Source organism: Lates calcarifer, linkage group LG12 (genome assembly GCF_001640805.2).
Source record: "Lates calcarifer isolate ASB-BC8 linkage group LG12, TLL_Latcal_v3, whole genome shotgun sequence".
Taxonomy (NCBI): domain Eukaryota; kingdom Metazoa; phylum Chordata; class Actinopteri; family Centropomidae; genus Lates; species Lates calcarifer.
Window position 1 is genome coordinate 26,827,297 of NC_066844.1, and position 119,139 is coordinate 26,946,435.

Here is a 119,139-nt window from a genome sequence, read left to right on the forward strand (position 1 = left end):
TTAACACAAAAACAAGAATCAATCTCTGAGATGTTTTTCTTTAATTAACACATCCTGTGACACAGTGTCTAAATCTTTATTCAGCTGTTTTCTCCAGCGTATACAACCTCAGATCAGCAATGTGCACACTGCTGTCAGTGTGTATAAACATGTGTCTGAAAGAGTCATTTAGGAAAAAAAGAGGGATCTCAGACAACAACTCGAGCTGAAACAAAGGATCATCAATATAAACCAGGCTTAAGCTAAAACCAAGCTAAGAGCTAAACATCTCAAACAGCAAGACAAAGGGGAGTGATCTACTCTCACCACTTCACTGCTCAACAAAGGCTGAGGTCTGTAACGTGTTCCATATTCTGAACATCAGAATGATTGTATGGGCGGCAGATACTGCCACAGCTGGAGAAATAATGCCACATAATACTCAAAACTGAGAGATTGAAAGAGTGAAATGTAAAAAAGTAGAATTAAAAAAAAGGTTTATTTATTTCTTAAAAGTCTAATTTGTTCAATTCAAATGTAACTGGATGAGTCACCCTACAAATCAAAAACCAAATTAAGTGAGTGAGTAGAGTAGAACTCAGTAGAACAGGTTAGAGGCTGTTAAAGGTTTGTTTTCAGTGTTGTCTGAGAAACAGCAGAGAAAAACTACGTGATCTACAGGTCAAACATATGTGGTCAGAACAGTTGAACTGGTATTTAGTTGTATATTTCAAACAAACAAGATATTTGAAAAACACTTTACAAGATAACTCCTGAGCACAGTAAGAAACTGGTGATAAATGAACTTAAATAACCCGTCAGATACTCAGTGATCAGTTACTGAAGACTGAACTGTTGGATGCTGTGGTAATGAACCACTGTCTGATGTTTACTCCCTAAATATCGGAGCAATTTCCAAATAATTTGTTTCTGGTTAATCTGCAGAAGGTGCTACTGGCACATAAACCATCTCTAATTAGTAACTGCTAATTGTATATCCTCAGGTAAAGAGTGCAACATGCTGATTTTCAGCTGGGAACATAATTACCTGACTGGACATCTTTATGTCCCTTCAAATAAAGCAGCTAACCAGACAGAGTTTTTTCCCTAAAAATTCACCATCTGTCCACAAATGTCACCCTGACAGAAATAGTTGAATTCTGAATCATTTTATATCACATTCATATTAATATTCACAAACTGTTTATCACCTAATCAGCTAATGTAGCGCTTTATATCAGGACCAGAAACTTTAGGGACTGCTCATGATGCTTTAGGTTTTTTCCCTGTGTCTCACTTGTGCGACTTTTCTAAGAAAACTGTTCATCAGTAAATCAGCGAATCAAAAGTGATAAAAAAAATGTGAGAAATCATTACCTGTACTTTACCTACTGTGATTTACTTATTCACATGCAGCTGTGGTTTGGAATAAACCTCAAGACCTGTGAAAATGACTATTATAGAAATCTAAAAGTCAACTCTCTACTTTCAAGGTGCTTTTTGACAAATGGCCGATCAGTTTGAGATCTAACATCCGTCCTCTCAGTGAGGAGCCTTTTGTTTTTACAATGCAACCACATTTAATAAATGTCCTGTGATAAACCTGAATATTTGTCTGTTTGATTGTGTTTGCACAGACATGCTGTATATGGTAAAGTGATAATAACCTGATTGCTGACAGTTTCAGTCAGACTGCTGGTGGTATTATTGGCGAAACATTTGTCTTGTCTTTTACCTGAAGTGTTGTGCAGCCTCTTGTGTAATCAAATTAATGACTAATTAACATATTTCATCAAACAAACCAGGAGTCAAAGTCATAAAATCCATTTACAAATTTAATCAAGAACATTTAAGATCAGAAATTAAGAAAAAAAAATTCAGCAGTTTTCATTTTTTGTTACTTTGTAGCCTCAGCGTATTTCTTATCATCTCTCTTATCTTCTGCTCCACACAGGAAAAAAAATCTATGCACAGTTCGAGTGTCAGCGAAAAATAGTTGGCCCTATAATATCCCTCTACAAGCTGAGGTTGATTATGATAGCGAAATTGGCAGCAGGAGCGTGGAATATCCCCCCGGTGATTTTCCAACTCCAGCTCATTTCACGGGCCATCTCTGGGTCCCGATCTCTGGGACTGGGTTCACTTGGCTCTGGCCCCTGTGTGCTTTACTACTAATGTCTTGATTGCCGTTTCACAGACTTTTCACGTGTCAATGCAACAACGTTGAAGAGACCTGTGAGGAGGAAGTGATGCAACCACAGAGACGCATAAGAGCGGCTTGAAAACGCTAACGCTGTGGTTCGCTGACCTCAGAGGAAGGAAAGAGACAAAGAGAGAGAAGGAGGGAGGGAGAGGAGAGAGAGCGGGTGTTTTATAGGTGGTCAGAGGGCCTAAATGTCAGGTGGTGACAGTTTGGAGCATGAATGTCAAACTGGTGTTGAGGACATTTTTGCATGCGTGCGGTTTTGTTTCTCAAGCATCTGCCCAACATAAAAGCTCAGCAGTGTGCACAACACACCATTCAGAGCATGAAGTTATTTTGAAATCTAACATTAATCAGGTTAATGGCAGGTGAAACAACACCAGGCTGCTCTGTAATCTTAATTCTAACCTCAGTGATCATCTAATTGCTGCTGCCAAATATTTGATTTTAAGTAAATTAGATCAGTAGCTAAAAAAACAGTCTTGGTAAATGGAGCTTTATCTGTAAGTCAAGGCCATTAGCAGCCCCAGTCTGAGTTGCCTTGGGCTCTGTAATTAACTCCGCTCAAGCGCAGCTAAACATTTTTGACATTTTTCCTAGTCCAGAATTAACTGTCACAGCAGAGGGAGAAAGTAACCATCTTGTCACATTGAGTTTATCTGAGGATGGTGGAGCGCTGTCCTGTTCTCCTGCTCTCTCTCTCCTGCTCTCTGACTCTCTCCCTATGTCTCTCTCTCTCTCTCTCTCTCACAGAGACACACATGCACACACTCTCCCAACCTGGCTCTCATTTCAGTAATGTTTCATGATGAGCGAGATGATGGAAAGTGTGACTGGGACCTAATGTTTTGAAGGTTTGGGTGGCGCCGTCATCAGGTTACATTACACTGCTAATTGTTAGACAAAATGCATTCCTCTCACTTGAATATATGGAGCAGAGGTCTGGAGCTCATCTACACGAGGTCACATGACACAAATAAAAGTCCTTACATAAGCTTCATACAGAGGAAAATAACCATAAAGCTCTGACATCCTGAGTTTTCTATCACTGTGTTACATGCAATATACCACATACTTAAAATTCAGCTGGCACACACACACCACACACGCTGCACAGAGGCTGGGTGGAACAGCAGATTCACCTGATTGGTTTAGCTGAAAAACAGAAAAATGAGTTGGCTGATGTGAGTGGAAAGGCCCAAGGTACCGTAAACATGTAGCATGCGGCGTGACAACTCCCAAACCGCCCAGGAACCGCCTGGTTTCCAGTAAAGAATTATTTCTGTGTGGCCGCAGACGCCGTTAGCGTTTGATGTGCGATTTGTCAGGAATCAAGGAGTTAGCACAGTGTCACAGGAGTTTTTTTCAGGGAGGGTCGACCACACGCAGATACAGATCAAATATTTCAGTTCAGGAAACACGATAATTAAATAAAATCACAGTCAGAAACGAGATAAATACAAATATAATCAACATAACTGTATGTAAATGGATGAATATGTAAAATAGAGAAAATGGTGACAGTGTTTTTTATAAACTTGTGTTTTACTGATACTGTGGGAGGAAAACCTGTTTAAAAAATGACAGTCTGTAATTATCAACTCTCATAATATAGAGCAACAAAAAATGAAGTGAACATTACTCTGAGTTAAATTATTAAATCCTCCTCCTTGGCAGCAGCATGAAAACAATTTGCTGTCACCAAAAATTTCATGTCAAGCAGATGGTGAAATGAAAGTAGCTAACAAGCTATAAAGTAGACAGCAATTTCTATTCAAACAGCACAGTTGCATAAGAGGATTTCCAGACTATTCAAGAGCTTTTTAATGATGGCAGGGTTGACCTTAGACATCGCCCACGCAAATTACTCATTTGGCACATAATAAACCATTTCTGCTAAGTTTCATTTATTGAGAAGACAAAGTTTTTTATCGTTCCATCGCCCTGGACGGGTGTAATGAGTGGCTGGGAGGTTATGAAAACCGCACACTGATGTCTGACTAGCCCAAAACGAAATACCACCAAAGAAAAGTCTCAAGTCAATATGGTGCAAATTCCCCCTGATGAACACACATTAACCAATCACTGTGCGTTAGCATTTCAGTCGTCCACAGACCATTAGCCAGCGCTGTAATTATACCACATATTCCATATATTACTTTGACTGAAAGAATGCCAATTACAATCCTTTTACTCTGTCTCTCACTGTGCCGGCTGATGCCTCCATAAAAGTCTGTGATTAAATTACTCAGGGGAAAGCACTCACATTTTATATGACAACCCCTGATGCATCGCTCAGCTTCGAATTCCCCGACCAGCAGCAAATCTTCACTGAGGCTCTGACTGTGGACAGGTGGGTCCAGATGACTGAGAGAGACTGAGAGACAAGTCCTCCCTGCTTTACGCTTTACACCATCCCTCTCTGTCCTCTCCTATTGATATAGAGCTAACTTACCTGCCATACATATTGTTTCATCTGACAGGAACATTAAGAGGAACGTCGCTTCGTTTTTGACCTAGCACCAGCAGCATTCTGTTTTCTTTCTACCCAGCTGTCAGAATGTTAAGAAACACGGTGCTTATCATCCTGTAACAATGCTGCATGAGTACAGGTATGAAGTATGAGTGCTGTGCCTGTGAGTGTAGGGGCTCTCCAAACAAAATCATAACCAAACAGGGGATATTCAAAACTTTTTGTTTGAAGTACTTCTAGCATGAGATGTGATACCCACCACCAACTGCCCTCCTTTCATTTGAAATACAGTCAAAGGCTTAAAATGAATATACAGTAACTACCAACTCCCACATGTTCCACTGAGGCTGAAAATTCCCTCATCTGAGACGAGTGTCTGCTGCAGACTGTAGGTGTTGCTGCACTGATGAACACTGGACATATAGAGAGCCCTGTTCAAGGCACACAAACAGCAAAGTAAGAACTTTACATAACACTTGAACGCTAGTGTGTTCAAGAATTTTATCCCCCCTGTTGGTGCACAGGAGTCATTCTAGACATACGGTGTGAAAAGCTGCAGAAATCTCTCTTCTTATTTTCACGGCAGAGAAATTCAAAAGTTGTACAAGTCACGCTGGAATGTGAAATGTGAGTTCTGGGAAGACATGGGCCAGACAGACACAGAGGCTCTTCTGACAAGGAGGGAAACCTTGTCAATCACGTCACTCCTCTGTCAATAGCTGTTTAATCCTGTGCTGAAAGCTGCTAGGTGCTGGATCTACAGGCAGACAGGAGGTTAAAGGTTGTGTGAATGACAACCCCCCCACTGCAGGAGCGCTCTCCATCGTCGCTGCATAGTTGGCTAAAAGGTAAGGACTGTAATCATCTCATTGATTCTGAGTTTCAATATCAAGGCTGTAGCTCTGCTCGTGACAGTGACACTGATGAAAGTGATATTGAGAGGAAATGCAAAATGCCCGTTATCAACTTTTGCAGACAGAAGAAATTAAAAAAAAAAAGTAAAGAGTCTTACTTTATTCTGTGTCTGTCTGAAAAAGACAGAGAGACAGTTTAATCAGTCGTGTTTGTGTGTGTTGGTATAAACAAATCATAATGAAATGAGCACAGTGAAGACAATACACTCATTCTGAACAAAAATACATTTGAGCTTATATAAGCCTTATCATCTCCATGGCAACGGCTTTACTGGTAACACGGAGACGTATTTGTGTATAACCACAGCAACGTCTTCCAATTGAATTAAGCTGCACCTGTGCACATTATGGATGGAAATAATAGAGTGAGAGCAACTGTTACAGTGATCCTGTTGCTGACTAGATTATGAGCATGAGATTGTTTGATTTCGTGTGTTGCTCTGCGCGGCAGCGAGCGCACACTTCTTTCTCACAGATGTCTGAAATGATTCATTATTGTACATCAGTGCAAGATTAATCAGCTGATAAACAAAACTGATGGCTCGATAACAAATGCCACATTTCTGCTGTATCATTTTAAGAGATTCTGGGAGAAAAAAATGACTAAAAGTTCTTGTTTTTACATGTGCAACAAACCCCTGACCTTCAGTTTCTCATCGCGTTCAATCCATTTGTCATGTTAATGACAGTAATAGCCGAGCTTGTTTTCCTCCTGATGCACCGTCACAGACTTACAGAATAAAACAGATTCCTAAACCTGTGTGACAAACAGCAACAGGCACAAACTCTGCCCGATATATGATGCAAATGGAAATAAACAGTCTTATTGTGAACTTCTTTCCATTTTGTTTACCACTGGGATATAAACTAAACAGTGGATTTGTGGAAAGGGCACCAGAGCTGAGCTGCATACAGAGAATATCAGATCAGAACCAACAGCAGCACTTAAGATGTGGTGAGGACAGGCTCCTCTCTGGTACACTGACTGCTCTGTCGAATAATTGGAGAATGTTATGCCGACTCTGTCAATACATCTTCTCAAAGGATAACAGTCCTGTGCCAATGAATATTTATAATCAATGCAGCTATTTGTGATAAATATTTGATGTTACTTTATTCACCAAGCTGGTTCTATAGAATAAGACTTCAGGAGACTGAGGGGTCAGAAAACATCAGGTCTGATTTACTGTCATTCTTCTTCCAGTTAAATCTGAGACATTCAGTCAGATTCACACAGCCTACAGTACACTGCTGTACTGTCTAATCACAGTGATGTACTGATCCGATTCAGAGCAGACTATGGCCAATATATAACCATGAACCTGTTGCAGGATTCCTTCATATGAGACATTTAGAGACTGTGACCTAACTTCAGATTCCTCCTTTATCCAACCATCAGTCCACATCTGAGAGATGTGACGTTTACAGTCACATACAGCAAAAAACCAAACAGTAAGTCTGACTGTTTGAGAGTTCATCAATCATCAGATTAGATGCCATTTCCCATTAGGAAGTTGTTGATTGACTGATCAGTTAATCAGCCAATTATTTCAGCTCCAACACTGTACACAGTCAATATCAAAGTGTCTGAGTGACTCATGTTTGCAGGTGAGGCTTGGTACAGGTCCTGTGTTCGTCTGATCTGAGCCAGTGAGAACACCACAGTAAACTAAACACCATCCTGTTTTATTCAGCTGAGTCTGTTTTCAGTCTGGCTTCTACGTCCATCGAGCAGAAATCCAGGAAAAGACAAACACAGCAGCAGTGAATTAATGATAATGATGCAGATGTTTGAAATAAGTGAGGTGTGCCGGTTTATGATGGAGGAGGAGGAGGGTGACTGAGGCAGATGGAATTTCAGATCAAAGAGGACGACTAAATGTTTTGTCTTTTAACACAAGCAGAAACTTTAAGCCATGATCTCAGAGGGAGGGGGTGGGGGTGGGCGGTAGATGGAGGTGTGCGGCTGATGCAGTAATAGGACGAAGCAAGATAAAAGCAAAACCCTGTAATGCACTGTGACACAGGGCTCACATCAGGAGCAGAGGAAAGAAATGGTGAAAATGTTCATCTGATAAAAAAGCCATGTTTTCTGTCAAATATTAATGATTCCATGAAAGGCTTTACTCATAACAGCAGCTACTCTGAATTTATAAAGGGGGGGGGGGTTACACAGAATAGTGATAAATAACTCTCACAGCTCTCACAACCACACCCCCTTCTCTTTTAATAGATGGGTACACAACACAGGCAGTCGCATCTGTCTGTGTCTCTCACACACACACACACATACAGCAGAAAAAGTGTGTGTGCGTGTGCCTGTGCATGTGCGTGCTCAGTGTTTGTGCAGCTCTGACTTATTTTTCACTTTTCCCTTTAACTTCCTGTGAGTCACCAGCAGCGGAGGAAATACTTTACAGCTGTACCTTTATTTTTATGTGAAAACACGGCTTAATGCACACAGAGAACAAAAGCAGGAATCTGCTACGATGTTTTGCTTCACTTGTAAATTCCTGTGCACCTACTTAATTTGCTTTGCTACTCAATGGTAAAGTGCAGTTATAGAGCTGTTACATAACCTTTGCTTATTTAAGTATGTCATGAGCCTAGAGTGGCTTATGTAACTTTACAAGATGGTATAAATCTGTAGATCCTCTTTTCACTTATCTAAAATCCAAGATACATCTTTTGTGCAGATGGAAATTGCTCTCAGAGAATCTGGGAGAAAGTATCTTTGATTATCGTGCATGAGATTAGTTTCTCTTAAGTGGGTTTTAAAAAAAAAAAAAAAAAACCACAATTGCACTGTGGTGCCAGTTGCAAATGTTGCCTGTCACAAGTGAGATTCAGGGAGAAAAGAAATGAAGCTATTTCAGATATTCATAATTAATGTTTTCCAAGTCACCACAAAAGGAATGAAAAGTCCTTTGATGACAGTGGAGCTTGATGACTGCTTGTTCATTTGTCATTCACAGAACTACAGGGAGAGATTAAATGTCTGTAGAATTTGGACTAATAATTTGTAAAAATGTTCCCTGAGAGTAAACTCTGACAGAGTCACGATAAACCTGTCACTGTGAGTGCTTCTGGATGAGGGCCCTGCTCTTATATAACCCAGAGGACGACTATTTACCTCTCCACTCTGATTAACAACTAAAATCATTTCTGAAGATGGGACTAGTTTACAGACAGAAAGCAATGATTAGAACATTTAGTTATAAAATGTAGATTGATTTTCTTACCTCTGGACAGAGCCTGTAACCCTGCAACATAACTTTGAGCTTAGTGTTGGTGGAGAACAGGCACAGCTGATGGTAGGTTCGTATTTGAGATCAGTGGTAGGTTTAGCTGAGTTTAAGTCTGTTTAAGTGTAAATATGATCAGTTAATAAATAAAGGAGAAATCTGTGAGAGGAGGTGAACAGGGAGGTGTGGTTAAGAGAGTGTAATACTGTAATACAGAGTTGGAGAAACTGTTCACAATAACACATGAACATTCAGAGTCAGAATAAGAGGAGGTTTTTCTTTACATTCTTTACATGGAAGGTCAAACTTCACTCTGATCACTGCAGAAATGACTAAAGTTTGTGTCAGTTTGTTTCAGAGTTAAAAATCTGAAATCCAGTTTGAGAAGAACTGAATGAAAATGAAAACATATAGTTATTAAATTAAATTAACACGATGCCTGTAAGAACTTCATGAGGCAATAATACGTGATAGTTTAAAGTTCCTCTGCACCAAGACGCTAGAAGAGCAACTGAGCTTCAAAGCTCCATCAGTCAGTGTGTTCATATAAACATCAGTTCAGTTGTGATGATGACACACGATCAAAAACCACGAGCTGCACCACACCCTCTCCACACGTTCATACTGCAGCATTACTGATGATAGTACATGTGTTTGTAGCATCTTTAAATTGTATTTAATGTGTATTTATGATCAAACATTTCAATTTTAATCTGGTGATTTGGACAAAGTCTTAAAAACCAGAAACAGGCCAATGTTCATCATGGGTTAGGGTTATGATGAGAATGATCTCTGGTCGTATTTACCAGTTTGCAGGGTGGTTCATGTGTGTTGAGCTCATATATACAGCTGTAGCTGTGAACCTGAAGGTAAAATACAGGAAGTTGATTTAAGCAGAACCAACACTTGTTGCACTGATGGTAGTTCTTGTGCAGAGGCTCCATATAAATAAATCATTCTGTGGCATTTAATTAGGTCTTTCTTTACTCTGTATGTCTCATTTTTTCCTCCTCATATTTCAGCCTCCCACCCTGCCCCTCTATCCATCAGACCAGGCTACAGTCAGGGACGTTTTAAAATCTTTCTGTATCAGCCTTGTTTGGCTCTCTGCCTGCCCCGCAGGTCGACTAGCCACCGGGAAAACTCCAGGCTCTCCAGATGGCCGGTGCGCTTCTGAAAGCACGTTACCAAGCCCTTCTGAACATCAGTGCAGGCTAAAATTCAAAATGATATTTCAGTTGTTTAGCATTCAGTAATATTGGTAAATTAAATCTGTGTTGTACGATGCAGTGAGTTTAGTTGGCCACAGCTCCTCCTACAATCCTCTGTTAACACTCGTTTCTAAATCACTGTAAAATTCCACATTCAGCAAAGTCCTGCGTCTCATCGTAAATATGCGCCTGTGAGGCAGGAAGTTACTGAGGTCTTTGCTTCCTGTAGGCTGCCAATTGTTGTGGTGGAAACTATGAAACAATCACCAAAAGCTAAGTAACAATTCAGGAGCTGGATCCTCTGCCGTCAGCATTTCTACAACAGATATGTCACAACGGGCAACATGACCTCTGTCTGCTTCAGAGTCTCCACAGGTGAACAGATAAATGCAGCTTCTGTGAATCCCTCCCTCATTAGTCCATATTATCCATTATAGAGCAGCCAGTGGTTTGATGGTTTGTTCACATGATCTTTGTCATGTTATATTTACAGAGGGTTATCATACATCCCCTGCAGGATGGAAATAAAAGCAACCAGACGTAAACACCATTGTTCTCAAACGCAGCCTGCACATGATGTTCATCACACACCACTACATACACACTACATTTATTTATACGTCACGTTATATATTTATATTTACAATCTGATGAAACGTGCTGCAGTCTCCCTCTGGTATCAGCGCTCTCCCACCATAAACACTGAAATATTGGATCACCTGAACACACCAACACTCCTGCTCTCTCTCATCTGATGAGGAGGTGCAGGTGTAGCCCGACCTTCAGGTCCTCTGAGGTCCAGACCCTGACTTGGGACAAAGCTCAAGAGTGACTGGACTCCTTTGGTGTCATTTGGAGGTGTAGCTGTAGATGTTACTGCCCTGAGGTGGTACTCTGTGATTCTGAGGATGTTTCCTTCCAGGATTGTTAATAAGATATTAAATGTTAAATGAATGATGGAAGTCAGCAGCTGTTCTTACACCACTGTCATTAACTGGTAAGAGTATAGGTTTGTCAATAGGATATTAATATGAAATGACTGATGTAAGCCATTTGGTGGATTATATTTCAGAAACCTGTGTAATTTGAACAGTGGGGCTGTAATGCAGTGTGTCAGCGCTGGTACAAACACACCATTTTTCAAAACCATTTCTCTCTTTTCAAACATGTAAATGTTTTAATAAACTTAATGGATTTGGAATAGATTCATTCAATGTTTTTACAGATAATACCAAGCCCAAATAAAATTAAAGACCATGTCATTTTTAAGATCAAACTTAATTTAAAAGCAATCCAATCAAGAAAAAAAAAAAAAAAAACTACCAATATTTAACTCAATTCAAGCTAGTGCACGTTATTTTCTCTCCAGAGACAGAAATACACATTTCTCCTTTGCATCTTATATTAAAAAATGTTGACTGTGTGATTATAGTCAAGATACAGTGTTAACATTAATGTCAAATATTAAGAAAACTGCAAATTACTTGTCAAACTCACTTCACAGTAATTCCTTCTGAGAGAACAACAGCTAAATGAATAGGAAGTAATAATTTTGTTGTGTTAGTGAAAGCACTCAGCAACGGGCAGAGTGATTGGCAGCTAAATAGTTGTCTCCACTTTCAGAAGACATTTGAATCATAAAACAGAGCCTTAATTATAGTGAATAGAAATCATTTGCATGGCTGTTATTGAGGAGGAGTTAACAAATAACCAAAAATTACATTAAATTACAGTATTTTGTGAGTCAGGAAGGAGAACAGATGTTAGCAGCAGCTTTAAAAAGCTGGAGAGATTAATAAGGTTTATAGAAACGGCCAATGTGCTGCAGAGCAGAGCGTCTCAAATTCAAGAGCAGCAGAAAGATACCAGAGAGAGATTGAACCATGTATCTTTCCCTCTTGCCTCGACACCCCTCACATTCAAATGACCTCTGAAGGCAGCGTGGGGATCTGCTGATAGATATTACAGTATTTTGTCTGCGTCTGCTACGCACACGACTTCAGCGCCACCCTCCCCCACCACGCCAGCTGACCTTTCATATTTAATATACCATGTTGGGTAAAGGTCACTGCTGTTTTGGCTTCTCTCTGCTGGTTTTGTTGTGTGATCGGAAATGCCCACCGAGTCTTCGATATATAAATATTTCCATGTTGCTGTCAAAGCAAAGCAAAGGGCAAGTAATCATGATACATTTTCAGTAAGTGATTTTTGAGATTTCTAATCACGTCAGGCTGATTAGCTCACACCAGAGCGTGTGGAGCTATAATGTTATGAGTTTCACCTCTCATTAATTTCCATTACTTCTCTCCAGCCATGATCAGCTCTGTGTTCTCATGACCCCAAGACTTGTGCAGGGAAAAGCTTGAAATTAGTGTAAGACCTTGTGTATCATGTGTCATGAATTGAAAAATAAAATACTTTGTTATCAGGGAAAACATCACCTGTTCAAAGCACTAAATTATCACCATATGAATATACATATTTTCCCTTCGGAGCACAGATTTAATGTCACTAGTGCAATAGCAATGGATTTTCTTACATTAGATTTCCCAATCATATAAAGTGCCTGCTGCCGGCCGCCTGTGACAGGTGCAGAAACCTAAACAGCCTCTTTGAAAACTGAATACCTCATTGCCAAAACCATGCACATTATTTCATTATGGGGCAGATCTTACAGTAGAGGGTAAGACATGTCTCCACTCTGTGTTCAGTCCATTGTTGAAACGGTTTCGACCTTCAACAAATTTTACTCATCAGCTGGAATTTTTAGACTTTTGTTTCATCACTCTGTCTTTCATCCTGTCATCATCTCCCTCTGTGGTGGCTCTGTTTTAAGACTTGGGAATGTGAAAGGCTCCAGTTAAGCTTCAAATGGCCCTCCTCCCTTCCCAATGAGATGGAAACATTAATCAATTAGGTTGGCCCTTAAAGGATCTGAAGGAGATGAAGCTCCCCTCTCTCTGAAAATGAAATGCCACAGACTTTTAAATCCAGTCAAAGGGCATTTTTCCCAATCTTGCTCTCTTCTTTTTTTCCCCCCTCCCTTTCACTCCCCACTCCCTGTTTCATTCATCTTCCCTCCCATCCCCCTCTCATTTCTCATGTGCAACACAAGTAGAAGGTCGGGGAATGAGAGGATGATGAAGAGGAGGGTTTATTCAGGAGTGGAATGGGAGGATGAGGGGGTGATGGGGCTGTGAAAACAGGGGGAGAAATAACATTTTCAGAGAACAGATCAAAGAGGCTAAAACTACTGATTCTGTCACTGTTTAGCATCAGACAGAAAGCAGCAGATTTACACAGTGTCGTCCAATCTTTGTTAGAATTTAATACAAAACTCAAAAACTATTGAATAATAATTTGATTTATTTGGATTTGTTTCATCTCTGATGCACACACAGGTCAGAACACACCAGCTGTCAATTACACTTAACAAATAATATGTCATCTAATCATCTAATAAAATGTCCTACATCTGGATGTGAATAGTAAATATTGTATGTGGTTGGTTTGCATCTGGTGGAAATGCAACAGCAGCTAATTACTAGTATGGAAAAGGGTCACACAGAGGGTGGAGCGTACTCTGTGAATGGCAGTTGTTTCAATGGCCGATTGTCCACAGGAACAAGAGACAACATAGTCTCATTATTGAAGGTCAGTGGCTAGAAAAGGTTAGCAAAGGTTCACCATTGAACAGGCCTTTGTGGTGCGCCTGCCACGGCCTCACACAGAATTTATTCACACAAGCTTTGATACAAAACTCAACTGTGCTTTGGTAAAGAGAAGTGCAAATTCTGCAAAGCATTCTTTGGCACGTAATTGTTGTTATTCTGGAACTTGTCGTACAATTTAGTTTATTTGCACATTTTGATTCAGTCGATGGCAGGGAATGTTTCTGAGTCGTTTCATCTACATTTCCTTTAAGCTGGTTTCAGGTTTTCATGTACAGTACATCTGTACTTGTCACAGACAGCTTCTCTCTGAAGGAACACACAGATATATGATCTCATAGGAGAGAAAATAAAATTTACTAGCAGCCAGAAGCACTCTGCATTAAAATATCTCTAGACAACAGTGGTGTCCTTTGTAAGGCTGTGGTCAGTGTGTCAGATTTTGACGATATGAAGCTACTTACTGTGTCTAGAGAGTCTGGATGTTGCATCTGGACCCGTTATAACTAAAAACTGTAGCCCACCAAACCCTGTCACGTCTTCACGGTTCTTTCCTAGCTTCCTATTTAAATTCATTTTCTTGTCTTCCATTTCTGATCGTAGTAGCTCTGAACAGAATAATAGAAAACAGTTGACGTGTACAGTTGAGGAGAAACAGCCAAATTTACTGAGCTGAATGGTTTTTCATTCAACAAATTTAAGTGGAGACGAGCAGAAAAATTAAGCACCTGCGTCGCCCTCTGCTTCTCTGCTTTAGCTCAAATTGACATGAAGTGAAGTTCATCGTACGGGAACCAAAGTCAGAGTCATTCATAAAGGTATTTACAAAGCAGTTTTATGAGCTGCATCAAAATGACTCACACAACACAAATGACACAAATCAAACTGATGGAGGGTCTTTTCAGTGTAATCAGTTTCCATGGGTTCGATTTTTTCCACAAATTTGCTGCTTCTGTGTAACGCTGTGAAAACACTGTTTTGTGGTCATTAATGAGTCATCCCTCTGCTTAATGGACCCATTGAACTATTTCCTGTTTACCATTGCTTTTCTGTTTGCTTTTCTCAGGACAACCTTATATGGAATTACTACCAGTGGACCGAGGCACTGTTATTACAACATTTACATTAGTGCTAAATTAAATCAGAGAGAAAGCAGCAACATCTAGGACTTTAGATTTGGGTTAAGCAGAAAAAAAAAATACTTGGTGCAGCATCCATGTGAAAACTAACCCTGTACTTCTCAGAGAAGAAAGTAGTTGACCTATAAAACTTCTGGCAGTAATTTCTGAACCTGAAAGCTTTGACCTGTTTTACAAAGATATAAGCATTAATATTTTACATGAAATGACCAACAATGAAAGTCCTGTGGTGTCTGATGAAACTGCACCTTGACAGCTTCACTTTCCATAACTAGTGGGGAACTGAAGATCTTATTATAGTGACATTAAATAACACTTGCGTAACTCCTTTGCTTATTTGTTACAGATGAGAGAATAGGCTAATGTGTATTCTCTCATGTGTAGGAGGAGGAGGAGGAGGAGGCTGTTTGAAAAGATACTGAATTTACTGTACAGTTCGACCTCTGAGAGACACAGTGTCTAAGGTTGTTCGTTGAAGGACACCTCTCTTCTGCTTCTTATTCTTTTAATAATTTCACAGTATTTTGCATGATCATCCTGTCATCCTCTACCACTCACCATCAAATTCATGACCTTAGAATTACAAAGTTCTTCCTGCCTTTTTCTCAGGAACGTGTTATTAACGTGATGCTGCTGTTTGACAGGCCATTAACATGTTGTGTGGGCTCATTTGTATTTTTGCTGTACATTAACTGAGAGGAGAGGTCAGGGGATCATCATCTGCTCCGGGGTTCATCCTCTGGAGACCATGAACGTCTGTACAAAACCTTAGTCTGTCCACTAGCTGTTGAGGTTATTTCAGGGTGGCTGACCCTGAGCCAGGCCACTGACACAGCTAAAAATATTTCTCACAAGTTGTTCTCAAACTTGATTCTTTAGGGAGACAGTCAGTAAGACTTTTTACTTCCTGTAACAGAAGCTCATGACTCTGAATGATTTCTATCATTTTTCAGTATTAAAAAGTTCTATCTTTATCTGTTATAGAAAACATCTTTTAAAATGTGATAGGATTTTACAGCTCACACTACAGGGATGAACTTTATAATTCCAAGCTCATGATTTTAGTCAGGAAAAGTAATCTATTACTGTGAAGAACTGAGAACTGAGAACATTACCGAGCAAAGTGTCAGTAGAGATGCAATCAGACATATAATATCATGTTACTTTTGTTTCTTATATATCTATAATGCTGTGGACAGGAGAGGAGAGCTGCCCTGCTCATGCTTTCTGTTTCTTTGATTTCTGCACTGAATAAAATGTCCGACCAACATTTTCTGAGATAATGACTTTATATCAGTCACAGTCAAGTCTGAGCCAACATAACAATTACAGCATTCAATTGTTTTTCTGCCTTTTTTTTACCAAGAGAACCTTGTGATAAATGTTATTCAAAATTTTGCCTAAAAAACCAGCTGAGATGAGAGAGAGATAACGGCCGTCTCATGATGTGATGGAAGTACCTGTTAATGATGCACAGTGACGTAAAATAAAATAAAGGCCGAGAACGAGCAGAGAGATGTGAAGGGCAGAGAAGAAAGACAAGAAAATGTTTCTGTCTTTGTCTCGTGCTGCTCGTCAGTACATGTTTTGTTTTAAAGTGAAATTGTGCGTCAATTTAAAAAACTGACATTTTCTCTCCAAAGCAGATTGTTCATGTAAAAGCACAAAGCATCACTGAACATTACTGAGTTCCTTTACTTTAAGAAACTAACATTTCCAATGCCTGGGAGTTGCTCACTTTTGGAAGTTACCTTGCCACAAAAGAGAAATTAGCTATCAATTTTTGAAAAGTAAGATCACTTAAGCTGAAAACCAGTACTGCTGACATCATCTAAGTACAGGCAGGGTCGTAACCCTTAATGGAAAATATTGTTTTATATTTTCCTCTCATTTCCTGTTGCTAGCAGGAGCTTTTACCAAGGCAATAAAAAGTGTTTGTTCCGCTAATTGCTCTGAGTGGATGAATGTATTTTAAGATGCTAGACGATGTGATTTGCATCCTACGCAGGAAAGAAGTCGTCCTCGTACGCTCAGGTTTGTGTGACTTTGCATCAACTTCTGTCCCAGTGTCATCTCCCCTGTATTTACATGTTACACCAGTCTGAGTCCCTGCTTAGTTCACCTCCCCCCCCCACTAATTCCACCCTCTGTCTCGGTCTTCTTTACCAACATCCTTGTCTCGCTTTCTTTCTCTTTTTTTCCATTTACCCAATTTCTTCCACCCCCTCTTAAAAAAAAAAAATCACCCATTTTTCCTCCTCTGTGGCATAATTCCCTCTCTGTCTGGACGATACAGGGCTGCAACGCAAAAACTACATGCATTCCTTTCCCATGAAGCCATGAGTCGACTCATGCCAGATACCCCTGTGCTCTGTATCCTCTGCTGTAACAGTGGCTGAGAGACTGAGTGAACAAGTGACAGCGAGAGAGAAGAGTGCGAGACGGGCAGAGACGAATCAGACAGACAGCGACACAGAGGTACAGGACGAGAAGAAATCAGTATCCTTGTGACAGTTAACCTTATGAGCTTGGAGTCAGGACAGCCTGAGCCGGCAGCTGATGGCAGACCGCCACAGCAAGCCCATGGTGCGACCCATCTGTGCCTGGTATTAAAGCAGGCTCACACCCCAGGGCCTGAGCCACCACGCCGCGTAATAGCTACACGGACATAGGCACAGTCCTGAGGGGGCCAACAAGTCACCCACTGGGACGACAATGGCAGCTTGGTTAACACAAACACACACTTACACTCGTACAAAAAACCCTCCCACACATGCAACAAAAGCACAGAAGGAAAATAAATACACACATTTGGTAGAAACGCGCAACTGACATGTTACTCTGCCTCGCAAAAAAACACCGTGATCACACTTTCCTGCACTGACAACACGACTCCACCCTGTTCTTAAAAACAGTACGATACATGTTTGGCTGTGAGCGATGTTATTTTCCCTCTGAACTTATTTGAAGCTCTGGTTGGACATTGTTCTGTGTTTACATCCTGTTGTGTCGACCTCTGTGTGAGTATGTTTTGCATTTGTCCAGGTGTGTGTGTGTGTGTGTGTGTGTGTGTGTGTGTGTGTGGCTACATGTCTACTCTCAGTGTGTACTCCATCGCCTACTGGTTAGCAGACAGGCGTCAAAATAAAATAAAGTGAATAAAATAAATATGTGAGATGGCTGTGGGACGTCATAGAGTGGAGCAGGTGAAACAGAGTTTATCAAACATTAAAGCTCAGCACGAACTTTACCAGAACTGAACATCATAACGTTTTAACTGTTTATCCTCATCATCCTGCTCATCGACAGGAGATCATATTTTACTGGTATTTCAGACACTTTATGAAAAGTATACGCACTACACATGAGCAGTATTTGGCCTTTGTATTCTCCACAGCCTCACTGTCATCTCAGTGTGTGTTAATGGACAGTCTGGTCAGTGACATTATAAAGAATGTGACAGTGCAGCCTGTCGTTTTCTGGGTTAGAGTTTCTTGTCTCAGTCATACAGAGCTGATGGAGCTGCTTCATTTTGGAGCTGGAGAGTTACAGAGATAGTTTCCCCACATTCTATATAACACATCTCCTACACTGAGACTCTGTGGCGTTTACATTGAGTCAAAATCTTCAAACCTTACATTGCATCAGATGGAAATGTTTTACATTTATTCACATTTCCATAAAACTCATCCTGACATACAGCTCTGCCTCTATCGGATTAAACATAAAATACCATGTGGTGGGATGTAACTCAGTACATCTACTCAGTAGTAAAGTAGTGCAGTGCTGAGGTAGTTGAGTATTTCCAACTCTACTACAGTTCTAAAGGTTTGTGTTTTTACAGCGTTACATTTATCATAAAAAACACGTTATCAGCTCAGAAAATGATTCATTGTAGTAGACAGAATAAAAGCTCCACCTCTTTCCGTCACGACAATAAACTGCTTCATCATGTTCGTTTCAACACACACACACACACACACACACACACAGGGGCCATGTTCCAGCATGAAGTACTTTTACTTTTTCTACTGAAGTAACTGCAGTGGACGCCTTCATCTACAGGGACTGGATATTTTTATTCATCCATGTTTTATACCAGTTCAGTGTCGGGCTGGAGCCAACAGGAGGAGGCCGTCACAGTTCATTTACAGAAAAATCTGTTTACAGACGTTTAATTCAGACAGAGTTAAATTAACCTGAGGTAGAATGAGATGGTGTATCCCGCCAACAGAGAGGTGAGGAGGACTCACCCTCCACCACTCTCCCTGTCAATCCCCCCCCCCCAACCCCGCTGACCCTGGCTCCTCGCCTGTTCCTCCTCTGACCGGTAGAGGTCGCAGCCTAGCAGTCCCTGTGTGGACGGGAACGCATGGATGGATCTGAGCGCTCCCACATGACAAAGCTACAGCGCGTCTGGAAACCAGGAACGGAGCAGAGCTGTTTGCGGGAGAAACCGTCGACAAGATCAAATCCGCATCTTTTACCCCGCAACGCTGGCTGACAAACTACTAGAGAGGCCGCTGCGCGTTGTTATTTTGTGAGCTTACAGAGGCGGCCAGCTCCCCTCTCCTCCCTTCTTTCTCTAAGTGAACTTTATAGGGATGTTATATCAGAGCATCACCGCGCCGAGCGTCCACATAGTGTTCAAGAAAAGTGTAGGACGGATGTGAAGCGTGAACGACTGGAGAGACTCGCTCCTCTTCTTCTGCTACTTTTTGTTCGGTTTAATACACAAGAGAAAAAGATACGGATAGACAGAGAGTGTGCAGGAGCGAGGAGAGAGAGAGAGAGAGAGAGAGAGCGAGAGAGAGAGAGAGAAGTCGCACAGGTTTTTTGGAGCTACGCTTTCATGCCGTCAGTCTTGCGGACTGTGAGATGGACGTCAGATTTTATCCAGCTCCCCCTTCAAGCGTGGGTTCATGTACGTTACCGACTGACTCCGGTTTGGACTATTACCACTCCAACAAGGTAAAACAATTATCTCTACTTTACGGTCAGGTGTGCAGCCCTCAGTGCGATGATGATGATGATGTTGCACGCGCGCACAAGTGCATTGGTTACACACGGTGGCCCATATGTTGAGTATAAGCGTTAGGACCAGCAGCGCTGCACTTGGAGCTCCCCCGGGATAAAGAGTGTGACACGGCGGCGTTATCGCTCAACTTTGTTGCATTTCTGAGCCGCTGGTTGCCTTTAACGCTGCAGAAAAATCGCACGAGACACCTGTTCTGAGCTCGTGCGCGCGGGTTTATCTGTAATTAGGATTAGTTAATGTGGATGAATTGTGAGGACGCTGTGCTGTGGCTTGTCCTGTGAGCGGAGTTGGAGCGCACGGTTCTCTCCAGCGCGCTGCTGAGGGCTCTGAACAAACCGGACTCTGACTGTGCCTGTTTTTAATGATCATCTGCGGATCAGCAAATTGTTCCCTCAAAATTTAAACCTTTTCAAACTGCGGGAACACACGGTTCTTATTTGCCCACATGGGTCAATGAACAATTTGTTCAATTAACAATTAAAATTCCGTCTAAATGTGATGGTGACATGTTGGAGATGCTTTAACAGAACTGACCAGTCTGTATATGAATTTGTCTTAGTTTGTCTCACTGCTCGACAGAAGTGTTTCCACGCAGAAACATTCCTACAGGCTCGGTTAACAGCACCTTTTTGTGCATAAATCTAATCTCCTCTGTGCACACACACTAACATTTTTAGGAATAAATTATTCAATAGCAACCATAGGAGAAACCATCAAAGAGAAACTAAAATGCGAATTGAAGCTTATTCATCTTTTGTGTTCATGTGAACGCCGGTACCAAGTTGCGAATTGCTCATGCGTTTTTACGCACAAAATATAAATGTGACCTCAGACACTTGGATTAGTAAACTGTGAATTTGGTTACAAATGTCAAGCTTCTGTTTAAAGGGAAGTGCAGTTTCAGGCAGACCTCTCTGGTTTCTTGAATTATTCAGTTATTGATATTTTTGTTGAATTTCATGGGGCCCGCTGTAAAGAGATCACTCTCCACTGTAACGCACTTCTGCCCAACAACACTCCTCTTTACTGATTAAAGGTTTTATGCAAAATGACAAATGGACAAATCTACCAAAGATTACAGGTCAGGAGAAACAAGGCTGGTTTCTTTTTCTGTGGTCAAGGTAAAACTGAAGAAGGCTTCATACCCACAGCCGTGCAGAGAGGTTTGCTTGTCTTAGCACCTGGAGGGAGGCCAGCAGGCAGTTAACATTTGCTGATGACAAAGTGAAACATTATAGCACAGTACAATATTTGAATTGTTAATCTCCTCTGTTCATACACACAGTCACCTGCACACACACACACACACACACACACACACACACACAGAGTCAGGGCTGCACATGCACACACTCTCCCACACTCATAATCACACACACACACACACACACACACACACACTTGTTTGTTTCTGGGGGTAGGTCTAACACACACATGGACACACAGCAGCTGCAGATGTATATTTAAGATCACAATGGGACCTGGCTCTCTCTGACTGAGACCATGTCTCGGGGTCTTGCAGTGTTAACACAATGAACTGCACTAATTATCATGATTCAGCGAGCGTAGAGGTTGTTGGCCCCGATGAGAAGCTGGTTTAGGTTTCAAGGACAGAATCATATAACACTGTCATTACTAAAGTAACAGCTGTGACTAAGATGTAAAGTGACACATTATCTGCTCTGTGCTGCTGCTGCTACACATAACTGTTGAATAATGATACAGGAGCTTTATATGACATTTTGGCAGTAGTTCATCTTTATGGCAGTCTCGTTTCAACAGTGGGATGGAGTTGACCCTGCTGGAATAGCACTGTGCTAACAGTGCTATGGAGGTCTGATGCTACTTCACCTGCAGGTGTGAAGTGGGGAGTCAGTGAAGACGATAAGTTATTTTATTATTTCACAGTCTTTATGTAGTTAGTTATAGCTATTGTCTGCATGGTTTTCAATGGATTTTGTTTGCATGTTTTGCAGGAAGATGACTGGAAGTCACTAGTTCTTGCATTAAGTAGCAGTTTTTCATAAACAGTAACTGGCTTGGATTTTAGTCACAAGCACAAAATTCAGTATTAAATAATTCTGACTGTAAGAGCTGTACACATACAGGATATGAACATCTCATCTGAGGCCTCCTGAAAGGTGTTGGCTCACCAGCATTTATACTTAAAACAGGCAGATATATATGTTTATATTTATATACAGTATACTAGCCTGTGTGAAACTCACCAGTGTGATTATGCATTACTGTACAGTACTAACACACCAACCAGGAAGTGAGCATAATACTAAATGGGACAGTCCATATATAAAAGCCCATCACTTCCTGTTCTAGTGGTGTAAACTCAAAACACATCTATTTCTGAGAGTGACTGTTTTATGAGAATAACTGCATATGTGTGTGTGTGTGTGTGTGTGTGTGTGTGCTGAAGTGGTTAATAATTGAGGAACGTAAAGAATGTGTAAGCTGAAGCTGGTTGGAGCTGATCAGCCACATTGAGACCGATGATTGATTGAAGCCTGTCATGAATATGGATCCCACTGACAGAACGAGTCAATACCACAGATCTATGAGTGCACTTGACCTTTGAGTTTAGGCAACGCTTTTCCAGCAATTAGACCTGAAACAGCAACTAAAGAGTCCACAGACAAAACTGATTCATGATCAAAACACAAAATGACAGAAAGATTATGAGACAAAAATACCATTGTGCCTCTCTGCATTTCATTGTAAATTCCTTGATGAAACAACCTGAGCATCCACATCTCAGAACAATGCAAAGAACAACACATGAGAAAAGCATTGATTCGTATTTTGGTATGAACCCCACGGCTCTGTTGCTCTTCTCAACTCCATCCAACTTGCATTGTCCTGCACTTGCACAATCACCGTGAGTCATCTCTACTTTTCGCCCAAGATTTCTCCTAATCTTTTTGAAGCCTCTCTGTATCTTTCCTGGCTGAGTGGGAGGCTTGTTTGTTCTGCGTACACTCAGCTGTGTATACCAGCGCTGAAGGCCACTTCTTCGCAAATGCCTGTTTTAGCGGGAGACTATTTGTCAAATGCATTATGACTTGTGCATACCCCGAGGCAGAATCACTCCGGTGAAATGAAGTTGGATAGATTACTGTAGCTGTTCCACTTTCTCCTCATCCCTCTTCCCTCTAACAGCACAGTGCCCAAGAGAGAGGCTCTCATGTAATTATACTGTAGTTATACTGTAGCTTTATAATCCAATGGTTTGCAGATGTTATTCTTTACATAGTTGCAGCCTGGTCCAACTTACTGTACGTTATTTATATATGCTGAAGCTGTTTTCACCGCAGTGCGCAGCAAACACTTTATTGATACAGTTTGAGTTTGTGCAGTGTAAGTACTTAGAGAAGTGATGTCTCAATCAAAGCGTTGCTGTGTTTGAGGACTGTGTGTGCAGTGAATACCTAATTATGAATATACCTTCAGGCGAGATGTATGAATGTTTTAACAGGATAACTCTCATTTAAACACTGAGCCAGGTTTTCCCATGTGTTATAATGTCTTATTGTACATCTCCATATGAGCAGCAGCAGACATGTGTCCACTCAGAGAGCAGCGAGAGACCAGTTTTTGAAGAGAGATCTCTCTTTAACAAGTGGTCCGTTCCATTTCCACCACTATCCAAATCACAGTATTAGTTATGGGATACTTCAAAGTATGGACAGGCGAAAATATTTTCCATGTTGAATTCTCAGAATGTGTGTTTCTCTCTCTCCTCTCTCTCTTCAAAACATGACCGTAATAGAAACAGAAAAAGAGGAGTTATTCCAGCAGTACCTCATTCTGTACACAGAGAGAAGTTAATTACATGGAGGCAAGCATTCTTGGGTCGACAGCGTGGACTTGGGGTTTTTCATTGTGCCCATTCATAACATTCTGCTGACTGGCCAGTCCGAGCTGCAATATCCCAACCGTCCTCACTGGGAAAATGTTAACCCATGCATGACTCAAATGCTCACCAGAGAGAGGGGGAAAACGCAGTCTGAAGCTGCTGGAACTGGGAATTACTCAAAGTGGCCAGTTTATTGTTCTAATGCCGTTCCAGTCGGTTAACTCGGAGACAGATAGCATGATATGGTGTCGTGGAATGAACGTGATTTTCTGTATTTTTTTTTTTAATCATTAAAATAGTCTGCTTTGTGAAGTTTTTTTTTGGTCTAACCACTTCCTGGCACTATTCATAATCAAGTCTTCTGTCTCCCCCCCTCCCTCTCTGTGTCTAACTTCTTCTCTCATTTACCTTCCCAGCAGCAATGTCAAAAGGTTATGGAGGGAAGCCGGATCGCCTGGGGCTGATTGTGTCTTTGAGTTAATGATAAGTAGCTACAGTGTTATTCTCCAGAGCAGTGAGGCTTAGACTGTGTTCTCTGCGCAGACCATTACAGTCGGAGAAAACGGCACTATTTCTGAAGATTTTGAAGCTTTTTTATCGCTGGTTTAAAACAGAAGAATGAGAAATACAGAGTGCATTCTTCAACTGAAACAGATTAAGTGTGTTACATGCTAAACTTCACCTTCCCTGCAATCTGTTTATGTATATTCACCTATGTTACAGCACAGTTACAACACAGGGAAAAAAACCTGCACCGGCACCACCACATCAATGATACTGTAGTTTCTATTCTGCAGCTCCACTTTACGTGAGATTTCACGGGGTTTTTTAAGGACAGCAATTGGCTGTTTTAGAGAACAGGTGAATGGATACAGCTCTGTCCATAACAGGGATTTACCACCGCCGACTTCAGTTTAACCTACAGGATAGTGAAGGTGACAGAGCCTCAACCAGACTCTGCAGCACTCCCCGCTGCTCTGCTCTGTACTTTATAATCTAGACCAGACATGACTCAGAGCTACTAGAGGTGTTAAGAGGGTCATAAGTCATGTATGGCTGAAAATAGATAGTATAGTTTATCCTGCCTGGTTAGCTACTTAATCACCTAGGTCCACAGAAACAGGCTATTTATGTCGATGATTGATTGCATTAACTGCCAAGAATTCAGTCATGACAGTGCATTTTTTAAAACTCTTCCCAATATACTTTTGTGATATACTGCTCCTATCCAAATCATTTCTACTCTGCTATCGCGCTGTAATCTATCAGCCGGTAAGTCGGTTTATTATAAGGAATCACCAGACTGCTTTTAGGGATGAGACTGATAGCAGGTTTTCAGGCTCGGCGACACGCCTGGAAAACTGTAACGTGATGTGATGTGTGAGCGGCGTCACGACACGTCAGAGTAATTCCAGTTTTGACGTTGATTGGGAATCGAAGCGGCCTTGGCTCGGGCCCACCCCGCGCCCCTCATTAAATCACATTAACCCTAATTATCGTCACTGCCCCTCGAAACCCAAATACAACAGTCAGGACTGAGTCCTGGCTCCTCAGCTGTGTTGACGGTGAGTTTCACCCCCTCGACTTGTGTAAAGAAGTTCGACACGCAAAGGCATTTTAGACTTGTCTTCACCTCAGGAGGCCACCAGTTCCTCAGTAGCAATAGCCATATCTGTCTGTCTGTCTGTCTGCCTGCCTGCCCCACCACCACCACACACCCCATCTACCACCTCCCTCCTCAGCCCGGTTTCCTTGTGCTGTTTTATATTCAGTTCTTGATTGGTTGGGGGATGGGGTGGTGGAATAGCATTTGAGAGGTTAGCTGGTTAGCGCAGGGGGAGGGGGGTAGATTTGGGGTGTGTGTGTGTGTGTAAAGAGAGCAAAAAAGAAAGAGGGGGGGGCTGGAGATGGAGGGAAAATGGAGAAAGATTTTTAGGGGTACTTTATTTTTCAGCTCGCCATTGAGTCTGTAATGTCATTCAGCGATGTGGAAACCAAAATGAGCCTTGCCACCAGATGTGTTCCAGTCCAGATAGCGACTTGAAAGACAGACGTTTATTGTTTTAGTGCATTTGGTGTGGTTCAAGCCCAAACGGCATGAAATGCTGATTGATGGATTTCACTAAAGAATGTGTGTGTGTGTTCGAGAGAGAGAGAGAGAGAGAGAGAGGCATCTGCTTTATGTGATTTATTTAACCATTTCTGTGCTCTGTTCTACGCTCTGCCTGCTGATGAGAAGGGGAAACTGACTGTATTTCAATGTGAACATTACAGTAGTATTTCAAAGCACATTCATTTTCTTCCTATCAGCACACCAATGTGAAAAAATACAACCCTTCCAGTAATGTTTCCCTTTGATATCTACAGACTGTGGCCTTGATGTTTCTATAAAGTATAAAAGTCCTGTGTAACATGCTTCATTAGAGAGAAGTATGGTAAACATACAAGTAGACTCAGTTTTTATTATTAGTATTATTATTATTATCAGAATAAGCCAAAGTCAATATTAACATTCAAACTGCTGTGACCTTCTGTTATGCAACTTTATATCTTTGGTTTGCCATGGGCAGAACCAAACTTATTGTTGTTGCTGACATTTAGCATCATCCACATGCATGTGGTTTAGACTGTAGGTCAGGAAGTGCGCAGCTCAGTCTTTTTTTTTTTTTTTTTTGCAACAGTTTCAGTATCCCTACTGTGAGCTGCGTGTCCTTAATTATAATACAGTAACATTTCTGTCGTTCCTGTTTTAAGATCAAGGTATCAGCGACGCCGACGTGGACGCAACAAAGACAAAACAAATTTTGTTGTGTTTTAAACTCCACAATCCTCCTCAGCGAGCGCGAGAGAAGCTGATCTCCATTAGGATAATTGCTTCGTTTCATTCATAAACAAATCGACCACAAAGTGATTCTTCTAGATGCTGGAGATTATGAGTGCCGTTATTGGCCTTGGCAGATTTGTGTAAAGCAGGCTTTGGTACATAAATTAGCGTAATCATTGTAGGAGAAAACCATATCAACATTTCAAATAAGCACAGACGGAGCTCATCATCTCTCACTTTCACACTCGCCTCTCTGCAAAGATCTCACAGTTCATCCAACAATTTGTTTTTCATCTCATCTTTGTGCGAACGGTGTACTGCAGCCTATGTTTTGGTACTATGAAGATATTTTTTTCTAGAGTAAAGGCTCTAGGTGAAATGGTGTTAGGCTGCTGTTTAGTCTTTGCACAGGAAATGAAACACTAAGGAGAGGAAGGAGTGAAGACGGAGGGGGGGGCTCTGAAGCACCTTGGTTTTCTCAGGCTGTGGACTGTCACAGGATTGGGAGGGGTGAGGGGGTTTCCTAGGCAACAAATTACCAATCAAAATGGATCATTGGAAATTCATCAGGTTTTTTCAGCGTGCACTCTCCCTGTTTTCTAAGGATTCTGTTTGAATTAGACTGACAGCTGGTCCAGGTACAGGTTGTAAAGTCTCAGATTATATAAGGAGTGCAGGGAATCTGCCTGTCAGAGCTGCAACATGGCGCGTGTTGTTGGCATTTCAATCCCCTGGCTCCACTCCCTATGGGTGTTTCCTTTACAAAAGGTCTACGAGGACCTGATCTGCCAGATTCTATAGGATGAATGTATAAAAACACTGATAAACATAGAGTCTGCGCTGTCGAAGAATGCAGCTGTCGGGTGTATTAAAAGAGGTTTGCAAGCCTGGGCAAACATGAACAGTTGTCTTAGCTTCCTGAGGCATGTCCTGTGCAAACAGAACTGGAGATGACTGGTTCAGGTCCACGCTGAACAGACCACGGGCCCACTGAGTACACACTCTCTCTCTCACAGGTAGACACTCATACATACATGCATATGCAAGCATGTCCACACTCGCTCAGTGTAAACAAACACAAGCACACATGTGAGCGCCCAGACCACAAAAATGCTGTTGCGTTGCTGTGCAGAAACAGGCCGGACCCAGGGCTGTGGTGATTACTGTACGAGCAGAAAATGAATGTGTTGGTATGAACAGTTGACCCTGTGATCACATTCAACACATTCCCTAAACTGAGAGTGTGATTACAGTCACTATTTTGGTTGAGACGTTTGTGTTACAGATAAGTACACTTTATTTTACTGTAGTTTCACACATCTAGTTGCTTCCGTCTGTAATTGTCACAGTGACTTTACAAGCCAACAAAAGAAATCTCACTCATACACTACTGTGGGCAGAGCTTCATCGCAGGGAGACATCGTTGATAGTAAAGCCAGATAAATCACTGACACTGAAAATACTCTTAACTAAAGCTAAACTTTTGAAACCACCTGTGATCTGTGTCGTGTTTAGATCATGTTTGAGTTATCTGAAGATTGCACAGGAGGTTAGTTAGCTGGTAAGGCCACTGAGGATTGGTCCCCTGCCATGTGCTGTTTGTGTCTGTGCCTCTCTGAGCCAAGTATGTGTGTGACTCCCCTCCCTATCACTACAAACCCACAGTCCCCCCAGGCCCCTTTTTGCCTCAGTCTAGTAAACCACCTCTGGCACTTTTGGGCTTTGTTCATAATATTTTCATTGTAGCTTTGCCTTACTTTCCAGGAATTCCACTCGCTGTGTGTTGATACTCTGCCTTTGTTACCCAGTCATTTTGAATGACGACCACCCTATACTTAAATGTAGATGTAACTGCATTCCTCTCCTTCTTTATGTATCGGTGCTCAATCTGAATCTTTACACGTGTGTTTTAAAACATCACACCCATGTGCAGCATGATACTTCAGTGATGTGAATAGTAGCTGCATATTAATTTTAATTTCTTGATATTTTTCAGTAGCTGCTTTAGGTCTGCTTCAGCCGTCAGTATGTTGATTGGTATGTGATGTGTTGGTGCAGCTGAAACTGAGTGTTCACAGTGCAAACACAGCACTGCTGGCACTCCTGGTTTCACTTAATCTTTGACACAAAGGCACTGGCATGTGGCTGGGCTCTCAGACAGGTTCAGTGACAGAGAGAGGAGAGAGAGAGTTGTGGATATGCAAACATACAATGCAGGAGAATTTCACAAGTTCACAGATTTCACATCTTAAAACATTACATTTCTTTTTTTCTATCTACATAAGAAGATTACCTTTCTGTCACAGTCAGTTATTAGGACTTCCTGAAGCAAACAGCACTCTTGCATGACTGATACCATGCCTGGTACTTTGGTCACCTCAAGACCTTACTCTGGGTTTGCACAGAGACGTCCACACTCCTGCCAGTCTGGATAGGATGATTTATTTGCCTGCCATCCCATAATTACCCACTGGGTAGATGGGAGGACCTCTCTGAGATTATAGTTTGTCTTTGCAATAAAGAAAAAAAAAAAAAGCCTGAGACTTTAAACGATTTGCCAGTAAGCTCTTTTCAAGGTCTTTTGATGTTTTATCAAGGACTGAAACATTAATTGGAAATATTCACTATCCGTATAATGATGGGAATGTTAAGCAAACCATCAGAAACATTTTAAAATGCAAAACATTTATTTTTTATCCAAATCGTCATGTTATCTACAGTTGTGTTCTTAATTACTGCAATTCAGCTTGTTTGTACTGAGACGTTACCTCTTGGCGCTGCAGACAGTTGTTTGCAAAGTTTGATATCTTTCAGATGCAGAGATGTTTTTTGTCACAGTCTCATAAGTATCAAATGAATATTTTGCACATCAAAAGAATTGTTCCTGTGTTTTTTGGACACGGCTCGAGGCTGAAAGAGGGAATCCAAAATGAAAAGTGGTGACCTCCCATCAGACTCTTTGACAGGATTTCGCTGACACCAGCCGCGGGTAATCACCAGCTTTTTTGGCAGGAGAAAGGCGTCAGTTCTTACAAGGTATACACCACCTAATATTCTTTTAATTGACTTCAGAGAAACTGTATCAAGATGTGCTGATGAAGTTACAAATTGGCTAAAGCAGCTCACTCTGAGAGCCAGATCTCCTTGTTCCTTTTGGTTTGGTTTGTTGTACTTTCTGCTGCTCCGCATAATGACGAGGGTGGAAGAGTGGAAGATTTCAATTACTCAGAGAAAGTCAAGGAGGTTGTTGAAGTTTGAGAAATACAACACGGGCTGGTTGCTATGTGGAGATTGCGCCCATTTGGAATGTAATTAAATTGGTTTGGCCGCTTGCCAGTGAAAAAAATACATTCCTTTCTTCTCATCTCAAATGAAAATGTATAGAGTGTTTTGCTGAAAAATACCTGGAGGGAACAGTTGGCTGTTGAATATTTGTAATACAGCTTGCATTGTGCAGTTGAAATGAGTTTTGAGATGAGTTATCCGTTGTGGTTTCCCCTTTGACATTTCAAAGGTATGCAGCTTTTGAACCATGGATTTACTGTAATCTATTTTTTTCTATTATTGATGTGTGGTTGAGTTATAAACTGTAAATTGGCTTCTCTGCCATTTCACTGACTGTGCCATATCAGAAACCACGAGGCCACGGTGCAGACACACACTTTGTGATGATGTTTATATATAGTCACGTATAAACCCCAGTTGTTGGTCCCAGGCTACATATGAAACTATAAGAGACCATGTAGAGTGTGTTCATCTTTCACCGGCTCTTCAGCCCCACCACAAACTAACCAACACATACTGAACATTACTGTTCTAACTCGAAAATAATGACCAACTGAATTCTATGCAAGAAAACACACGAGTGAAAGTATAGAGGCTGCTGCACAAAGTATACACACTGAGGGACTGCAGTGTGTGGCAGAGGTATAAATCTGTGGTGGTAATTCAAAATCTGCAAATGTTCTCACATACACTGGGAGAATTTTAAGAGGCAACCAGTTTACAGCGCTGAAATTACAGCCCTACTTTACACTGGATTTAAAGAAAAGAGAACGTTTCAACAAAGAAATTTATCATAATCCATAATGCCTGATAAATAGATGTGCACGAGGCCTACTGTGTTACCACTTCCTTCCTTTGAGCTGTGTTAAGATCAACAGTAATTGACACTGAGGTTGTTTTGGCACTCATAAAGTACAAAGTGATCTTCCTCTTCTTCGAATGACCTCAGAGCAATATGAACCACAATAAAGAAAACAAATGCTGTCAGATTTTTGTCTCGAGATATTTGGAAAATTATACTGTTTACATTCAAGAGAACTTTCATGGTTTCTCTTCAGGATTTTTTTGTTGTTTCTGGCTGAATAATAATAGCCATTTCTGACCAGTCACAGCAGCGTGAAAATGCCCTAACAATTGTATTATGGGAAAGAGAGGAGAGAGAAAGAGGAACCAGCAGATGAAATTCAGACCCATAAATGTGAGCTGTTAGGTTGTTGTGTGTTTGTTGTGGAGTATTATAAAAATCCAGCCGCCTCTGATCCACTGTTGCCTGATCTGCAAATGGATTGAGCTGCCTGGCCAAGCTGCTCTCGCAAAATCAGCCTGGCATGGCGTTATAATAGCTTTTTCTTGTACGTGTCCTGTCAAATCAACTTAGCCTCTTCGGGTGCTATTTTAGTGTTAGTCAAACAGTCGATAGAGGATACTACAAGTCCTGTGTGTCGCCACTTGTCCCCCGGAGAGCACACGGAAATACACTCGCATGTCCAACGCCGTAATGCCACCATAACCCCCACGACACTTTTAGAAAGTGTTCTCTGAAACGGGATCCACGGAGCGAGGTGGAGAGGTGCAGAGATGATGAGCTAATTAGTGGGGTCTACCACTATTGTGCTAATGGCTGTTTGCGGATTTGTGGGCGCTGTAGCGTGCATGTGTGTGCGCTCATGCTGCACGGTTGATTTTTAGTCAGAGGCTTAATCCAACATGCACATGACAAAGCCTGCTAAGTGAATCAAAAAGCTGTGTATCAGTGGAAACAAGGCTCCCCAGTCTCCTGAATGGAACTGAGAAGATAGAGCGAATGGGCACAGATGCATGCCAGCACACCTTCAGGGCATTGATGCTGTGCCATAATGCTTTCATGCGCCTCTCCTGCCTATGGTGAATGTAAACTCACATCTCAATAAGGTGTAGGATTTTTTTAATGTTGTCTTTCATGAGTGCCTTCGCCAGATATGGTACATTGATGTAAAAAGATGTGAGTAAACATGAATGTCTGAACGCAGACTTAAGGATACTGTTGAGCTGTGAAATGATGTAAGTTTCTACTATTGCAGCTCTGTACTTGTGCAAGAAACTAGCAAACAAACAACTGACAGAGAGGAAGAGGAGATGGAGAGATAGAGCTTTATCTGGCGCACAGAGAGAAAGAGGCAGGTCGAGCAATTCTGCAAACTTATAGAGAAAAAAGTCAGTAGAATGGTATACCACACATTAACATGGATACACACACATATTCGCACAAACCAAGACAGAGTCCTCTTTCCTAAGCATGCACGTGCTGACATGACACCGGGCTCTCACTTTCAATTTGTGCTCATGCACCTGCTCACACTTACAGTTATTTTCATTACAGCACAGTGAACATCAGACCTACATCGAACATCAGTGCTCCTACCACACTGCGATCACACAGTTTTCAACAAGTTCTCACTTCTAAGTAACAAAATAGGCTGTTTGTCAGTGCAGGACAGTGTCAGAGCCTCATGACTGTTTGCCTTTATGGTTAAAAGAAGATAGTTCTGAAAATTAATTGACAACAAAACTGTCAAATATTTGCAGGCTCTAGTCTCTCAAACGTGAGGATTTACTGATTTTCTGTGTGATATGTTTTTGTTAGTTGAATATCTTTGGGTTATGACCTGTTCTTAGGACAAAAGAAGCAACAGAAACCGGCAACCAACAGGACAGATCTATAGATCAATCAATAACAAAAATAATCATTATTTGCATGTAAACCATCCATCATCTGGATGTGAACGATCCACTATGTTTGGATTAGCACTAAGTGTAAGCTCAGGTAGTTTTAAGATGTTTTATTAGTGCTGTCCAGTTCCTACAGAGGACAGTCTGGTTTTATTTCTGAGGAGGTTTTGTGGTCTTTAGGAGAGGAAAGACATGCAGAATGTGGAGAGGGAGCAGTAATTCACAAACCACTGCCTGACCTTTCAACAACACTTCCAGGTTTTCTCACATTACAATAACAATCCTGCTATTTCTTTTTGATAAGGCCACACTCTCTTAGCTGCGGGGCCAAGATTTGATAGTTTTAATTTGTATCCACACTTAAAGCTTGGTTCTGTAAAACAGACTATTCCTTGAAAAACAGACCTCATGGGTCATGTATGTAAGCAGCTATCTTGTGTTTTATTGTTAGGTGATTTCTAACTGCTATAGTATTATGACGGGAGCAAAGGAGGAAGTCAGGTGACGTAGCATATAGAGCAACAAATCCACATTAGGAGGATGTTTGGGTGGATGGATGAGTCGACAAAACATGGGACTTTCACAGAGGAAACCACAGTTCGTTTCCCGCTGAAACCGGTTCTAACGGAAATGTTGTTGTTGTTTCAGAAATCTACGGCCGTTACACAACCATAGCTGTGTTTTTATTATTGTAACCATGAGAATGGATGCAGGTCCTCTAACCTTTAAGAGGTACTTATTTTAACCCGAGCCACGACCTTGCTCTAAACCTAACCAAGCTGTTTTTGTGCTGTTACCTAACCAAACCATGACTGTTCCATAGGCTAAACCACACCTTTATTATTGTAACCCTGGTGATGAAGGTCCAGTACGCCATCGTGCTGCTGTAAGGACTCACTTTCAGGAAACACTCCTCTAAGTTGTATACAGTGGTATGGACAAACAACCTGAATGGTGATCAAGATGGAGGATTAGTTGGTATAGTAAACATACACAGGATTATGGTTTCCCTTTACAATTAAATGAGATTTTCTTTAGTTGATCAGGCTTGTTGTTATTGTATTTGGCAACTACTATCGCTAAGCTGCACAAACAAACACAAGCAACAAAGCAGCACGAGGGGTAAGCAGGTCTCATGTACAACATGGAGGTGACAGATGAACTAATTGGGGATTAACAGTTAATAACCCAAAGTGGTGAGACAAGTGCCGAGCCCCTCTCTCTGTGCCAGAGATTTCTTTCCTATGGGTCGTGCTCACCTGCCACGCTTTTGTTTCTCCCTGCCTGGATTCTCGTCCTCCCTGTCTCAGTCTGCTGCCTTTTCTTTTCTCTCCTTTCTCTAACACTTTTTATTCTCCCTCTCAGGATGATTCTCATCAGCCTGTATTAGTTGCAAATGCAGAACTAAGTGGCTGTGACAACATTCTCAGATGCTCCAGCTGCCACAGATTTATTGAGTTATTAAAGTAATGTACTGTGATTAAAAATGCTAATTTTCCCTAAATCGTATGCCAGCTTACATCGTTTTTTTTTCAGAGGCTGATTTAATTACATGGAAAATGAAACAAGGCCCAGTGATTCAATCTTTGCAGCCAATTGCCTCTCCATACAAAAATGAATTACCTCATGATACAGAATTATTGTTTGGGCTTCAAAAAGTGAAATGACGGCAGGATTGTTGTAGATTGAATAATCAGAGCTTTTGCTGTTGCAGTGAACTAAGTGTAATGTGCACAGATTATATTTGAACTATTACATATATTAGGCTAGCTTGTGTTTAGTTTACATATCATCTCAGCAATCTCACCCCAGGCTATAATCTGAAAGCAGGGCTTTGAATTGAGTGTAAAAAAACTGATCCTTTAAAATGCTTATCTTGCTGCTAAAGTAAGCCACTCAGTACATGTAGGTTAGTTCTGGTTTTACATTGAAAGCATGGGTTTTAAATAACGAGAGGAAAAAAGTTTCCCTTCCCAATATTATTATGAATTGTGTCTTCGTCTCTTCTGAATAATTTCCTTTTCCCTGGGGGCTTTGTTCACTGTGCTTGCCTTGGCTCATTTTGGCCTCTTCATTATGCATTGCATTCATGTATTCGTTTATATAATGTGCAACACTGCAGCTTCATTGGACAAATCTCAGTCGTTTTAGACAGCATTGTGTATGATACATTTCTTTGAATTCCTGCGTCTTACTTCCACTTGAAGCAGTCACTTTCTCCTGCCACAGTTATTTTGCAGAATATGCGAAGCCTCTTTTGAACATCGCCGGATTGAATCAGCTACTGAAAAAGTAATTCTCATTTAAATAATGAGACAGAACTTTTTCCCTTGATCACTTGATCTTTGCATAGCACTTCTGCTGAGCAGCAGATAGCACACGCTCTGCTCTGTTATTCCAGCCCTTTAAAAACCACTGCAAGATGACCAGAACAGCTTCACACATTTCTGTGTGTACTGTAACAGATCCTCACCACCATCAGCAGCACTCTACAACACTGCCCTCTGAACAGGACCTATAGGTGAGCGTGTGAAATATCCGTCACCGTGTCAGATGGCTTTTCCTTCTCTGGAAAGGACCGACTCGTATGTAGAGTACGAGGCTCCGGCCTTCCAGATGTCCTAGACATAACAGAGGCCTGTCAGCTCTGTGGCTGAGCTCTAAATGGGTCACTCTCCTTGATATCACACAGCTCCTTCACAATGACCCCACTGTTCTCCTGATATTACAGCACACCAGGTGGCTCACTGTGAAAGTCATGGCCAGACAAATATGGACTGCATGTGTTTGTGAGCCGACAGAGAAAGCCATGAACATGTGCACATGTGACTGGTGACTTTGTTTAAGGTATGGAAATGGTTTTATGGAAATGGATCGCTAGTTCTCAGCAGAGCTTATAGAAAAAGCTCACTGATCGGTTAAGTATTGGATTTTTTCTCTGTGTGATTTCAGGTATCTCATGATTTAAACCTTTAAAACCAATATGTGGAAAAAGCATCTTCATTGATCTGAATTCATGTCTTCCAGAGCAGTATATACATAGCTGTATGTAACAGCATGCTTTACAGAGAGCTCTGCAGAGAGGAGTAGGAGGGTAGTAACAAAAAAAAGGAGAGCGGGAGAGGGGGTGGGTGGATGGCAGTTCAGTGATTTCTGATTTATGGTTTGATTACAGTCTTTCCATCCTGCCCGAGACCGGCTGTATTTGCTCGCATCACGTGAACTTTTTCTCACATGGCCTCGCGGTGCAGCGAGCTCTGGCTCGTTCTGCTCCTCGTCAAAATGAAACACGCGTTTGCACATAAACACACACACACACAGACACACACCAGTGGGATGGCATTCAGGCACATGCACAAATACACACTGATTGAGAGATAAAATGGAGAATGGCTCTTTTAGTCAGCTGAGCAGCCTCCCCCCTCCACCAGCAGCCTGCCAACCATTCAATAACATTTACCTCCTAGTGGGAAATAATGTTGATATTCATAAATGTGCCTGGTAAAAGTGCAAAAAAGTTTTTAAAAAGCAATTTAAAAGACAATGCTGTTTGAGTACAGGTGTGCCCCATCTTGGGTTCATGACATCCCACTCATCAGGATGAATATAAACAGCAAATCTGAACGAGGAACCTAAACACTCTTCATCTAGAATGTCAGTGTCGCAAAATGGTGGCACTTGATGAAGCCTTGAAAATTCACACAATGGACTTCTTTTTTTCACCTGTAGCCGGCTGGATATTCTCCGCTGAGCGCTGCATTCCATTAATAGTCTAGGAGTGATCAGACCTTGGCAAGAAAGAAACACAGTAGTGGAGTGTGCTCCCTTTATGTGCCATTAGTGTTTTTAACCAGCATCGATTCACCTGCATTCAGACCATGCTGGTGTATGAATAGGATGAAAGCTGCACTGAAGGAGCCAGTCACTGATATCATATCTCCCCAGGGCATTCATTAAACTGCCATTCATTTTTTCTTCTCAGGCGTCCTCAGGCCTCTCACTTTGAATTCTCTAAATGCACATTCTGTACCAGGGACTCCCGAGCAGAGTGGAAGCAGTACATTCGAGTTCACCTCGTCACTCAGGTTGGTTATAAAAGGCTTCAGGCAAGTCAAGAAACAGTTAAAAAAATCTAGGTCTTGACTTGTGACTTTGGCGGGATGGTTCCAGCTGTCAAAATGCAACACTGAAAGTTTGACAGCTCATTAGAGCTGGCCTCACTGGTATTTTAAAAGTTGCTCTTTGGCTGTACATTTGGCTTTTAGTCAAACCCAAATTATCAAAATTTCTTGCTAAGAAATCAGTATATGGTGTTTGTTTTGACTCATAACCAAAAAGATGAAATTTGATTTTATTTATTCTTCTACATTAACTCCTACATTAAAGCTCTGTTGGTGGGAGTGTGGTAGCGGTAATTCGTTTGGTGCTGTCTCTGTGTTGACAAACACTTGTGTGTGAGTAAACACTACCTCTGTCACTAACTACTTGCTAAACCCTTTTGTCAGGGGTGTTGGACATCCTGACAGTTTTCCTCATCAGGTTATGTTAAAGTTATCAACTGAACAGGAAGCCATCTTGTGCTGGTGCTTAAAGAGGAAGCTCGTCACAACAGTGGCCATTTTACAGGGAGTATGAGTAGGCGGGGTCTCAGATTTGATTGGATAATCGCTGGCTGAAATGACAGCCGGTTAAGGTAAATGCTGAAAGATATGCGAGTAATTTGCTTATTATGAATGCCTGTATATGTTGACATATTGAAGAATGAGGTTGGGTCGTGTTGGAATGATTACCATGTATATTCTTGTCTTTGTCCCAGAGCTCTGACCTGATTGGCCAGTTTGAACTGGAGAGGTCAGCAGCACCTTTGAGTGAAGAACACTAAGTTTTCCCCTCATGTTTTTCTTTGTTTCGTGTTCTATCATTGGAGACTACCAATAAATGTTCACCTGTTTTTTCCCTGCACACCTCCCTGCCTGCCTTTCTTCCTGCACCTCATCTTCTAACAATAACTTCAACTCCTGACATAATTACAAATCAGTGATTTAGGAGATGCTGCAGTACAGAGTAACGTACAGAGCGCTGCAGTCACAGACTGGTCATTGTCTATCACCAAAACTGGAGCCATTAGCTCGACTCCTTTGTACAGTACAGGACAAACTCAACATTTGAGTACGCAGACGCTGCTGTTGACTCAAACAAAATGTGACATCTAGTGGGAAACAGTGATAGTTACAGTAGTCTATGTTGCTAGCTTCCACTTTACGAGTGAAACACAAACTGAGCAGCATATTAGGTTGACTGAAATGTTTCACGTTAGAAGTCTTCCTAACAGTACATGGTGCCTCATAGTTCCTCACCACAGGTATGGGAGAAATAAGAGGACCTTATTTTGACAGGTCAGTCTGTACTACTGTAAATGAACACACACAACATATTATTTAGAGCAAAACCTGCACCAACATTAGCTCAGTCTAGATTACATTTTACAGCACATCACACAACCTCTGTATTGAATGCCAAAACAATTCTGCGATATCCAGAAGCTTTTTCTCACCAAACAGTTCATTGTACCACAGACTGCGAGCAACATGTTGAGCCAGCTAGCTACCTCTGACCCACCGGAACAGCTCCCTCTTCTGGGACCTGGTTTACAAATCGATTATAACGATGTCAAAACACTTCTGTTTAAAAAAATAAAATTATGCTCATTCACACACACACCACACACACACACACACTCAATGCTAAACATCAAATTTAGAGGTAAAAATTAAGATTAAAACCCAGAATTAGTGGAACCTATCTAAAGTTTATTTTTGTTATTTAGAGGCTGAAACAGCAAACTGCTAATGGTTTTGTGGATGGGACATCACAGTACAGTCAGCCTGACAGCAGAGCTTACAGAGGACCTGATTGTTTCTGGCAGCACTCACAAAGATCTCAGATTAACACCAAGTGAAGCTGATGTAAAAAAAAAAAAACCTGCGAACACCAGGAAAAAAAAAAGGCTAACCAAAACTGATGGATGAGCTCGCAGCGGTTCGGGCATCGGCAGGTACATTTGAATATGAACGGCCCCGACTGAAAGGTTATGACCCATAAAGAGGGGGAACGATTTGAGCAAAGCGTGCAGAGGGGAGAAATGTCAGAGTGAGAATGGCAGGAAATATGTTAGTGACAAGGAAAAAGCTGCCCCTGGTATTCTAGAGCCCCGATGAGTAAAAATAGGGCATTGGGCAAGAAGGCAGGAAACCAGCAGAGCGAGGCCTCTAGTAGGAATTTCTTCTGGGGAGGAGAGATAAGGGACTTAACTCCCTCCTGTCTGGGCCGGCTGACTTTAACATGCGACATGTGATCACTGATCACTTCTGTTGAGATGGACAGAGGAAGAGGAGATTGAAGAATTGAATAAATGATTTGTGCACTGAGTGGTGTGTGTGTGTGTGTGTGTGTGTGTGTCAGAGTGCTTTCTGTTGACTTGTCAGTTATTGAGCATCGACAGGCCCTTTTAATTAGGTCAAGACTTGTGATGGAAACCACAGATCACACACACATGAGGGCTCTGTCACGCAAACACACACTCATACACACACACACACACACACACACACAGCCTACTGTATAAACCATGCACACACACACACACTGAGGTAATGGCTAAGTAGTGGAAAGTACCGTGTGTGAGAGTCTGAGGTTCCTCAGGTTAGAGAGTGGAAGTTAGACAATAAACAGTGGCCTTATCAGACTCTGGGCAGAGCTTCCAACCTGATAGCCCAACATATCACTCTGAATATTAAAAACAAATATGACCTCTACACCAATTGCCTCAGCCCACTCACCCCTGTGAATAAGCAGTTTTAATAGAAAGGACCCTGAGTGGTGAGTTTGTGTCGGTGCTGGGGTTTCAGACGGCGGCGTGCATTAGCCTCGACCCTGTGCTTCCTCCCTGTCGTTTTACCACATCACTCTGATCACGCAGCATTATTTGATTTGCGCCCGTAGTTACGTGACATCACTGTCACAGGATTTATCAGGATTTTTTACAAATTAAATTTACCAGCTCCGGTGGAATGTGAGATCGATACCCCAGAAGAGGCGAGACGACGAGATGATTATCATACCATTGATTACTGTAATTTGTGCGGTGTGTCAGGTTTTTTTTGCAGGGCGTTCTCTGACACCTACACAGTCGACAATCTGACCACTTCTTATAAAGAGTGGGTGGTTCAGGAGTTCCCGATGTTGATCTTGTGAAGTCAGAACTTGCTAACGCATCTACTCACGAGACTAAAAATAGTCCACAACAGCTTAACATTTATACCAACAATGGAGTTCACTCTGACATTCAATACCTGTTTTCAAAAAAACACAACCCTGGATAACCATGATGAACTTCTCCTGATGAAAGATGCTTATTTTCTGTTTATCAGCTGGAAAAAGAAAAGACACATAATAAATGAAAAATGTTTCTTTTGGTTGTGTTGTTGATAGAGCTGATCACATTCTGACTGTACGCTGCTGTGAGAGGAAAGACTAACCTCTGGACATGGAAAAAAAAGTCTCACTCATGTCCCAGTTTTTCTACTCCCCTTTCTTACTGTAATGAATAGTCTGCCACTTAAAAAATGTTTAATTACCCCAGAGAAAAGGTAACTGGAAATTTGGAATAATACACAAGTGGGAAAGTAAAGATCATCTTAGTATTTAAGATTTTGGGAAAACTGGATTTCTGCCGTGCTCTGACAGAATAGTGGCTCCGTGTGAAATATGCTGCATGATAATTAGAGTTCAAAGACAGGAGAGCTCACACTGACGAGAGGAACGGCGTTACATAAGTGTCCTTAGTGTCCTTGTTGTGTCCACTTGCTGTCATATTGAGGACACAGCCTTCCTTCCAGCGATATTGTGGCTGTATGAGACAATAACCTAAATACCTGTCGGATTTCTCTGTTTCTCTCTCTCTCTGATTCTTAACCTCACTCTATCTTTGTGATCCCATTTCATCTTCACATTCTCACTCCTTCTCTCCCTCTCTCTCCCTCTCTCTCCCCTCTTCCCCGCACTCCCTCATGGTCACTCTCTTAAGTGATTGCTACATTTCATCTCATGGTAAATCGGCCGTCAGCCCGGTGAGCTATCATTATGCAAATGATGGGCAATTCAATTTCAGTTGGTCGGAGGGGGAATTTCTAATTAGGGTGAGGCACAGCACTCAAGATGGAGAGAAAGATGTAACGGCAGAGGGAGAAGAAGGCAGAGAGGTGCTGTGAATGTGTGGAGGAGGAAGAGGAGAAGTATCCATCCACGAAGTCAACATCTGCATTACAATTACACTCTTCAGTTAGCTGTGCGTCGCTGCCTCCTGCTCTCCTCATTGTTTCTCTTCTTCCTTATCCAGTTCATTTTAATGAAGTGCTGAGTCTGACGTTTTTTTTTAAACATGTAAATGGTTTCTCATGCTCAGGGCCAGATTTATGACAACATGTTGATGTTTTCACTGCAGGAAAACACTGTTAACTGTAAATTCAGGAGAGATGAAAACAAAGTGTAATCACATTGATAAACTTCTCATGATACTGTGGTGAGTTAAAGTTCTCAAATTAGCAAAATGTCAGTTTCACATGGGGAGAAAGGAGGGCTGTTTAGTGTAAACTATAAATATCTGCCTTTGACTCATCTGCTACTTACAGTATATCATTACACTTGTCTCATAACTTATGGCCAAGTCATACATGCATTAAGGGGGGGGTTCATTTTACATTTTTAGCTCTTGATGTTTTATAGGAATTTCCTCTTGGTGGTCAGAACCACCTTTTCTGAGGGGACTCGAGGTCCAGTTTCAGGTCCTGTCAAAGTCTCAGGTCAAGTATTTGAGTCAGGTCCTCACAAGCAATTTGCAAGTTAGTTGACCATTAAGATGATATAACACTTGAACCTGGGCTGCAACTAATGATTGTTGTTGGTATTGATTAAGCTGTTGATTACAGGTGACATATTAAAATTAAAACTATAAAAAAATAAATTGTATTTACAATGATGTAAAACATCATCAGATTAAAACAATCATCTTCTGTTGATTGACAAATCAATTATTCACAAACAGCTACAGTCTGAACATTTTTCTTTGAGAGCTGCTTTAATTTAGTTTTTTAATGTAAGCTCAGACACTTTGAGTTAACAGGTCATATAATGAAATAGTCACAGCTTTTTCTGGATTTCTTGGACATAATATTTCAAGAGTCAAGTCTTTAAAAGAATCAGGTCTCAAAAAAGTCAAGTTTCACGTCCTCATTTTTGGGCTTCAGTTCATCTGATCTGAGTACAGACTTCAGGTCCATGCTGCGCTGACTATGTGACAACTTTTAGTTTCAGGTTTTAGTTTTAGTGCGTCTGGACACAGACTGAACAGGGACGCTGAAAAACACGTGGGCCAGTTTCCTACAACTACAAATTTGAAATCTATTTATACTGAAAGGCGTCGTTAACGAGCTCAGCAGAGTGAGAGATGAATAATGAGATGTCAAGTAAATGAACTGTAGCTCACTGTAGAGTGTAGGTACAGAGAGGAATCATATGCTGTAAGTAGACCTTTGTCTTTCTCTTGGTCTTAAGATATTTTTCAGTAATATAAATTAATACTGAATATTCAGATTTATCTATATTGGTAATTTTAACATTTTCAGTATGTATTACCTTTACAGTTCATTCCCATTACAGCACCTTTACAGCAAAACCTTTAAAAGTAGCTGTGGTGTCTGAATGTGATGAATACAATTAATATATTTGCAGTATGTGCAGGTTTGTGAATTACATTTTCACAAATGATTTTTCATGATGTGGTGCTGCTGTCAGACTGGACCAGTCCTGTGTAGCAGGTTTATTTTGATGGAGCATGTTTTTTCTTGCCATCGCTGTAATGAAGCATTGGGCTTGTCTGTGTTTTTTATTTATTCAGCAGCCCAGAGGGACAACATGTTTCCTGCAGGGAGAACAAAAGAAAAAAAAAAACACACACTCTTGGTCAGACTGTTTCATCTTGATTGAGTGAATGCGCTCAATTTAGCCGAGGGTTGTTTGCATAGTTAGGTAGATTTTTTTGGTTTTTTTCTGTGTGTTACCGCTTCGTTAACAGTTGTTTATTATTTGATCTATGGGTTGGTTCATCACACACTGTCCACTCTGTCTTTGTGTGTCCAATCCATGTATGTGTATGTGTGTGTGTGTGTGTGTGTGGGAGTCACATGTTCATGCGGCCGTTTTGACTGTTTTTGCACATCCACACTTACTGTATCTGAACATGTGTAGGTGTGTGAATGTGCTGGGTATCAACCATACATTCACACATGAGCACAGGGACACACACACACACACACACACACACATACACAGAGGGAGGGAGGGAAAGAGAGAGAGAGAGAGAGAGAGAGAGAACAGAGGATTCAGCTGAGATCAGCAGCTCACCCTAGGCTGTCAAATATTCTGTCAGCACAGCCCAAGAATCACAATTGGACTCTTTGGGAGGCATTAATTCAAAGCACCGTAACAATGCTCTCTGAAACCAAATCAACTGCCTGTAGTCAGCATATCAACTCTCAACTAACTCTCTCCCTCTATCTCTCTATCCATCTGTCTCTTTCTCTCTCTTCTTGCCTCCTCTCTCACTCTCTCTTCTCGGTCTTTGCTGCCTTGTCTTTTCCTATCCTCTCTCTCTCTCTCTCTCTCTCTCTCTCTCTCTCTCTCTCTCTCTCCCTCAAATGTGTGATTGAACTATTAAAAATATGTTGCTAAAGCTGACTTACTGTACAACATTCCCCAATATAGAAAGCAGCTTCCTCTGCAGCTCAGATCTTGTGAAAAGTACCAGTGTCATTTGAAGTTAATGCATCTAAACAAAAAATTAGCAAAACTTCCAGAAATGCTCAGATATTTATATTAACAGAGGAACAGCACATTTTTCAGTTCTGATCTGAAGTTGCTTTAAATTTAGAATCATTTCAAACAGTACTATATGATTGTATGACATGATTTTAATAGGACAAGGACACGTCCTGTTTATTTACAGAGTAATGCAAATTATATATCTCACTGTCTCATTACAAAACAAAATTTAACATGTTCTGAATTTCTTTTACGGCTACAACTATAATCTTTGGCTTTGTTCATTATTTTTCAGATCAGGTTGATTAGATATTACCTATAAAGCGGCAGTAAATCATTTAAAAATTCCCATCAAGATTTTCTAGGGCAGACATATTATTTTATCCAGTCAACACCTCGACTTCCATTTAAAACAGAAAAAGAGGCAAAATGCCACATTTAAGGAGCTGGAATCAGAGAGTATTTTTAAAATAAATGGTCGACAATTTATTGACTCATTATCAAAATTGTTGGACATTAAATTTCTATTAAATTAAATTCCTTTTCAACACTGCTCATCTTGCTGCCACTTTTATTATATTTGTCAAGTTTTGTTAAAGGACATTTATATCACAGTCAGTCAATTAAATCAGATGATGTTCAGCAGGCTCTGCTCTCCTGAGCAATCCCAACTTGTTAAGGAATTATTCTCCTCAGCCTCTGCCTGTATTAAAATAATCTAGCTTTTACATGTACGTCTATTGGAAAAAAGTTTGTTTTTGTATTAGCTAAATCTTCTTCCAACCATCTGTTTTCTGCCTTTAACACAGTAGTCGTGGCCGGCACACAGCAGAGGTGCTGGCTCTGCTCGTCAGTTGTTGGTTGTAAGTTGTATTGTTGTAACGCCATGTTGTTTTGCCTTCAGGAAACAGCCTCATAAAAAAAGATGAGGGGCTCAGAAAAAAAAAGATAAATGAAAATGAAAAGTTTCCTTTCTCCCCTCTGTATCGGAGAGAGGAAGGGCACCAACTGCACTTTATTAATGTGCTCCATCTCGCTGGCTTTTGTGTCAAATGTAATACAAAGGGCAGGTGTGTGTCTGTGTGAGACAGAAAGAGACACAGAACGAGCAAATTTCTATCATCAGGAGTTATTCCAGTGCATGTTATCCCTGGCAGGAGGTGCAGCGTTATCAACTGATTTCTTTTCTCTTACATTCAGCTTTACCATAGATGAAGCCTGATTACTGTTCTTTTCATTTGAACTGAAGCAATTTAGTCTTTAATTTTGCACTTTGATAAATCCTAAGACAAACTGTACTTGACCATTAACTGGAGCAAAAGTCTTTCATCACATCTATCACATTTATTCTGCTTTCCTGTGTGAATGCAGCATTTAATCCACTCAATAATCTGCACTTGTACTCAAGCTCTGCTTAGTATCTTTGGTACACTTTCAGATGGTGCTGTTGAATTTCCAGTCACACCTGAAAACACACAGCCAAGCTCTACATTGTTGTTCCAGTAGGTACAGAATCTACTTTCCGTGACAGCCCCTCAGTAGCTGCAGGCGGACCCACAAAGTCAAGTTAGAAAGAACAAGAGAAAGAGTCAGGGAGGAGAAAGGAGAGCAGCACAGTGTCATAAAAGTTTGAGAAATGAGCACAAAGTCAGAAACTCAAACTGCTGCTGATGCACAACCTCCACTTTCATCATTAATTGTATTTCGTAAGAACAGCGCAACATGTTCACCTGTTTGAAAGATGAAACGATACAGTAACAGTTAAAAGGCCAAACTGAGGTTAAGGTGAGGAACTAGCACAACACTGATATGTTTAGAATTGGGTTTTCCGTCACCAACAGTAGACAACATCTTGGCAAGAGTTGGGTTAGAAACTGCCTCAATCAAAGGCCCATGTGACCTCCTCACCCTTACTTTCCACTGTACGTATTCAGTGTTAAACGACATCAGCGTTTTAACACATTATTTTAATTTCTTGAAATGCCAGTCGACTGAGCTGAGAATGGAGAATAACTGAAAAAAGTGTGATACAGACAAGTACAGATACATACAGATTGATAAGAAGCAAGAGAGGGAGGGAAAGTTCAGCTTCAGCTTGAGAGTCTCCAGCTGATGTATTGTGCTCCAGTGTAAATCATGATCTGTGTCGACTAGTGGAATAACAAAAGCTATTGGAGAAATATAAACACAAGATAAGGCAGCGAGAGGAAGGGTGGAGGACACAGTGAGGAGTGATAGAAAACAGAAGGACGAGCCAACAGGAGAGGACAAGTGAAGATGGGAGATATGCAATATGAAGAAAAGCTTGTGTTAAATTAAAGTTGAATTTTAAAGATGATTATATAATCAGCTGCCCCCACTGCAGAAACACAAGTGTAAGCATGTGTTTACACGTACAGACTCACATGTGTTTACACCAGGAATGGATGGAGAGTCAGCTATAAATAGCCTCAGCGCAAATGCTGGTGTTGGCCAGTTATTCCCAGTGGTGTGATCAGTAGTGTGAGTGTCAGTAGTGGCCTGAGGCAGGTAGCCCCTGGGTTCATGTCCTGGTTATGGTCGAGCTGCTTAGACCTTAACTGACATCTTTTTCACACACACACACACACACACACACACACAGCTCATCTGTGTGACTCTCACTGCTGGTACAAAACATAGATACACACAAATACAGACAAGAGGAATATAACCAGAAAGATCTAAACAGTTACTATAAACAAATACATGGATATGTACGACACACATCAATATGTTTTTACAGTTAAGGCCTGTAGTTTGCAGCTTATACTAATCAATGCTTTGTATTGATTCATTCTATTACACAAGTACTGGGTTTACAATGAAATTTAAACACATTTTTTTCTGCCTGGACCTTGAGTCATATATTAATGTATGCTCCTTTCTGTGTTGTAGTTTCTGATATGCTGCTTTAGTTTCAGTCTGTCCTTTGAAATAAACAACACTTAAATGTCAGTGTCTTCAAGGTTTATAGGCTGGAACTCACAGATGGTGGCAGGAATACTGTAGATAAATTAACATCAAAAGATGACATTGAATCCTTCCTGTCTCTGCAAAGTGAGGACAGTTTTAATAAAGTTGAGCAGCTTAAAAATCGGACTAATTTATTATTATATAATACGCATTACTGTAGTACACACAACCTCGCAAGCTGAACTCTAAATTCAGCATCGGTGTGAAAACTGAACCAGTATCATCTATCACCAAATTAAATGATGGCACGTTCAGTGAAAAATTCATGAAGTAAAATGATTCATCACAATGCAATATGCAAACCAATTCTGCACATTGCAGCTGGTTTTGTCTCAGACTTAAGTCTCCAAAAAACCACAGAAGAAGTGATTCATACTCTGTTTTTGACTGTCAGACCACCACAGCTAGAAATCAAACTGATATTATGTAATATGTTTATGCAACCGAATTGACAGGATAATGTGTTTTAGGAGTTAAAATATCAGGAACAACAGCACTAAAAGGAGCAGGCTGAACTGTGTTGGCTGTTGAGAGTGAGAATTATTGATCCTCTGATGTCAGTGTGCATGCATTGTTGAGTGCATACTGTACATACAGCATGTCTCCATAATGTATAAATACAGTGTGCACATGCATGACTGTGTGTGTACATATGGCCGTAAGCACTGTATACCATAGATGAGTGATAGGGTTTCCCTATAAGCTGGTCTGGGCCTTGCATTCCTCTCATTGGTGGAGTTTGATGTGCGCAGACCTTTTGGCTAATCTCAGAAGAATGTCGTCTACAGACACACATGTGTTCCATTAAGTCCAGATCTGCGTAAATAATATAACATGCAACAGCTAACGTTTCAGGTAACCATACCCCCACAGCTGTGCCTTTGGCTTTACAGTGCCCCACCAGCCCAGCCTATAAAAAGGCAAAGCCAACACACACACACACACACACACACATACACATATCTAATGAATGGATGTATCACAGACTGTCTGACACAGAAGGCTGCTGGGTTTTGCTGACTGGGTGTTGAGAATTAAATCAGATAACAATATGTCAGTTTGGATTCTTTTCTCTTCTCCTATTTTTTAAATAAATAATATCAAACATTATGTGGTAACAATAATCTTTACTGCACGAACAAAGGTGGATTTAACAGGAAATATTAGATCTGATGATTCAGTATTACCTATATTTAAAAACACATCAATCAAAAGTACATTGTACTTTATGCAGTTGTGATAACACCATCTTGGCCTGTTAATGTGTCATTTGGCTTCAGTTAAATAATGTGTTGGCAGACATTTCACTCACTCGTAGTTTGAAGCGTGCTGCGCGGCACTCGTCCTCGTGAATGCACTTTTTCAACATGACTTATCAGACACAGTCTGAAACTGTCACACGCGTTGGTGTAATGACAATCAGGTAATTCTATACATGAGTTTAAGTGTGTGTCACATGGCGGGAGCCGTGCGAAGGAACATATCACAAGCCCGACTTCCTACCCCCATCCCTCCCCCTATTGTTAATGGTTCCAGATCCAGACGACCATCATTGGGTCTTTGTGTTTATTGTCTGCCTGATCTGCTTGTGCTGATTGGCTCGACTCTACCGAGCAACAGGACAATGTTTGCTTTTGCTGTCTGCCTGGGGAAGTCCCTCTTGTCCTCAAACAGGCCCTACAGTAACTGATACAAAGTTCAGAGGATGCCAGTCTCTTCCTGGTGTGGTGCAGCATCTTCCTGTGGCTGCACACCAAAGTTAGTTAGAAACTGCGAGTGACTGATTTATTTATGTATTTATTTATTTACCTTGCTGCTCTCAGAGAGAATTACAGTAACATGAGCAAACAAGTGAACTCTCTGCCTTCTGCTCTATTTTGGTCAGAACGAGAGTGTGGGTGTGCAAGATTTAAAAAAAAGAAGAAAAAAAAAGAGGCAGAGGTTAGACTCAACATGGTGTCAGGCAGAGATGGTAAACTGCTGGCAGCATCTGGTTCTGGTAGAAATATCACAGAAACCTAAAGCCAGCCAGAAAGTGAAAGAGAGGTGATGAGGGTGAGAGCGCCTGAAATGAGGACTAGAAAACAAAAGAAAGGTGTCAGAGAACAAGTGTAGAGAACAATGCTTCTTGCACTTGCAAACTGTTGTGAGCCAGCAAGGAAATGTGAGGAGTTTGGCTGTTGCTGTTCTGGGTGCCAGCACTCCTAATGAGTCTGTCAGGGCCAGTTAGTGCAGCCAGGCCTGCTTGTGTCCCCTCCAGGCCGCAGACAGCTGTTATTAGCCCCGTAATGGCATGCCACAGGGCCAGATTAGCCTGGCACACTGGAGAAATATCAAACATTCACTTACTGTGGCTCCTTTGCTGGCTAAAGCAGCTATTCTGTGAGGCATTCATTTAGCTGCGATGCTGGCAAGCTACCTAACAAGGCACGAAAGAAAGCGAGAGATGCAGTGAGAGATGCAGTCAGTGTACAGTAGCTCTGCGAGGCAGAGAGAAAAAGAAATGTTTGACTGGACGATGTACAAGGCGTAACATACTGATCTAGAGCCATGTTTCATGTCAGAGTAAAAAACTGCTAAAAATTCCATATAATTATTCTACATTGCAAAGAGAAAACTAATTTAAAATCTTGAACTGAGGGAGAGTGTAAGAACATTTTCAGAATATGTTTTGAACGCAGGACGGCTGCTTTGTTGCTTTATTAGTTGTTGGTTTTCAGGGCGGTGCGGCGCCGGGGAAAGTTGTAAATGAGAGTTCTTTTTGATAATGCTGGGTCATCATTATGCGAACCATATCGACAAGATGGCCGCTGCTGTCTACTCATCTGTTTTCACCTTTCATAATGAGCACAGGAAATCAAAACCTTACACAGCAAGTATGCTCACCCTGCCTCAGGGGATAACCTACACTGTGTACAGTCTGTGATAGGCCTACACCATTAGATCAGCATACTGTTAATACACACAGCTCTGCTCAGAATGCTGCTTTAGAGGGTATAAATCATGCTCTTTGAGCCTGCTATTTCTTGAATATTTTTCATGCATGGTGTGTTACATAAGCTTCTGCATACATTGCTTTGCAATCACTGTGCATTTAGGCCCATAAACACAATCTGCAAAGGTGTGTTTATGGCTGCTGCGCTGTAAAAGCGGAGTCCTGCTCTGCTCGAGTGTGAAGTGGATTCACGTTTGATTAGAAATGAGAGGCAGGGCCAGTTTTGGTGCGTTCACTGACACTAACTCACTTAAATATAGTTAAACAATGCACATCTCACTGCGTAGCAATATGAAGCCCTGCCCTTGAATTTATTTGTGTCAGCGCAATCGCAGGTGTATCTGGGTGTATTTTGTGAATGTGGTCATGTGAGTGTGAGTTCTCTGTTTGAGTGTTTGGTGACCTGACAGAATGAACGTTAAAAAGAAGAAGGGGAGAGGGGCAGATTAAAGCAAGTCACAGAATAAGTGTGAGAGAAAGATAATGTGATATTTGTCCTCATTAGCAGACTGCATGGATCAAGTGTGGCGAAGCCACTGAGCACTATACATAGCAGGCGGCAGCCATAGTCATCTCCAAATCTAAATCCATGTTTTTATTCTCATTATTACCAGTTTCTGCATCACCAGCTGCAGCATTTATTTCAACAGCAGGCAGTGTACAAAAGCTAAAATAGACTCTCCAACACCAGGGAGAAAAGGATCTAGCTCATTTTATCAATTAACACACGTACATAATAGTCGCACAAATCAGATGACAGAAATAACAAGCAAACTGTTGACCAGCTGTTACTGCAAGAGATGTTAATGTGACAATGGCACAATATCAGGGAATCACAGAGGTGAAGTGAGACGAGTATGGCTGAGAGTGAAGTGAGAAGAGAGATAAAGACAAGGAGTGAGAGAGTGAGGTTTTAAGTGAATCCTGGGAGGTACCCCCGCTGTGACTGTAGGCCCCGGTGTGAACCCCACTGAGCTGACACTGTCTTTCCCTGGCAGGGACCACTTGTTGCGAATCATTAGCTCCCCAGCCGCTGAGGACTTTGCCGCCACTCCTTCAGGTTGTGTTATACAGCTGAATCCCACATGGAGAAGTAGCAGGCTTAGAAGCCACTGCACTCTAATTATCAGCTGTGCAATGTATAGAAAGATGGAGTCAGTAAGACTACAGCGCAGTGCAGGAGCCCTGGCTACCAAACACAACAGCTTAGTTCCATTAGTGCCGCGGATGAGCCAACCTTATCCAGTTATTATGTGTGGTACTTCACCATGAGGTGATGTGATTTAACATGGCAGCCGATGTGCAGGCTTTGTGACTGGTAAACAAAACGAGGATCATAACAAGACCCACAGTGAAACGATCCCTGCTCTCTGCATGAGAAAATGAAACTTCAGTAACTTTGGAACTAAATTAGCTGGAAACAATTTGAATTCAAATCTGTATCTTTTCACTTTATTAGAGTGTTTGACGTGTTTCATCCATGTGGAGTTTCACACTGAATTAGCTGAATATACTGAAACCCTCCCTCTCTCTCTCTCTCTCTCTCCTTCCAGAGCAGATACGCTGCTGCAGATCGAGGTGTGAGGCTCTACAGTTCCCTGCCCATGCGCCCAAACCCTGACGGCAAGAGACTGCCCTCTACTGGGGTAAGACTCTTCTCTCTTAGCCTTCGCTCACCCCTCCTCACCCCTCACCCACTGGTCTCACCCATACCTACATGTACCAAAACACCATCTTTAACCCTTCATCATCCAGTGAGGTCCTCAAAAGAGCCCCCCCCTCATTTTTTTTTTACCTGTCTAATACACACAGTAGCTGGGAATCACAGTGATAGAGAGCTTATGTGTAGAAACAGCTGATGGATGTGATCACCAGTATCTGGACACTTCCTCTATCATCCTTTAACCCCACATGCCACCGCCCTCCTCCTCCTCCTCCACCACTCCTCACTCCACAGATTCTTCCCACGCTCACTCTGATAGACCTGCTCAGTCCCCATCCCCAAACCATCACTGGCCACCGCAGGGCTCCCAGTACAGCACCCATCTGACTTGGTGGTTTGTGTGGTATCTGTCAGGTAGTTTTTCACAGAAGTGTGTTGCTGATAGACCAACGAATGTACCTGAGCAGAGACATGCTGTGGCATTTTTTTCATTTTTTCTGCCTCTGACGTGTTTTAGTTAAAAAAAAAAAAAAAAAACCAACAACAAAAAAACTGAAGGGGCAAATGTCGATGAAGTGAAAAAAATTTTCAATATTTTGGTCATTTTCTCTTTTTCCATCTTTTGTCATAAAGTAGCTGTATTGGCACATCAAAGTCTCATTTTCCAATTATTTCATTATATAATTGTGTTTAATGAAGAAAAAGAAAATGATTAAGTTTATTGAAGTTTAGCGATGCAGCACTTGCAGTACTTCGACTTTGACAAAGTGCTGGAACAGTCGGGTCTACTTTGTTTGTGAAACCTTTCTTTCATTTTTTAAAAATAAAAAATGAAATCTTTTAGTATTGTGAAAATCATAATTAGGATCTAGCTTGCCTTGCTTTTATGCATTTATGTGACAAAGGAGAGAAAATGAAAGAACAATAGAGCAAAAAAGAGAGAATTTAATTTCACATGTCTCCTTTTTTCAAGTGCTTTTTGAATTATCTCTTCACTGCTCCAGGGCTCAATGAGAGGAAGAGTGGGTGAGTGAGGGAGAGGCAGAGTAAGAGGGACAGACAAAGCGAAAGCTGCGTAATATTGTTGGTGCGCACCTTTTTTAATTACAACAGAGATTGTATTGATGTCTCAGGCCACATGTCCTAAATCATTTATCAAGGGGGGGAGTGCTAACAAAGCATTTCTAAGAAACCCACCCTCTCCCAGGGCCTGGAATCATACGTTATCTAAAGTGAATATTGTTAATGCTGCTCTGTGGAGAGACCCACTTACAAATCATGGGAATGAGTTCCTTGTCAGGACATGCGTGAGGTGGTAAAGATATATATCCACTTTCATCTGATCCTCTGTTGTGCAAATTAAATCAGCATCTAAATCTCTATGCAGGAGTTGTTTATAAAATGAAGAGGGCCGTGTTAAACAGTGATGGGTAAACATTAATGTGTGGAAAAGAACATTTCTAAATCTCCTGGCTGCTTTGTTCTGCAACAACTTAAAGATTACATTTTTTGTGCAGATTAGAATTTATCAAAAGGAGACAATATGTGCTATTTTCTGCCTCCCTCTCTGGTTTTCTGTCATTTCCTTTTGTCTGTTATTACCTGGCTACAGCGTCAGTACAGTAGCAGGCTGTAGCTACAGGCTGCATGGAGAGGAGGAGAATATAAACCACTTAACATGCAGGAGGAAACCAGACGTTTTTCCATTGCACTTATCAGGTGCTGCGGTGAGAGCAAGTGTCAAGGTGCAGTAGGTCCCTGCCCCCCCCACCTTCCCTCTCAACCCCCAGCTCCTCTCTCCTTCCTCCCCTCTTCCTTCCCCTGCACACCCCTTTTATTTTCCCCTGATCTCTATCTCTGTCCCTCCCTCCCTCACCCCCCCCCCACCACTCACCACCCTTGGTTCAGTTAAAAGTGGGCTTGGCACTTCCGCAGCTACCCCCCCTCCCCTCCCCACCACCACCACCACCACTTCTTTTCTCTCTGTCAAACTAACCTCCGACTCCTGCTCTTCACCTCTGTGTTTCCTGTCAAGGTGCACTGCCCACCTCCACCTCCCCCCCCCACACACACACCTCCCAACCACCGACTCTGCCCCCGCAACCTTTTCCTTTTCTTTCTCTCAACATCTATTATGGCTCTAAATGCCTACAGTTCATTTTTTAAAATGCTCGGTGCAGAGGGCGTGACTCCCCCAGCTCTCTGTAGTGATCTTGCCATCCCTGCATGTATGTGTACGAATGTGTGTGTGTGTGTGTGTGTGTGTGTGTGTGTGTGTGTGTGTGTGCTAAGGGGCGGGTCTTTTCAGGGGAAGTGCTCTTTGCTGTATATGAATTCTTCCTGATAATGGGAATGTGGATGAATCTATCTCAAACTCACAAATGCATTCTGCATAATGTCCATTAGGCCTGAATGTGTGTGAAGTGAGTTGGTGAGTATGAGCATGTACCAGAGCGCTGAACAAGACCTTTTCACTCTCTCGCATTATTCACCTCTTATGACCTAACTCTGAGAAGTATGGAGCAGGGAGCTAGTTATCTTAGCTTAGCATAAAGACTAAAAGCATGTTGTAACAGTTAGCCTGGGTGTGTCCAAAGTTTAAAAAAACATTCACCTATTGATACATTATTTGTTTAATCTGTGTACAAAGAGAAATGTGTTGTTTTAGAGGGAGAGAGATGAGGAGTCCCAGCACATGCAGCAAATTAGTAAGATTCAGAGGTGTCACATGTGGAATCTTTGGGAGAATCAGATCAGCTGGTTCCCCCTGTTTTTTTATTCTTCATGCTAAGCTAGGCTAATTGACCCCTGGCTCCAGCTCCACACAAACATGAAGGAGTGCTATCATCTCACTCTCAGAAAGAAACTGAGTCAAACTGTTCCTTTAATGGCCAAATACTCCGATCACTATTTTGTAAAAGAGACTGGTGTAACCAATCTCAGCCGAAGTTTAACTGAACAATCAGCCACCAGCTCAGTCTTTAACATACTGTCATTAAATAGGACAAACGTCTCAGACGTGGGCCAGCACAAGAGAGAAGAAAGTATATACGCTGATGTGTGACCAAAAAAATATTTACCATTATTGGATTTTTACAGTTTACATGTTTACACTGATTTAAATATTCAGACCCAGCACTCCATGATCTACTTCAGATTTACACCAGTTTACATGTTTCACTAAAACCACAAAATATTCCATTGGATTCTAGAATAGATCCCAGAGTTTGTCTGCACAGCATGAGTTCAGGTCAGCATTGTTTAATATGTCGATCAGTTTAGTCGTCTGCAGAGTAACTATACTATCACATGATGAAATAATGAAATGCACTGAGTGTTTAGGTGATGCTCAGTGACTCTCACAGCTGCTGGATTGGAGGTTTGTTTTAGCTCAGGTTGGATAAGCATCAGTGTATTGTTTGCAGGGAGTCATACTGTTTGAGCTAACATTGTAGTTGTTGTTGTTTTAGCTCCACTGCCTTGACAGTGATACACAGGGTGAAGGTTCAGAATCTGCTATAGTGCAGAGATGACAGGATCGTTTCAGGACTTCTCTTTCTCTCTCTCACTCTGCATCTTTCCTCCTGGTTTCTAGCTCTCTCTCTCTCTCTCTCTCTCTCTCTCCCTCTCTGTGTCTTTCTCTCTCTTTCCGAGCTGATTTGGAGCCTTGCATAGTCAATTATGTAGGGAGTGAGAGATGGAGTGGGGGCTCCAGCTTCCATATTTTGGTGTGATATTAATATTGCATGAGCGCTATTCTGTAGCGAATATCTAAGAGACTGCCTATTAAGGCAGCAGCAGGAGAAGAATGTGACACACACACACACACACACACACACACACTGTACATACATACACAGAGGCAGAGAGCAGGGGTGAATCAGTCAGGATCAGGCTCAGGTTGTTATAATTAGTGTTTTCCAGATTTATTTTGGAGGGATAATAAGAGTGACTCATTTTCCTGTTTAATATGTCGTGTTTGTTTATCCTGACATGGCTCACATCACACCGTACAGTGAGCGTGTTTGATGTTGGCGAGAACTGAGGGATGTTCCACTGTAATTGTGCTAAGAATGGAATATTTTAACAAACCAACTGAACAAACAAACACAACAGACACACACAACAAACACGTAGTGTAAAATAATAACATTGCCAAGATAATTGTTATATTGCAAACCAGGAGTGAGCTGATGGCAGGCTATTTATTTAGATTTTTTTCTGCTGCTGGGTGGGAATCAGTGATGCACACAGCTGGTGTCAACAGGCTGAGAAGGTCCTCAGCGATGACGGCGAGGCCTGGCATGGGCACTCTGAGGTGCTAAGTGGTGGTGACACTGGACGGTCGGTGGCAGACATCTCACGTCATGCCACCACAGATTGTTATCAGCATCTGATACTAAGGTGTCATGAACAGAACCCACATTAATACAGTATGAAACCATAGTTACTCTAACAATAGGCTTTTGTAAACCTCAAATAATGATTGTAGCAGTGTTAGGTAACGTGGCAGAAATCAGCATCTGAATGTTAATGCTGATATTTTGCTGGGCCAAGGTGACGTCTGCTCATCTACAGTAAGGAGGCTTATATTTTTGGGAGCCCCAGATACTCTCAGCTTTGCTCCAGATAAGTTAAACTGGACTTATGTACAGCGTCCGTGTTGTTTTAAAGTAAGTATCTATTCCCACTCATCTCTCATTAGCTGCCAAACCAGGCTGGCTACTGCAGATCTCCTGCATATCAAACACAACAATCGGCAGACACAGTTTTCCTCACAGGACTCGGACCTGCAGACATGCTGAAGAGGTTCTCCTTTATGGTCTTTTCCCTCTTGCAGCAGCTTTGCCAGGCACTGTCAAAAGCCCAGAAAGCCCGGCCTAGAGTGGACACAGCCAGTTAGTCCCGAGCCCAGAAGCATCACGCTGGGTCAGACGTCGAACAAGTGCTCGGTGACCTTACAGCACCAGCTGGAGTTTAAAGAAGTCTTTAAAAGGCCGATTCTCCACAGTAATATCATCGTCCATGCCTCAAAGAGTCTGGATTAAGGCCCACTTTCCCTCGCTAAAATGTAACAAATGTGTGAAAAAACATCACAGCCAAAGCCAATGTGGAGAGAGCGATGGCGAGAGGAAGCGGGGGGGCGGGGGGGTTAGGAACAGACAGGAGAGGCAGAAAAGAAGGGAGAAAGAAAGTAAGGGAAACTCAACATCTTAACCCCCCCCCCTCCAAAAAAAAATCCTCCCCTCACCCCAACCCCCACTCTGCCAGATATATCAGTGTAGTTGGCTTTCTCTGAAATTCAAATGGCAAGAGGAAAAAAAGCAGATGAAAAAAAGAAACCTCTGGCTTTGGGGGGGGGGGGGGTATGCTGAGAAAAAGACCTGCCATCTATGTATTAGTGCTCTGTAAATATTACATGAGCTCCACATTCGCTCAGTTGTTTGGCATTACTTCCACTGGATGGGTATATTATTTTAGAAACCATGCCTTGTTTATGGAGAGGCATGACCTACTTCCAGACACTCCTCTCTCTCTTTCTCTCTCTCTGGTATTTTTTTTCCTCCCCCCACCCCCCCTCTAGCTTTCCCTTTACCTCTCTTTCTCTTCCTCTCTTTTTCTCTCTCTCTCTCTTATTCACTCTCAATCTGCGAAATCTCAACTGGTTGTCCCTGCTGAACAATTACAAGGCAGAGAGACCCAAATGGAGATGTTTGTAGAAAACAACATGTGTATAATTAAGGTTTAATGAGCTCTTGTCAGGGTGGAATGTGCAATTAGATTGGTAATAGAAAATTCTGCCTGAATGCTAGTGGCAGAGGCTGGATGTGGAGTCAGCATGGCAGTGAATGAAAGAACAGTGAATTATTTTGAGCTGTATTGACAGAAGTAGACGGAGCTGTATGCTGCATTTAGATTTAAATACATGGTGAAGTCCTAAATACAGAAAGACAGGGTTTTTTTCGTGGTCGTGCTGTATTGTGTGTTTTCAAATTACTGTACTTACACCAGGTTGGTTTCTTTGGGAAAACAGTTCTTAAACAGCTTAAGTTACTGCATGGTGTCCTGCTGCAGGACAAAGCAAGAGGCAGGAACTGTGATCTGAATGGAGAAGGTCATTATTTGCACAAATTTAAAAGAGTGAGCGTGTTTTGTCAAAACTTGTCAAATATGCATTCTGTGCAGTCTAAAATACTCCAGATTGATGAACGCTGAGTTATGGTCATGTATGTTTATCATGTTGCTGTAGCTCCACCTACAGGTGACATCACTTATTTTTTATGATTGATCTGTTGACTTTTTTCTCAGTCTTTATCAATTAGTCATATTGTCGACAAAATGACAGAAAATCATGTCCTTTACATTTTTCCAGAACCCAAACTGATGTCTCCAAAAGTCCGGTTTTGTCCGACCGTTCAAACCTCCAGAAAAACATTCAGTTTATCATCATCGTCATCATCATCAGATGTGCGACCAAGAGGAGCTGAAAACTCTTGCATTTTGAATAACTGGAGTTAGCAAATCTTTGGTATTTGGCAGAGGAATTTTGGGTTGATCATCTAACCAAAATCTGCCAATATCCATGGTGAGGTTAGTGCTGCTGGACGTAGGCTATGGAGGTTGAGGAAGTGGATGTAGCACCTTTTATAACTATCATCTCTCTCTAACCAGAGTTTTATTTGCCTAACTCTGCCTTAATCATAGTTTATTTTACATAACCACGATCCGTCCGTTTCATAGCGCTGCTGTGTGCAGATGTTGTAGAAAGCAGAATTTAAAAACCTTCTCATATCAGACACGGTGTCATTGGGGCTTTTGCAGAACTGTTCAATATTGATGTTCTTGTGTGGTGATAAGAGTTTGACAGACTGACAAACACAACTGAAAGCATAACCTCTGTGGTTGAGGTAACAATAGTGATGTATGCAAATGAGTGTATTTATTGAAAACAATCAGCCCTCATTTGCTCTCAGATTGCTGCCTGGCATTTCTTTCTAGGTCTGTGCTTTTTCTGTCCCAGAGACTCACTATTTTGGGGAGGAACACTCCTCCACCAGGTCCTGTCTCTTTTTAAATAAGGCACTTGAGAGGAAAAGAAAAAAAACAGGTATCTTGCTGCTCTCTTTTTCTGCTCTCTAACTCTTTTCTCTTTTTCTTGACTTGGTGAAATTGCAGATTGTGGGTCTGCTGGAGAAGAAGATCCACACACACACACACACACACACAAAAATGGGGTTTGGCTCTTTCTGAATTACTTGACTAGTCCCTGAAAGAGAGGGCCCTTTGTTGGCTTCCTCTGGGACTGCCCTTGAAAGGCCCCTATTGTGTGGTAAGCGCTATGATATAATGCAAGTGGATTTAATAGATTTAATGGAACACACAGACATGGTTCTCAAGCCTTCATGTGATGGGAAGCAGCCTGTTTTAGGAGATCAGAACTGCATCTTAAAGAAATGAAATGATACGTCAATGTCGCGTTACTCCAGCAGCATGTTCAGCTTATTGTATGTTAAATATTATTGATTCGGTCCAATCGACCAGTGAAACATTTCTCTTTACATCACAAACAGTGGGTTGTGGTGTATTGTTTTCCAGATTTGTGTATCTCTTGATTATCTGTTTGTGTGTTCCCCTTGAGTTGTGCTGGAAGTCAAGGTTAGACAGAGTGGTGGGGAGGTGGTGGAGGTGGTGGTGGTGGGGGGAGTTGAATGTCAGCGATGTGTTAGCTTTGTTTTCATTGTGTTAACAGGAGCACAATGGTACGATTGTGTGGCCATCTGAAACCCTACACCTACCCAGAGCTTTCGGGGGTCAGAGGTGGGGGAGATGTGTGTGCCTTTAGCCCGACCAACCATGCACTTTGAAAGACCCAGAAACCGAAGAGTAATCCATCCAGCATACCATCTAAAGCATTCTGCTCCACCGGCTCGCTCACATACCAGATCTGCTCATCCAGAGTTCTTTTAAAACGCTCTCATTTTCCAAATATAAATGATGCTTTTTTTCCTTTTTACTCTGTAATCTGTCTCATTATTTTAAGGTGCCATTTGAGGAGTGGCCCGCCTCTTGAAACCCCTCAGCGTGATGGACAAGACCATAAAGCCGAGCAATAAACCTGAGATGAATGTTATATCTTAACACTGATAGAGGCAATTAAGTCCATCATAAGCGAGAGAGGGAACACTCTTCTCGGGGGACTCATTCACTTGCATGGTTTAACATGATCCCCAGCTAAATGCCTTATTTTATTTCTCCTCTCAGCTCACAGCTTACAGTCAAGCACAAATTGAGCTGATGTGTTTTTTTTTCACACAATTTGGTCTTTCTGTCTGATCTGCCCTTTTCTGTCTGTCGCCATGTGTCTCCCTCCCTCCTCCCTCTCCCTGTATCTCTCCCTTTTCTCTCTGTCCTCCCCATTTCGCTGTATTTGTCATGGTAATGTAAAAAATCTCAGCTGCTCCAATTCATTTCGTGCTCTTTCAGTCGAGAAAGAAGGGCAATTCTGTTTCTCCTCACTAGTTTCTGTGTGTCGAGGTTTAGATGTAATGAAGACCATATTTCATCTGCATGGAGTTATATGACTGGGCGTGGCTGAGCAGGTCTGTTATGGGAAAATAAATATTATGGAAGGTCTAACTTTGTTATCTTTATCTCACCGGGATCAATGTGTGTATTATAGGATAAGATACATTACACAAACACGTAGGCATGTGTGCAATGCACGCACACTCAGGTTGTATATACAGTGTGCAAACATGCACGTACATAAGGAACGTATAGAGGTGGAATAGACGTGCAGCAGCAGAGATATTCTCACATACACACAGGCAATCCATATCTGTGTTACAGCACACCATCCCCCATACTCCCTGTGCCTTCGTTATGTTTGTATGTATATATATATATATATATATATGTGTGTGTGTGTGTGTGTATGTGTGCGCCTGCCATCGAGACATTGAATGCTCTAATGACCACAGCCCTGACACAGGTATTTTGACTGCTGCCTCTTTCCATCAGCACATTGACTGACATGCGATTAGTTACGCTGGGCTGAAAAACTGGCGAGGCGCACGTTGTAACCATGAGAAGAGACCAGGAGGAGGGTTAAGTCGTCCTCTCTCCGTCTCTCCTGCCTCATCTTTCTTTAAATCTAAAACATCCCTGGCTGCAGGTACCGGTGGTGTGATTTGGTATTCAGTACATAGAGTAAAGCACAGCTGGGCTCACAGCGACCTTATAAGAAAAGCCTCTCGTGTAGATCACTGCAGGTTAGCGGCGCTGAAGCACAGAATGCAAAATAACTGCATAGCAGGAATATGGAGCTGATACAAAACTGAGCTTTTTTCATAAGTAGGGATGCTCTGCCCCATTACTGACCTCAGTGAGTGCTCTGACTTGATTTTACATCCACATTAAATGCAGGTCTTATCTATCTCAATTAGTTCCACACAGTGAGATTAAACTGAAGTTAAATTTGGGAAAATAAGAGCAATGATATCCAATCAGCACTTGGTATTGGCAGTCACCCAGAATTTAGGTATTCAAATGAGTACAGTGAGAGAAGGAAATGGATCAGCACAGCTCTGTTTGTAAGGTCTGGGCACTGGTTTGATTTGGTTTTTAATCATAAAACAGTTTGGAGTTAAGTGACTTCGACATCTACAAATAGAACATTTTGTTTGCTTTTTTAAGTCAAATCAAACCATCAGGTACAAACAACACTCGTTCTCTCAGTGCATTCATATAAATCTATATATAATATAGTATAATATATAATATAAATCATGTTTCAACATTTTCATAATTAAGACGTTCTGTCTGTAGCAAATTCATTTTCAGTTGTGCCCAAATTTTATACTGATCTCAAGCGTCTGAGGATTCAGTGGTACACAGCATCCACTCAGTCTGCCACTGCTACATGAACACAGGCAGTGTACTACTCCATTGTCCATTCAGTGCACAACCTACAAATAACATACTCACTACAGTGCACACTGAACCTGAGACAAGACCAAACACACTGATATTTAGAACACATCAGCACAGTATGGAACATGCAAAGACACAATTAGATGAATAAACAGATAAAGCATGAAACTATGGATCAACACATAAACTGACCTAATTTCTCTCACTGGAATCAATGAAAAACTTGGGAAGCTTATTTCTATAGAATCTGTCAACAGTTCAAAGTGTTTTTCTCAAAGGAACAAAAGACAATATAAGAGGTAGGATTTTAAAAGAGTACAATAAAACAGAAGCTAAAAACGAGCTAAAACTCTTAAAAAGAGTGAGAAAGTAAACAGGAGAGTAAAAGTTACAGAGCAGCTGCAGTGCAGTGAAGGATATGAATATATATTCCCAAATTTAATTTAATAGAAGTTGGTGGCAAACAGAAAAGTTTGAAGCTTTGATTCAAACTGAGTTGGTGCAGACCTCAAGCTTTCTGGGAGTTTGTTTCAGATATGTGGTGCATAAAAAGCCACATGCTGCTCCTCCATGTTTGGTTTCGACTCTGGGGACAGAAAGCAGACCTGTCCCAGATGATCTGAGAGGGTTCAGAACGCAGCAGCACATCACAAATGGAATTTGGGCCCTAACCGTTCATTGGTTTCCTAATCTTTAATTTTAATTTTAGAGTTTCATGATATATTTTTAAAAGGGAAACTTGTACCTGAATAGATGGATGGATAAAATTGACAGTTTTAAGATACCACTCTAGATGTGAGTCCTTGTTTGAAGGTTCTGCAGAGCTGCATTTCTGATTCGCTGTGTTCCAGTCAACAGTTGTTCTGTAACCTCAATGACTGTGGTGCACTTCCTGCATCAAACTGACATTGGTTTGGCTTTACGCAAACACAAGTCTATTTATAGCCTCGCTCCCACTTTATTTTCTCCCTCCCATTCTCTCTCTCTCTCTCATGTATTTGCATTTCTGCAATGCAAACAGGAGTCTGGTGTCAAGTGCGTCAGTCGTACAGGCCTCGCTTGTCCCTTTTCTTTCTGGAGCCTCAATCTATCTCAGAATTTTTCCCCTTCATTCCCTCGCTCCATGACTGCCCTCCCCTCCATCTCACTGTAGTGCTCCACCTCTCTCTCTCACCTTCACCCCCCTCCCCCTCTCTCTCTGTCTGTGTTTTCCTTTGCTCAATTGTTTTGCTGTAGATTTGACCGCTATGATTAATGACCTCAAAGCCTCAGGAAAGCAAACAGAGAGAGAGACACGACAAGCTCGCCCTTCCCTTACAAACCTGCCTTTTCTCTCATGTCAGCCGCTCGTATGTTCACACTGATGTTCACATTATGACTTCTGGAAAATGATCTACATAATATGAGTCAGGTTACCTGAGAGGACTTTATATGCACAGAGTTTCCTCTGATTTCTGCAGACAACAAACGCCACCTGGCAGACAGAGCAGCTTTCTCCGACCATTGTAAAGCCCCATGAATTATTCATTTGTTCTTAGTTTTTTACTGTAGTTTGTTTGGTTTGTTACATAATTGTACAAATATTTCAGTCACAGATCTCTGTGTTTGGTGCAGTGCATGTCTAATTTTTGATGTTGTTTCCCAGCATGTCAGAGCTGTTATCTTCCATGTGTTCAAAATGTTTAATGAACATTAGAAAAGGTGCCACATGCTCATGCAGAGATCCGGGGTCAGGTTCAAATTAGTCTCACTTGGAGGTTTTGGTCAGTGACACTTCAGCCTGGTGGATGTTGGAGTAAAGCCGATTTCAGTAAATAACAGTTCCTGAATGATTTGACTCCATGTCTGTGCTTTAAAGGAACAGTTTGACACTGAGAGACGTATGCTGTATCACTTTCTTGTTGAGAGTTAGATGAGATCGAACTCTCCTCTGTATGGTAAGCATGGAGTTAGCCTAGCTTAGCATAACTGTCAAACATATCTACTCTACATGTACACTATCTCCCAGAATGTTAAACTGTTCCTTTCAACGTGCTCTGGGTTGGAATAGGGACTAACACGCCTGGAAAGCTTTTATTTCTCAGGGTCTTGCGGAGATGTCTTAGCCAAGGTCCTCTCCTGTTCCTGTGCCTCAATTTGATTATTGTGCTTTGACTTTAACTGACCGGTTGCTGACCACAGAGAGGCAGGAAAATCATTATTTTTACCTCTCCTCTCGATTTAGATATTGTTTGTTATTCTAACATCTCTGCCCTCTCTGACTCCTTCCCATTGTGCAGCAGAAGCACCACCACACACTTCACTTTGCTCTTTGACTCTCTGCATAATTGTTTTCTTCTTACCCTGTTCTGCTCATCAGATCTGGTTTGAAAATAACCTTTTCCAAGACACCATCATGTCTAGCACGATGTGATTAGGACAGCATGTAAAATCATTTTCCAAGAGCAATAAAGAAAGTGATTTCATTTTCATTGCAGAATACAGTGATTGTTCCTCCAGCAAACTAATAGTGCCATCAGACAGAAATCATTGCACTAGAAGTAACAGTTCCATTACAGACTGAATGATAACGTGGAAATGGAATTGGGGCTTCAAATTGAATAATGTTGCTAGAAACTGCCTTTGTGTTGTAGTTTGTTTTGTGCTCTGACTGTGTCATGTATCAAGATAAAAACACAAAGCACTGAAGTTGAATCTGACTGTGATTTAAAATGGAAACAGCAGAGTAGGTTACTGTAGGCACACATCCATCCCGTTACTTGACCTTAGAGCAGCAGTAATTCATCTCAGCCACTCGCCGTCTCGAGGTGTGTTTTGTTTCCTCGTAAATAGCCGTGTCAGGCTTAGGGGCAGTGAAGGCCTCTGGGAGTGTGTGTGTGTGTGTGTGTTTCAAGCTGCGGCCTCTGGCTGTGACCCCAGTGTTAATCACACTACAGCCAGAACAACCACAGGCTCTATTGCCACTGCTGCTGCTACAACCCTCCTCTCCTCTGTCTCTGTTTTTCTCTCTCATTCACGCTCTCCATCCTCACTCTCTATCTCTACTTCTCTCTTTCTTCACACCCCCATACCTTCAGAATCTCCCCTTCTCTCCTTCCCACTTTCACGTGATCTTTACCCACTCTGACCGTTTGCTCAGGGATACAGTCTCCCTTGTCTTTGTCATCCTCTCCACATAACCTCAAACCATCACCTCTCTTCTAACCTAAACATTCCCTGTGGGGCACTTGAGGTTGGTGTTTCTGAGCTCTGAATTAGCGGGGCTGGCCTGTCCTCATTTCTCTGGTGAAGTGCAGAAGCACTAAAGGCTGTTCTCACCTCTTGGAGTCTGTGTGGTCTCTTGCTCTCTAGCTGGGTGGCGATTAGTCAGCCATGTTTCTGGTAAGAGCTGTCAAGTGAAACAGCCTTTGTGTCTGGCTGGCAGAAATTTCAGAAATTCTCAGCCTGAATCTTATTCTCAAATTTTGTCTTTTAAGACAAGTCATGTCATCATTTAACTCACCACCTCCATCCAGTTTTTGGAAAGCCACTTCACATAACTAATGATGTCAATCAGAGCAAGTGGCTTGAACCTCCTACAGCTCTCCAAAAAATGCCAGTTTAACAGAAATCAGCTTTAGCACTTGTCTTTGAGTCTGACTGAAAGTAAGCACAGAAACTAGGTCTCTGGAAATTCCTGTAGCTGTTCTGGCAAACTGCATGGCACAGAAAATCGATTTCTGGGTCAGCTTTCTGGCTGGCTTACCTGTCTTGTGTCGTTTCATATCATAAATGTTGCCTTTGATTTAGCTTTTGTGTATGCTAGAGAAGAAGTAGCAAACACAAGAAGATGATGCAAACTGCAACAAGACCAAGACATGCTAACGGCTCTGTGAGGCTGCACAGGGATAGCAGTGCTTTGCGCTACATGCTAAATGCTAATATCCCAAAGTTTAGCAGGTATAATTTTTACAGTGTTTTGCATTCAGAACGTCATTGTTTTTGCAGGTGTTTGGTCATTAAATGACCTGGTGATTATAATTCAGTTGCTGAGGCATTTCACTCAAAACCACAGAAGGAAACCTCGTGGTGGCTCTAAAGGAAAACTCGGGATCACTAAAGTCACTGGGATTCCTCCTCTGGGAATCAAAGATATCTGAACCAGATTTGACAGACGCACATCACAATCCCTACAGTGTACACTGTCAGCTCTCCATCACTGGAAATGGACCTGCTTTGCTCGCGAGACACCGGACAACTTGCTGACTGACTAACTAGATGCCCGGTGGTGTGACCGTTGAGCTCTCAGTGTTGTGATTATCTCTCTGTTGAGCCTTTGTCGCCTTGTGACACTCATGGAATCACAGTTAAGCGTGTGCACACTTAACACACACAGTCTCAGGCTGTAGGCAAGCTTAGGCTAAGAGTGTGAGTTACACAAGCTTTGACAGGGCCTAATTATACGTGTCTCTAATGAACTGTAATTACTGACATCCACCAGAGCATCGAGGTCTATAAGCTGAGGACTTGCAGTCATTAGGCTGCTGTGTTACTGTGTTTCTGTATCTCCACTGGCTGACTGAGAATCTCTGTTTTCTGTCCTTGTTGTGATGTGTCGCTCTCAGCTGAACTGTTTTTCATTTCTCTTTTTCTCCCTCTCTCTCTGCAGTTTGATGGTGACAACATGTACATGAATGAAAACAACCATGAGTTCCTCCCACCAAACCAGGTGAGTTCAAATTGCCCCTAATGGAATACCCGCTATTTCATCTGTTCCCAGTGATTGTTGCCTGAGTTGCTGTTAGAGCCATTTTCTTTCCACCATTGTTTATGCTTGTTAGGATGGATGACAAATTGTTGCTACTGAAACAACCACCGAGTTATACGACATCAGCTGAAAACAAAGGGACTGAAATCTTTCAAAAAAATGTTCCAATTAGTTCACCCATGTTTTACACTGATGGATGTAACATAGAACATTCTACAAATGCTTTCTGCACTCGATGCTTAATACAGCTGAAGTTATTTCTTTTATTAGATTCTTTGAATATGATGTATACAGATACACTGTCTTCTATACAGTGAAGCTGGAGTCTGTCCCAGCATGCACTGGGCAGAGGACACAGAAACACTCTGGACTGGTTGTTAGTCCATCACAGTCATACTTACATTTCTTCTACAGTAAGCATGAGAGAACCAGAGCTCCTAAACCAGTAAAAAAAAAACTGATTCCACTCACAAAGTGCTGGAACCTTCTTTCTATCAACCATTAAGCTAACTCTGCCATCATAAAATTCAAACTCACCATATTCCAATTATGCACTCATTCACTGTGCGCTCTATTTTCACTTTGGTGAAAGGCGAGCAGAAAACGCTGCTTCATTCTCAGTGAGTTTTGGCCTCATTGCAAAGGATTTATTGAGTTAGAATGGAGGGGGAGTCGGCACTCTTCTACAGTACATGGCAACCATGCCAGATAACACTGTAGCACAGCTGGTTGTGAACAACTGGGAGACCATATGGCTGTGTTTGGACAGAGGGATTTGTGGAGTTTGGGAATAAGCCCATCTGACATACACAGGGGAACAGGGAATTTGTCCCAGTCAATTGCAATTATTAGAACCGACCCACAGGCTACAGTAGTGCTGTGTTTCTGTTGCATTTGCTTAATTTCTTAATGCTTTGGTTTGTAAAAGTGTGGCTCAGGGCCCAGACTGGGACACAGAGCTACTCACGCTGCTGCTTCTACATGATTCCTAAAGTTTATTTAGATATTTCTGACAACAAATATGTCTGTCACAGAGTGATTTTCTGTAGGATAGTGTTGTTATCTGACACTTTTCCAGGAACAACTTCTTTTATCGCTCATTTTGAGTCAGCGGGTGTGGTTTTACTGCAGAGCTGATTGACTGATTACAAGTCGTGCTGATGTGCACAATGTTTTTCGCTGAATTACCGGCAGACAGATAAAACATCGCAAATGTTGCACAGAAGACAGACACAGAGAGTGAGGGCGAGAAAGGTAGGGACCGAGGAAGCCAGAGAGACGGAGAGTGGGAAATAGCATGAAAGACGGTGATGGGATGAGAGATGATTTTGCTTTGCTCTGTGTTAGACTTTGTTTACTCAACATCCCCTCATATTTGACATGTGCCTTGCTCTATTCTCCGCTTCACCAAGTTCAGCCTCTCCCTCTCCTCTGACAGCTGGAATCAGGGAGGGCCTGAGGGCTGGACACACACTCCAACAACACAACACAGAGATGGAAGAAAAATCACTATATTCACCTCCTCAGCTAATTCCACTCTGTAAACTCATTTCAATGAGATTAGAAACACGTAGTGTTCATACTGGAGAAGTCATAAAGCAGACATGAGAAAAATCAGTGTCCATTCTAAAAATGTTGCCTGTTGATGTCGGTGAAACAGCTTGAGGAAGATAATAATTATCTCTAATCAGTAATATGTGCTAATTCAATAAGAAATTAACATACTGAAGTATTTTCTACAGGAAATGAAACAAGGCTGGTGCTGTCAGATCTCAGTGAAACTGTAACTGTGAAACTGTTTTTAAATGTAAGATTTTTTTTGTTTTCTGAGACGTCTCTGTTCCACCATCATCCCACTAGTTTGAAATGTTATCCTGCTGTTAGCAGCTCCTACATTTCCTTTCAATCAACACCATACTCATACATTCCAGCATGGACACTGAGTGTTTGTGTAGATTTAATTTTTGTTAGATCTCCACTCTGAATACAATATGCACTCAAAACCTGCTTAGAAATAACATGGAGCATAGATTTACAGATGCCAGTCAAACTGCAGCTGTCTGTGCATGTGTTGCATCATTTCCTGTTAAGTGCACTGATGTATGCCTGTAAGCTTGTTTCATTGGGTCAGATGTTTGATTGGTTAAAGTTCAGCTTAAAATACATGAAGAAACAGTGAATGTGTTTGTGTTGTTTATAAATGGACTCACAGGGATGAGATGGCTTTTATTAACTAGTTTAATTCTTCAGGAAACATACAACAGCTGTATGATCCTCCATCTTGAAGAAAAACAAATCATTCTGCCTAAAGCTCACTTTTCTCTGCTTGCTCTTTTATTATCTTGACTTTTCTTCTCTATCTTTCTTTCTCCCACTCTCTCTGACTCCCCCTCTTTTGCTCAGTCTATCTCCCTCTATTGCATTTAAATGCATTTGGGTCAGCAGTTCCACCTCTAAACTGTGTGAAAGTGTGTCTCTTAGTGCGTGGCTGTCTCTCACTTCCGTGTAATTGCTCTATTTAATGTGGCTCACCTATATCAATACATTTACATTTTTGTACATAAGCTACATAAGCGTGGCCCTGTTGAGTAAGTGACCAAGTAACCACAGCAAATACTGAGATGCTTAGATGGGTATGTTTTCGTGATGAGTCACAAGGAAACGGGGTCAGTGCCATTGTCATATCGATGTTCCCATGAGCATCGTAGTCTGACCCTGCATATTCTCTGCAGTGCCCCCCCCCCCCGCCCCCACAGCTGACTGACAAAGTGTTAGTGATTCAATGACAAGGTCACAGACCCTGGTCTTGGCATCAACAAGCTCTTTGTCTGCCCCTGTGGCCACTGACCATTGTCGTGGTAACAATGTGGAAGAGTATCCAACGACGAGGAGCTCGTTCCGGTGTCTTCACCTGAGGCTTGATGTGACCCTCAAGCACAGAGAGAGATACACTAACACCACATCTCCACAGTGGGAAGTGGAAGAGCCAAGTAGAGCCTTTTTCTTATGATAAAGGTTTAGTAGACCTTCACCTGAAGTGGGATTTCTCTTGCTAACACTTAACAGAACAGTTGAGAGTGATGCGATCAAAGATAAAGCTGTGGAGATGCCTTCTCATAGCGCCGCAGCAAAGTGAAAGAAACAGTATACTTCATCAGCACTTTACCTTGACAATGCTTTGCTTTGATGTCTTTCTCCCTGACTTATGAATTCATTTAGCAGAACTGCTGTTTGAGAGAAATATGTCACAGGAAAAAAAGAAAACGAGGGAGAGATGGAAGGGGGGGGGGGCAGAAAGAGAGATGGAGAAACTGCACAGGGGAATAATTCGGCTAATGGAGTGACTGTTTGGATATTCAGCAGAAGTAGGAACGGAGATTATGATCTTGCAATTAGCGTAACAAGGTTTTATTGATTGGCTGCCGCTGTAGCGTCTTTGCTGCCAAGACGCTGCATGTGGTTTTAACATGCACAGTGTGTGTGTAGCCCAGCCAGTCACACTAGTCCTACTACTAGTAGAGCAGATTCCAGCTCGGCGTCACCGTCGAGCCGTGGCCATTTCCTGAGCATCAAAGCTGAAATATTATGGATTGCTGGAGTTGAAAGGGTCTGTTTGAATGCCCGATGATAAAGTGGACCACATTTGCATTTTCCGCTCACTTTTAAGTTAATGCATTGCCCTCCTTCCCCTGTGAGTAAAATGCAGGTATGAAAAGGCAGTCTCTGGTAACGAGCGATTTGAAAGTTTGTCTGCCTGTTTTACATGTTGGGAGCTCAAATGATGTTTTAACGGTAAGTTTGATGCCATTTCTCGTGTCTGTTATTATGTTGTAAGTCATCGTTGGCAGGGACTGTGCTGGCCCCTCGGGTGTTGTAATCATAATTAGGGAGGTGTTTGAGCGCCAACAGCAGATCTGTGAGACGAGACAGATCGCAGATCGATGGGAAGTCTTTTTTTTTACATGGCAGCAAACAGATGTGATTATAATGAAGTTTATAAAACACACTGACAGACTGAACTCATAATGAGGTGTTCATGTTATTTTTGATTCTTCTGAAATGTTTTTAATGAGAGATTTGATGGTGGAAGAGCTCTTGTTTACAGATTTGAACAGATATGATGTCTGTCACAGCTTCAGTGCCAAAACTTCCAGAAACTCCAGCCTGATAAAAATGATGGAGTCGTCCTGTACGGCTCCTGTGTCTCTCATCTTTCCCCCATATGTTTCTGATGAACCATTGTAGAACATGATCCCATAGTCTTTTATGTCCAACCTTTGACAAATCTATCACCTCGTCCCTCTATGCTCTGAATTAAAGGCCCATTCCACCTTTCCAGTTTAGATGAGTAATTCTCTTGTTTGGCTGCAGCCCAAAGCCCAGCCGCCCTGTCTGGATCCTTGGCGGAGCGTGATTGGTCAGGCTCAGCCGTGTGTGACTGACAGGAAGCCTGCTGATTGGGGGAGACGGTATCTTCGGATCGTTGCACTGATTAAAGCCTTGCGGCGGCGTTTTGTAAACTCCCGCCGTTCGGGGTCCCTGCACCAGCGCCCTGGCCCTGCTGGTCTGAATTACAGCTCGGCCGCATTAGTCTGATTTACAGCTTCCTCCTGCTGTTTAGATTGGAGCTGGGGACCGGAGTGGCAGGCTCCTCCTTCCCCGTGCTTCCACCTGCCCCCTCCCCCTCCTATTGATTCTTCCCAGATTGTGCCTCACCCTCTGCTCATCACCCCAATCTTCCCAGTCCCTCTCCTGTTCCCCTTTTTACGCCACCTCACCTGGTTTATCTCATTTACACGTCCCCCTTCCCACCAGTTCCTCTGCCCTTCTGCTCCTACCTCACCTATTCCCCTCTCTCCCTGACCCTCCCCCTCCCCTTTTTGTCTCCCCCTCTGTTCGTCTTTCTCCCTTTTCTGCCTCCCTTCCACCTCCCCATAACCTCTCCCCCTCCACTCTTCTCCTCATCCTCTTTTTCTCAAATGTCCCCCAAAACCTCCGACAGCATGCCTTCACCTTTCCTACTCAATACCTCTCCCACCTGCCCCCTCCCCTCTCTCTTCCTCTCTCTTTCTCTCCCTCTCATTCCCTCCCTACATCTTTTGTGAAAATGAAAACAAAGAGCAGCCTGCCAAAATATTTCTATAGCTGTTCGCTGACGAAGCAGGGAGCGGAGACAAAGCAAAAAGATGTGCAGGCATATTTGTCGCGGCAGCAGAAAGATGGAAAGCTCTCTCCCCGTGGCCTTTTTACAGTCATTTGGAACCCCCCCACCCCCCCCACCCTCCTCACACACTCTTGCCCCGTTTAAAAGCCCTCTGTTTGAAATTCTCATCTGACATGGCACCACCTATAAATGCACAGCTGTATATTTGTGTAAGGCCCTCGCTCTGCCAAGCTGTCCATCCCCCTGTTGCCCCAGGTGATCAGATGAAACTAATGGCAACCTTAATGTGTTTGTCTAGGCCTTTCACCCCACTGGATAGAATGATGAGAGACCAAACACTCACTCTTCTGCTGGAGCACATGCCAGACCATTATAAAAGACATGAAATGGCCGGGGTCCGTTCAGCCTTTTCAGAACCACAGAGATTTTCTCTCTTTTCAAAATAAAACATACAAAGTTTGCCTTTAACGGCTGTTCCCTCACAGCTGAGAGGAAATGTTTGGGTTATTAGAGAGGAAAATGTTCCATTGAACCGAGACTCGTCAGCAAAAATACTTGGTTAATTATTGATGCAGTATCTTCAAGGTATGAGGAGAAAAGCCCTGAGCTGACACCAATCCATGTTGACTTATTTCCTCTGCTCAGACAAAGTTGAAATGAGGTAAATAATTTTTCCTATTAAACTTGTGAAGCGACTCACAGCAAAGATATTGGTACAAAGCCCGGGGCTGATGCTTTTACAGTGCATCTCTTTACTTTTTATACTCATAGATGTTTTAACCTCTTCATCACGAGCGCCCCCTGTACAGGAGGCTGCGGGACATGCGCGCAGTACAGGCGATCTGTGCGCACGCTAGGAACGACCAGTCCTGACATGTAGCATACCAAACTCCGCTAAAAGCTTCCACCAAGCATTGCCACCTCTACCAAACACAGTTCAAACCCCAAGCAATTATATGGGCATGAAACAAAAACACGAAAACAGCGTATGTCCACTTTAGTGCTTCTGCTAATTTTACCACTTCAAGCAAACCACACAAACGTCATGAAAGCAGAGACTCTGCTGATTACAAATCAGCACTGTGCGACGAAAACCCGGCGAGCTAGCAGCCAAAGGGGGGTAGGGGGTGTGGGGGGGTGGTAAAGTATGTCTTACCTTTGCTGTTCTGTGGTGAAAAATTATATTCCAGCTCGAAAAACCGCCGCTAATGTCTCTGCGTCAGTTAGTCCTGTTTGTTTACGTGAAGAAGTTTTTAGAGTGGGGTATGCACTCTTCCTACAATATACTATCTTTGGGTTTACTTCCTTCTGGATCATCATTGGTGTTCCTAAAATGAATTTGGGTGTCATTTGTCATCTCTGATTGGTCGATAGAGGTGTCGATCATCAAAATCTACCAATGGGATTGCCGAGATATATACCTGCGTTATGCGTCAGTGAATTTTACGCATGGGCGCGCAGAGCGCGTTCAGAGGGACGTCGTTGATCAGGGCCGACACGTTCTTTTTAGTTTTTTTTTAATCAACAATGGCAAGGAGAAAATCATTAGTGTGACTGATGTCAGAGCCAAACCAAAGCCGTCTCTGCATCATAAACAGTTACTGTAAATATCTCTCGTTGTGTTTCTGTTGGTTCTACACTTTGTTTACATATATTTCAGTTTTCTTTTTGTACGTAATATATCTGCTCCAGTTGGAGTCAAACTTCATTTCTGTTGTATGGTCTTTATTTCAACAGGAGGACGTCTGAGTGAATTTTCAAAATAAGTCAGTGTCAGAGTTGTATTTGAATGCAGTGAATAGCCAGAGTGATATATATGTGTGTGTGTGTGTATATATATATATATATATATATATATATATATATATATAGTATAATTTGTTTTCCAGTCTGGTACCTGAGAAAGGTCAAATGCACTTCGTGGTTCCACCTGGTACCTGTGTTAAATATCTGTAAACTTTTTTAGCATCTACATTTGCACAGTTAACATCAGATATTCCTCTGCTAATTCCTAGATGAGTTGAGCGACTATCCTATGATTCAAAGGTGGTTTTGACTCTAAATAATGAGGCGTTTTAGGCGGAGAGAAAAATGTAAATTTTCTACTGTGTTCCAGGTGAATTTACTCTAACACAGTAACACATATCTTGATTCTGACACTAGAGTAGTTGTAGAGACAGTTCTGATTGTCTGACTGACAGACAGATGTTGCCACCCCCAGAGGCACACTGCTAACGAAATCAGGCCCATTTAACTCCACTTGTTGGGATTTAACTCTGACATCTTAATTGTGGAAATGCTGTGATGGCGGAGGCCCCTCTGTGGACACTTTTGCGATGCATCAAGTATGAGCTGCAGTGCACAGCTCTAGTGAGAGACAGGGAGGTTCATTGACACTGGAGAGCTGTCTCCTCCACTCCCCTCCATTCCCCACCAGCCTCTTATTAACAATGGCACCAAGAGTACGAGGGTCCAGATGTTAGTCTCCTGCTCCCACCAGCTGTGCCAGCCTCCGATACACAGCCTCATTGACTCTGAACCAGGGAGGGGAGACACTTAAGAACACACTGACACCACACACACACACACACACACACACACACACACACACAGCAGACAGTCTCTTACAGTAGGTTTGTGTTTTTTACCTTCAAAATGCACACAAAAGATTTCAGGAGCTATTACATTCAGTTTTGCGCAGGCAGAAATGCATGAGGATACACATTTGTCACACTGATTAAATGACACACACACACACTCACACCAGCCACATGCACTTTACACCCTCCTTCTCCTGGTGTAAAGCAGAGTTATTTGTGGGTGACAGGATCCTAACAATTCTCAGAATAATGCACGTTTGTTAGGATGACTGCGCCATCAGCGCTCCCTTTGTTATTTTCAACATTGTTAGAGTCAGTCGGTACAGATCCACCAACCCTTTATTGTGCTGGTTTTTTTTGTCCATTTACTTGTTCTTATAACAATAATTAGTTTTGTCATTCAGACACAGAAGCACCATTGTCCACATGCTAATAATGATTTTGACAGTGAAGAAAAGTAGATAACTGAAGAGTCATTAAAAAATTAAAAAACAGTCAACTGGCTCCTGTTTTTGTTTTTGTTTTTTTTGGCCTTGTTGAATCTTGGAGCAGCTTCTGTGTGGTCAGCAGTAGCAGTGGCTGTTGTTAAGCCTCGCAGAAACAGACAGCAGTGTGCCTCCCTCTCCAGGAGACATGGTTCCCCTGAGCAGAAGAGACAGAGGAGACTGGAAATAATACTGTATGTCTGCCAGCGTAACATTGTAATCCTAGATTCACCCTGTCAGGCAATAAGTTTGATTATGGTCCTCATTTGAAATGTTGGAGTCATCCCCCCCCCACTCCCCCACTACACTTCTTTTCTGCTCCTTCCTCTCCCTTTTCTACCCCTCACCCTCACCCCCCGCCCCCCGCCCGTCACCCACAGCAGTATCAACATCGGCATCACAATCACTCTAGATGACTATTGGGAAACCTGAGCTATCTTGTGCACCCGTGGTTTGTTTTCCGACCGCATTAGTGGAGATCACAGTTGAGTTTTCACTGACACTGGGCAGCATCTGCATATCATTACTACCACAAGGTCCTGAACTCTTTCTGTGCACACGGCGCAAACCAGAGGAGGAAAATATAAGTGCACCATTATTCATTAAACAATAAAAACCTCTTGTTATTCATCTTTAAGATCATTTTTTGCCACTGTTACATATCTATTCTGTTTTATTCTATAGTCGTTTGGGAGCCATTTAAATGTTGTTTGTGTTCCAGTTGAATGTTCAGCAATAATGATGTGGTTGTTGTTGCTGACAGCACTTCTCCATTAGTCTCCTCTCTTGCCAAAATCAAGTGCTATTAGACAGTGAAGAAGAAACAGACAGAGAGAGAAGAGAGGAGAGGGTCGGTGACACATTTTCAGTGAATCAAATTGATAAAGAAAGAAAAAAAACGGAGGGTGAAAGAAGCGTATTAGACGCAGAAGGCAGTTAATGTCTGGGTACTTGCATCAGTTTGCCGAGTAAAAAGAGAGCGTGCGAGAGACAGACAGCAACAGAGGCACAAGGGAGGTTGTGTTTATTATTTGATAAAGCCTCCCTTATAACCTCAGCATGTTGTGCAATAGCTCTGGCTCTCCTTCAACTCTGTGGTGTGCCACTTCACATTAGTCGCTTGTGGAGAGGGCCTGCCCCGTCTTTGCAAAATGCATTAGTACGCCACTCAGAGCCTCATACAGCCTAGGGTTAAACACAAATTATATCATTTCTGTCATCCAATCAAATCACACTGACCCATTGACCTGCGAGATGAGTCAAATGCATAATGAAATATGACATGGCACAAAAGCTCTGATTCTAATCTGCTCTGACACGCGATCAGATGAGGATGACCTCCTGACCTTGACTGACAAGTGAGACGAGCACAGGGAACAGGATACACGAGGGAGAAGTAGGGAAGGAAACATAAAAGAAAAGGGGGAAAATATATGCAATTAGAAAGGCTGGTTTTAGTCAATGGGAGGTTAGTTAGAATCAGCTCAGTATCTGGCTGAACGGGGCCATCTGTATCTCTGGACTTGGGCCTGTTGATGCTCGCCTCAGTTATTCTCTCCATTCTTTCCTCCTGTAATGATAAATAAAAAACATTTTTGTCACAGAGCAGCATCATTTCTTCTCACATAGCTGTGGCCGGTGCTGAGGAGATAGCAGCTGGATTTTTTTCTCCAGAAAAAGTGTGCCTTTGACAATAGTTTTTCCCTGTCTCACCCTCTTGCTGCCTCCCCATCTCCCTCTCCCTCTCTCCCACCTCCTTCTCTCCCCACCCTCCCATCCCATCCATTCATTCACCAGGACAGAAACCGAGTACACAGTGGTTTAGCATCCCCACCGCCCCTTTCATGATTTCCAAACAGTAACATAGCGACAGATAAATAATGCAGCCGGGCTGTTTTAGAGAGAGGGAGATGAGATGACAGGGGGGTGGGGGGTGATCAGGGTCCAGGGGATGTGAGGCAACAGGGACCAGAACTGTTTGGGCTCTGAGAGAGGCACAGGCCAGGCTGGGGTTGGGCCAGCCAAGGGAGGAGGAGGAGAGTGGAGGTGTAGGGTGGCTGTAACCGGATCTCCTCCCCTCTCTCCCCCTCCCTCTCTTCAGGCTCTGCGAGGGAAGGCTTTGTGGTGTGTTGATACCCCCTGACATGATATTGTAGCACAGGAACAGCTATGGCTTTAATTAAGCCTGAGCTGACGGAAAGAGATGGATGGATAAAGAGAGAGGAGGAGGAAAGAGAGAAGGAAAAAGGGGAGTATCAAAAACAAACAGCCCAATAAACAGAAATAGCAGAGCAGTTCGTGCTGCTCAGATTAGTAAGTGATCTTTGTAGTCTGACAGGCCCTATTTGCCTCTGCTGTTACATTAAAACAAGAGCTCTGTGTACACTAGTAAACAGGATCATTCATAAATATACAGTGTAATCTGCCATTAGAAGAGCAATGGCAAAGTGAATGAAACTAGATGATGCTCTCAAATTCTTCCCAAAGATAAATCCACCGTTTTCTTTGCAAACCGGACTGTGTGGAAAGGAGAGATAACGGGGCCGACTTTGTCTCTGAGCGCAGAGTGCTGCACGGTGGATACAGGGAAGGTGTTTGGAACCGAGAGTGTCATAGGTGATGGAAGTGGTGGTGCTGTGTGGGGGATTTTAAGCATAAATCACCACAGTGACAAAGCTCTCCAATAGGCAGATAAGTGCACATTAGTGGTAAGGCAGATCTGTCATCGTCTGTCTCAGAGCTGTCGGTCCCGCCCTCTCCCCGAAACAAACGCTGACTTGGGAGGACTCCAAACTCTGCGACTGTGTGGCACACAGACAAACAGGCGTGTGTGACGTGATGTCTTGCTAGATTATTTGTAAGAGGAAATGTTCACAGTGTGTGGGCCACCTGTCAAAATAATGTGTGTGTAATGATGTTTCTTTTAAGGAAAAATACTAAGAAACCAACCAATAATAAAAGTGGGACTGCAGCTAATGATGTATTTCACTATTTACTCGTGTCTAGTCTTCAAATTGCTTGTTTTGTCCAATCAACAGCGCAAACCCCCAAAAATCTTCCACTTACAGTGATATAAGCAGCAAATCCTCACATTAGAGAAGCAGAAAATGTTCCGAAAATAACTGATTCAGGTCTAAATACAACATTATGCCAAGATGATGTTGTGTTGTACAAACACTAAGAGGCATTTTATTGTGAATCATATGTGACAGCACTTTATCGAATGAATATACAATTTCATACTAATTGGGTTATGTCCTAAATCCAGATTCCTACAGGCATCGCAACAGTATTCTAATAAGAAGAAGAATGTACAGATAATGAGCCATTAGCCACAGTCAATATCATCTCCAGAAGGCCTTGAATACTCAGGCAGTGTTACAGAGGGAGAGAGCGATCTGTGCCAAATAAAAAGACAAGCTGGAAAGCTCCCCAATCAATGTTATTTTCTCTCTCAGTCCCAGACCAACTGTCTATTCATCTGTTTCTTTCAAATGAAAGGTGTGCTGGTATGTAACACTTACAGTGGAGAGATCTGTCTCTTAATTAAAATGTTACAGATTGTGTTTCGCTCGCTGCGCAGGCTGAGCATACTGTGTATTGGAAATAATGTTCCCTATAGTGTGTGGTATTGATCAGAGGAGGAAAATAAAGGATGTTTCAGTGAGAAAATAGAATCTGTGTAATGCAGCTTTTGGTAGGAGCGCTGCCTTGACTGTTGCAAGTAAACCGATGACGAGTATCTCAGGAAAAAAAGAGAGAAAGAAAGAAGAGGAGGCTTTTGTTTGAAAAGCCAATTCCATACTAGGACACACGCTGCTCTATACAATCCATCAAATACATTGCCTTTGTTTGGATTTTACTTTTAAAGGAGAAAAGAGTATACATTAGCCAGAGTGTACATGTGGCTCTGTACATGCAATCTCATTCTGAATAGAGGCATATGAATAATTTATCTTGCCAGAATCCAACTGGGAACGTCCTTGGTATTTACATTTTATCATCAAGGGCACTGGATGAGCCTTCACAGCAATCTAACACATGACGCACACTCTGCACAATCAAAAGCCAGAGCACGGGACCAGGAAAATGCTCTGTAGCCTGGACATATATTTATACACAGGGAAAACAAATGGTTGATGAACATGCTGGATGATGACTAAGCGTGGCAGGTCTTTAGATTACACAGTGGTCACCCACGGTCACAGCCAAGCACGGCGAGAGATGACAGCGACGCGAAGGCTCCGAGGGACGTGCACAGGGGGACTCACTTCACACAATGGCTCCAATGTTTACAGCAGACAATTTAGTTTCCTTCCAACAATTATGAGGGAAATTGAATCTCAGGAAATGTTCGTTTTCTTGTCCATTAGACCAAACAATAACACTATCCCCAAAGGTTTACAAAAACATCTGTCTTCAAAGGACAGTCCAGAAAATTAATATCAACTGGCTCGCAGGCTATATCAGGACAAAGTAAATCAAATTGAGGCAATCACACTTCTTTTTCTCTTCTTTTTTTCCAATTTGGTGTAACATGTTGGAAGATGAAAGTGTGCTGTTAATGCTGAGTCTGTGTCTGCACAATAAAACATCACTAATGTCCTTTTGTGGTCAAATTAAAGGTGGGTGTTTTAGTGTTGTTGCTATTGTCACTAAATGAAATTCCTCTCATCTGACTTTGCACTCACGGCCTCTGATTGGTTCATTTAAAAAACATTAGATATGTTTTAATCCATCTCCTCAGCCCACCACTAAATCACAAAACCCCAAAGGATTTGAAGCTGCTATCACTTCAAAATGAACAAACACCAACATCAAGCCACAACTAAATCTGCATAGTAGATATTTTTTCATAGTTATGGGAGGTTGTTTTCCTTGCAGCTTTTTTTTTTTTATTCAAAGCAGCTGATCCAGACTTATTTGTCATGTAGACGTCAGCCTCCTCTGTTATAGTGTATATCTTAACAAACCTGTAATTTCTATGGTCAAAAATTACAGAATAGACCTTTACACTAACCTTTGTACAGAGACAGGGTGGAGAGAAACAAGAGAAAAAAGTGCCCTGTATCCCCTCTGCTTTCTTCCATCTCCCCATGCCCCTTATTTTCTAAAAGTATCTGTTTGAGAGATAAATGACCACTCTGCTGCCGAGGATGACAGCCTACACAAAGATGATATTGAATTGATTTCAGAAATGTTGCAGAACTGACTGTTTGATGTATACTGCTAGACATGAATCATAAAAATTCTATTAAAAAACCCTTGAATGGCTGACACCAGAATATTATTTGTGATGATTAATTTGACTCAGTCATTACAATGGGAGTCAAGTTGGATCGTCTCAGACAAAATTGCTTTTCATTCCCCCGTTGAATTTCCCTGCTATTTTTCTTTTCTTCTTGCACTGTGCAGAGCTCTGATCTGATTGGACTTACTGTGTTAGTGCGACGGCGCACAAATACAGAGGCTGTTGGTCTTCTTTATTACCGATCACTGAGCATCCAGTTTTTGTTCCAAAATGAGACGTTCGACATTTGAAACAAAATTACGCCCACTCTAACAAAATGACAGATTGGACTTTAAACAGTTTACAGAGCTTTATGTAGAATTGCAGGAATGTGACAGGCTGTTAACACGGTAAATAGATTCCTCTTCACACTGGCCCTCAAAACAGTCTTATTGTTGTAAGATGAATTCTTTCTCTGGATTTGTAATGTTATTGACATCAGCCTTACATGATATAGATAAAAGTTCCTTTGCACAGAGTCAGCTCTGTGATCAAACCAGAGCAGAGCAGGTGTGTAGTGGTCAGTGCATCGAAATATAACTGGACGAGGCAGGACACTAAACAGGTCTCCAGGTTTAACTCATTGTAAGTCTGTGGTAACTTCTAACGGTTTACTCAGTTACCAGCAGTGACTCAGCTGTTGACTGGAACTGTTTGAGACGGTTTTTAATCAGTCAGCAAACAGGTACTTTTAGTTTCCATGTTACAGGAAGGTGAACAGTGACAAACACCAAGGTGTCTCATGAACATGGAGAAGCTGAGGAACATTTCTTTCTCCCATTTGCATTTCATAAGTGACAGTTGGCTGAAGTGTCGATGGTAACAAGTAAAGTTGCTCTGGATACCTCGAGGTGGCACTGATCCAGAACTGTGGAGATGATACATCTCCAGTATCCTCCATGTTTCCTGCCTGTCACCAAATTCATCCAAAACTGAGCCAGAATCTAAAACTGCTGAGTGAATTTCAGGGTTTCTGCTTTAGCTTTTGTTTGTCTTTTAGCAGAGAACTCAGCTGTATTTTCAGTTTGGTGTTCCGATGTTTTGACTTTTCATCATTCTATGCAGGAAGTCAGCTGAAGACTTGAATACACTGTGTAACTGTGTTAGACTGAAGGTTTACATCTGAAACCTTCGAACTTCAGTTTGATCTCCTTCATCAAGATCAACCTTTCTCACTTTTTATTTTTTTCCTTCCACTCAGAACTACGCAGGTCAGACTGGTGGTGGTGGGGGAGGAGGCGGCGGCGGCGGCAACGCCAGTGGCAATGGAGCCGGGGACGAAGACTACGAGATCCCCCCCATCACTCCACCCAACCACCCCGAGCCTCCTCTTCTTCACCTGATGGAGCACGACTCTACAGGCTACCTCTGCCACTCGCTGCCACACAATGGGCTCATCAACCCGTATTCCTACCCAGAGCTGCCCACACTCATGATGTCTAACATGCTGGCACAGGACAGCCACCTCGTCTCCAGCCAAATGCCCTCGGTGAGTACACAGACTGAACTCAGGGAGACCAGGAAGCTCATGCCCATGGTGTCAGGGAATATTTTTTCAGTTACAGTCACAAATGTTTTGGACGATTTAAACTTGGTTAAATTAAAATTAATCCTCATAGTTTGGGTATAATTTGATCACCTGCACTGGCTTATACCAAAACTGTATAGACACACAAACACTGAAGCAGAAACAGAGGTTGCAGTTTAGGGAGAAAAATAATGATGGCACACATGAGAGATTGGACATAATTGTTTTTTAAATGATCTTCAAAGTTTTTGGACGTGACAAATCATCCAGAACAGCCATGTTAAAGGACGTCCACCCTATAAAAACCACTGATTCCACTGAAACTGGGGGGCTAAGAGCTGAACGTCTGCTCAGTGGTCGCCGTATCAGCTCTGATGCATGGAGAAAAGGATTGTGGGTAAATCCATCAGCATCATATCTACCTCGACAGCATGCATCAGTCAATCTGTCAAGCCTTCAAACATGAATACGCACTGATTACTCCCTCAGCTCCACACAGACCTGCTCCTCCGCAAATTAGCATCTCTAAACCATAATTGCATTCATGAGAACTGCAGGAAATAGAGCAGGTTTTTATTACAACAAATGATATATGTAAAGCTTATACGTGAAACATAATGTATAGGCTGCAATAAGCAAAGCCTCTCTAGTTAGCAGCCTCTTTTATAGCACACAGAGCTTTAAAAGTGCAGTTTAGTACTGAAGCTGAGGCTGAGCTTGGAGTTTAAATTAATGGCTACTTTTTATATCCTACTCAGTGTGAGTGTAAATATTGTAGTAGAGGTGCACTGAGTCGTGCTCCTTTAACATCTGTGTTGGATAGTGTCTGATGTTTAATGAATATCGGACACATGGACAGATGTGGATGTTTTTTATACATCTCAGGAGTGAAAATCACTTGGGTAAAGAAAAAGTACATATGGTCAACAACATTAACATATACAAAGATTTTTGTATCAGGGTTTGAAGGCCGGCGTTTCGTGGCTTCATACCTTACTTGATATCGACTGTGATATCATAAACAGACACAGAAATAGCTGCACTCGACAGCTGCGCCTCTCTCTGCTAATTTAATAGATTACCAGTATGCAGTTCATAATACAGCAGACATGTTTTTATTGTCCTTTCTCTGTCAGAGGTATCATCAGGAATGACAAGTGAGCAACGGGTTTAGTGTATGTTAATGAAAAGTAAAGAGAATCTACTATATGTAGTGTATGTTAAATACATACAGATGCATATCAAGGTCAAACTGAATGTATGAAAATATTCTCTATAAACAGAGGAGATAGGGGTAAACAACAGTCAGCAAATAGCCAAAATACAGCTTGATAAAGATCTGAAGTATAAACATGCTGTATATTATATATAATGTTGGAATATTCCTCCTGTGCGTTGGATTCATGTGTCATTTATCTTGATATTCATTTCACATTTTGGTCATGACCTTTACTGTGGAGACAGTGGTTGATTGGCCAGCCTCTCGCTCGGCAGTCAGGATATTTGTTACTGCTACAGAGGGCCACACTCGCTGCTTTTAATAGATTGAATACTGCAGGTTGTGTGATAAAAATTCATGAGATTTGAAACGTTCAGCCAACATACAATGAACAGAAATTTAAAACATATAGTCTAAATGCTGGTAACTGCAGGGGATTGCTGGTTTTAAAGGGTGTGTTTGGTTTTTAAAGTGGAGACAGAAATTACACCACAGAATCAACTAAACCTCCCAAATCTGGATATTTCAAGATATTTCAAACAGGCTCTGAGAGAAGCTCCTTGGCCACACAGCAGGTCTTTTTCAGGGCTCTGCTTCAACTTCACTGCAGTAAAAGCAGCATATAAAGCAAACTCAGAAATTTCTAAATCAAATAGTCTGCCTGGTGAAACTACCAAACCGTAGCAGAGGTTCATTTGTGCTGAGAGCAGAGTGTCTATTAAATCGGTGCCTCACCTTGACACACTCTGTTGAGCAGAGTAATTAAGCAAACTCTGCAGTTCAAACATGAGATGCTATCATTATGAATACCTCACTTGACATGGATAGATAAATAACAAGGGTTAATTCTAATTTTAGAGCGTTTCACTAGCTACAAAATAGAGTTAATATGTAGATAGAAAGGTTGTTTTTTTTTGTTGTTTTTTTTCCGCTGCCGCTGCTGTTGTTGACGTCATACTGTATGTGTGTGTGTCCAAGTGTGTCCATGAGTTTCTGTGTCTTCACTATAAACAATATCTCTGCTGTTGAAATGGATCCACTACATCTGGAGGTCAGGCCTTATATTCAATCTTGAGCACATTGAAAAAAAATCCATTAGGGTTCATCTTTCCTGCATCAGCCATTCTATTGTGGTGCTGCAGTGAGATCTGTTTTCATCAGGCAGATTCAATACGTGAGCTGGGCAATGAAAAGAGTGCAATAGAGTTGGATGAAGAGAGGAGGGGGTGAGGATGGAGAGAGAGAGGGGGCATTGTGGGGAGGAAAGCAAGAAGGAATTGCAAAGAGGAAAGAGGTAACTCTTATTCAAAATGAGCATATACCTCCAGTTTTCTGTACCTCCTGGATTTCATTATTAGATATTTTAGAGATAATTCAGTTGAGTGAAATAAGGTTATTCTGTCTCAACAAAAGGCTGAGAGCCTCTGGTTTCTAAATGTGCGCCTACGTGATTCAAGTATGAGGACATTTGAAAGTACTCCACTGCAGGTGCAACAATATAAACATAAAAATAAATAGGACGATTATATAACAAAAAGGATTTAGAGTAGAGCAGTGTTACAGCAGCGGTTGATCATTGTCAGGCAGCTGTTAGAATAGATGGAGTGTGTTTAGTTTGTGGTTGTAGGCTACACTGTAGACCTGAACGGTGTTTAGACTGAGATCTGTCAGTGGACGTGACACTGAGCTGTGAGTGAGGAAAGTCCTGACCAACCAACATCATCAACATTCACTCACACGAAATAAAGAGCAGAGAATATTAATGACATTGAATATAACTGACAAATTAATCATGATGTGTCGTTAAAGCCTCAACTTTATAAACTGCAACATTAACGTGATAAACACATGAATGCATCAAAGATTATAGTACACTCGTATAATATACATTATCCTGAAATACACAGCTCTGCATAATGTTTATTATCATCAGTGCAAAAATGCTCAGTAAATTCCTACAACAGCTGCACTTGGAAATGTTTCTCAGGAGTAGATAGTTCAGTTCTTGTGACTATTTTCTGCCACAGATTAACACAGATTTGTCTCTGTACTTGGTATTTATAGGGACAGTACGACTGACAGTGCTGTGTTCGTGGTAATGAAGGAACACATGAGCCTGTGCATCAGTGTGACTCACTGTTGTTCATAGTTTCTGAACAGTGGAGGTCTGTGGTACCGAGGAAAAAGCTGCACAGACAATACTGGTTGAACTGAATCAATTAGTCGATCAATGGAAAATCTCCCATTGTGATTCAGCGTCTCAGATGTGAATATTATCTCAGCAGTAAAACAGGTCATTTACAGATATCAGCATGTTATAGACTAGAACGATTAATCGATTGAATAATAAGAATCAATAATGAAAATGATTGTTGTTGGAGGGATCAATAAGTCTAATCTGTGAGGGTTTATTAGAGTTTAGTTTTCTCTCCTGCTGACTCTCAAAAGCTGAAAGACATAATTGACTGTACTCTTCTAATTTTGTAAAGAGGCCATTTTCAATTCATAAGTTGTTTTTTTTTCTTGTTGCTCATTGTGTTGCGGACTGAAGCCCCTCCTGGCCAAACCTGATATCTTTCAGAGAGCTCTTTTCTCTGATGCTCTGATGCACTTGGCAGGGCCTCTCTCTCTCTCTCTCTCTCTCTCTCTCTCTCTGTTAATGCCCCCACTGTCATAGCATCTACAAGTTCCAAAACACATTAGACATTTAATAGCCGTGCTCAGGTTGCATTGATCTTATCAATACAGCTCAGAAAGATACACATCTCTGCTGCTGCTGTAGTGAATAATTTCTGGACTCACAAGCCAAGTGGCCTCTCTGTTGTCTGTTGCATCTTCATTTACACTAAAACCAGCTTAAAGTTAAAGGATTTTATTATTGGCTGTAAAGATGTATTTATATGAGGCTCACACCTGCAATCAGTGTGAACAGAACGGCTTCATATTCAATTATCTTATGTTTAAAATGCTTCTCAGATTCACAGGACCTGTTCCTGCAACTGGAATAAATCATCTTTGATTAAGTTTTTTTTTTTTTTTCATGTTCCTCAATGATGCATGCAATATTAGCCATCATCAAACTGGCTCGAGTGTGATGTTTTGAATATGTAACAGATGATGAATGTATTATCAGCTGGGGGATGTTATGCATAACGGCTATGTATTAGCAGAGAGAGCTATATGCAGACGCAGCTCCATCAAACTCCCAGGTATTATCTAATTTGTTATTTTCCAGAATACAAGATGAGAATCAGGCTGAATGAGGGTCAGTTCATTTGTAACGAGGGCTGTGGCACCTTAAATATCCGCCGGCTGCATTCATATTCAAATTCATACTCTAATTTCTTTTGTTACAACTTTTAAATGTAAGAATTTCCTCACAAGCTCTTTATCTGCAGTTGTTGAGGTTAATTATCAAGTATTAATCCCAGCCCGATTGTCATGTAAAGTTTGGTTTTCTTTCCTTTCTTTTATTTTTTCCTCACGAGGTATTAAGTGCTCCTGGCAGGTGCTCGCTCTTCAAGCCTGTGTGAATGAAATATGAGCTGCAATGTCAACTGAACTTGTCACAGACAAGCTTGGATGAATTAATGATAAGAGAGCAGAGGTGTGTTTTAATGTGTTCTCCCTCTGATGGAGGGTCTCGGCAAACGTATTATCGCATACTGTACACCTGCTGGGTTTTGTATAAACATGGAGCAGGAAGAAAAGGTGGATAAGGAGATAAGGTGATGCATTTGTAGAGAAAACCTTGGACCTAATTTGAAGTCTAAAGAATGAATATTGTATCACCTGGACTTCTCAGAAATATTGTAATTAAATGTGTTTAGACTTTTCCAATATGGACTTATATTTGTCCTACCTTTGCCTTTAAAGACTTTCTGCTCTTTGAGGCTTTGCCTTATTCTATACTTTTCATTCAGATGAAGAAAACCTATTTCTCCTTTGAAAGACCTTCATTTCCAGTCATTTTTTAAAGGGATTAGAGCGTCTGTGGAAAATGATGGAATGTCTGTCGCTTCTTACCACAGTTCAACAAGCCCAGTGATAGAATGGGACTTGTATTAGTTATTCCAATGTTGATTCAGGCATAGATGATTTTGAATGATCAATGCCTCCGGCAGAACAAAAATCACTTGCTTGTTTGATGGCCTCTTGAAATCTGCAAGAAAAAAAAGGGAGGAGGGTTGTTCTTTGAACAGCTTCCCCCGTTTTTCACTTTTTTTGTGATTATTTATTTTCAAATTGTCCCCTGGGCTAATGTTCCATTTTGGCATTTCACACCTCCCTCTCCCATAAATGAACCATCACAGCCATAAATCACTGGACAAACAGAGACTTGTGCAAACCCTGAAAGGTTCAGAGATTTATGTAACACATTCATGTTTTCCACTTCCTCATTTTAGTACTCCACTGGTAAAGCCTAGCTAATAAAAGGTCCTATTAATATTTCCTGTTGCTAAGCAACGGCAGGCAGCAAGTAATAGCATTCTGTGGAAAAATAGATGACCGATAAGGAAAAATTCAATTCTTTTCTCATCTCCTGGGAGAAAGTGCCTTATTTCTCTGGCAATGTGATATGAAACTGTAGTTGTATATTAAGAAATATCTTAAAAGAAATATAGGTTATTTTCCAATTCCATCATTTTGGGGGGATTTTTATTGCAGGCTAGAATGGCAGCTCATCTTTTCTCTCCACCTTGATAAAGTCAATTAACCTATCAGATTAAGCTAATCAGAGGATAAGGTGCCGGCTTAATTTCTTTCTTTTTAATCAGAAATTCTAAAGAGTTGGTGTTAAATAACACAAGCACTGAACTTTCAAGACATCAATTCTGTGAGACAAATTGCATTTCATTTATATTGCAGGTGTAATTTAAACTTGTACACAGACACAGGCCGGCCTCTACAGTGCGGAGTGCCGTGCAAAACCTCTTCTAATAACGCTGCTTATCACCATGATCACAGGTAATAGAAGAGGATCTCTACAGTGACAATTTTCAATTTAGATAATTCATCACATCATATTTCAAAAACAACTGAGCAGAAGATGCGTTATCACACACATGTTGTTGTGGTCGTCCACCGCAGCGCTGCAGATGTGATCAACAGTGTCATTCAAGCAAAGAACAGAGGCTAAAGAAACAAAGGCAGATTCAGCTGCAGCAGATAGCTGCTGTTATGAAGCAGATACATAGATAAGGGATTTCATATTACACTTAGCCAGGGGGCCCCGCTGAGATTTATCATGCCATGAAATCGTGTCCATATTGCACTGTGCCCCATCTCAACCATCCATCAGCTCATTCTGCTTTCACCACCAAGAATATTTGGCCCTGGTGGCGGTGGAGAGCCGTCCCATGTCATCTCACTCAGGGACGTCTCCCCCTGCTGAGCCGCCAGCCACTGCTTCGACATAACACTGCCACCGTGTCTGCTAATGTGACTGAGCCAGGATGATTAAAACACTTGTACTGGGTGTATTCATGAAACTCTGACCAACCAAGACCAAGACACATAAACTACAGGCAGAATTCACAGGCAGCATCCCTCTACGATCCCGCTGAGCACAATGACACGTTTACAGAAATGATCAGATGATTGTCACAGTTATTTTATATCAGAATGGAAATGAATGCTGGGACAAAAATGTAATGTGGATCTACTGTCTGTTTTTATCATTAAAAACAAGTGACATCTGAAAAACATGCAAAAATAAGCATAAGCCAGATATTTGAAGTGAAAACACTCAGTAGTTTAACAATTCATGGTTTTTTATATTTCTATTAAACAAAGGTGTTTTTGTATTTTAAAAGACTTCACCTGACCATAACCTCAGAGGATCAGAGAAAAACTAAATGATAATTTTTTAGTACCTCACAGTGTGACCCATAAGCTGAGTGGTTATTTGTACCATATAATAACAAGGAGTTCATTTGTTTGGTAATCTGCTGTCAGGGACATTTATCATAGTTCAGAGCAGGAGCATAAGGTGAAGATGGCTCCTGTTAGAGACGTGTGAAATTTTTCGGACACAAAGACTCATCACCTTGTCATGACCTCCACTTCCACAGGCACATACAGTCCTGTGTGCTGCTTGTTTTTTTCCCATTTGTGTGCTCTTTCTTGTTTTTGTGTTCATTATTTCTGCATCTACATTCATTTTTTTGTTGTGTGAGCGCGGGCACACCCCCACACACGCACACACATATACACAAAGTGTGTCTGACACGGCAGTCAGGAGTCTCATTAGTGGGAGCAGAGGAGCCTTGCCTTCTGCTGTCAAGAGTGTGTGTCCCTACCGCTCCTCACAACCGTCTCCTACATGTCATGTCAGGCAAGGCTCTGATTCTCTGACGCTGTGCTTTGTGAGGTGAGCTCAGAGACACGCCCGGGCTGAGGGAGAGAGAGAGAGAGAATAAAAAAGACTAAGGAACAAGAGAGGGAACTGGAGGAGGGGGGAGGTGTGTGTGTGTGTGCGGGTGGAGGGTGGAGGGGAAGAGAGAGAGAGAAAATAAAAGCAAAGTAGGTTCTGACATTAGCAGTAATGAGGAACATGGAGGATGGTGCCAAGGGGGACATCATGACATTACTATCTGCAAATCAACCACTGCCTTGTTGCTGCCACAGATTCAGTCTGAGAGGCGTTCAGGGTGGTGCAGTACTTTTCAAACCAACAGTCAATCACAACCTAGAACATCAGCTTCATGTACAAACGCTTCCAGCTAGACTTTTAGATCCAATCATAATAATAATAATATTAATAATAATAATAATAATAATAATAATGAACATTTCAAGCCACAGTCATGAAGAACTTTCCACACAGAGGAAAATACAATACCATCAAAAGGTCTCTAAAATATAATCTGACCTTTTTACCATTTACTTTTGTTATGTAGGTTTATTTTAAAGTTTATCTGTATGGCACAACTTAAAAGTCATTTCTACATTTTATGAAAATGTCAGATGTGTTGGCATGGAGTCTGTTTGGCTGTGGGAGATGTTGTCTCAAAGTCCATTTCAACAGTGTGGCTACTCAAGACGTTCTTGGAATAAATTGCTTTTTCTTTCTTTTAAAGTTTGTGCTGTAAACTCATAATTATTTCCCTACGCTGCCACTTTGTGAGGTATTGCTGTTTTTCTGCCAGATTAATTACTTGATCACAGTTCAGCACAGGAGGTGCAAGAGCAAGTATTCAACTTTTTTTTGACTAGTGTGTAATTGGAAAGATTGAAAGTGACCTGATGGTGTCTTGTTTTGGCAACATGGAGCGACTGCCAACCTAATAAACAAAATGAGGGTTTAATGGTGTGTTTGCTGAATGCAGTTAGCTGGTACTACACCTGGACCATAGCATTATATTACATCTGAATCAAAGCCTCCTTGCCTCAGTGAATAAGGTTTAATAAAGGCATCTTGACTAGCTTTAAAACACATCCAATTAAGCTTCAACAAATTCTTAAAACACTCGTGTTTCTTTTTCTTAAGCGTCCCAGCATCCGCTGCCCATCATATCTCCTTACTTAGCATCTGTCTGATGTCACAAGCAGCGTTTTGCCTTTGCTTTCATACTTAAGTAGCGTATGATTCATAAATCCACTCTCTTATTAATTCTCCTCAGCTTGTGTAAATGACCCTCCTGGGTATATATAAGCTTGATAAACCAAAGACATGGATGAAGGGACAGAGAAAAGAGAGAGAGGGAGAGAGAGGGAGAGAGAGTGGGGGGTGAAGACTCGGAGGCTCTTTGAGGAACAGAGTTGTTAGTGCTTTGCCCTCAGGGTGAATGAGAAGTAGCTTTGAGGGCTGCGGGGCCCGGGGGTTGGCTCCCCACCTAAAGGCGTGTTTACCACCGTGTTGCGCGGCGGCTGTGCTTTTGAAGGATCAGTCTTGAACGCGCCTCTAATTAAAGCTGTCATGGCTGGGTGCCTGCAGGGATAATGTTCTATTATTATAGTCATTTGTTTCAATTAAACGCTGGGTGATTTTACAATAGCAGCCGTGAACCTGTGTGAGTGAGCCATCACTCTAAACAAGATGGTTCCAGTCAAGCAGGGAGCGGGGAGAGAAAAGTCTCAGGACTCAGAAGCATTGATCAGTGTATATTCAAAGAGAGCAGGACGGGATAGAGGAAGGCTCTGAGTGTCAGATTAAAACGATCAGCAGGTGATGTTAAACACTGAGTGATACACACTGTGGCCAAAAATGTTCTGTCACTATCAAGTTTCCATTTACATTTTGAAGTAAACTAAAAGTGGCTCCAGCTCCACAGAACGCTCTCACTGAAGATTTATTTTAGATGCTAATAAGTTGAAACATGACCACAACATTTATTGATTTCTTTAGCATCTCCAGTTATTATGATGCCGGCACAATAAAACCCTGCATAACAATCAACGAGCTGATCTAAATGATGAAACAGATGCCACTCTGGTATAATCATCATGAGGACGAAGCAAGGTTAGCTGCTGCGCCCTCCTCTGCTGTGAATCTCTCCTCTTTCTCCTTGTAGCCGTGTAGGGCTCTCCTCTCCCCTTCTCTCTTCTCTGTGCTGGTGGTCAAATCCCCTTAGCTAAATCAAATGGTGCAGGCAATTGGAGCAGCCGTGAAACCATTTCAAAGGTAAGGTCAGCAGGAGCAGGGGAACAATGGCTTTGTGATATTCCATCTCGCACACAATGTGCTACACATAATTGGAAAGCCTTTGTTATTTGACTCCCATTTGACTATGATGTACAAGATGTGAATGCAAACACGACAGGCGTAACGATGGCAGAGGAGCACGTTCACACCGAGTTTCCTGGCTTTACATCACAGTTTAGGTCTGCCTGGCTGCTCATCACCAAAAGGCAATATCTAACTGTCCCCTCGCTAACTTTGGAGATGGATTTTAGTGCTGAGGTCATATGGTGTTTTTGTATCTTTTTCCTTCCTGTCTCTCTCTGCTCCTGTGTCCTCTTTCCTCCTGTGTTTATGAGGGACTCTAATCTCCCGGGGCTTTACAACAAACATCTAAATTGCTGGAGGTTAAACTCAGCTAAGACAAAACCCAAGAGAACTCAGAATCCAACTTTATGAATAATCTAAACACATAAATTTAGGCCACTCTGATGCTGAGGTTATTGGTTTAAAGTGCTACCACAGTGAAAATATACTGTCAGTACTCCATGAACAGTCAACATGTGTTACATGCTAAAGGCAGAGAGCCGTAACCAACTAAATCCTGTTACTCACTGTGCACTCTCCCCTCTGTTGGTCAGTCGTTTGGATGATACCATTAGGAATTAGCATACAGTACCTATGGCAACCAGCAACCTTTGTCAGATTCTTTCATAATATTTGTACTGTGGTCTGCCACTCGCTTGATTTAGCTCAGGCTTGATGGTGCTATGTGATAACCTCTTGCTCTTTCTGTCTCACACAGGTGAAAGCACTGAGACGTTTTTTAAAGACCACAGGAATGACTATTTATCACAGTCACAGTGTTTTGAGTAATGAGCACTAGTTCTGTTGTGTTACACTGTATATATCTGTTTTTAGTAACTGTACCACTTCACTTTCTGCTCACATTGACACGTCCTTTTACAGCGGTTTTATAATGACGCTCACACCAGACTTTACTAGAAGGCAACAGTTCCTGTGTTTTCTGATGACTAACTGCGTTGTTAGTTAGGCAGAACACTCGGCTCTGATGAAAATTTAATCAAGGCATTGAAAAATGAGAGTGCATATGAATAATAGCAGAAAAAAATGTGCGCGCCGTTCAAAACAAATCAGCAAATATGATGAATTATTCTTACTTTTTTGGCAAAAAAGTAATTTGACTCAGATCTACAGTCAACCAGGCCCTCAGTGCACTCTGCACAACCTTCAGGATTTTCCTCCAACAATGACTATGATGAATTGGTTCAGAAAATATTCTCACGATTTACAGTTTATGTCTCAAATCAATTAGCTCAAATAGGAACTTAAATAATCTGAAGCCTTTGTGATGTACTCGTATAAGGCTGACACCCGGTACCCACGATGCCATGGTGACACGCTGCCTTCCCCTGATGAACTCAGCTTCTCTGCATGTCTCCCTCTTGTTTATATTAAACATGGTGTGGCTCAGATTAAAGGGTGACAATTTTGCCTGGAGGCTGTTGCTATGGAAATGCGTCTGCTATATCTATGATAGGCCATTCATGTTTGATTAATTGGTTTTTCAATGCTTCTTGGTTTGTGAGGACCCTTAAAGAGCAAGTCCATGGAAAATGGAAAATTAATGGATTTCTATTTCCTTCTCTTTCCCCCTTCTTTTCCCCTCCTCTCTCTGTCTTACTGCTTAGTTTGCTGAAGCTATTTCCTCATGTTTTAAGAAGTATAGTGATGGTGTTTTTGAATTACGATTGGAAGTTGGAGATTGCTGTGGAGGGGGGAGGTTAGAGCTCGGTTATTTGAAATGCAAAAGGAATGTCTTTGTTCATGGTTGGCTTTTGTGAGCAGCTGCTGAGGCAAACACAGGATCTAATGTCGTGTGAATATTATGAGTTTTCAGAGCAGGCCTGAGCCTCGTACAACATTACTTTGTTGTGCATTTTTATTCTAGCAATCTACTGGGACCAATTATGATTAGAGAGCTGAGCCTTCATCTCTGAACCTCTACTTGTGTTTATCAAGACCTCATATGCTCAGGCCCTTTCAATTTGATCTTTTTTTTGCACTGCGCTAATGTGTAATGTATTATTTAACTCATAAATGTTTAAAAGAGCTAACAAATGCTAGTTCATCACTTTCTGATCTGTAAATTGCCAAACATTCCCATTTATGCCCGCATCAAAAGCATCCTTTGGTCCGTGCTCATGTTCCATCCTGATGAATGTTGAAGAAAAGCTTTTGATGTAGTTATTATTGAAGATCTTTTAAGACTGCTAAGAGCAGAACTTTGTGAGACTCTGATTCTGTAATCACTCTGAAGGGTGTTCTCCGCATGAGGGTCGCTCTCCAGCTGCGAGCGCCATTTTTGTTTCTATTTGTGGGCCCAAGTGTTGCAAAAGGTGTTCTTTAACATGGCAGTAAGTAGTATTTTTCTCCTTCACAGCACATGGTGAGAATAATACATCTGCAGGGGGTTGATGGGATCGCTGATCAATACCATTGACTCAACGAATGCTTTACCAGGTGCTGAGATTTCTGGCTTCTCAAAACTTCTCAAAACAGAAGCAGGAGCTGAAGTCTTTCCCCAACCACCAACCAGGCCACTGTGTCTCAAGGACCGTGGAGGAGCTGCATTTGTTACACCCAGTGATTACCTGTGTCCCATGAAGTCATAACTCATAAATAAACCTGCAATAAAATTTTGACATATTATCACCCTCTCTAGCAGATACATTGGTGATTTGGTGCAGAGCAGGTAGTATACAGCTGGGTTTGAGAGCATTTTTCTGAAAACAGCTGTCTGCTTTGGCCTGGAAAACCAAGACAGTGAGCTGAAAGACAGTAAAACTCCCTGTACACAGCTGATATATCTCTGCGATTTCATTTCTTCTACTGTGGACAATATCAAAAATAATCAAAACAGGGTATATTTGGGTCACATTTGCTTGATTGACAGCATCTTAGCTCAATGAATGTCTTGGTAATGCTGCTCTCTTACCCAGCACCAGGCTCCACCTCATGGAGGATGTAGTTTGGCACGCAACAAACTCAAATGCTTCCAGGCTTCAAAATGAGACTGATGTCACAGATTCATTTGTCTGGTCAGTGGATGGTTTTAGCCTTTAGGGAGCAAATAATGTAGGTGTCTTGTTTAGTGTCTAAAGTGAAGCTGCAGTGAGTTGTCTTTGTTGGCTTGACTTGTTTGTTCAGCTCATTAATTATCTTGTTCAGTGGCAATATTCAGAATTTTCTAGTATGAAGGTCAGTGCTGAAGTCAGGGACCAAACAAGCGACCGATAAATTGGCCACAGGCCTGATGTACAGTGTTACTGTGCTAAGAAAAGACAGATGAGAAAGGAAAGAGAAGCTTTCTAACCACCAGCATAAGTTCAACACGACGAGGGTTCAGACAGGTTTTTTGGTTTTTTTTTGTCTTTTTCTTTTGCTCTGGACCGACACACAGACACATTTTCTCAAATTTGATAATGTCATCTCCACTTTTTAAGCACTTTTTAAGCATATTTGGCTGATTGGCAAACTTTTCTTACTCTGCGTAGAGGAGAAGATAGTAAAGCTGGTGTTCTTCTCTCACCCCAGATGCAGGAGATGGCTTTGCACCACCAGCAACAGCAACACCATCACCAGCACCCAGACGGCGCTCATTATGACCCCGCCCGTAACCACCCCATGATAAACAGCTCACCTCCGATACTGCCCAACCCCATGAGCGCACTGTCCCAGCTAAACTCTCAGGTCAGCCGGAGCGCTCTGCCTCATGGCTCCCCCTCTCCTCCCGGAAGTAAATCAGCCACACCCTCCCCCTCGAGCTCCAATCAGGAAGAGGAGACTGATCCTCATTCGAAGGTACTGATGTGGCACCGCTTCTCTGGCTTGTAGTTGTGGAGTAGCAGGCGTGGAGTCTTGGCAGCGCTTCTTCTGAGATGGTTCGCATGTAAACTGCAGCTCTGAGTTAAAACAGGAACACAGGGATAGCTACGCTTTGCTTCTTTTATTTGGTTGCCTGGAAAGCTCAGATTTGGTCCAACAGTTTTGCTGGAGTTGCTGGAGTGATTTTTTTTCTCTCTTTTGTGTATGTAATGGTGTGGTGCAGTGTGGTGTCACATTTGAAAAGAAAATTGAGATATCTGGTTCATGATTGAATTGAATTTAGTTTGTTTTTTTAAAGATTCTCTTTCTTTATTCTGAGCAGAACATTTAGATCAAAAGCAACATTTAGAATGAGTTTAAAAAAAATCTGGTTCACACTTCACAACACAGTCTTCTCTTTGTGTGAGATAATTTCACCCTCAGACAAATTTCTTTTCCAATTACACATTTGTGAATTGTTCGCAATCCATGGCATGTCTATGAGGTTGTTGGCAAACTCCTATACACACACACACACACACACACACACATGACATGAAATCTTTTTCCAAGATGCAGTTGTTGAAATTTGTGTAGCTGTTGTTCAGGTTTTATTTATTTTAATGGGTTGATCATCAGCACAGATACAAGGTGTTGGGTTTGAAACCCAACGCTCCTTCATTTGAATTGTCCATTCATTTAAATGAGAAGAGAAGGATACTTGTTTACATGCATTTGGTTTATGTAAATCTGTAGAACAGCTTCCATAAATTGCCCACCGACCAGTGTCTCTGTGGACTTGCTTAGTTTCTATCAGGGGAATGTGAATGAGTGTATAATTTAATCTGCCACGTCCACAGTGTTTCAGATTCATCTGTGTATTTAAATGTCGCTGTGATACAGCGTAACAAGAAGGTGGATCCTGTAGTTTAAAAAATATATTTCCCAGCCTATACATCTCTGCAGTGCCTCTCACTGTGTGTGTGAATAAAAATGATTACCATCTCTCCTATCAGTAAGTAATTCCATTTGCTCTCTCCAATTCATTCTGAGACCACATCAAAGCCAGAGCAGATACAGCAGACGATTTAAAATTCCTTTCACCCCTAGCATGAAAAGTCTGAATTTATGACTTGCTGAACAACTGAAAAATAAAGATTTGAAAAGGTTTGATAAATTCAACTAACAGATGTTATATTTGACAAAGTAAGGCAGAAAAGAAAAACTGCTGTCAGCCAGTGTCAGAGTGTGACTGTCAGTGAAACATTGCAGCAATATTCAAACGCTGACTACATGCGTATTGAACACAGAGATTGAATTATGGATTTAAGTTTGCATGCTTCACCTGGACCCATGCTTCACCTGTTCTAATCATTCATCAGAGATGTAATTATTCACTCCAAAGCCAGTTGAATTGTTAGACCTTGCTTCTGCTGTGTCACTAAGCTGCTGTGTATTTTTTTGTGTGTGTGTCTGATGGTCTTCCAGATCACAGGCGAGAAGCGGCCGTCTTCAGAGATGATGAAGCCCAAACCCAAACCCCAAAAAAAGAAGAAGAAGAAGGATCCAAATGAGCCCACGAAGCCCGTGTCAGCCTACGCCTTGTTCTTCAGAGACACCCAGGCAGCCATTAAGGGACAGAATCCCAACGCCACCTTTGGCGACGTTTCCAAGATAGTAGCCTCCATGTGGGACGGACTGGGAGAGGAGCAGAAACAGGTAGATTCATATTTTAGCACTTTAGCCTGTTAATGCCAGTGATAACGTCAGTTTCATGTATCAGATGTTTTCCAGGAAGCTGCTTTGATGTGTGCATTATGGATGAATCTGCAGATTGTTCTCTCAGTTAGTTGGTTAATCATCTTAACTATAAAACGTGTGAAAACCACCCATTTTATTTCCCGAGCCCAAGTGGCGTCTTCAAATGTCTTGTTCTGCCTGAACAAGAGTCAAAAGCCAAAGTATTTTCATCTTATTCTCGTGTTTGTCAAAGAACAGGATTGAATCATCACATGTGAGAAGCTGAAATCAGACAGTGTTTGATATTTTGTTTGAAGAATCACTAAAATGATGTTCAAGTATCTGTCGACTGACTAACCAATTAATCAACTGTTTCAGCTCTAAATGCATTTATTTCTAAATTAGACATGCACAGTACAGAATCACTGCCCTGTGTTAATGCAGTGAAGATCATACATACTGTGAAAAGTGAAACGTTTGGTTTCATCAGCTGCAGAAATATTTGACAGCATATTTTCAGGAGTCGATTTTCGTTTGATTAAAGTCTGACCTGTGCATATGGAACTGCAGCAACATTTACTGCAGTTTAAAGTCCAGAACATTTCCTATTTCATTTTAGCATTCCAGACCAACAGACAAAGTCAAAGAGGTATCTATGTGTTTGCGGTAACAAATGATGGTGTGAAATGAATGGAAAATGAGACAGTCTGATGATCATGCGCAGACTCATATTTTTAGAATATCCAGTCAGGGCGCAGCCTATTGGGTGTCAAATAAAAGCACCTGTCTCCATGACAAAGTGCAGCCCATTCTCCTCAGCCCCAGTCACCGTCGACTAGACCCTGTCTAGCATGTGTGTGTTTTTCTCCCACCAAACCTACTTTATACGCTGGACTTTGGAGGCCGTCTGTCCCTTTTATTTGCAGTTAATTTTTGCCGCCTTCACCAGGGCTCTTCACCATGAATCTTCATTTCGCCACTGACACCCTTGAATGTGAATTCCTCATTTCCTGTCCTTTTATTTATATCTGTTGCCTGGTGATTTGATCATGCTGGGAATACAAGATTAGCAATTGCCTTGTCCTTGGTTTCGCCTCAAGGACATCTGCTCCTGAAATGTTATTGTTTGTGCTTCTTAACCCTTTGTGTCCTGGCCTCTTTTTCACCTTAGATTTTGCGCTGTGGATTCAATGCTCTCCCTCTCCCTCCCTCTCTCTCTCTCTCTCTCTCCTCTCTCTCTCTCCCTCTCTCTCCCTCTCTCTCTCTCTCTTCCCCTAAATGCATTTGTCCTTCACAGCTTTACCTGGGAACAGACATGAAACTAACAAAAGGGCAATTCCGCCATTAAGAATCTGTCCATTTGTTGTGCTATTCCACAGCTAATTTTTTGATTTGTTTGTGCATTCATGTGTTTAATCAAACGTGTCACCTCGCAAGACACATAATTAACTTGAGGTAATGATGTCATTATGGAATGAAATGTAGTACCCTGTCTGGGCAATAACGCTGTGATTGCTCTAATTATTCTCAGTGACTAGCACTGTCACTTACTCCAGCACAACAAATGGATAAACTTGATAACCATGTATTTACAGAGTGTATCCAATTTAGCTGCTGCATGTTAATACTCATTAAACATTCATTTTTTCTGTCTTTGGTTTTGATATATAAACAACATATTTTATACTGAACATCCTGCTGCTGCCCAGTGATGCCAGTGAAAGGCATTTAGAATATGTAAAACCCTTCAGCTTCACCCTCTGCTCTTGATCAGTTGATGTATACGCTGTTCTGCCCTCTGTCTTTCTTTACCGACGCCGGCTGTCACGTCATCTCTATAGGACCGATGAGGTGTGCTCTATAATGTCACAGTCAGACCCTCTGGAGCCAAGCAGGAGCTCCAGAATGTAAACACAACCCTTCCCCTACACACAGCTTTGTTTTAACTACACTGTGGCCCCTGTTTCCAATTACCTGCAGTGCTCCTCAAACACACCACGCAGCCCAAAATTCACAAAAAATCCATCCAAACCAAGATGTTTTATTTCTTTATTTTATTTAAGAAACGATCACAGGTTTCATTCTTGTGACTGGTGTTCTTTTAGCGATTCTTTTTGTTGTGCATTTTTCTCTCCCCCCTTTTTGCCTGTGTTGCTGTGTATTCTCCAGTGCTGTCCTTGAGTTTTGCAGAACAAAGTTGTTTTTTTAATTCATGTTTATGTTCAGATTTTCTTTTTTTATTAAGATGTTTTCGGAGCTGGCACACTATACAGCATTTTTTTTAATTCCCAGAGGCCTTTGCTTTATTGTGCAAGATCAATGTATTATTTGGGCTGTTATTCCTCAAGGTGACTACATGTTAAAGCTGGCCCAGAAACACAAAAGAACATTTTCTTGTTTTTTTGTTATTTAAGATTAAGATCACTTTTCAGTTTTTACAGGGGGAAGGAGGAGAGACCTTAGCTTTAGAGTCTGCTGTGTTGGAGTCATGTGTCGGTGAAAGGTCGGAGATAGAAGGAAACAAACACTGTCACTTTGTTTAAATGTCGTGCTTTGATATTCAACTCTTCATCTAGGCTAACGTTTAGCATCTGTGCAACAATATCCATCTGTTTCTCTTTTTCTGTTTTCTGCGTCTTTGTCTCCTTTATACATAAACTCTTCTTTCCCCTCTCTCATTAATTTGTAATCATCCTCTCTTCCTCCTACAAATCTCCTCTCCTCCCTTCCTTTTCACCCTTCTCATCTCTCCTCTATCTCCACACTTTCCTCTCCTCCTCCTCCTCCTCCTCCTCCTCCTCCTCATCTCACCGGTTGCTCGGTCTTTCGGTCGTAGGGGTAATCACTCCCTTCAGTGTCAGCAGGGTGCGGAGTTATTGTCTCCTGTAATTAACTGGTTATCAAACAAGAACATTTCATTAAGGTACAATTAGGGGCTAATTCAGGCGGGACACCTCTGTGTCAGGATTACGATGGAGGCATATGCTCTCCCCTCGCAGCTTTGTTATTTTTAATTCATACTGACCTGCAGCCTCTGACGGCTTCAATTGCTAATGAATCCACTCACTTTGGAATAATTAGACATCCTTAGGCATGGTAATTTATTTAAAAGTATCCGTCGTTGTGCGAATCATTAGCTGTGTTAAATTAATTTGAAATTAAAGCTGCTGGGAGTAGTTTGGGGTTCATTAAAGAGGCAGCCATTGCTCTATCAATATTTAAGGGGTGAGGGGTAAGGTTGTCACTTTTTTGTTTTCTTCTTTACAAGAGCTCTAATTCATTTCTTAATGGGAGTTATCTGTTTTTATTGTGAAAATCTGTGGCTTAGAGTTCCTCCCAGAATATCTGAATGTATATCACAGGAGGGAAATGATAATAATAATAATGTAAATAGGGATGAGTGAGGGGATAAACATCAGCTGTTTGAGCAAGAGATTGTATCCGTCTTCATCCTGGTTTGTTTGCTGTTCTGTGTGTGTGTGTGTCTGTTTGTTTATTGACTGTGTGTGTGTGTGTGTGTGTGTGTGTGTGTCGGCGGCTGCCTGCCTATGTGCATTCAGCAACACATGAATGCTTAATGGTTATTCTACCCCACCTCTTTGAAAGAAATGACCCTGTCCATGGAGCCACAGACAGTCTCTCACTGAGGATCAGTAATTACCCACTGCATCTACACACACACACACACACACCACACACACACACACACTCTCCTTCATGTTAAAATGCTCCAGAGAGGAGCTGAGATCTGAGTCTTCCTCATCAATTTAAGGGTGGACTTTTTGCGACTTGTTTTCCCCGCGTCAAAAAAGCCAATGGCAGCTATAAAGAGCCCGTGAGTGACATGTGATGACATTAACTCAGATCCCCTGTCTTAACGCATCATTTGAGGTTCGTTCAGAAGGCTCGCGATTGCCTCTTTGCTAATGCTGTTTTGAATTCTTTTATTTTTTCCCTCTCCTCGTCTGAATGATTTGCCAGGACATCGGCTCTGATTAAGAGATGAGCAACAGCCTTAACAGAGGAGGAGACTGAAAAGCCGCACACAAAATGACAAACAGCTTCTCCCTCCTCATTTAGCACCATAATATTTCAAACTTCATCTCTAACGTTACTGTGCACGAGCTTTCAAATGCAGCGACATCATGCAGGTTGCTCAAAGCTCCTTGACTTGGTAACAATGTGCAATGAATGCATTTGGTATGTTTTTCATCACAGAGCATGCTAACCGGGGTCACACGGTCACACCATGACTCCCAAAAAATCCAAAACTCTCATCCACCTCAGTCAGTGTCGACCACAGGGTCGTTTTAGCCCGTAGCATCACCTTGTAATCAATCGTTGTTGTTGTTGTGTTTGCTCCTGCAGAGCTACAAGAGGAAAACAGAGGCTGCTAAGAAGGAGTACCTGAAAGCCCTGGCCGCCTACAGAGCCAGCCTGGTTTCCAAGGTAACTGCGGGGGTCACGTCTTTGATATACATGGGTCAGCGGCGATATAAGGGATGATAAATTAGACAGAGAATTCCTCTCACTCTTATTCCAAGGAAAGGCTCCACTTGCTGCACTGAGGGTTAGTATGTTTGTGCATGTGTGTGTGTGTGTGGTGTGTGTGTGTGTGTGTGTGCTTAGAGGAGAACAGTGAAAATTAGGCCTCAAACACACCCGATTTGCAACCTGGGGAGAAATAAAAAGTGTGTGAGTGTGTGTGCTCATCAGTGTGCACATGTGAAAGCAGAAGTGGACATTACCTATGGTTTGCTGTCCTCCTGGTGTTTCTGTCCTCCCTGATGGGCTGCTAATGTGTTGGCTGAGGTTTACACCTACAGCTCTCTCTCTCTGCTGCAGGTTATTCCAGAACATTCATACATGTTTATCAGGTTGTGTAAAAAACACAAATCCACTTTGTAAAAGTCCCATTTTTTAGAACCCCTAGACTCCTTCTTACATCTGTGAGGCTTCTGTTTCTGCATTGTTTTTGAAACACACAACTCTAAATTGCATTAGCATATACCAAGCTCCTCCTCTTCCCCCCACCCCTCCCTCTCGCCTTCCTCCCCCTCCGCGCAGCACCGCACTTCCTCTGGTGCTCATGGGCCGAAAACAAGCACCTTGATTAAGGCATGAATAGTTAATTCATCAGCCTCTTCACTGTGGCATACTTTCAACTAAAAAGACTATTCTCATCTCTTGTCTTTGGTGCAATTAGACATTCATGTCAGAGCTCCTATACAGAGACTTGATTGATACTATATGTTGGTAGATTGCCAGTCAAAAAACTGACTGACAAAAATAAACCTGCACCCCCCCACACCCTCTCCCTTCACTCATTCAGGACCAGCCGATCTGAATGCACGGCTGAATCTCATGATTCAACACGACTCTCTTTTTTTAATTACCAATGAAGGAGTCTTTTCAAAGTGAATTGGGGTGGGTGGAATTAGAGGTAATTGGAGCATCATTTGAAGGATTCACATCTTCAGCGTGCACCTGTTGCCTTTTTGTTTTGTGACGCATGCCGGTTTGTTTGGGAGAAGAAGAAAAAAACAAAGTTTGATTGCTCCCCACTGTATGTCACAGCACTTCTCCTGTGTTCATTTGAATCCGAAAACTCAACAACTACGGAGTATGATGTTTTAAAAAGTCATACATGAAAAAAGTCACAGTGTGGTAAATTTCACAGATTTCATAAATGCTTCAGTCTTTTAACATATAGACTGTTCATATAGTTCCTCTGATAAATATGAAATCCTTTCATTGCCGTACATCATCCTTAAATTTCTCCTTGAAAATTAAATAAGGTGCGACAAATCACACCCATCATCTCCCTCTCCCCTTCTCCCCATTTCTTTAGTATTTCATTTTCCACTTGACCCTGCAGATGTGTCTGTCCCTCTGCTTTATCCATCCCTCCATCCCTTTCCATTGATTATTTCAGGGGTTTCAGAGGGATGGATGTGAGCCATTACTAAATAGCAGACCACCACACATCACTTCAGCCGGTCTTGACAGTTAATGAGAAACACTGGATGTATTTCATACGTACACCACCTCATGAAATAAAGGGAGAGAGGAAGAGCTGCAGAATGAATATGTGGGTGTGTGTGATGAGTCTCACTGCACCAGCAGAGCTTTGTGTGGAATAAATAAAGAGAAGAAGAACAGAGCAGTGACCATGGGCAGCATTAGCCACCATGGCTAAAGATAGGTTTAGGTAATGAGTGGTAGAGAATTAGTGCACACTGTTCAGCATGTAGAGTGTGTTAGACGTATACCACCATTTACAACCACATTTTCACACCAAATGAAAGTTTCCTGGAAGAGAAGCCACTCTTCACTTTTCTCTGTTGTTTAAGTGATTGTCTTTGAATTTGAATTTGCCAGTGCCAGCTGCTCCTCTCCTCCTTCTGTTGCGTCACTGATATATTGCTTTGAAAACTTCCCCTGAGAGGATTGTCTCTGCAGGAACGAGGAGGCGCAAAGGATTGTGGGACGGTTTTATCATGTACTGTCCATCAGCTCATATCTGTCTCAGACTATATTTCATTTCCATACTAAAACTGCACTGTACAATAAGTTAGTTTAGAAATTGGTGCGTAGAGTCTAAATAACGAGCGTACTGTTTGAACTACACCTGCCTGGCAGATGTGTTCAATATTCAAGTCCTAACCACCAGATTAACCCGTCAGCAAAGTCTCACTGTTAATGTTCCACTGAATCCTTCATTTAACCCAGACAGATGATTCCAGTTTATTACAACCTCAGTCTTGTTTTTGTAGTGTTAGCCATCATCTCCCATGGTTATGATAAAACTGGACTGATCAAAGAAATCACTGAGGTCAGGGAACATCAGTGAAGTCAGGACAAACAGGTCGTAAAAACAGTTCAGTCAGATTATCTAAACCTCTTTATTTGGAGATAAATCAATAACAGCTCACTGTGCACACACAGATGAGATCAAAATAGTAATAGAGCAGAATGATCAGTGAAGGCTGATGGTGTTGTTACAGTCAGTGTAACTGTGTTCCTCTTCCTCTCTCCCGTCCAGACGTATAATGATCCAGTGGAGACAAAAAGTGCCCAAACCAGCCAGGCGTCTCCACATATGATGCCAGCCAACCCGCCCCTGTACAGCGTGCCACCTCCTCCCCAGCCGTCGTCGCCCTACCTGGGGCCCGGGGCCTTCCCTCTCACCGACCTGCAGAGCTACGCAGGACACGCCCCCCGCCACACCCTGTCGCAGACGCTCAGCCAATCGCAGATGCTGCCCAGCATTAGTGCCTCTCCCCCTTCCTCCTTCCAGATCAGCCCACCCCTTCACCCCCACCAGCAGCTCTCCCTGCACCAGAGCTCGCTCCTCAACCAGCCTATCCGCATGCAGCAGGTCCAGTCCCAGCCAATCATCCCTCACCAGATGGGTCTGCAGGCCTCTCTTCACTCCCCTCCTCCTGGTCAGCAGGTACGCTCACAAACTGGGACACGCTTGCTTCTGTGGAAAAGTTTATTCACTGAGAGGTGAGCTTCAGTCTCTGTCTGTCTCTCTCCAGGGTTTTTCCCACCTCCAGTCAGAGTATCAGAAGAGCATTGGGGGTTCCCAGTCTCCAGGAGCCCCTGGCCCTGGTCCAGGCCCTGGAGTGGCTCAGAGCCATGACTGGGACAGTGAATACTGCAATCGGGAGTGTGGCAACCACTGCAGGTCAGTGGAAACAGAGGAGATGGTTTTATTTGCTTCCCACAGTCTGTTCTCCACAATAACCTTTGTTACTGCAACTCATCAAATCCAGCTTGGATCACCGAGGGGAGACAAATGAATTGAGCACAACGAGCTCTTAGTTAAAGGTGAAATATACCGTGATAAAGTTAAATATGTTCAGATTTCATTTGTCAGAAAGATGCGGGTCGAACCCGAGTCTCGGACCAGAACTCCCTCAGAAATAAGCATCTATTGTCATGGCAGACGTCTCTCCCTCTGCTTCCACAATATAAGTGTTGAAAATTGTCAGCTCTGTTCCAGTGAGACAGGGGAGACAGCTGGAGAGGTAATGGTGAGATAATAGCGCTTGTCATGTGTTTGTCAGACAGCAGTAAAAAGCAGATGTTCTTAACACAAGTTTTCACTGTTATTGTACTAAATGGTTTGGCAGGCGGTGCTGTCCTGCAGCCCTCAGAGATATTCTGAGTCTGCAGTGAAATGTTTCATTAACAGGGTTTGGTTGAAGCTATGAGAACGGCTGTTCTTTGAATTGAGGCCATTTGAGGATGAAGAATGTAAAATGTACCTCCTGTTTATTTATTGAATCATTCTTCCTTCACCATTATATTTCTGTTTGTAATCTAACCTGTTTGTTTTTTCCTCCAGTGGCAGCATGATAGGCAGGGACAAGCCACTCTACCTCACCTGAAACTGAAGATCATACTCTGTCGACAAATACGACACCGAGGAGTCTACTCTCACCCCCTCCCCCTCCCATCACCCTCACCCTCACCCCACCCCTCCCCACAACCCTCTTCTGACGCACGCACATGCATACATACAGTGCACACCTAACATACAACAGCATACAAACACACACTCACACACACACACATACATTCTGCCTCCCAGACACCACCACCTTTTTTTGTCAGTGTAATTATTATTTCTCTCAGTTTCTAGAAGAATTTGTGACCAGAGTTTTTGACTAGATGACTACTGTCTGTACCACTTAATGTATTAGCAGTCCTCTTGCTGTTTAAAATTTTGCCAAGCACTTATAACCCCCCCTCCCCTCCCCTCCCTCTCCTCCCCTCCCTCCTCCTGCCCCCCCAGCACCCCCCTCCTCCCCCCTCCTCCCCCCTCCCTCCCTCGTCTCTCCGAGTTGTGTTTTCTGTGCCCTCACCGACGCAGGCTGGGCCGCTGAGCACTCCTCTTCTATGTCACCATCAGAGTCCCCTCAGGGACCCCATCCAGCTTTAATTAGAATGAGAAGAAAAAAATACTCTTCCTCTTCTTTAATCATTTTCATTTTTCTTTTGTGTTTTTTTCTTTATATTGTTGTTGTTGTTGCTGTTTTATTTATTTCTGGCTTGCAAAATCGTTCCTCTTTTTATTTTTATTTTTTATTTTGCCAATAAGCGTTGGGCCCTGTACTGTAGAGAAATATTAACTTCTAGTAGGTTCAGCACAGGCCTTGATGTTATGGTAGCTTTGCTTAAGGGCCTGCAAACTAAATACAAAAAGCTTGGGTGGGGAAGAGAAACAAAACAAAAAGAATCTTTTTTTAATATTAAAGACCTGTTTAGGTCTACTGAGCTGTCACAGTGTGATTGTAAATATCACTTTTATGGGATCGAATTGGGAATTGGAAGTCTAGATAGATTTGTTTCTTCTTTAATATTACATGTAAGTCATCGTGTGTGTGTGTGTGTGTGTGTGTGTGTGTGTCTGGACGTTAGAATGTACCCCATTCATAACGTGTGCAGTTGAGTGTGTATGTGTGTTTGTGTGCGGACACACACTTGCGTGCAGGAGTGTTCCAGTGCCGGAGTGTCGAGTCTTTCTCGTGAATTTTAACAGCCCTGTGCAGCTGGATTTCAGAGGAGTATTTCACACTCTCGTTCTTGCATTAAATCTGTGCTCACTGGTGTGTTTTTTCCAATAAAGTTCAATCTAAAACTGAATACACAATATGTGTCCTGCAGATCATTAAATGGAAAGAGCCAGGTGAGAGATAGAGAGGAAGGAGATAGAAAGAGAGAAAGGGATGCTGGGAGATAAAATGAGATATAATGTTGCAGAAGATATTGCCTCAAAATGCACCCTCCCTTCCCCTCCTCCTCACCCATCCCCACCCAACCCCCCACCTCCGACCCTCCCTCCCTGTTCTTATTTTGTCTGACCATAATGTCAATTTTGTCTCCTCGATCATGCAGAAGTGAAGTAATGAAACATGTGAATGGAGCCATCACATCCACATTACAGTGATTTTTATAAGTTTCTAGTCGGTGTTTGGTTGTGTTGATCTCATCTTTTTAACTTTTCGTGTGATTAACAGAAATGCATTTTGCTGACAAAGACATCTGTTTTTATCTCTTTACTGTAGCATAACTTCAGTTTTAGTTGTTACAGAACTATAACATTTTAAGTTGTGTAAAAAAACAAACAAAAAAAACCCTGCCAACTGTAGTTATTTTATTTGTAAAGCCAGTAATGATAAATATTTTAAATGGTTATCAATATATTGTTTTTGCTAGTTGCCCATCAGCCATTTGACAGGTTTTCTTATTTATGAAAGAAATTAGATCACTTTTGCTTCTTACAATGGAGGTGTATTTTTATTCTTATTTTATTGTTTTTTTTTTTCTTCCTTTGGTTTGATAAAAATGACCACAGCGATGATTATCTCTTTATTTTTTACATTTTGGGTGCTGCTCCTTTCTTTCCTTGCCAGCAGCATCTGTTTGTGTCACAATGCTTCTTTTATTTCAAACCTGCATAATAAAAAAAAGTTTAAAAGTGGAGAAAGTCTGATGTCTGTTAATTTCCCTGCGAGACTTTTTGTCTCTTTTTGTCCCTAATGAGACGATCACACTTTTTTTAAAAAGACATGATAATCGTTGTTTTAAAGATCCACCAACACCCCCAACTTTTTGTACCTTACAGTGTATCTGCTCTTAAGAGGGTCGCATTTGTATCCTATATTTATATTTAGCCGAGGGCCTCCAATGCCATTAGCTAATTAGCCATGGATACAGTCTACACCAGCCAGCGTGGATATTGCCAGTAAACTATCTTAACAAACAAGAGAGCAGATGCGAGAAGACGTTTGCTTTGCTTGTGAAAGTGGTGCATCGTAGGCGTCTAGTGTGAGATAAAGAGAACAGAGAAATGCAATGTGCACACAAACTCAGGCAACCGTCCAAGTACTGATTTTACCCCAATTGCACACAAGTCTTCTTAGAGACTTTCAGAGGGAGAGAGAGAGAGAATGAAATGGAACTGTCACGATCCCCCCATTCAATGTTTTATTCATTTTACGTCTGCCTGCTGTCTCTTCTTCAATAGTATTGAATTGGCAAATAGATCATTATTGGACAATTGGAAAACCTGCCACTTTGTGATATGACACACATTATATGAAAATCACAGTCATACATTCTTAATGCAACAGCAGATAAAAGAGGTTTTGGGTGCAGTCACACAGCTCTGTCTCCGTGCCTTTTGTGAACATACAGTCATGTGCTTCTGTGTTTGTGAGTGTGTGTTTTCTTCTTCTCTGTGTTCGGGTGTTGCCTGTCCTCTTCAGACGTACAATATTTGTGCATCCGTGGTAACAATAGTCCACTTCTTCTTCCTTCCTTTAGACAAAGCAGCTTTTCTTTTGCTACATATTCTGCCATCCACTGTAGTGTAGCAGTCATTGTCTAATACTGTAGTAAATAGTGCGAGGAGACAGTATCAATTTGACACTTCTGTCAGCGCCCTTAATCCCATCCCTCGTCTCGGAGTCAAAGTCATGAGGCCAACAGAGAATGAAAAGCTACAATTTATGGTGGAGGATGCCACTGATAGGAGGTGAATGCTGTTCTTGTTGGTTTCCATAGATTTGAAAAGACCACTGCTGCAACAAAATGGATGACATCAATAACAGCAGGCTGGTCGACAAAGACGAGGTCAGTGTGGATATCCATCTCAGACAGAGACTAACATCAACTCTTTGTTTAATACAGAATCAAAATGAGATTTTTAATGTGTCTCTGATATATAACACGTTTTTACATTGAGTTTATACATTAGTCAAGCTCATTATATCTTCACCGAATCAAAACTGAATTTCAAATTAAAATTGGCCCCAGGTCTATGGTGTGTGTCCTTTGGGTTTTTATGTGCTCATTAGGTTTAACAAGTAAAAACACAAACTTCACTTTCTTCTTTAATTGAAGCTGTTGGGTTTTAATTGAGTTTTAATTAACAATTAAACAAGTGTCCAGTTCCCTTAAAATTCAACATTTTCAGATAATGTTAGTGACTCAGAGAAACAAAGTAAGCTCTGCTCAGTGGCTTCTAGTTTATTTATGTGGGTGGTTGTTTTATTCAGTTATTTATTTACATATGTAAGTGATTATTAAAAATACAGCCATGCATGTACAACAGGTTGAGCATGTAGTCGATGATGTGTGTGAGGTCAACCTCAGTGTGTGTGAGTGTGAGTGTGTGGACTCTCTCAGCCAACAGTGGAAAATATCTATCACCACCAGGCTCATTAGATCCTTTTTAAAAGATTTATTTTATTCTAAATGAACTTTATTTGTTCTTAGTCGTTGTGGTGGAGCAGTGCAGTGCAGTGTTACTCATGCCACTGTGAGTTTGGTTAATCTGACCACATGACAAAACTAGCTAGCTGCAGCCTCTCTGTCCTTTGAATTTACAGCGATGCAGATGAGAAGGTCAGTGCTATGGTTGAACTGAAAGACTCCTGCACGCACTGAACACCAAACACTCCTCTAGCATACAGGCAAAACGTTTCAGTTGCAACTTTGGTGCTGCGGTGGAGCAACAAACAGCAGGAAATGTGGGTGGTTTTAACAAGAAATGGGTTTCGCTTTGTGTTCACAATCAGTTAAGGTTTCTCTTTTATGCTGACTGTACTGCACAAAATAATACAGTAACAAAACTAAATATTGCAGAATTAATGCACAATGAGCTAACAGTGAATACTGTCATTTTTACACAATTTATTCTACAACACTTCTGATTTAACATGTTTAGCAACAAGCAGTTATTAATCATCTCATCACAATGTTTTGTGCAGAACAAATGTCATTTTTGCAACGTTAAAGTTGCAGTTCACACACTCAGAGGGGACGCACAAAAACACTGAAGCAAACCGAGGACGATAAAATGTAACACACAGGACATAACAGGTGAGGCACACAGCACACTTGTGGTTTCACACCTGTAGATATTTATATAATCCTGCGTATATATGCTATGTCAGCGTATATGCTCCACAGCCATTAGCTCGCAACCTGCGTTGGACAAATTTAGTCCATTTCCTGTTTTTCTGGTACTATAATATATATGGTTAAAAGTGTTGGCATTTTCTTTGAAAGAACCAGGGGTGAAATTTTTTTACGTATAAAATTCCCCACAGACTCAAAGTGAAACATCAGGTGATGAAGAATTTCTCTTTATGACTGGATCAAACCAAATTTGAATGTGTCAATATCAATTTGGTTACTTTGCCTCACATACTGCTGTGTCATTAGAAGATCAGTATTATCCACACCACCTATCATGTCCATAATAACACAATGACTTAGATATGATGGCAGTTCAGCAGTCCAGAGGGGTACGACACGTTGGTCATCTGTTCAGCTGCTCTGGGTTTTAGTTTAGATGAAGTGGCCTTGTAGTTCAGGAGAATCCCCTCTGCCCAGTCACTCTTTCTCTATTTTGAATTCTTTTTGAAGTCTGTGCTTCTCTGTCTCTCAGTGGAAATATCACAGCCCACCATTCACTGTCTTCATTAATCAATGACATGACAATACTTTTTCAAATTTAACCAAACCATGGTATTTTCCTGATCAGTATCAGTTACCAAACCTTAAAGTGAATGTAATCAGTATTAGAAATGGGTTGCATGACTGCTTGTATGTGAAAGCAGTTGTTTGTAGTAATAAACCAACAGAGAATCATCACCCGCCTCAGTTCTCCTCAGCTGTTTGGAGCTTTATGGTGTTTCAGCTCGTTGTTTTGATTCGCTCTCACCACGCTCACTGTGCTTTTTTCAGCAGACAGCTGTTTTGAATGAAAAGTCTCTAAAAAGCGACTGTACGCCACCTGCCCTGCACCAAACAGCAAACACACAAAGTTAATGACTGTGAACATGGTGAAGCATTCAGCTGCTAAAGAGACGGATATTTCTCTCAGGAGCTGGGAGACCAAACACAGAGCTGAAAGAGAAGGACCACTGGATATGTGAGAAAGGAAGGCAACTGTTTACAGGTTTCTATATCAACTTAAAGGTTCTATGTAAGTGTCTGCCCTCTCTACATACAGAGGAAGAAGAACATTTATACAGCACCTTTGAGCAAAAGCTCGAAAATCTTCTAAATCATAAAAATTTAACTCATAGAAAGATTTTGTGCCACACAAATTTCAGTGGTAGAGTCCGTGTCATATAATTAGTGGTTGTTGAGTGTTTGTTGAATGGGACAGCAGCTGTAGGATCAAACCAGGTTTGAAACCACAGAAAGTAAATAACAGGTTTTATTTTGTTCCAGAGTCTTTAAGAGAATCTGATCAGACAGTGGCAGCGTACACAGGGTACGGAACATTATCTGGTCTTTTTTGCATCTGATGATGTAAAATGAATGTGATATTTGAGAGGTTGTTTATGTCCAGCAGATTCTACAGGCTGATCCTGCACTTCTGATCTTTAACCGTGGTTGAGAGCCTTGAGCAAACGGTGGCCAGAAGAGAGACTTGTTTGATAAGAAGTGAAGTCTCTCTCTGCCCCCCCCCATTTTGGCTGTGGGCTGTACGGGGCAGGAGCCCACATCCCTGTAGAGAAACTACAGCCTTCACTGACTAAGAGGTAAAATAATAGAGCCTCACATTTCTCCATCTCAGCAGTTCTTAAGTCTTGACTTGAAGTGGCGATGAGTCAGATTGAGAGCCACACACAGAACTATTTTCTCATCACCCCTGCAGTCGTTTGTGAAAGTCAGGTCTCTTTATGCCCTGGATCACCTCACACTGGAGCCACAAAAAAAAAAAAAAAAGAACGGGACCAGCCATACGCAGTCATTTCAGATGTTTGTTAAACACAGCAGCTGCTCTATTTGAGCAATATCGCCCACACATGCTGCACCTCAGATCCTCCAATAATTGCATGTTGGAGAGAGTGTTAGAGAGAAATGGTTATGTTAGTGTAATAAGGTTCTGGTCCAGATGTTCAGGATTAAAGGCTTGTTATGAAAATACAATATAGTTACACAGGAAGTTAGTTATTCAGCCCTGTCATGCACATGGCATGTAACACTTTAAATAGGCTTGAAGATGAGATTGGGAAGGGATTCAATTGAATATAGTGCAACATGTTGGCATGTTGTATAATAGACGGTCCTAGCATTTGGTTGGTGAAAAAAGGTCCATGTTCTTAAAATCGGCTCCATAGCAACCAAGCTGTGGAGCATACTCTGCCAATGTACAGTAAATGTAACTTCACTTATTCTTTACTCTGTCGTTGCTGTGATTCGTCTGAAACAGTTCCTCATGTGATTATCAGAATATCTGAGACATTTAAGAAAATGAACAGTTATTTGAAAATGTTCTTGATTTATGAGACGTCCCTGGTTCACTGATGGAAACAGACAACTACACTGAAATCTGTACAGCCAGCTTCATGGTGCAGAGAAAATAAATCAGTTCCTCCCATGCAGTGTGCCATATGTTTAAAAAATGATGTTACTCAAATGTGGGTTCCTTGGTGGAGCACATCCTTCTCTCCACAATCATTCAAACGTGGCTCAGATATGCCAGCTCCAAAAATGAAACAGCATTTAGCCTTGTATGTATGTAGACATGAGGCTGTTAGCAAGCTATTGGTCATTTCTGTTTTCCTCTGAAAGAAGAAATGATTGCTGGTTATTTGTAGCTAGAAGCTACAAATGCTTCATGAATGCAGCAGTGTGTTTCACTTATACCTGCTATTCTAAGATAAACTTGATATTTGTAAATGTACTAATTAAAGTGACTCAATATTTCTTCTATGTAGCACAAATACAAATGTTTACATTTCTAATAAAGGTAGAATCCACTTCCTGAATAAACTACACATGACAACAGAAACGAGACTAATAAACTCTAATGTGTCTGTTTACCTCTGAGGGTAAAACTGAATTCTGTCTGAACTAAGTCAAAGGAAGTTGGAGTGAGGACAAACTAGATTGTGTCTGACACATGGTATGTCATGCTGGAGCATTTTGCCTCTTTTACCAGTTACAGTGTTTATGTACCTGCAGAATCCAGAACGATTTATACGTGATTGTAATTTTCATATTTCAAATCGAATATATCTCTCTATCTTTAAACCCTCTCAGCCTCTATTTACGTCTGACGTCTGTGTGTGACAAACTTTTTTTCTCTCCTCCCAAGGGACATTTATTTTTGTCAGGTGCATCTGCATTTCATTAGAATCAAATACACAAGAATCTTTTCCTCCTTTTTCTCCATTTCTGTCTCTTTTCCAGGTAATGATATTTTCTATCACTCTAAAGTGTTTTCAATCAGTCTGCCCAGTTTCAAAGAAATTGATTTAAAAGACTTGGAGCAGGTGAAAAATGTGGATTGAATTATAACTTGGGCTTCAATTCAAAGGAACATCCGGAGCTAAATCATACAAAGACTGATGAGGCATTTCTCTTTTTTTCCCCTCACTGTTCCATTCTTTAAAATTATCAGGACGGTCAGTGAAGTTGTACCAGAATAACTTTTTCAGTGATGAACTTGCTGTGGAGATGGACAACAGCTGCTGAAGCTGTAGGCTCCACCTGAGTGTGAGGCAGGGCAGGAGTTTGTGGGGAAGTTTTCAGAGGCTTCGGGTTCTTTTTAACAATGCTGGAGAAATACTGGAAATAAAATTCTGCTGAATTTTTGGACTTGGCTGCTGCGACTTTAACCTTATCTGTGAGAATTTTTAATGTTACTGTGAGGATGCATCCCTGTCTCCCAGAAATGACTTTTATATTTGACTAATTTGCAGCAGTAAATACTTTTTTAGAGGCACCAGAATCATTTTTTCTTTATCAACATAATGAGGAAACTTTTTGAATGAACTTATCTGGAGTATTGAATTAGTTTCTTGCTGAAGTTTGTTGGTTCAGTTTGTTTATTCTTGTGTTGCTCTTTCAACACAATGTCCACTTGTTGCAGCTTAAAAGGATTTTTAAGGTTAGGGTTGGGGAAAGATTGTGACAACACAAGACAGGATGTATTTACTTTGTTAACATTTAACCTAAACCACAGTCTTTCTCTGACCTTAACTAAAGTGCTTTAATTGGCCCGCCACCCACCAGGACCACGATCGTCTGACCTCAGCTCAGAACAAGAGCATAAAGCTTCTTCCACTGGAAAACACAGCGCCACATAATGAGCTAAACACAGCAGCATATCACCATGTGATACTGTAATCTGTATCCAGGTGAGGATGTTTAACATCATCCATCCCTGAGTGATGTATTGATAACAAAGTTCAACAACTGACAGTCTCACTGCAGCTGCTGTGGAACTTTCAGTCATATCACATGATTAGCATAATTAGGTAAAAACACCTCACAACATTTGCTCAGAGTTTATTTATTAGTCTTCTGGAGTTTTCAGTATCTATGATATGAAGTGAATGAAATCTAAATGTTGCCGTCACATTTTCTAATCACCACCAAACACTAACTACAGCTCAGATTGATGGGAGTGTCACTAGAGTTGCAGCCATGTGTCTGATCTCATGGTGGAGCAGGAGGAACAGGTCAGTCGGATTAATTCTCTGAGGACCATGAACGTCACATCTAAACTGGTGGACCCACAGACCACAGACTGGAGTCATGCCAGCAGCATGGATAAAAAGCAGAGGCACAGTCTCCTTCAGTGTCCTGTCTGTTTAGTTCCAGGACTATGAAACCCTGAAAGAACCTGTGAATGAAAACACAGCACAGGAATGAATACGGTAAGATGCTAATATGTGAGCAGAGCAACTCATTATCTGGTAGACGACTTTCATTGGAACCATAAATTTGTATTAGAAACCCTGCCAGTTTAATCATTTCATTAGTGACTTTAATTGCATTTGTTAACCGTGAGCCAGTAATGACTTAAATCCTGTTTTCTTCTCACACCCACATACATGCAGCTCCCGGCCTCTTCTTTCTCTGCTTGTCAACCTCAGATAATAAACACAGGAGAACGTTCTAGAAAAGGCACTTTTTAATACGTTTCTTTTAAAAAATGGATTATCAAATTAATGGAAACTGCTCAGTAACTGCTGCAGTGAGGAATGCTTCCCACCTAATTGAATTAGGGTTTTCATTTCTGTGATTTCTGTGTTTGTTTTTGGCAGCTGCCATCTGTTTGCCTGGGACCAGCTCTATTAATAAGCTATTCAGATTGAGATGGGGCTTTATTCCAGCAACTGTTTCTCACCTCCTCTCTCTCCCTCTCTCTCCCCTTTTCTCGCTCCCTCGCTCGCTCAAATGATTGTCATGGAAATCATCAGAGGTGCCAAACCACAGACAAAAGAAAGAGCTTTAACATACACCTGAGCCAAAAAGAACAGAACTGTAGTCTAATTACGATGGGAACAATTAAGACTGTGCATATTTATTGACAGGGGACTTCACACAGGAGCATATGCTCATGAATACCAAAAACTGAAGACAGGATGGGGTGGGGTGCTTGGAGGTGTTGGATCAGAATGGCTATATGGTGGTGCTGTTATGGAAAAAAACAAAAACATTTTTACCCAAGAAACTATGAGCAACAATGAAAATGTACAACTTTGCTTTGACAAATGAAACATTTGAATTGTAATTTCTCTTGCAAACGCTGTTTTATGCACATTTTTGGTTTAGATTTAACACCTTTTCTTTCTCTGTGCCTCAAATACAGATGGAAGAAACTTAAGTGTGCTTGTCATCACCAGCAGCCAATATTAACCCCCATTCACCCTTAGTTTTATTTATTTATTTGTCTTTACCTCCCCTGTTGACAGCCACCCTCTCCCTTTCAATGCGCCAAGAACAAGGAATTCCAATCTGAGCTTTGCTCAATATTCTGATCACACTCCCCTCTCCTCTAGTAATACAAGTCTACTTTAAAATTCATAACTACATTTGGAAAGAATAAAAGGCTGCCCTGATGGAATATTTCCAAGGAGCTTACTTGAGCGAAAATACAATTCGCTTTGGCATATTTAATAACCCTAACCTGGTCTTTAAGACATACAGTAGTAATAACAATATTAAAAAATACTGGGGACTGGAGAAAAAAAAATCCAAGCTATGCCATAGCATGAAATGAGTACCTATAATTCGTGCCTCTAGGAGGAGGATGAGAGAACGATAGAGAGGAAGAAAGAAGAAGGGGGAAATGAAGGAGACAAGAGAAGGAGAGAAGCCTTGTCAAAGTTAGAAAGAGTCAGATCAGCTCAACTCCCATTTTCTGCTTTTCTCTTCCCTCTCTCCTTCTGCCTGGGAGGCAGTTTGAATTGAATCAAACAACATACATTGATTAAGCCTGGATGAATGACTTTCCAATGACACAGGATTCAGCCTGAGCCTCACCCCGTCCCTCTGTACATATTTGACATGGTTATTGAGGAGTTGATGTGAAAGTGATTGCGCAGTTTTCCTTTGGATTCTGTGCACGCTGGAAATGTTCTACCTAGACTAAACGTTGTCGCCATTGTTCAGTTCCTTGACAGTCCTGTTTGATTCCTGTTGAATCCTCCTTTGATTCCAACGCCTCAGGAAGAAAAGCACAATGAACGAGTGTGAGAAAATAGATAACATGCTCTTCCAATTGGAATATGAATTGCTCTGCTTGAGCCTTAGTATTAATCTCTTGCCCTCGTTCCTCTCCCCAGTCCTTTTGTGTTAAGAGGGAGAAAGAAGATGGGGGGGGGGAGAGAAAACAAGAAATAGAGTATTGAATATTGTGGGATGTCCTGTTCTGAATTAGGTCAGAACCAATCAAAGCCTAAATGCTCCCTCTCTCTCCCTCTCTCTCTCTCTGTGCTCTCTTTGTGATTTTCCTGTATGGAGAGACAGAGACCCCTGCTGTCTCTGACCGTGCACTGAAACATATCAGACCTGACATGTTCCCTCCTCCCACAACGCTCTACTGCCACCTGTCTGCTGCAGGACACACTGCAGGACATATATCTGCAGGCTGAGTGTGTGTGTCCGATACAGACTGGACTATATGAACTGTATGTCTTTTCTATGTTCTTCTTTTTCCTGTTAATCGTATGAACATGTGCTTCAGTCATTCTGTGTGAAATGTGTAAAACGAATTAGAAAATAACACAGGTTGTGCTCAGAAGAGTAAAAATAAAAACAGGACTATAAAAATAGTTTTACAAAAGTTCACCAAAGTACTATTAACAAGATTTATTCGATACGACTTGAACTCAAGTCGCTGTACACGTGTACCTGCCTCCATAGGTCAGAGTGAAAGCAGCGTTTTACCGTGGAGCTGGTTTTAACCACTGAATGTTGGTTACTTTAATCAGTATTGTATTATGACGTAGGTGTTTGAGTTTTATGAGATCATTTGCATTCACAGCCAAACCTGCTGATCTGTGTACAGTGTGATTCATTCATTCACTGTTTTCATATGATGACGACAGAACTGAGTGATTCACTGACGGCTTTACACAGTAAACACAACAAGAGGGTAGTAGTTGTTCTGCTGATGTTGATCATCAGCTTTACCTTTGGTTGTTGCCTGTTCTACAGATGTGATGCTGCTGTGATGAAGCTCTCATGGACACGCTGGACCTGAGCCAACGCAGGCTGTTTCCTCAGAAGTTATTTAAGATGACGTTTTAATTTGGTCATTTAAAAACGACACATCCACTGTAACTGTGTTCCACTAAAATAAAACTATTCATCATCATGTGATTTATTAGTTTAACAAAGAATTTGACACGATACAAATTATTATAAAGGAAAAAAGAACCAGTAAAAATGTCATAGGTTTTAATCTGTTGGACTTTTAAAAATACTGAGTGTAAAACCTCACATAAGACTGTTTTTACTGAGGCAGTAAAACATTTAGGACATAAAACCTGTCATTAGTGTGGAGTTGGGGAAGTCTACAGGATGGGAGGCACAGAGAAAGAGACAGTAAATCCACAGATATGGAAATATTTTGTTGACTGTATGCAGCAGCTGGAGTGCATGTGGGTTTTGACCTTTCAAATAATAATCAGCTTTATTTGATTACAGTGCAGCAAACTGCTGAAATGCACAACACGGTGAATTTACTTCTTGTAGTATCTGGTTATGTTTTGTTGACTTAATGGACACAGCTTCAGAAATGTCTAACTAACAGTGTTTTAGAGCATTTCAGCTCATTAATGCAGCGTATTTACAGCCCTATTATGCCAGCCACTCTCACAAGCATGTTGCTCTCTACATGTTAGTGGTTTCTCCACCTTTCAAAAGCAATGAGCTCTCAGATAAATAGAATTTTGTAGAGCCTCTCAACACAATAAACATGATTTTTGCATTTATTTTTTGTAAATGTGCCTTATGGAAGCTGAAAACACATACATACAATCATCAGGTGTAAGGTAAAATACAATTTGTATATGAGCTGAAAATACCAGTATGATCCTTTAAGCATTTTGAGCAGACTGGACATGAAGGGATGGCGAGTCTTATCTCTAGTCTCTGTTCTTCTCACACAATATTCCTGGTGACTGTGGAAATTCAAAACAAAGCCTGAAACGGTAAAATGTTAGAGTCTGTCCGATCTTATTCAGAGTCAGTGTTCCTTCTCTTTGTCTGTCATTATGTTTGTTTTCCTGGCTTCAACACAAAAGAAGGGATTGCAGAGTGTATTCTGTCTGGTGCAACATTCTCTCTTCGCCCCCTTCCCTCACTAACATCATATTTCCTCCCCCTCCTAAGTGCCCTTCCATTTCTGTTAATCAAAATATATTCACACAATCTCCTCCTCCTCTCCAGCCGATCTGAGAGGCTGATTGGCAATTTCAGCAGCAAAACCATAGTTCAGAGGAAAGAGATGGACACAGCCAATCTGAGAGCGCCCTGCCGTTACCACGGCAACATCTCAACAAGAGGACCGAGAGCTGAGAGGGGGAGGGAGGGGGGAGGAGATATGATCAAATGTGAACAGTCTATTCTGATTTGAAAGGCTGATATACAACTCACAGTTTGTTATTACTGGACTGTTGTCCGCGCACACACATGCAAAACACATGTGTGTTTAAAAAGCACACACAAACACACACAGACTCACACTTTGCACAGTAACAAACAGCATCTGCGCCTCACTGATAACACTGCCTCAGAGCTGTAAAGGCACATAAGAGGAGACTGTTTGCTTGCTCCTTTTACAATGGAGAGCAGCGAGCCTAACTGTCTCTATCACACATCCCGCTGACTTAAGCGTCTCATCATCATCTTTGCTCTGCCCATTCCACAGATCTGTCTGGACTTAATAAAACTGTCAGACCACCAACTGGGACTGTTAAATAACGACTGAATGAAGGCTAGATCTGCTGTCTGAGGCAGCTCAGTGGAACGGCTCGTTGAAGACCAGAAGATACGACCGTAAACCCTGCAGCTGGATATGAAGTGCACCAGGACTTTAAAGGAAAAGGACTTTACAAGGCTGTTTGGGTTTACAGAGCTATTATTTACAGATAGATAGACGCTATGATTTCAGACAGTGTACTCTCTGTGTGAAAAAGCCGCTGGCACACAGGAAGTCCACATCAAACCTCTAAATAAAACATCAGGAACCGGTGAAGTCACAGACACTGTGTCCATGTTTCTCTACACAGGTGGTCACAGGCGTTTCAGACCTTTAAAGCTGCATGAACTGATTTTTCTTGGCCACTTGGGGGCAGTGTTCCAAGCTGAAAACACAGCACTGATCTTTTAAAACTGACATTATCATCCATCCATCTATTAGTTACACCACCCATACTGATGGCCTCTGATGGGAGCCAGTCTCTGCTGAGCCTGAGTGAGAGGTGGAGCACAGCCTGGTACAGAATCATTCATTTAGAGAAGTGTTGCTGCTGATTAATTCATTTCCAGTAT

At 41.7% G+C, this 119,139-nt stretch overlaps 1 protein-coding gene across 4 annotated transcripts; it reads left to right on the plus strand.

Annotated features, from left to right (window-relative positions):
• The first annotated feature begins 5,090 nt into the window (after nucleotides 1-5,090).
• tox2 (TOX high mobility group box family member 2) lies at nucleotides 5,091-106,807 on the plus strand. 4 transcript variants are annotated; one of them, XM_051074405.1, is made up of 10 exons: nucleotides 5,091-5,503; nucleotides 50,980-51,072; nucleotides 65,671-65,730; nucleotides 80,510-80,797; nucleotides 94,297-94,563; nucleotides 96,055-96,285; nucleotides 100,675-100,755; nucleotides 103,352-103,762; nucleotides 103,851-103,999; nucleotides 104,663-106,807. In XM_051074405.1, the coding sequence occupies exons 2-10, from the start codon at nucleotides 51,031-51,033 to the stop codon at nucleotides 104,703-104,705; spliced, it is 1,572 nt and encodes a 523-aa protein (XP_050930362.1). In that variant the 5' UTR covers nucleotides 5,091-5,503; nucleotides 50,980-51,030; the 3' UTR covers nucleotides 104,706-106,807. The 4 variants fall into 4 exon arrangements, with proteins under 4 accessions (XP_050930362.1, XP_018559378.1, XP_018559380.1 ...); XM_018703862.2 differs by lacking the exon at nucleotides 5,091-5,503 and adding an exon at nucleotides 19,050-19,806; XM_018703863.2 differs by lacking the exon at nucleotides 5,091-5,503 and adding an exon at nucleotides 41,980-42,137.
• The last annotated feature ends 12,332 nt before the right edge of the window (nucleotides 106,808-119,139 follow it).

What these genes read in the sequence shown, in the direction of transcription:
- tox2 (XM_018703862.2), top strand. Translation starts at nt 19,714, where the DNA reads ATGGACGTCAGATTTTATCCAGCTCCCCCTTCAAGCGTGGGTTCATGT. An exon ending in ACTATTACCACTCCAACAAG is followed by an intron (nt 19,807 to 50,979) that starts GTAAAACAATTA and finishes CTCTCCTTCCAG; the next exon opens with AGCAGATACGCTGCTGCAGA. An exon ending in TGGGAGAGGAGCAGAAACAG is followed by an intron (nt 96,286 to 100,674) that starts GTAGATTCATAT and finishes TTGCTCCTGCAG; the next exon opens with AGCTACAAGAGGAAAACAGA.